General features: G+C 41.4%; 3 protein-coding genes across 4 annotated transcripts in view; all 3 read right to left on the reverse strand.

Annotated features, from left to right (window-relative positions):
* Positions 1-495, reverse strand: part of LOC144256557 (heterogeneous nuclear ribonucleoprotein H2-like) — a 1,862-nt gene extending 1,367 nt beyond the window's left edge. The window contains exon 1 of the mRNA XM_077801714.1: positions 1-495. This exon is cut by the window's left edge and continues 789 nt beyond it. Within this exon, the coding sequence (XP_077657840.1) occupies positions 1-450 (450 nt within the window). The 5' untranslated portion in view covers positions 451-495.
* Positions 496-15,818: 15,323 nt separating this feature from the next.
* On the reverse strand, positions 15,819-23,188 carry Mapk13 (mitogen-activated protein kinase 13). The gene is made up of 12 exons (XM_026383494.2): positions 23,070-23,188; positions 22,227-22,356; positions 21,249-21,307; positions 18,407-18,515; positions 18,205-18,234; positions 17,760-17,807; positions 17,522-17,636; positions 17,312-17,383; positions 16,700-16,779; positions 16,410-16,488; positions 16,138-16,314; positions 15,819-15,904 (listed from the first exon to the last, which is right to left on the reverse strand). The coding sequence occupies exons 1-12, from the start codon at positions 23,186-23,188 to the stop codon at positions 15,819-15,821; spliced, it is 1,104 nt and encodes a 367-aa protein (XP_026239279.1).
* Positions 23,189-41,616: 18,428 nt separating this feature from the next.
* On the reverse strand, positions 41,617-117,663 carry Mapk14 (mitogen-activated protein kinase 14). 2 transcript variants are annotated; one of them, XM_026383388.2, is made up of 12 exons: positions 117,115-117,663; positions 87,016-87,145; positions 80,434-80,492; positions 67,991-68,102; positions 67,328-67,357; positions 66,954-67,001; positions 65,880-65,994; positions 65,232-65,303; positions 56,088-56,167; positions 50,687-50,765; positions 44,703-44,876; positions 41,617-43,969 (listed from the first exon to the last, which is right to left on the reverse strand). In XM_026383388.2, exons 1-12 carry the CDS (start codon positions 117,228-117,230, stop codon positions 43,902-43,904), a joined length of 1,083 nt encoding a protein of 360 aa, XP_026239173.1. In that variant the 5' UTR covers positions 117,231-117,663; the 3' UTR covers positions 41,617-43,901. The 2 variants fall into 2 exon arrangements, with proteins under 2 accessions (XP_026239173.1, XP_077657729.1); XM_077801603.1 differs by lacking the exons at positions 80,434-80,492; positions 87,016-87,145; positions 117,115-117,663 and adding exons at positions 78,473-78,535; positions 80,137-80,346.
* Between the last annotated feature and the right edge of the window lie 2,783 nt (positions 117,664-120,446).

Below are 120,446 nucleotides of genomic sequence, written 5' to 3' on the forward strand. Positions count from 1 at the left end.
CCTCCCCTGGAAGTCCACCGGCAATGTTACCCCATTTGGCACGATTTCCAACCCTGAGAAGAACTGAACAATTTCTTCCTTGCTACATCCAAAGGGGAGTCCTCTAAGCCGTACAAAGCCATCATTGGCCGTGTCAGGACTATTTGGACCAGTATGCTTCAACACCCAATCCATTTCAACGTTGTTTGACTTGAATACTTCAACATATCTGTGTCCCATAGTTTCTCTGTCTTTTTTCAAGGCCAATTTGACTTCATCTTCTGATTCAAGTTCAACAAAAGCCTCGCCACTCGGTCTGCCTTCTCTGGTGTAGATGAAACGAATACCTTGAGCCCCATTTTGAATTTTGCAGTCGGAAAAAAAACGTTGCACTTCATCGGCCGAGCAAGACCAGGGCAAGCCCCGGACCTTAACCACGAATCCTTCTCTGCCTTCCGTGCCCAACATCATCGTCTCTTTGAGGATCCTGGCGTCGAAATAGACTACACACACGACTTGGGCATGGCTAAGAAGAAAAACCCACCTGTAATTTTTTTAAAAACCAGAAAATTAGGGGAGAAAACCATTTCCTTAACTTGATAAAGGTCATTCACTCAAACCCAGCAAACATTCACACATAGAGGAGCATTTTAGGAGAACCTCTTCTGAAACAAGGCACAGTTGCTCACTATCAACTCTTCTTGTTAACACTGCATGGGGCTGGTTTGAGCCTGGGGGATCAGCAGTGCAGCCTTGGGTTGCAGAGTGAGATGCTACACAGTCTCAGGTGCTTCCTCCTGAGGGGTCAAGATGAAAACTCAATCTGAATGTGGATAGCACTGATTTATTTCATGTCCAAGGCTCTCTGACTTAGTGTTCCTTCTCCCCCATTACAACCTTCCCTTCAGGCTCACACACGCACCCTTCAACTCATTATTGTGATATTGACCCAGATCTGGTGTTAACCCTTCCCCAGGGCTTGCTATTGGACAGAGTAGCCAGGAGATAAAAGTTCACAGACCAAGCTAAAGAGGCAGCTGAGGAGCACAATCTCTTTAAAACAGCAGGGCTGGGGGTGTGGCTCAGCGGTAGAGCACTCGCCTAGCACATGTGAGGCCCTGGGTTCAGTCCTCAGCACCACATAAAAATAAATAAATAAAGGTTAAAAAAATAATAATCTGGGGCTGGAGATGTGGCTCAAGCAGTAGCGCGCTCGCCTAGCGTGCATGCGGCCCGGGTTCGATCCTCAGCACCACATACCAACAAAGATGTTGTGTCCGCCGAGAACTAAAAAATAAATATTAAAAATTCTCTCTCTCTCTCTCTCCTCTCTCACTCTCTCTTTAAAAAAAAAAATAATAATCTACATTAAAAAAAACGCATAAGCAACTGGATGACAGATGCCATTAGAAGGTGATGAAATAAAATGAATGAACTGAGAGTTCAGAATAAACAAAATAAATACATTAAAGAGGATACTAACAATACAAAATGTAAGAAAATGATATAGATATATATGTACTTTCCTTCACTGTTATTTCTACCAATATTCAGACATTTTGAAGCTCTGGTATTAGGTTCATGCACATTTATGATTGTTGTCTTCCTGATGAAAATCAACCCTTTTATCTTATGAATATACTTCTTTATCTCAATAACACTTCAAGGGGCTGGGGATGTGGCTCAAGCGGTAGCGCGCTCGCCTGGCATGTGTGCGGCCCGGGTTCGATCCTCAGCACCACATACCAGCAAAGATGTTGTGTCCGCCGAGAACTAAAAAATAAATATTAAAAATTCTCTCTCTCTCTCTCTCTCTCTCTCTCTCTCTCTCTCTCTCTCTCCCTCCCCCCTCTCTCTTTAAAAATAAATAAATAAATAAAAGAGGAAGCCTGGGGCTGGGGATGTGGCTCAAGCGGTAGCACGCTCACCTGGCATGCGTGCGGCCCGGGTTCGGTTCGATACTAAGCACCACACACAAACAAAGATGTTGTGTCCACTGAAAACTAAAAAATAAATATTAAATAAAAAATTCTCTCTCTCTCTTAAAAAAAAAAAAAAAAACAACACTTCAAGTCCTGAAATATTTTTTGTGGAATGTACTGTTATCACTCAAGCTATCTTATGTTTACTGTTTGCATAGAACATGATTTTTCAGTCTTTTTATTTTAATCTATCCATGCCTTATTTAAAGTGCTTCTCATATGAACAGCAAAAAGTCATGTCTTACTTTTATATACCCTCTATAGCAATCTCAGTCCTTACTTGAAAGTATTTAAGCCATTTATATTTAATATAACTATGAATATTATTGGATTTAGATCTTCCATTTTCTGCTTTCTCTTTATTCAATTTATTATGTATATATTATACATATTTATGTATAATAACATATATTTTTTCCCTTTCTTGCCTTCATCTGAGTTAATTGGATATTTCTATAATTATTTCTATTTTAATTTTTCTTTTGCATTATTTTATTATATTTGCTCTAGGTAAAAGATTTCAGGGCTGGGAATGTAGTTTGTAGAATGCTTGCCTTGCATGCACAAAGCCCTGGGTTCAATACCCAGCACCACAAAAAAAAAAAAAAAAAAATATATATATATATATATATATATATATATATATATATATATATTATAGATATATTATAGATATACTTAAAATATTTTTCTATCCCATTGTCTATCTCTTAGCCTTTTAGATCCTTTAGATCTCTTATCTGGTGTCAGGCAGTACCTCCTGGTCCCTTTTAGGAATTAAATGTATGTTAGGTGACTTGACATTATTCTACAATTCACTGAAGATATGCATATTTTTCAACTATTTTTCCTCTCTGCTGTTCAGGTAGTTTTAATTTTATTGCTTTGTATTCAAGTTCACTCTTTCCTCTTTCATTTTCAATATTCTCTTCAACTTATCTAGTGAGAATTGCTATTTGGTTCTTTCTTATAGTTTCCAGTTCTCCATTGAAGTTGCCCATCTGTTCCTTCATTATGACTATAGTTTCTTTTAAATCCTTGAACATACCTATCGGTATCTACTCTGAAATCTCTGCCTACTGATTCTAATATATAAGGTATTTCGGGAAAGATTTCAAATGACTGTTTTTTTTTTTTATTATGGGTCACATTTTCCTTCTTGTTGGCAAGTTTAGCCATTTAAAAAAAATATTATTCACTGCTGAGAACATAGTGAGAAGGGAACCAAAGATCCTTTCCCCCTTGAACAGGAATAATTTTTCTGGGTTTTGGAAGGAGAAGGAGAAGGAGAAGGAGGAGGAGGAGGAGGAGGAGGAGGAGAAGGAGAAGGAGAAGGAGAAGGAGAGCTCTAACTACAAAAGTTGGAAGGAGTCTGGGGCTGGCACAGCACTGAGAAGACCACACAGTCTTAGGGTTGAGGATAAAATGGCCAACTCAGGGGAGATGGGGTGAGAGCTAGGTGGGCGCTATAATTGCGCAATAGGCCACCTTGATTTTTCTGCAGAACATTTTTAAAAACAAATTTTTATACTGGAATAATAGATAACACAGTGTAGAGAATCTGGATTTTATTATCTTTCTCTAAAGAGTCTTATTTCCAGGAAATTAACTTGGCAGGCATAAAATTTCTGTGTCCCCTGGTATGGGCAGCCACTAAGCTTTCTGTTCAGTTCTTTCATCTCCCACTTTTTTCTTTCTTCTTCTTCTTCTTTTTTTTTTTTTTTTTGGTTTCGTTCTGTTTTCTTCCTGCTGGACTGGCTATGGAATCCCCTACTCATTCATAGGACAGGAGTCAGCCAAGGATTTGTCCAAATTTTATATGCACTTTTAAGAAGCCTCAGTGGCTTCTTCCTTTCTTGGATTTCCTTTCCAAACCCCCTTCTCTGACTTGTCAAACCAGTAAGACTTGCAGCTTTATACTTGAAATCTGGCCATCCTGTGCTACGACTTCTGGAGAGTGCCCTCAGGCAAAATCCTTTCAATCACCAATCTTACCTGACTGTGGCTCTCTTCTTTCAGTGATTAACTCTCCTCCAGTCTCTGCCTGCTTGGGATCGCTCAAGTGCCTTCAGATAATTGTGTTTTTTGTTTTGTTCAGGGTTGACAGTGATTATAACACCACACCAGCTCCTCTCTCACCGCTGGAAGCAGAAGATCCAACTTTTGTGAAACACTGAAGCGAAGGTGTAGATATGTAGAGATGTCACGGGAGGATCTGGGGTAGAGCCCCACATTTGATATTCATCAACAGAGAGATGGTATTTAAACCACGAGAGAAGAAGCCCTAAAAGGAGAGCATAAATAGGGCACTCCAACATTAGGAGGGAGAGGAGAAGAAGAACTAGTGGAGGAGACTTCAAAGGGAAAAGTCATGTAGGGGGAAATTCTAAACTCCCAGAGACTCAGTTTTCATACCTATAAAATTGGAATGATAATTACCTCACAGTTATGTGAAAATGAAGAATGATTGATATACTTAAGGTACCCAGAAGAGAGCACCTAGAAAACATAAAAAAGAAAAGAAAAGAAAAGAAAAAAGAAAGAAAGAAAAAGAAAACAATATTGGCTATGAAAGATGTTTATCATACTTGGTTTTCTTATTTCATGCAGAGAGAATGAAGATCCCTCACATCCCTCACCAGAGGCCCAGGGATGGAAGAGACGGAAAGAATCAACAAAGGAGAAGCAGGTGAGAGGGGATACTCATCCCACCTGGACTTTGTAGATCGATCAGCACCCAAATGGAGGAAGTGAAAAAATGTCTGCACCATCGCAGGACTCCCCTTATCATCCGTATGGATGAGTAGACAATCTGGTGGCAGGCGGTATCTCCAGATCCCTTCAGGGAATATGCACCACTCCCACGAAAGAAAACTATGAATCAAGTCAAAAGAGAAAGAAAATAACTTTACGGTGGAGCAAACGAGCAAGCACTACTGAGCCAGGTGACCGAGGCCAACATCAGCAGTGACAAAACATATCGAGAGCATATAAACTTGAAAGGGTTTAATCAGAGTGACACTATCCCCCCGTGGTCTTTCTCCTTAAAACACATTACAGCAGTCCCATCATGAGAAAAATATCAGATAAACCCCAAAGTGAGGGATATTCTACAAAAGACTTGACCAGTACTCCTCCTTGTTGCCAGTTCTAAGAGAGGACTGTAGGGATATTTCACTGTGAAAGAGGACAGGAAACAGGAGCAGCAGGTGGACTCCTGGTCACGTTCCAGTTAGTTGGGTAGAAACTATGGAAAGATCTCAGGAAGAAGCAGACGGATCCATATCCCAGTGCACCTATTTTTTTTAAATTGATGCTTAGGCTGAGCACAATAGAGGTAGTCAGACAGTGGGCAACAATGGTTTTTTTTTTGTTGTTTTTTTTTTTTTTTAAAGAGAGGGGGGAGAGAGAGAGAGAGAATTTTCAATATTTATTTTCTAGTTCTCGGCGGACACAACATTCCCGTTGGCATGTGGTGCCGAGGATCCCGTTGGCATGTGGTGCCGAGGATCCCGTTGGCATGTGGTGCCGAGGATCGAACCCGGGCCGCACGCATGCCAGGCGAGCGAGCCACCGCCCGAGCCACATCCCCAGCCCAACAATGGTTTTAAAGAAGAGATGAAGGGAGGAGGAGGAGGTGACAGAGGAGTGGGGGGAGGAGGAGGAGGAGGGACAGGAGGGGGAAGGGAGACAAGAGATAGAGATACTCCATTAAGAACAGTTACTCTCTCTGGATGTAACAGCATTTCACAATGTAGCCATCTCAGCTTGTTTTCCTGATCTCCAAGGACAAAACTATCATCTGGTTTCCCACTTGTTGCTTACTGGCATGAATATCCTTCTCTTATAAAACACGAAATGACTGGTGAAGAGGTGAAATGCAATTCTTCCTGACATACTGTTCCAAGGCCCACACTATCTCAAAGATGAAGAGAACCAATGGAGAGACTTTCTTCTTCTCCCCACAAGAAAGAACAGTGAAGAATTCTGGAAGAGTTTCTACTTTGAAAATTTTCACATGAACTAAAGGTTCTGGATCAGCCTGTTGGGATGGGGCCTTAGATGGGAATAAGACTGGGTCGCCTCTGTGGGTTGGTACTGTACCTAGGCAGGTCGAGCAGAGGCTTGGGAACAGCAGCCCTGTCTGGTATTCCCAAGAGCATTGTCTTGTCCACAGTGTTTTGAAGCACTTACTGCGGCAAACACATCAACAGTAGAACAGCTAACATTGACTGTGCACTCTGTGTGCCCTTAACCCTCACTAGTCCTGTGGCCTCAGCTTCTCTAAGATTCTATTGTGGAGAAGGAAATTTGCTTAGGGGAGTAAAATTCCCTGCCTCTAAACAATGGTGTGATAGTTACTTCTGTTTCAACTTGGCTATGCCCTGTGCCTGACTCTTTGGTTATAGAATCTTCTAGATGTGGCTCTGAGGAAATGTTGCAGATGAGATTAACATTTACAGCCAGTTGGCTGTGAATAGATCAGGTTACCTGCCCTAATGTGGGTGGGCCTCATGCAATCAGGTAAAGCTTTAAAATAAAAGTTGAGGCTCCAGGAGAAGAAGGGATTCTGACTCAAGGCACCAACAAACAGGGCCTGGGTTTCCAGGCTGCCTGGCCTGCCCGAGGAATTTCAAACTTGCTAATGCCCCCATAATTATGTGAGACACTTCCCTACAATAAATATCTTTTGATAAATAGTAGATAGAGATTAAATACAGATAGAAAGATGATTGATTGATTGATTGATTGATTGATAGGTAGGTGGATGGATGGATGGCTAGATGGATTCACAGGTTCTATACATATCCTGTTGGTTCTTTTTCTCAGAAGGACTCCAACTGATACATGTAGCTAATAAATGACAAACTCAGGACACAACCCCAGGTCTCTTTGGATACAAAGCCCATGCTTTTAAGGGCACAATCTGCTGTTACCTCAGACCCTCCCCAAGAGGCTGCAGATCCAGAGCAGGCAGGAGCAGGTTGTGTTCTGACTACGCAGACTAACCCTGACCTGGATGGGCAGGGGGAGGCCCTTGGTCCTGCAGGCAGGATGGAGCTGCCTCTGGCTTTTAAGCAGGGGGAATGGGATGTCTCGGTAGTATTAGGAAGAATAATCTGGCAGCAGAACAGGTAAGAAAAGGGAGACCCCAGAGGGAGGAATCTCTGCAGTGGTGCTGGCACAGAGGGGCCTGGACGTGTGGGCATGGCCCAGCTGTGGGGGCATTCCCACGCAGGGCTCCTGAAGACATAGGTGAACAGGGGAGCAAGGTGGAGCAGGCAGAGGCCAGCAAAACAGCCCACCTGAGTAGCCCAAAGGTGAAGGGCGCAGGGACCAGGTTAGGGTCCATTGGGAGCTGGTCTGGGCAGGTTATTTAGGAACGTTAAGTGGGAAAAGATGGGGTGGCGCAGGGTGGGATTCTGCAGAAAACCAACGAAGGCAGATCTGGGCTAGGCAGGTAAAGAAGGAGATGCAGTGGGCTGAGGGCCTCCCTCTCTGAGTCGGATCAGCAGCAGGAGGAGGTTAGACCAGTGGTGGGAATTGGAGAAATAGAGCTGAAGGGCACTAGGGTATGGCAGAGGGGCTCCCTGGCAAAGGGTTGGTTGCAGGGCCTGAAGATGATTGAGCAGACACTGTTGAAGAAGGTAGAGAGTCTTGGTAGAAGAAGGGTAAAGACTGAGGGCAAATGTGTTTGCTCAGGAGCCAGGGGAAGCAATCAGAGAGAAGAACACAGAATCTTCTCTTAAGACAGCTGGGCAGTGGTGAAGAGCCAGTATGGGAATCCTTCCTTGGTGGAGAAGACGTGGTGAGCTAAGAACAGAACTGCTGAGGAGGACGAAGAGGAGATGTCAGGAAGACAGGGTGATTCAGAGGGGAAGAGGAAGAGTTCTCTGTTTCCTCGACTTCTCCCAAGTCCTTCTGTCTGGAAGTGAATCCTCAATCAATCACTAGCAAAGAAAAAATAATCACCCCTTGGTTTAGAGCATCCTGGGATGTCCCCTGGAGCTCAAGGGAAAGCCCACCTTCCCAAGCAAGCTGCAGCCTGAACCAAATGTGGGTTCCTTAAGCAGGACAGGACAGGAGCTGATGGTAGGTGACAAACTGTCAAAGAAGACCACAGTGAAGGTCCACAGGGCTTTTTTGGTGCAGGGTGCTGCTGCCCCAGGCCCCCACCTAGGAAACAGGAGTTTCAGCCTGTTGAGAGCCACAGCCAAGGGGCCCCAGCAAACTTCCAGCTGCCAGCAAACTTCCAGCTGCCAGCTGATGATTGGCTCACAGCGCCCCAGCAACATCTAGCTGATTGGCTCCTCTGCGGTGATGCTCATTGGGCTGTTTCCCTGCCCTTTCAGACCACGGAGCTGCTCATTGGGGGACTTCTTTGGCTCCGCCCATGCAACTCAGCCAATCGGCCTCAAGAGCAGGAGGATTGTGGGAGTGGGAGAGGCTTGTGGGAAGCAGGTGGTGGCAGTTGGGCTCTGAGGGTTTTTCCTGAGGAGCTGTTTTGTTTGGCATGTGTGGTTCTAAAAATAAAGTTAGTTTCTTTTGATAAGTGGCTCCTGAATTGTGCCCAGCCAGACTGCAGCATCAGCCAAGACCAGGAAGCCTGAGTTTTGGCTCCAGCCTCCCTGAGTGCACCCAGTGGCCTCTTCCTGGACTTTGCTGACAGGGAGCTGGGCAGAGTCCCAAATGAACCAGGCACTTATGGGCCTCCTCCTTCTTCCCTCAGGAGAAACCTCCTCTCTAAGCCACGGTGCTTTTCAAAAGCACTTCCCTCCTTCACCCCAACCTTTCCCTGTCCTGGAGTCCAGGCAAAACATTCTCACTAGTAAGACATTTAAGAAAACAGAGGAACAGTTTTTTTTTCTTTTTAATTTACTTTTTTAGTTGTAGTTGAACACAATTCCCTATATTTTATTTATTTTTATGAGGTGCTGAGGATCAAACCCACTGCTTCACACATGCTAGGTGAGTGCTCTACCGCAGAGCCACAATCCCAGCCCAGAATAAGTATCTTGCTGGCAACTTCTTCTCTTGACCCCTTAACATGAGTCTGTCCCAAGGTCTGGTGGCTCCTTTGTGCCTATGGTGGTTGGGAGGACAGGCAGTAATGCAGAAAGAAAAAAAATAACATAAATTAACCTTAATAAGCGATCATGTTACTTGTCATCTAATGCCTCAGGAAGGAGGATCAAAATTTCAAGGCCAGACGTGCCAAGGTCTCGGCTTGGCACTGAATCACAAGCCACCACACAGCTTTGTAGGTTCAAACAGCAATTCTTTATTCCCGATCTCACACTGCCGTCTACAAACACGTTCTGGCGAAATCTCCAATATGCCGCCGCCCCCAAATCACCTACTCCACGAGGCTTTTTCCAAATCCCATTTGAATCTCACGAGAACTCAACAGGAACAAGCAGCAGGAACACCCTAATCCCAGCAGCAATAATCTTCAACCTCCAACTTCCCTAAAACCCCTATTATCTTAAACCGGGAACACCTTAAACTCAAGGAGCGGGACACTTCCTCAAACCTGATCAGCTCTAAACCCGGATCCGCCTTGGTCTTTGAGCAAGGTCACCTTACTAAAGCATACATGCATTGTCCCATCGAATGTCCTCCAAGCAGCATGGGGTACGCTGGCAAGGAAATTTTGATGCGTCATTCCTACTTGGCAATGGCCCTCAGCAAGACGCAACTTAGTGAGACCCTGTCTCAAGATAGAAATAAAAAAGGGCTCGGATATAACTCAGAGGTAGAGTGTTTTTGAGTTCAATCTCCAGTACCAAAAAAAAAAAAAAAAAGAAAGAAAGAAAGAAAGAAAGGGAAAGGAAAGGAAGAAAGAAAGAAAGAAAGAAAGAAAGAAAGAGGAAAGGAAAGGAAAGAAAAGAAAAGAAAAGAAAAGAAAAGAAAAGGAAAGAAAAGAAAAGAAAAGAAAAGAAAAGAAAAGAAAAGAAAGCAACCATGCCCCATGTCATGGGAAGAACATCATGGTAGTAGACACAGGGGCCTGGTCCCAGACCCTACTCTGGGCATTCATAGGAAGTACTTTAGGGCAGCAGCATGCTAACCATGTTGCAAACTAGACATAGAAAACTCCTGAAATTCCATTTAAAAAAAATGCCCCAGGCAGACTGATCCCTACCTGGTTAGAGGTACCAAGCTCAGGGAATGGGGCAGAGTTGCAGGCACCCTGGGGCAGGGTAGCACATTTCCTACCTGCTCCTATCATACAAAGGGAGGGGTCAGGTGTTGTTAAGGATTAACAGAGAATACCTAAGGTCACATTTTAATACCTAGAACAGGTGTTCTTATCTGGAATGTTAAGGAATAGCAGAAAAGACTAAGGCCAGGTTTTAATATCTAGACCAGGACTTCTTATCTGGAATTCATGAACCATAAAACGCAAGGCCCATGAACTCGGATTGAAAAATATCACCACTTTATTTCCACTCACCCCGATTTTCTCCATTAGGAATGAAGTTAGAAAACTCTAGTCATATTAGCAGCACCAGTAGAAATCACAGAGCTTCTCCTATCCCTGTAAAGCTGTAGGTGTCCCAAAGCATCATTTAGATTCATCTCTACTTCAGATTTATAGTAGTGAGTAGGCCCACCACTAGCTCTTACAATTAGATGTGCTAATAAAGAAAACCACGAATTATCACATCCCACCAAAAAAAAATTTGAAAATTTTTTGATAACTGGATCTCAGTACAACTTTCTTTGTCATCCTACGTATTTCATGCATTTAAAAATATTGTTTTGAGAAGGGGATCCATGGCACAAAGAAAGGTCAAGAGCCGGTAGCCGAGAGAATCCCTATTGCCACTCAGCTATGACCTGGCCCAGAGTGAGGGCAGCTGCTCAGGTGGCACCATCCCTGTTCTTCAACTCCCCACGAGTGACCATGACTGTGACAACTCACTGGATATTCAGCTGGACTGAGTGACGTTGGGCTATGACTGCCAATGGGAAAATCTGGAAATCCCCATCCTCCTCTCAGGGGATTTAGGGGGACCGAGGACGGAGCAGAGCTCACTGGGGGTGAGGAAGGGCATGTCCCAGGGAATTTTTTTCCCCTGAATGGAAGGATATGGAAGCCATGAGAGGCGGAAAAGGCTGGCGAGAGTCCTCCTTCCCCTGCTGGGTTGAAGCACAGCCCAGGCCCCGCAGCCTGGTAGAGGGCACAACCGTTTCTTTTTTTCTGGTACTGGGGACGGAACCACTTTACCACTGAGCCACATCCCCAGCCCTTTTTATGTTTCATTTTGAGACAGGGTCTCCCTAAGTTGCTCAGGGCCTCACTAAGCTGCTGAGGCTGACCTCGAACTTGTGATCCTTCTGCCTCCTCAGCCTTCTGTGTCACTATACAGGACCGGGGCCACTGTACCTGGCTAGAGTAGACCACAAGCCATTCCGATGTGCCAGGAGAAAATTCAGCCTTGTCCCCTTTCAAGCCAATTTCCAGTCCTGGAGGCAGCTGGGGGCAACACCCACCCGCTCACCCTGGCCATCAGTTCCTGTCGGATCCTCACACTAGGCAGGCCCCGCCTTGGGACAACTCAGCTGAAACTGCTCTCAAGGATGATCCAGGCCGCAGAGGCCTTGGGAGAGGGGCTGTTATTGTGAAAGGACACCCTCCAGCTCACAAAGAAGGGAGTAGAGGGCTGCTATAGAACGTCCCCAGTCACTGTGTTTGCTTTCTTGTGTATTCTGCATTCTGAGCCACCTCCTTAGCCACAGGGCAAAGCCCCACCTCATCCACCCAGGCCTGGGTCATGATTCCAGTCCTAGGAGGTGCTGCCAGTCAAGAGCAGGGAAGCCTTGGCACCCCCATGCTTAGCCCTTTTGCCCTAGTCACCAGTCACCTGTTTCCTGTCGTGCTGGCTGTGTGCCCTGGGAGCAAGGCCCAAGCCCACCAGCTCCTCCATGTTGTGAGCACCTTCTCCCCCCTTGGGGAGAGTTTCTCAGGTTTGAGATAACTGTGAGGGAAGGGACTAAAGTTTAATCCTGGAGTGAGGAATGGACTGGAGGAATGCTGAGGGGTGACAGGAGTTTGGGAGAGACTTTCTTTCAGGGTCACCCAATTCTGCCTCCTGTCACACTCTCTGCTGTCTTCAGTATCGCCCTGGTACTGTAATGCCAGATTCGAGGGACCCCAATAGACCTCCAGGAGCTGAATCCGATGCAATCACACAAGAGTCTTGATTGCAAGCTCGAACCTGGACTCACAACCGTTCCCGACACAGCAGTCCCAGGGAGTGAGCCCCGGTCCTTTGTTCAGTGAGATATTATAGGTTTTGGGGGATACTCTATGCTTCACAACATCACACAGCAAATCATTCCATACTTCGGGAAAATTGAATAACAACTCTTAACATTGATTAGCACATTCACTGGCGGGAACAAGTTGGGTAGGGGTGATTGGTTAGTACAAGAGGGGGATTCCTTTGAACTGAATGGTTTAGGCCACGAGGGGTAAACATGCTAAACTTCATGGTTTCCCAACATGTTATCAACCACCATAAACTACTGGGGGGGTCATCTGGCATCCCAGGTATTTTCCCTATCTTATGCTGATTGGTGGTTGCTAGGGGGGTTGCTATGGGTCCTCACCTAGCCTAACTGAGTCAGGGACACCTGACTCCGCAGATCTCTCCTGTTTTTTGTAGATAAACACCTCAGCAGGGTGGGTATGTGCCTAGGAGTGCTCTGTGGGTTTTTCCAAGGACAAGGGTCATGCCCCCTTCCTTGGACAGGCTTTGCTCTGAGGTAGAGGCTGGTTTCTCAAAAATGGAGTCACATCAGTTTCTCAGTACCACAACTGGTCTGATTGAACAGAGACATGATGTACAGGACCCTGGGACACCACGCATTCTTGCATTCACAGACATTGGTTTGGGTTAGAGTGGGCATTGGAGGGGGGAGGCCTACCACACACACTGGACATGCTGCTCACAGAGGGCCTGGGGCTTGAGGAAGCTCTGTTCTCTGAGGGAGTCCTGAGACAGTCTCAGAGGGTGAAGATTTCCCTGGGTGGAGGTGTTGCCGAAAATTCGGTCCTTGTCCCTGATGTCAATCCAATAACGAGGACATGGTTTTGAGAAAAAGGAAAAAAGACGGTTTATTGTTTTGCTAGCAAAGAAGAAACACAGGGGACTCTTGTCCCAAAGGCTGTGATTCTGCCCATCAGCAAGAACAGGGGGCTTTTACAGAGAAAATGAGATCAGGGAGAAGAAGTTTAGGGAAAAGAAGTTTGAGAAAAGGAAAAACAACAACAGCCTGTAAGTTTCAAAGTCACAAAGGGTGTAGTCAAAGCATCAAATGAACCCCTGTTACCGGTAGAAGGCGTGCTAAGCAGAGGGAAGTGCAGGCTCTAGGCCTGCTGGAGAGACGCAGTGTGGTGACCTATGAGCTGGGCTGCACTGAGTAGAGGGCTGAGTATGTGGCACTGTCAGAAGAAAATGAGGTCCTGTGGCTCAGCACATTTGGGAAGCTCTGGATTAAAGAAACTAGAACAGAACTCTATTTCTTTGGGACTTGTCAGAGCCTTTAACCTGATAATGTGTGGGCTGAGTTTTATGGTGGACCCCAGGACTGGTTGTCCTGCTGCAGGCCACACTGGCATGAGGACCATGGGAGGCAGTGAGATTGGTGAGGTTAGAGAGGGTGCTGGAGGCTGTGAATGCCAGGCTGAAAAGGTGGGACCCTTTCCTTGGAGCTCGTGAGGAGTCTCAGAAGAAGACTTAGAAGGGTTTAGATTCATGGAACCTGGGTCAGCTTAGTAACCGGGAAGGCCAGAGCTAAGGCTCCTGGGCAGTTCAGGCCAAGGACTTGCCCTGTATTGACGACCATCCTCTCTGTGGGAGAGAATGGCCCATGGACACAGCCAGCAGTGAAGGGGCTGGAGAGCCAGGCAACCGGAGGGAGGCTAGGCAACCCGGGGTTCCAGATTTGTCTGGGGCCTTTGGCACAGTAGTCAAGTCTGCCTGGGTTCTTATTCTGCCTCCAGTACTTCCTAGCCCTTGGTATCTGACCTCATCTCTCTGGGGCCTCAGGGATTTTGTTGTTTACTAATCAACTTTATTTTTAGAGCCATTTTAGTTTTGCAGAAAGTACAAAGGGTTCCCCCATGTTGCACTAGTGAGATAAATTGTTACAAATGATAAACCAACACTGGTACATTGTTTTCCATTATTACCATCTTGCTCTAGTGTGGTGAATTGTTACAAATGATGAACCAAATCTAGTACATTGTTACCAACCAAAGCTTATAGCTGATTTGAAAGGGGCATTGTGCTAAGTTTAACAGACAACACATAATACACACTGTGGCAGGATGACACAGAAGAGTTTCACTGCCCTAAAACTGCTCCATCTGACCTCAGTCTTAACATGAAGCGAGAGTGAAGCATATATGACCCACGCCACTCCCCAGGACCGGTGTCTTTCACTTTCTCACCCAGGCCTCCTGACAAAGTGGTACTGAGATCAGCTAGAAGCTTCTCTAAATGTGGACTGACATCCATTAGAACCTCTGGGCTTGAGTCAACCTGAGGGGTCCTCAATCACATGTTCATTCTAGGGTCTCAACTCCAGGCCTGCTGAATCAGTATCCCTGGGCTAGGCCCAGGAATCTGCATTTTAACATGTTCTTCTGATGCAGGGGGATGTTTGAGATCCACCATGCCCAGGGCGGGAACCCCAGAGCAGGCTCCTGACGAGTGATACAAATGGGAATTTATTCTATTAAAGTTTTTCAAACCTGAACAGAAGAACCTTAGGCATTGTCAGGTTAAAGCTCTGGAGAGACAGGCCATCTCCCCAAAGGGGAAAGGAGCGGCTTGGTTTGTCTTAAAGCCAAGCAGCAGCCCATTCCACCTTCTGCAGCTCCCAGTCAACAAGCCGCTGCCGCTTCCTATCCGATCGCCTCTTGTTCACCCAAAATAACCTGGATGCAATGCCTCGCCAGCTGCAGTTCCCTCTGCCACACTCTTCCTTTAGCAGCCAAACACATTTGGCTCCATACAGAGCACAAGGCCTGAGCACAGGGCCTAGGAGGGGGTTGAATGTTGTCCCCCCACCAAAAAAAAAAAAAAAAATCATATCCCCCTGGAGCCTCAGAATATGACTGTATTTGTTTGAGAATAGTCTTTGCAGACATAATCAGGATTGAGATGAGATCATGCTGGATTAGGGTGGACCTAGAAAATGACTGGCGTTCCCATATCAGAGGACAGACAGAGGGAGGCACAGAGAGGACCATGTAGACACTGGAGAGGGTAGAGTGATGCCGCTACAGGCCAAGAAAGGCCAAGGAATGCCCGGAGCCATCAGCAGCTAAAGAAGGAAGGAAGGATTGTTTTCTACAATCTTCTGAGAGAGGTTGGCTTCACCAACACCTTGATCTTGGACTTCTGGCCTCCAGAACTGTGACAGAATAAAATTTCTGTTGTTTTACGCCTCCTAGTTTGTGGGTGGTTGTTACAGCAGCTCTAAGAAACTGATACAGCATCATGGCCATTGATGGGTGGTCCGACTCAGCCCAACCCTCTCAGCACCCCTACAGCTGGAAAGGAAAGGACTCCACACTCAGGTGATTCCCCAGACAGGCATTTTAATGCAACTCATTTTGATCAGAGCTATTTCCTCCCCATCAACACCACTGAATTCTATCTGGCCCCATTCCTATGTCTGGGGAAGGCATTTCTATCTTCTGCTTGAGAGGCTATATATAATCTGTGAAGGGTTGAGACTTTAGTAGAGACAACTAAATATTGGTTCTGGGGCAGTGTCTGGCTAGTGGCACCACATGGTAGTCCCCTGGCTCAGCCGGGGGCCTGGCTGGAAGAGTCACTGCTGCAGCCTCATGCCACTCCGGCGCCGCGAGTCCTTCCGGGCAATGGGGCTGAAGTTCACGATCTCCTTGTAGATGTGCTCTAGGAGAGACAGGGTGCTTTCAGGTGAGCGGGAGGATGCTTAGGAGGGAGCCCAGCCCACAGCCCGCATGGAGCAGGAGATCAGTCCAAAGAGAAAACACACAGGAAATCATAGCCACTTGGAGGGAAGCGGGCAGGAGTCTCTGGTGGCAGGTGGGGCCAGCAGAAGCCAGGCATGACAACAAGGAGACAGGCTGAAGGCAGAGAGGGAGGAGCTGGATCCCGGCTCTTACGCTTCCATTCGTCCACTGTGAGCTTCTGGTGCTCTAAGGCATCGTCAAACGGCTGCTGGGCCTCAGTTTCCTCCTCAGGGTCCCGGAAAGGTTCAAAGAAGGGGTGGGCGAGGGCCTGTGAGGCCGTCAGACGCTTGTCCACATCCAGTTCCAGCATCTTCTCCAGCAGGTCTGTGGCTACAGAACAGCCGTGAGCCTCCCACCCCAGGCCTGGGGGAGCCCGCCTGCCATGAGGGACTGGGAGGCCCCTGGGGACCGAGCCCAAGACTCACCCTGAGGGCTGGCACGTGGAAAGAGCTGAGTGAAGTCCTTCTTGGGGCTCTGTGGCAGGGCCTGGATGTAGGATTTGGCCTAGAAGATAGAAAAGCATGGATTCCTCAGGCCTCAGGGTACCAAGCAGGGATTTCAGAAAAGTCCCAGAGCAGGGTTGAAGGTTTAGGCTGGGAAGAGGGACGTTATGGACAGACACAGGTGAGCCCCCATTCCAAAGGCCCCCCACCCACCTGGCCCTGAGGTTAGCCAAGCCCATAGCCTAGGCCCACTCAGGCCATTTGCTACCCACCGCTTTGTCATTCAGCTTCTGCACAAACTCTGCACCTGGCACCCCAGTCACTTTCAGGATCTGGGTCAACTGGTCCAGGTCTTGGCAGTGGTTAAGGTGCCCCCTCACTCTCGGCTGATGTGGCAGAGCCCACCCTCTCTGTGGCCATGGTGCAGGCTCCAGACCTGCCTGACCACTTCCTGCTCTCAGGACAGGAGGCTCAGCCTTCAGACTGTCTTCAGAGGTCTTCCTGACGGGCCAGGCCACGGGCCAGGCCAAGAAGGAGGGGTCCCTCCTGAAAAATGCTGCCAGAGCACATGGACCTCCTAGCCCTCATCTCTCTCAGCCACCCTTATTTCCTTATCTTCTCCCCTGACCCTGGCACTGCCAGCTGAGCAGGACAGACTCCATGTCCTCTGTGCCTGCAAATCTCCATCAGTGTGTGGAGTGCATCCTCTACGTGGTAGTGGAATTTAAGGGCCTCCTTTTCATTGTTCTGCTCATCTGCATTTTAAAATTCTTCTACAAACCGTGGGTATTACTTTTGCATTAAGAAAGACAGAGTTATTTAAATAAAGTGTGTCCTGAAGGAATGGTCCCCGGTTGCAGTCTGGTGTTTCCAGGAAAGGATACAATCTTTCCCCTTGAACAGAGTTTTCCCGGTCAGCATTTCAGCCATGATGCAGCCAACAGACCAAATATCCACTGCAGAGGGAGGAAGGAAGTGTTACCTGGCCCGTCTGACCAGACCCTGCGATCAGTCACACAGGGTAACCAGATGACCTCAGGGAAGCCGCCAGAGCAGGCCAGCCCCAGCCTCCACCCCAGCAGCCGACAACTGACCAGTCTGGTTATAATGCATCCAGCTGAGGATCACTTCAGGGGCCCGGTACCAACGGGTCACCACGTAGCCAGTCATCTCAGCATCTGCAGGCCGTGCCAGCCCAAAATCCAGGATCTAAGGCTCAAGGGACACAGGAAGAAGGAGCTGGCAGAGCAGGCGCTCTGGAGCAGCTCTGAGGAGCTCCTGCAAGAAGGGGCCCACCCCAACCCGGACTGGGCCTGTCCTCAGCCCACTCACCTTCAGCTCGCAGTCCTCGTTCACAGCCAGGTTGCCTGGCTTCAGGTCCTGGGTGGGAGGACACAGAGTGAGCACTGGGCTGAGAGATAGAGACAGAGCTCCTTCTGGCTCTGCCACCCCCAGCACGGTGGCCTTAGCCAGGCCCCTTGCCCTCTCTGGGCTATTTCCTCATGTGTCAAATGAGGGTTACACTCAGTGTTCTCTAGGGACCCGTCCAGCTCTACAGTCTCCTGATTGATTCCTGAAGCCTGACACCCCAGCTCAGGGCTCACTTTGTAACAATTCCCCCACAAAATTCTCCACAATACAACAATTCCTCCATATTCTGTGTTCCTGAAAATCCTCCTCTCTCCCCAACTCTCCCAACTTCCTAGTTGCTAGAGGACCCCACTCTTCCAGGAGTGGGTCAGGGACCCCTGAGAACCAAAGCAGAGAAAGCACTCACCCTGTGGACAACCCCAGCCGAGTGGATGTACTGAGTGGGAGAGAGAGAGAAGGGTGAGTCTTGCACTCCAGTTTCCAAGCCAGCTCAGCAGGTCGCCCCGTAACCTCCTTCACCCATTAGGATGCGCTCCCTCCAGCCCTCCCTGAACTTTGGGTCTCAACACCAAGGAACCCTCTCTGCCATCCTCATAGCCCCCACCCACCTTAAGACCTTTGAGCATCTGATACACCAGATACTGGATCTTCTCCTCACTGAACTCCATCCCCATGATCTTCTGCAGGTCTGTCTGCATGAAGGGCATCACCAGGTAGCTGGAAGGCACGAGGACTTCTTGGCACAGCTCCAGCCCCCACCCAGACCCAGGTCTTGGCTCAGAGGTGGGGAACAGTGGTGGGGACAGAACAGAGCCTTAGAGATGATCTCAGGCAAGAAGGTGTAAGAAGAATCAGGCTCATATGGGCCTCAGGGCTCCTGGCTTCCACCGTCCCTGTGGCAGGTTGCCCAGTTGGCAGAGCTCAGGGTAAACATGGCTTTGGAGCCTGCTCAGGAAAACTAAGTGGAGCTGTGTTCCCGCTCTTCAAAGGTGCCCTCTCCTTGCCTCCTTCACACTCCACAGCAAACCTCAGCTGGGAGCTAGAAGCATCTGCCAGTATTTCCTTCTGTTTCTGTCCAAATGTCTTCTCTCTCAGGGGTTCATGCCCAGCTGAGCTGGCACCATTAACAATTGTCTGCCCTTCCAAGAAGGAAACAATACAACAATTTTCAGGAAGGTGGAAGAAGAAGGTGGCTGGGGTGTTGCACCCTCTTGTGGGATTACAAAACAAGTCGTGGTCAGCAAAATGTAACTGTTACTCAAGGTAGTAACAGCAAAATTCCAGAACAAAAGACAACAGATTACCATACAAATATTTTTTAAAACCAGACATAGTGGATGCCATCTCCAAGGGTCCCTAAATTCTTGAAGCCACCTTCTGCCTGACCATACCCCCTCCTCTCTAGGACCTTGTTCCACACACAATCCCCCTGCTGTGTCCTTCACTTCTGCATGAACCCTGGTCCTTTCTTCTGGCTCACAACGTTGCTTAAGTTTTGCAACTTTACTGCTTTTTTTTTTTCTTTTTCTTTTTTGGTACCAGGGATTGAACCCAGGGGTGCTAAGCCACCAAGCCACATCCCCAGACCTTTTTTATATTTTATTAGAGACAGGGCCTCACTGAGTTGCTTAGCGCCTTGCTGTTGCTGAGGCTGGCTTTGAACTCACAATCCTACCGCCTCAGCCTCCCAAACCGCTGGGATTACAGGCGTGTGCCATCAATGCCTGGCAACTTTGCTTCTTTAAGTGACCACTACTTCTTCCTCTCTTGCCACCAAACTTCTAGAAGGGTGTTCCATACTCCCTGACTCTGCATTCACACTCCATTCCCTGACAACCTGGCTTCTGTTCCTGTCCTATAGCCACATTACTCACCGACCACCCCACAAAGTCACCAGGATCCTTTTCTTCCTGTTTTTCCTTTCACAAAGTCCAATACTCCTTGAAAATTCTCTGCCAACTCCCCTCTTTCTCTAATCAGTTATATATATATATATATATATATATATATATATATATATATATATGTATATATATATATATAATATAATTTATATATATGTATAAATTATATGTAATTTATATATATGTATAAATTATATGTAATTTATATATATATGTATAAATTATATGTACATATATATATAAATTACATTATATATATATATATATATATATATATATATATATATATATATATATATTAGGGTCTCACTAAGTTGCTAAGGCTGGCTTTGAAGTCAAGATCCTCCTTCCTCAGCCTCCCAAGCTGCTGGGATTATAGGTGTGCACCACTATGCCCAGCTGATCAGCTTTATTTTGATTTGCTCATCCTTTTCTACCTTCCCTCTAATGTGGCTCAGAATCACATTATCATATCATGTTTTATACCTGTTCTTGGGCTTCAACTACCATCCAAAGGTGATTATTCCAAACCAAATCTGTATCACTAATCCAATCCATATCATTAACCCTGAACCTCTCCTGAGGTTCATATTTATTTGCAACTCTGATTAAACACTTGAATGTTCAAGGTTCTATAAAAGTGAAGTGTCCAAAGTGAAGTTCATTATCTTTTCCCCAAGGTCTGTTCTTCCTCTGCCTTGTATTCCAAGCAGGAGCCCAAGCATCTCCCTACCTACACCTCCTCAGCCCCTGCATCCCAAAAGACACGATATTTTTTAGTGCTGCCTCCCAAACAGGTGTCAGGTCTGCCACCAACATCCCCTTCCCTTGGACTGTAGATCCAGGTCTATTCCACTGGCCTCCATGTCTTCTCTCCTCCCTAGAGGTACTCCCTGTTCTTGAGCATCCCTCAAATTGCGTCTGACCACATCACTGCCCTGCTCCAAACCTCCATGGACTTGTGGAATTGAGTCTGGACTCGAAGCTGGGCCGAGCCAGCCGTTGGCCTTCACTTACATCCTGAACATCAAAAATATTGTCCAATCTGTCGCGTCTCATTCAGACAGTGCAATAGCAAAGCCAGACACTCAATGATTAAATGTCCTGGTTCTGTATAACTGGCAAATACCCCAGAGGCAGCCAAGGGTACCTGATCCTCACTTCAAGCTAGAAAAAGGCTTATGGTCCAGAGCTACACCTAGGCACCCCGGGGGAACGGTAAAGGGAGACAGTGCAAACCCTGTGGGGACTGGCAGGGATGCCTTTGTGGTGGTAAAACTGGGTAACAAGCAAAGTCACTGTGCAGACAGCTCCCTACCAGGCAGGTACCACACAACCCCCCCCCCCCGATTCTGCCTGCTTTTCTTCCACTCTGGGCTGATGCTACCTCTACAGAGAGAACCTCACCTTGACAGCCCACAGGCACAGAGACTGCCAGGGCAGCAAGCCCTCTACCCAGGAAAGACCATCAGGATATTCCCCCAACTTACTGCTGAGCGGCAAGCAAGAACTGCAATTGCCCAGAACTCAGCGCAGCCTTACTCACAAGTCATGGAAGTTGCGCAGGGAGGAGGCTGGGGTGAAGACATCCAGGAGCCCAATGACCTGGGAAGGAAGTTGCCAGTGAGGACTGGAAGTCATTGCCCCTCCTCTCCACTCTGTCTGGGCCCCAGTCAAAACAGCGCCCATCCTGTCCCGCTATACCACCTGGAGCAAGAAGCAGGTCCCCAAAATGCTTGGAAGCACTAAAAGGGGGCAAATCCCCCCATCTGGGAGGCAGCCTGTGTTAAACTATAATGGAGAGTTAGGCTGGGGAAAGGGGGAGGTAGGGAGAAGAAGACAAAGTGGTTGCTTCCACACCTGGTGTTCAGGTCAAGTGGCACAAACTCACTCGACTTAAAACCATGAGGGTTAAAAGAAGAAAAGGAGGGAAGGGGGAAAGATGTCTCAACCAGCAGGCTCCTGATCTCGACCTTGGATCTCCAGCCACATCTGTCCTTGCCTGCCATGGGGATAGTTCAGTCAGAGGCAAGATCACCCCTAACTGAAGGCCACAGAGGAGGGGTGTGCTGAAAGGGATGGGACTTAAAATGTACAAAATTCTTGGCAATCACTATTTGAAATGTTCGCCCTCCAATCTAGGTATCCTGGAGGGAAGACCTGTTGCCAGGTCCAGAGCTGGATCATTGGCTTTTCTGGTTGTTTCTATCAGATGGGATAGCCTAATGATCATGTACTCAGTCTGGTTGGCTAGATCCAAATCCCAGCTCTGCTCTTGATGAACCACATAACCAGGAGTCTTTCTATGCTTCAATTTCCCCATCTGTGACACCGGGGCACTAATATTTATCTCCTTATGGAAAGGATAATACTAGTCAATTCATGCAAAGATGTTACAACGTACATAGAGGGCAGTTAGTGCTCAATAAGTATATATTATTGTTGTTATCAGGGTCACTGCAGGGCCGTGGCCGGCCCTCTGGGGCCTCCCTCCCTGCCTTCCCACCACCCAGGCTCAGCCTACGTTCTCATGCTGCATGTGCTTCAGCAGCAGGAGCTCTCGATAAGCCCGCTTAGCGAAGATCTCAGACTGGAAAGGCCTGCTCAGCTTCTTGATGGCCACCTTCTCCCCTGACCGCTTGTCGATGGCGGAGCTGCAGGGGCACAGGAAGGTCAGCGGACAGCGGGTTTCCTCCTGAGTAGCACCTACTCCAGATCCCGGATGGTACCTCCTAGGCCACCCTCACCTCTGCTCCCCAGACAAGGCTAGCAGGCTAGCTGGGAGGATCCAATGCCCAACACCCAGAACTTGGAGTGCAGCAGGAAGCTGTGGGAAATGGGTGGCAGCAACGGGGGCAGGGGAAACACACCAGGGGCAGAAACACTCTTCTGCCTACAGGATTCAGGAATCTCACTATGCAATTTGGCAAGTTCCTTCCCCCTCTAGGGGCCCCGGTGGACTCAGCTGCAACGATGGGGATTTGCCCCATGAACTCTGGAGCCCTTTATGACATTAGAGCCTGGAGCACCCATCCAGTCCGACTTCAACCCACAGAGAACCCACGCAGCCACCCCTGTGCCTGGGGTGGCCCTGAGCCAGATTGTGCCGCAGCCTGGGGCTTCTCTCTCCTTCCCTGTCCGGCCCACGGCCCCTTCCCGGCTTCTGGAACGCCCCCTGGGACGCTGGACCCTGGTGTCCTCGGGGAGTGCTGGGAAGGGGACAGCCCAGGGCGGTCCAGGAGGACCAAGGCGTGAGGGGCGCCCGCCAGGACTTGCTGAAGGAGCACGGGCGCCCGCCCGAGCTCCCGCCTCGACGCCCAGGCGCCCCCCGCGCCCCGCAGCGGCCGCGCAGGCCCGGGGGTCTCACCACACGGCGCCATAGGCCCCGCTGCCGACGTGCGTCGGGCACAGGTAGGTCTTGGGCAGCTCCCAGGCGGTCTTGTTGACGTCCTGCTTGTAGAAGCCCTTTTTCCGGGTAAGGCTCATCCCGGGCACCCAATCTCGGCGGCCCCAGCGCGGCGGCTGCGGTGGCTGCCCGCCGGGATCCCAGCGCCCCAGCCCGCCCGCGGTCCCGGCCGATCCCGCCCCGCGCCACCCGCTCCTCCCCCGCGACGGGGCGGGGGCACCGGTCGGCGACGCGTCCACCTGCCGGCTCGCCCAGGTGCGCCGAGCGCCGCCACGCCCGGGCCCGCCTCTCAGCCCAGCGCACCCACGTTTCCGCCCGACACGCAGCGTGTGTGGCCCCGAGGCCCCGCAGGTGCGCGCGCCCGGGACTGCCGCCTGCTCTGAGGAAGGGGCGCGCCCGGCCGTCGGGACCCGGTGGGAGCCGACGAGACCCGAAGAAACCGGGCCTCGGCTGCCTCCAGTCCCTGTCTCCGTGGGACGAGCTGACCCGGAGTTTTGAAGGCGATTTGTGAAAACAAACTCCCACAGATAATGGGGTTCTCATGAACCCCACGACACTGTTCAGCTTCGGCCATGACACCAACTCGTCGTCCTCGTCGTCAATTTTATTTCCTCCACCCCCCTCCCTCGGCTACCTTACTTTGAAGCAAGACCCAGGCGTCATTTCATTCATATTTTTTATAACTATCTATTTTTATTTATTTATTTTTATGTGGTGCTGAAGATTGAACCCAGGGCCTCACACGTGCTAGGCAAGTGCTCCACCACTGAGCCACAACCCCAGCCCTCATCCATAATGTCTTTTAAATCTCCGAATGATAAAGATTTAAGAAAACCAATAATCACAATATCATTCTCACACCTAAAATAAACAGCACTAATTTATCACCTGTCCACACAGATACATATTCCAGGTTTGAAACACAGATTTTGTGGGCTTCCTGATGCCCCATGAGGACAATGACAGACAAACTAGAGCCATGCATGAACCACTTGTGACTAGTGGCGCCCCCCCAAAAATTCTTTTTTTCACATTAAATCTGTAGGTCCTCTGGGCAACAGGATAAGGGGCAGAAAATGGCTACAAATGCTTTGGGTGATCTGTGGACTTGTGGAAAGGGCAGGGACCACTTGCTTCATTTGTTAGAGAGAAAGTGTGTCTTTAAAAGGAAAGGAATTTGTTAGATGCCTTGAGCAAGCTGGGGATCTGTACTAGGAAGCCCCCAATTCCTGTGTCAAAACACCTCCTACAAGGTCCTGTGGCATTAGGCACAACCTGAAGGACCATTTGGGGGTGGGTGGGGGATGCAAGATCCACCAGAACTGTGCAAAGTTATTGTGGGCAGAAAATCTGTCTTCATCTCTGGAACCAGGATAGAATATCAATAAATATATGGAGAATGAAAGGCAGAAACAGCCCATTTCTTGTTTAAAAAAAAAAAAAAAGATATATATATATAATAAACACTTGTGTTTGCCATGTGCCAGTCATTATTTTAAGTGTTGTACATACATAACTCAGCCATGGTAAGAGGCCATGAGTCAGTACCATGATTAGCCTTACTTTATAGATGAGGTACCCAAGGTAGCAAGGGGTTAAATAGTTTGCCCAAGGTCACACTGATGAGGCAGAGCTGGGTGAAGACACAGGTATAGGCTGATTCTAGAGCCCAGACTCTGGGCTACCAGGATATGCAGTATCTCTAGGAGGAGAAGCATTGCTCCTTAAAGGAAATGCCTGCGTTTTAATGATCTGCCTCACCTACACCATATAAGGCTGCCTACTGACCAAACCCTGCCTCCCTCAGGTCACCTGCCCTGTGTATCTGACCCATCCCCTCCCCTTTCCTTGCCCCCTCTTCTGCTCTGGCCCTGAGACACCTTGGAAGGAGAAGGGAAGGGGTGGAGACATGCCTGGGAGTGCTGTAGAAGTTTGGGACCTTTGGGTTGGTGGCATCAGTGGAAGATGTCCTGAGTCTGAATTGAGGGTGGAATTCTAGAAATCTGATTCTAGGACTGTGCACAGACAAGAGAAAGTTGTCCAGAGAAACTTAGGGGTCTTGTTTGTTAATTTGTTTTGTTTTGTTTTCCCCGGTAAAGGTTCCAGCAGGAAAAGGGGATGGTATTTGGACCTGACCCTGGGCAGAGGCTGAAATCTCTCTGTGGTGTGGCAAAGGGACCCAGGAAGGTGAGGAACACTGGGAACACCGTCCCTGCCCAGGCAGGTGCAGTCCTTCCAGGGCACCAGCTGGCTACTCTGGCCATGGCTCTGGACACCTCTTGAGCAAGGGTCAGGAAGTGACTCAGGCCACACTGACTGTGACTCTCCCCCACTTTGGGCCTTGCTAGACCTGTGTTTACTCAGCAGCTTGGCAGCCTTGGAGGGAAGGGCTTAGAATCCAGTCAAGGAAGTCAGGAATGGAAGAGGAGGAGCAGGAAGGTTGCTGAGGACATCTTGGTACTCTACATCCCCAAGCCCTGGGCTCTTCTCCTTGTCTCCAAGGCCCCTTTGCTCTTCTCCCCAGACACTGCCTCCTTGTTGTCTGTTGGTTTCTGCCCTATAATAAAGAGGCAGGGGCTTAGGAGACCAACTTTGGTATAGAGACTTATGATGGCAGAGCCGTGGGTCACAGCCGCTGCCCAGCAGCATGAGAGATTATGCAGCATATGGCTAGCCTGGGGTTAAAAAAAATGTATAAAAATCTAGAGTGTGGTTGCTACTCTACTGAATGCATATCATTTCTATACCATTGTAATGTAGAAAAATCATAAGTGGAAATATCTGTGTATTTAGAGTCTAAGGTGGGCAACATTCCAAGTAAAGGTAACTATAGTCTTAAGCACGGTCAGTTAGATAAGGGCTCTCATTGCCTCCAGCCACAAGTTGCCAGAAATGCACCCGGGTTGAACAAGCTGAGTGAGTTACTCCTCGAAGCAAGGGAGAGCATGTGCTGTGGGGATCTCAGTGAGAGGGCATTAGGAAGGTTTTAGAAGGTTTGGGTGGTTAGGGAACTTGGGGGAGAGCTTAAGGCAGTGAGACTTTGTTCTGGACTGGATGCTGTCAAGAAGTGGAGCTCATTCTGCGATTGGGTGTCTTAATAAATCTTGCCTAAGGAGGGCAGTCTAGAAAGAGACAGAAGCTTTAGCTGGTAAAGAAGAGCTTTTTAAAAAAATAGTTCACACTTGAAATCACAGTGATTCGGAAGGCTGAAGCAGGAAGAGGATTGCAAGTTCAAGACCAGCCTCAGCAATGAAGCAAGACCCTGTCTTAAAATAAAAAGGACTAGAGACTTAGCTCAGTGGGAAAGTGCCCCTGGGTTCAATCCCAGTACCAAAAAAAAAAAAAAAAAAAAAAGAAGAAGCTTTTACTCTGATTCGCCATATAACAGGAGAGTGTTGGGTCATTTTTGTGTTTGGACACTATTCTTGTTTTGTCTCTGTTTAGATACATAATTATGAAGCAGTCTGTTTTTTGTCTTGATCCATCCTGGTGACAGATGGCCTTGTTAGATGTTGATGTTTATGAAACTGTGTGGGCAAGACAGGACCAGGACTGTGCTGTGCCAGGCCTGATCTGAGCCACCAAGGCTGGCTGAGAGGACCTGGGAGCTCACACATGTCAGGACTGCTTTGGTCTGTTGTTCTCAAAGTACAGATGAAGAGACTGAGGCCCAGAGAGGCTTAGTAATTTGCCTAAGGTCACATATGACTGAGAAGGTGGTGGACATTGTTTTCAAACCTGGATTCTGGCTCCCGGGTCTGTACATTTAAGCACCAACCAGGTTGCCTGTTACCCAGCAGGCGCTTGGCTGTCATCCTAGGGCTGTGTCCCAAGCTAGGCTGTGAGACTGGAGGGCAGGGGCATGGTTTGGTTAGTTTTATAGAGATCAAGACAAAGCTCCACCTGATCGTGAGGCCACATCCCTATACTGGCCACCCAGACTCCATCTGCTTGGGAACACAACAGCCCCTCAGACGCCATCTCTATCCCATACAACAGTGCACGTTCTCACACTACTGGCAGGGGACCTCCACCTGGGCCCCAGGGGGATAGAACAGGCCAAGGGAGTCTGTATGCTGTGGCCCTGCTCTTGAGAGATGCCAGTCCTCCTGTGGAGCACCCAAAATGCCACAAAGCAATGGAAATTGCAAGAAGTCAGGGAGATGCAGGAGAAAGGTGGCATGTGTGAGCTGCTCTGTGACTTGTTAAGCTGTGTGATCTTGCTCAAGTTAGCTAGCCTGTCTAAATCTCAGTTTCCTCATCTGTGAAATGGGAGCAATAGCCACAGGGTCATCATGAAGATCAAAAGAGATGCCACAAGATGGGCCTCATTCAGGGCCTGCCAGATGCTCCTTGTCCAACAGGCTGTGAGCAGGCCCAGCTCTGCCCAGCACTCCCACCGCTCGGCCCAGCCCTTTGGCGGTTTTGTTTCTATCCCAGCATCAGCCCCCTACTCGGCTCCAATCCACATCCAACTCCTTTGTTAAGTTTTTTCCAAGGACCCAGTGCAAGGATTCATTCCTCCAGCTATTCAGCCTTCATGTACTGAGAGTCCACTGTGTGCCAGGGACTGATCTGGGTGTGGGGGATGTAACAGAAAAGGAACAGACCAAACACCTCCCCCTTGGGGCTGGCGCTCCAGTGGGAGGCAGAGGGAAAATCAGCAAACACCTGGGTGGTGTTGGGTTGAATCACACGAGATTTCTGATATTTAACAATTTCATGTGATTTGATCAGATGCTAAGTCGGGCTGCATTAAATGCTATGAAGAGAATAAGTCAGGGTAAAGAAGGCTGGGTAAGTCTGTAAAGAAGGGCTGTTGGTGCTGGTTAAATGGGGTGGCCGGGGAAGGTCTCTCTGGTGGCATCTGAGCAACCCTGATGGATGAGGATGAAGCCCTGTGGATATCCGGGGAAAGAGTCTGTTTTCCAAAGGAGCGGAGAATCCCACCAACCCAGGTGGGAGTTTCCCACTTTGTTCCCACATGGCCCTGCAAGCATGTGTCCCCACCTCCCATCAGGCCTCCAGCTCTTCCCTCCAGCACCCATCCCTTTCCCCAATTCCAGCAGCTTCCAGAAAGTTCCTTAGGGACCAGCTTGGAGCGCCTGGGGATTCTTTATTGGCTTCTGGAAACCAATTAAGAATGCACCCAGGGTGAACAAGCTGTTCTCCCCAATACCTTTTCACCTTGCTGGGGGCTCGGGCTGACCAGCAGGCTTAAGGCCTGAGCAGAACATTCATCCCACCAACAAAATAACAGATACCCCTCTTCTCCCAGGAGCCCCTGAACCACATGAGCCCTAAATCACAGGGCCCTTGCACTACCTCCTGCTCTCAGCTTCAGCAGCCCCTGGTGGAGGACAGGGGTAGGGACAAGGGTGCTGAGGAAGCACCTCAGCCAGACTTCCCTTCTTCACACCCCCAGCTCTGCAGCCCCTTCCACTCCTCCTGCACCTGCGCCAGGACGACCCCTCCATCTGATCCCATGATGGTGTGGCTGGGGACGTCTGCTGGGATCCTCAGCCACGCCTGAGTCTCCTCTCCTGTGACCTTTGCCTTGTCCTTGATAGCCTTCCTCACAATTTTAATGAATCTGCATGTCCCCTGTGAGGTGTCTATCTCCACCATCACACAATGACTCTTGATGGCGAGGGCAGTGTTCTTGTCACTGTTGGACCCCCAGCACCCTCCCTGGCTCACAGGGCATAAATATTTAGTGAGTGAGTGAACTGGAGATGACTGTCTCTTCTGAGTGCAGGAGGGGGTGAGGGAGATGGGGTTGAAGACCCCAATGGTGGAACTGAGGAGGTGCTAGTAGGAGGCGTCTGTTTGAAACAGGTCAGCTGCAGGTGTCGGGATGTGTGGTCACCTGTTGGTTGGTACAATTGAAGGCAAGCCCTTGTCCAGGCGTCGTGGCAGCCCGTGTGGGCTGGAGCACTGGCAGCGAGCGCAGGCCAAGGCTGCCTGGAGCCCGCCATGCTGGTGTGGGCCTGAGGTGCAGCAGGCCCGGGCTGAAGCAGGCCAGGGCGTGCTCACCTGTGGCACAGCAGCTGCCAGGCCCAGGCCCAGTGCCAACACCTGCTCCACACAGCACGACAACCCTGAACCCGCCCCTCCCCAGCATCCACAGTCAGCCAACACCAACCTCCTGCTTCCCTATGAGCAGCAGGAAAATAGAGCAGGGCACTCCAGGACGGAGACCTGAGCACTGACCAACAGCGTTGCTACTTTTCCAGCACCGGGTTAGCATAAATTTGGACCAACCGTGTTGACTTGCGTGCTCTATAAACCCCAAGACTAGCACGTTCAAGTGGCCACCCCGTGGGGTCCCCCTTAAACTTGAGAAAGTTCTTTCTTCTTCACACTTAAATGCATCCCACTCCTGTCCTTACTCTTCCTCTGGGGATTTCATTCTTTGAATTCACAAGAGGAGAACCCAGAAAGAAGAAATTGATAGTGAGCTTCTGGGGTCTGCTGAAACACTGGAGGGCCCGGCTTGCCCTTCAGGGCTGCTGCACGCCACTCAGTGGTAGCAGAGAAGAATCTGGCTTTGTCTGCTTCGCCCAGGAGAGCTGATGCCAGGAGGCATCCCCTGCCTTGATGAGCAACTAACACAAAGGCTTCCTCAGCTGCAGAGGTCTGCGACATCTGAAGACCCCATCTGCCAATAGAAGCAGAGAAACTCTGGTTTTACAATGTCCTGGAACTCTTTTGGCTTTGTTCTGTTCTTTTCTTGCTTCCTGAGGTGAGGTCTATGACTGTGTGTCTATGTCCAGCAGAAGGCTGGACCGGTGTGTGATAGCAAAAGAACCAGGTGTACAACCTGATTTGGGGTGGTCTCTTCTTTCACCGTGAATTGCCTCACACTTCCATTCCAAAGCTGGACCTCCCTGCCTCCCACTCCTCCCACTGAAGCTCTGGACAGTCAGAATTCCTTTGGAATTCCCCTCCCTCTCTCACTTCTTCCCTTCTTCCCTCCTTTCCTCTTCAAGGAGGTGTTCCAGAGTGAACTCCAGGCTCACCCCAATGCCCTGTGCATTTCCTCCCAACCCCATGGCCTCGAATGTCCTCCCTACACAGGTGCCCAGGCTTGGTGACGTCCACATTCTTTGGGTGTGCTTGTTCTCCTGCAGGCCAGTGGGGAGGGAGCTGAGGACCGGAGATAGTCCGAAATCATGCCACTGCATACCGCTATGTGACCTTGAGCGGGTGAGTGAATGTCTTACTGAGCTTCTTTCTCTCAGTAAGATGGGAGAAGACCAGCTCCTGGGTGGGAATGAGACTGCAGGGTTGCAGGCATGATGCAAGGTGTCCTCTTCCATCCTTTGGGATCCTCCTCATCAGCTATGCCCTTAGTTGGCCTCATTATGCTTCAGGATCTTTCATATCTATTTATGTCCTTATCGATCAGCTGTCCCCCACTACTAGAGTGCCAGGTTGATGAGGGTAGAGGCTTTGTCTGTTTTGTTCATTGCTGAATTCTAAGAACCCAGAAGCGTGCCTGACACCTGTGACTGCCTGAGTGGCAGGTGTGTGTGGTAGGGCCTTTAGAGATGGAAGCTGTTAAGTTTTTCTGTGCATCTGTCTCGTGGGAATCTAACATGTTGGCCCAACTCACTTTTGTGCCTTGGGCAGTCCCATCTCCAATGACCTGTCAGACTGTGGTTAACGGGTCACCATCCTGGCAGGACTTCTGTGTGCCCTGCCCTAGTCAGGGAAGAATGTGCACCTCAGCACTCTGCCTCTGCAGGACAGAGGCCTTGGGCCTGGCTGTTCATCCCCTTCTATGGAAGCATCCATGTCAAAACCTGCAAGTGGAACCCGGGGGCTCTGTGCACCCTTGTCAGGGTCCAAGGGCTGCCTGCTGTGGCAGGGTTTGGGACTCTGATTTCAGCCCTACCTCTAATTTGCTGTGTGACCTTAGGTAAGCCAGAATGCCTCTTTGGATAATCAGTTTTTCTATTTATACATATTAAAAAAACAAAACAGTACACAGAGCACTACTTACTTAGCATTTAATCATCCTAAGAATCCTCTAGATGGGTCAATAGTATCCCCCATTTTATATAAAACAAAAATGAAGCACAGAGAGCTGAAGTGACTTGCCCAAGGTCACACAGTGAGGAAGAGCTGGGATTGGCACTGAGGCAGGGCTGAAACCCCGTGCTTGGCAGCACAGTCTGATGCTGTGGAGGGCCTTCTTTGCCTTTCAGAAATCTGAAATTAATTCTCCCCAGGGAGCCTCATTATTTGGCTGCATGCTCACTTTCCTGAGGATCCCATCTGGCTTCCCTAAGCAAGAGTCTCCCCTTCCGTCCTCCTCGTATCTACTCACTGAATCTGTTTCCCTTCCAGGAGGAAGCAGCTGTGCTGTCTGAAAGACAGGCTCTGGGTCAGGGCGCTGTGCATCCCACCCTACCCTGGCCCACTGCACTCTACCAGCCCGGTGTCACTGAACACACAGTTGAGAAGAGACGCACAAAAACCCACCTCGAGCGTCACAACGAGCGAGTTCCCTCACACCACTGCCAGCCCACGCAAAGCTGGGACAACAGGGACCAGAAAGAGCTGCGGTGGGCATACACCACCAGCTGCTGCCTGAACCTGGTGGCTGAGCTGCCCTGGCAGCTCCTCCCTGCCTCACAGGCCCTGTGTGGCCTCCCACCGTCACCTTTGCCAGAGGCCATCCTTCCTCACTCATCTGGTCCCCTGGGAAAAGGGAGCACCTGCTGGGCAGCTTGGGAGAGCACAGTTGAGGGGTGACCAGCAGGCCAGTGGCCACCGGGTGGTGATCCATCTTCCTGATCAGGGCAGCCCGTCCACCCAACACTCCCCACCCCTGCAGCTCCCAGTTGCTTCCAGAACCAGGTCTCAACTTCTCAGCCTCCATCATCCGGGCCGGCCTTTCTTACTCATTGGAGCCTCCCCTTGTCTGTCACAGACGTCCTCCATTCCAGTCACCTCCCTGGTGCTCCTCACTCAGCCCTCTCACCACACCTGGGCGGAGCCCTGTGCTGCCTGTCTGGAATGTCATCTCTCTGTGGGCCAAGGACAGGGAGGACCCTCATTCCTCCAGGCTGGTCTGTAGCCCCTCCTCTGGCTGGCCGTGTCCCCAGGTCACTTCCTCCCTCCTCAGGCTCCTGGAAGACCCAGGCACCGCAGGCCTGGATTTGGAATTGCCAGCTACCTTTCAGACCACACTAGGTTACAGGTTTCTTCGAGGGCAGGAGTGTCTCATTTCTTCTCTATGCTCCCAACCTGCTCAACAACATGGTGTAAAGATTTCATTCATGCCACCAAATTCTGCCCAGCAGCCGTCAAGACACTGAGGGTACATGGACAAGCGTCACAGCCCCTGTCCTTGAGAAGCTCCTATCAGGGAGCCAAAGGGAAACAGAAAGCTACACCGTCACCCGCAGGTGGGATTGTCAACGGTGCAGGCTTTTAGAACCATTTTGACAACGTTACAGAATGTGCCCGTCATTTGTCCTGATAACTCCATAGCTGTCAATTTGGTGAAAGAAATTGAAACAGACAAGGGGCACACACTTATCACTGTAGAGTTTATCTATTAACAAAGAGAAGTTTCCAGCATTATAGGGGGGGAAAAAAAGAACCAGGGGAAAAAATGCCCCGATGGGTCATCCCAGATTTGGAGGGTATGTCTGGGCCGGGCTCCCTGAACACCTACAGAGTAAGTTGAGGATGAAGTTCATGGACTGATGGGGGCAGGGCAAGAGAGGGGTCCTCTTCAAGGTAGGCCCCTGAGCTCATTCACACACATGCCGTATTCACTTCTGCTATTTTAAATATAAAACATTATAGATATCAATAATCATTATAATAGCAGTGGCAGAACTTACAGTTCTTACTATGACCTGCTCCACAAGGTGAGTTCATTTAATCCTCATACAACCCAATAAAGAAGGTTCTATCATGATTATTGTCCCATTTTACAGATGTGATAACCAAGGCCTCAAATGATTCAGCATCTTACCAGAGTTACACACAAGTAAGCCAGGGAGCTGGATTAGACCCCAAGCCATCTGCTCTGGACCACTGAAGCCCTTTCTTCCCCTCCCCAACCCCACGCCCAGGCTGGTGTGTATCCTTCCCACACCTGCTTCTCTGTTGTGCTGTATATGCATGTGTGATATCAGACTGGATCATCCAACTTCCTTTTTCATTTGATTGTTGGTGAGATCTGCCCATGTTGAGTCATTGGGCTCAGGGTTTCTCAACCTCAGCACCCCTGATATTTTGGCCCGGATAATTCTTTGTTGTCGGGCTGTGCACTGCAGAATGTTCACTCACATCCCAGTGTCAACCCACTAGATACCAGTTGCTCACCACTTCCCCCAAGTGTGACAGCCATAAATGTTTCCTGGGGCACAGACTAAATGGGGCAAAGGAGGCAAAATCCTTCTAGTTCACCTGTCTTCTCTGCTGGGTAATAGTTCATTGCATGAATGCACTAGAATGATTTCCTGTTCTATGGATGGTTGAGTTTTTTTTCCCCATTTTTTTTCCTGCTATTACAGATAATGCTGAGTGAAAAGTCTGTATACTCAGTTCCTTGCAAACATGAGGAAGTTTCTGTAGAACAATTACCTCAAAGTAGAACAAACAGCAGGGTCATAAACTGTGTGAAGCTCCTGTCCTTAACTAAATCCTGCAAAACTGCTTCCCATGTATGGAAGTTCGACAACGTGTAGTCAGACTCCTTTGCCTTTCCCTTTATGGTTTCTGAGTTTTGGCTTCTAAGTTTTGCTTTGAAAGCCCTTCTCCACTGAAATCTTTCTGGAAACGATGGTGGCTAGAGGAAGAAAGTAGCTGTCCAGGTTTCAACGCGGTGTCCCGAAACAGATCACTGAATACCATGCATTTATGTTTGTGCTTTCATCTTAAAGGTATGTATTTTTTCAGATTTAGGAAATTTTCTAGGAATTACAGCAAACTTTCAACAGCTACTCTTTCCAGGTAGTGAGATAAGGGATGTTATCTGGCTACACTGACATTTTCTTTCGACAATAATCATGTTTTATTTGTCATGAAAGAATTCTAGTTAAGAAAAAGTAGTGTGGTAAGTGCTTTGACACCAAGAAGCTCAGTGCAAGTCACAGAAACACTGGGGAGGGAGCCAGAAAGTGGGAGGATGTTTCCTAACCATGAGCCGGGTGGGGCGTGTGGGGGCAGAGCAGGGACTTGGGTGTTTGCCTCCAGATGGGGACACTCCCCACCACAAGAACTTTGTCAGCAGCCATTATCAGATAGTCATTGCCTCTGTCTCACCAGGAAGAACTGTGGTTGGCCAAGCATTCTGTGTAGGACCATCGGCTCCGTCATGCCTGAGCAGTGGCCCAGAGGAATTGGGTCTTTATGTCACGGTGGTGATGACCTCACACTTCACACTGGAATGGATCAGGTCCGGGCAACACCCAAGAGGAATTCCATGTGAATTCCCAGTGCCTGTCAGCTGAAGGTGCTCAAAGGTGCGTCTGGCCCAGACATAGTCTCCAGCAACTGCTGATCCAAGGTTCTGCTTTGGGGCCCCAGGGGTGGGGGGGGGTGGGTGTTACAGTCATAGTTCACAATTGTCTTCCCCCATTAGAATGTCAGCTTCATGAGGGTGAGAATTTAACTTTTATTCTTTTCCCTATTTCCAGTGCCCAAAACAACAGAAGAGTAGCTATTTGTAGATAGTTGAATGAGGGTGTGATACCATAATGACTTCCAACACCCTGTCTTTTCCTTCAGATGTTTTCATTTTAAAGTGGGAGATGGATGAGGAATTATCCAAGAACTATCTGGACACCATGGAATCTTTTGATTTTTGTCCTAATTCATAAAATTGCTGTGCACCCAACATGTCACAAAACTAAAACAGGATGTAGCACAGAGAATTAGAATCCAATTCTCCCAATTCTTGTCTCTTCTTAAACAAGAAGAATTCCAATAGAGTATGGTTTGTTCAGCAGGGTGGATGATCTGTATCTATTTGGTTTCTTTCTTTAGATGGTCTATTTCTAAAGATTGTTAATTGTAAAAACAGGAAGTAGAAGACAAGATGATCTGCAAATGATTAAAAGATGATAGTCATCTACTGATGTGATCAATAAAGATTGGTTACCTACTGTGTGTCAGATGCCATGCTCAGCAACATTAGCAAACAAGTCACAATACATGCCCTCAAGAATATGCAGTCTTGAGCTTATATTAAACACTTACTGTATGCCAAAGGCTTCATATGCCTTAACTCAAATATTTAATTTTCACAACCACTCTATAAGGTAGGCTCCAAGACTAAGCAACTTGTCCCAAGTTTGTACCAGCAGGAAATAGTGGGGCTGGGATTTGAACTCAGGCCTTTGATTGCCAGCCTTTGTCCTTTGTGAGTGAGATGCAAGCTAACTGGGATCTTGAGTGACCCTGACATACCAGACACGCTGAAACAAAGCAGGGTGACCAGTGTCACCACTGATCAATGCAGAATACAGGGAGCACATGGAGGGCAAACCTTATCCAGGATTGGGTGGTCAGGAAAGATGGGCAGGGGGAGTGATGTCGAGGCTGAATGGAGGAGGGAAGAAGGAGGGGGCTCTAGGGCAGGTGCAAAGGCCAGGAAAGAAAGCAAATGCGTTGTACTAACTACAGCGTTGGTGGCATTGTACAGACGGAGCAGGATGTAGAGAAGAACCAAGGGCAGTTACAGGAGGCTGGAGAGAGAACCATGCTGATTTTTAGGTGAGGTTAGAGGGCTGGCACACCCTCTTTTGGCTGAAGGGGAAGGTGGCTTTTCTCCAGAGACTGGAAGTACCTCTCTGTCCCAGATGAGGAAGCAAGCAAGGGGGAAGGTCCAGGGACGAGGACCAGAGGCCTAGTGTGTGCTGAATGAGACAAGGCACCCAGTACCCACTTATGGCTGCCACAGACTTCTCCCCACGGTGGCCAGGAAGTCCTGAGGAGATTATGCTGAATGAATATTTGTCTTGGATTTTCTTTCAAAAATCAGTAGAGGCCTGGGTCAGACCAATGCCATCAAACCGTTAGAGCTAAGAGTCTTTCAAGGTTGATATTTTGAGTTGAACCCACCCTTAGTTGTAATGTGATTCTGGATGAGAATTCGAGAGATTTGTATTGAATACAAGTACAGTGCTGCAAATCGCCTCACATACAGTAGGAGTTCCATAAAATAACCACTCTCTAGTAGGGAGGGAGGGAGGGAGGGAGGGAAAGTGGAGGGACAGGAAGTCAGGTCTGTCCTTCAGAGTGTTTCACTTCTCAGGGCTCCAGAGGTCCCTTGAGTCATTTTGTCTGTCCGCAGTTCTCAATAGGTGCATGTTGGAAACCCATGGGGTCATTTCTGGATGTCACACTGATCGGGGGTATTCCGGGGGCCACCGTGCAGTGTAAGATTCTCACCATCAATTACTTCATGTCACAAACATCCTGCTGCACCTTCATGTCAATGGGGAAAAAAAGAACTATTTATGATTATCCAAGTTGAGACTGTAACTTGATTTTACAAAGAAAACAATTTTTTTTTGTATTTACATATTAAATTTCCCAGGCTTGCAATTGAGTAAATTCAAAGATTATAAAAATTGTTTTGTTTGAAATTTTACCAAGAAGTGTTTACCAATTCCAGAAAATCATGACTACTGTCAATCACGGCATTTGAGTTGCCAAAGCAACACAATTACCTTGCTCTGCACTTACCGCAGTCACAGTCAAGGTGTTGGTCTACAGGAACAGGAGACTTAACTGCTTTATTATGCCTTTAATGTTGTTCTGCTTAAGCATCTACATACTGAAATGTTTGTGTTTTTCTTTATTCATCATTTATATTCGGTCACTGTATTTTTGTGGAAACCACGAGTACACGAATTATATATGACTTTTGCCTCAGGATTTATATAAGGGATGTTATGAAATATTAATTATGCAGAAGGTGTTGAATCCAATGGGGCTGAGAACTGCTGGTCACTGTCAAGGATCTAGGCTGGGCCTAGGGTTTTACATCTTTTTATCTCTTGCCACAACTGACACTCAAAAGGTGGTGACATAATCTTATTCTTCAGTTACAATATTGGATTTAAGGCAACTTCCTTATTCAACTCTTGCTAACTTCAAGTAGATTCACAATACAAGAGAATCCGACTGGCTTCGAGTCCTCAGACCACAACTTCTAGTTTCAGTATCAGGCGATTTCCATAAACGGCCTCTGGACTAACTAGTCCTCAGGAGCTCAGCTCCCAGTTGGCTCTCCAGGCTGACACTGTTCCTGGCTGTAGAGCGCCCCAAACTCACCCTAACAGATGGTCTCAATGCCAACGTCAACTCAAGTGAGATGCAACCTAACCAGGATCTTGAGTGTGCACAATAAAACTGGCACACTGAAATTCATTTCATTTCCTCTTTCCAATCACCTGAAAGCTAGAAACTATTATTCCAAGGTTACCTACTTGACAAGAGGTCAAACTAATTTGAACCCAGGTCTGAGGCTTCAAAACCCAGTATTCACGGTACTCCATAACCAGCCTAAGAAAACCCTGTAGTCATACTCCACTCTAATCACCAGCTTTTCTGTGACTACAGCCAAAGAACTTCTGAACAAAGGACGACTTAGTTCACTCCACTCCCACCACCACTGCTTTGTTTTGTTGAGAAATGAAATGGCCTTAACCTGGTACTGAATTTTCCTCTGAACTAAACATCTTCCTTTTCCCCAAAATGATCTACTCCAGTCTTTACAAGGGCCATTCAAATTTGTACTTTCCTTCCAAGATACCAAACCACTTCTTTATGTTACAACTGGTTAGTGAGAGTTAACTCTTAATTATATTTTTCAAGAAAAGGGGCTTGGGTACTCTGTCAGATGAGAGGGAGGAAGCTTTAGATGAGTGATTTCCAACCGAGGATGATCTTGCCAACTGCAGGACATTTGGTAACATCTAGAGGGATCTATGGCTGTTACAACAGGTGGAAGGGAACATGTGTGCTACTGGCATCCAGGAGGCAGAGGCCAGGGGTACTCCCTAACTCCCTACAAGGCACAGGACAGTCCCTCACAACAAAGGATTATCTGACCCAATATGTCAATAGTGCCACAGTTAATGCCCAGATGTCAATATCCTGCCTCCTTAAAAATACAACCTCCCAGTGGAGAAGAAACCATCGAGTCCTCCCAGCTGGGTGGAGAAGCCGCCAAAGTAGTGGGAGAACTCTTCCTGCCAGAGGCCTGACGGCTGGGCACAATCCATTACTAGCGTGTTCTGTCTTGAAAAGCTGATTCTAACAGGAAAAACTGAAATTAGCGATGGCCTCTCAGGTCACACAGAATTTAAAACTCTTTTGCATCAGAAAAAAAAAAAAGTTTCTGATTACCACCCCACAAAACAATAAAACTCCCAAATTCCACAGTATTTAAAAAATAAACATTAGATAAATAGCATAAAATGTTAAGAGCACACAATTCCACTCTCTAGAGATGGTCAATAGCAACGTAAGAGGGTGTGCCTCTAAGTTTTTCCCAGCCATGTGCAGATGGAGCATATGTAATCCAAAAACCTGAAATGCTGTCATGTTGGAATGTCATACTTGACCCTCAAAAGCCTTAGATTTCTGATTTTTGGATTAGGTTGGGTACACTAGTAAAGTCTATGCAAATATTACAAAACTTGAAACACTTCTAATCCCAATCATTTTCGATAAGGTATACTGGCTTGGTTTGAACTTAATGTCCCAAGTCTCATGTGTTGAAGGTTTTGTCCCCTGTTGATGGCACTATTGGGAGATAGTGGACACTTAGGACATGGAGCCTAGTTGGAGGAAGTAGCCACTGGGTGTGTCCTTGAAGGGTCTATTAGAATCCTGCCTCACCCCCTCTTCCTTCCTCCCATGGAGTGAGCAGCTTGGCTGTACTACATATTCCCCACCAAGATATGTCTGCCTTGCCACAGGCCCAAAATGTTGGGGCTAAGTGACCTCTGAATATGTGACCCAAAATAAATCTTTCCTCCTTTAAGTTGTTTACCCACGTCAGTTTGTTACAGTAATGGAAAGCTGATACTCAAGTTGTGTTTTCTATCAATAATAAATGGGTAAGAATATACTATAATTTGCCACTTACTTTTTGTCCTTTGTAATGCACCTAGCACATTCACACATGCCTAGCTGCATGCTAGGCTATTCCACTGCCCAGATGTCCATCTTAGTCAATCAAGTCCTTATTGATAGACATTTAGGTTACCTACAACGTTTTGCTAGTACAAAGAATGTGGCACCGACCATCACTTTTGTGCACTCGTGAGGACTTCTGGAAGTCTAAATGCTACGTATGTTATTAAAACATACTGAATTGTGGATAAAAGGGGCCTTCATTATCAGCATATTCATTAACAAAAGCCTTGTAGCTACCAGGTTGTATAGAGAAGTGAAAGTCACTACAACATGGAGACATTCGTGAATGAGTTGACTACTTCTCTATAGTCCTTGCTTCATAAGTATCTAAACCCAGAGTGTATCCTGCCCCTTGAATTCTAGTCTTCTCTTGGTGTGTATAGTGAACATATGACAAATGATGCGAATACAATGCAGATTAACTGGAATAATCACTAGTCTTACAAACGATGTGGATTTGATGAAGTTGATAAATGCTAGAAAACTGCTCAAATATCAAGCAAAGTCACTGAAAAATGGAGATCTGTAGACTCAGGCCAGTCAACAATAAAGGGAAAGGTGATGAGGTAGGTGCCAACAGCTGCTTGTAAAAAAGGACACTGTGATGATGAGGAGATTGAGAGCCCTACACAAAACTGAAGAAACCCTCAACTTTTGGGGAGTGTGTCTGGTACTGGTTATTGAACCCAAGGGTGCTTTACCACTGAGCCACATCCCCAGCCCTTTTGTTTTTATTTATTTAAATCTATTTTTTAGTCGTCAGTGTACCTTTATTTTTATTTATTTATATGTGGTGCTGAGAATCGAACCTAGTGCCTCACACATGCCAGGCAAGTGCTCTACCACTGAGCTATAACCCCAACTCCACCACATCCTTTTTTATTTTTTTGTGACAGCATCTTGCTAAGTTGCTCAGGCTGGCCTTGAACTTGCAATCCTCCTGCCTCAGCCTCCCAAATGGCTGGGATTGTAGGCATGTACTACCACACCTGGTAACCTTTTTTTTTGGTACCAGCTATTAAATTTGGGCATATTCAACCACTGAGCCACATCCACAGCTCTATTTTATTTAGAGATAGTATCTCACGAATTGCTTAGCGCCTCATTTTTGCTGAGGCTGCCTTTGAATTCTCTATCCCCCTACCTCAGCCTCCCGAGACACTGAAAAGGCATAATCCATTTTGCAAAATATATTTTTGCAATATTGGTTTCACTGGAGGAACAAACCCTTGTACCTCATGTGACAATTTGGGTCCTTTTCTCTTAGGGCAGGAATGCAGGCTGTGGTTGATTTGCTTTCTATCTCTGCCATTATCCTCAGTGGCCAGCCAAGGACTGGCCAGCACAGGAGGAAAAAACCCAAGTTCACACTCTCAAGATCCTCCCAGGCTGGGCCTCACAATCCCCCTGAGGGATCTGTCAGGTGTCATTCCTAGGACACTGAGAAAGGAAGCATATCAGTCAGGGCTCTGAGAACTTTTCTGTGACATCCCATGCCCTTTATGATGCAATTTAGTAGTTCTGTAGAGTATTTTTAAGGGCCATTAAGACAAAGTACAGTCATAAAACACATTTGCCTAAAAGCTTTATAAATTATGTTATGCAGATATAGACACTTTCAACCTCCTCTCTAGCAATTTTAAAAAATAAAAATATACTGTTTGTAGTCTTAGAATGAGCAAGTTGATTTCATTTTCTAAACATGTGGAAATTGAAGCTCTAGGCCAATAATCAGTCAGTGTCTGTAAAAGGCCAAATGGTAACTAGTTTGCATTTTGTAATCTCTGTGGTCTCTGTTGCAACTACTCAACTGTCACTGTAGCACAAAATCAGCCACAGACAATATGTAAACAAATGAGGGTGGTTATATTCCGATAAAACTTTATTTATGGACACTGAGATTTGAATTTTACATTATTTTTCACATGCTACAAAAAATAATCTTCTTTTGATCTTTTTCAACCATTTAAAAATGTAAAAACCATATTTTGCAGGCTACACAAAAACAGGTGGTGGGTGGGATTTAGCCCTTGGGTCAGTTTGTTGACCCCTGTCCCATGCCACTTTTACACATAAATGTGATGCAGACCCTTCTGAGTAATACCTTATTTGCTCTTTGCTCTACCCATCCACATCCAAGATCCAGATTCTTTTGACCATAGATGTACATGTATAAGGAGCTCTCTAAATATTTTCTAAATTTTAGGACCAATAGTAAGATCCACCAGAAACGAATGCCAGGCCACAGTTGAAATAACATTTACACAATGCCATATTGTATGCTAAATAAAAACAATCAAAAAAACAACAAATCTGAGATACTCACTGAATTTGAAAAATAGGCTTTATTTTTACCAGTGGTGTTACCTGACATCCTATATGGCATAAATGATTACAGCCGAGTTTATGAACACAGATAAAATAGCAGTTTCCCTCTGTCTCTTTTGTCTTCTGTTTAGAGAAATCAGGAGATGGGAGCATCTTGCTCAGAATTCCAGGAGCTCTTCCACCGGCTCCAGTCAGAGTCCAGGCTCCGGGAGCACTCAGCTTCCTAACACGTATGTGGTCACATGTGCAAACCCCCCCCCCACTTTTTTGTTTTTTTAAATAAAATATTCAGAGCAGTATTTCTGTAGGAAATCACACTAGCATTATAACCCAAACATGGCTGATGAAATTCATCTTGCTGCAGATGGTGAGGATTTGAACTACATATAAAGGAGACGTTCACTTTCCTTTAAAGGGAGCAGAATCCCAGGTGAGGTGGACTCACCATCAGCCTGCTCCTTCCTTCTGGCTCCAGTTGACTCAGGGGCTCTACCCTGTCCCTCTAGAGCACGTATGTCACTGCACAAATAGAGAATGGAGACACCTTGGCCTAAATACAAGATTTGTCACATAGCCAACGCTAGAATTGGCTTTTCACTTCCTTATCACACAGAAAGCTTAAATACACGGGCCCTTGTGTAGCACAAAATGCCTGAAATTCAGAAAATTATGAAAACAATTCTTCTCCACCCCTGAGGATATTTCATCTTTATAAAGGTGAAAATACAAAATATCAAAATAATTTGCCCTTTCTCCCCCATCAAAAGGAATCACATTCTCAAAGGATTCCTGCAAAATACAAAATTCTGAAACAAAATTTATTTCTCCCCAAACCAAGATCAAGAAATTAATCAATGTTAAGCTGCCTAGAAGACCCTTTTCCATAGAGGGGTGGAAAAGACACCTTGTGATTATTTTATTTTTTTTAATAAACATGTTTAGAGAAAGATAGTAAAAGGAGTTTCTGGCCTCATGAGCTTTTATTTTTCGCTTTGATTTTCAGCACTGGCTATTGGGAGTAAAGAGAACAACTAATTTTCCAAAGTTTGGGATATTCCTGGGAAAAGCCCTCGTCTTGTCCATGATAGTTCCCCAAAAGTCTGTTGAAAATCAGACAGCAAGACTGAAAATGCTATACATCCATCTATTCCACTTCTTTTCCCATGGTTTTTACATCAAGAGCACCTGGAGTATCAATTGTGTTCAACACAAAATAGCGCTGGGGGCCGAAGAGAGGATGAAGTCACTTTCATAGCATCAGCTAAGGTGACACAGGGCTTGACTACCCAAACAGATCTTCACCGGCAGACTTGCCTGGCCCAGGGCCTCCTGAAGAGAACAGGACGAGCAGCTGTGCATGCTCAAACAGCAAGACGTGCAAAACACATCCTCACTCTGCTAGAAATAAAGAGCACACAGGAAGCGCACCGAGAGCAGGAACTTGCATCTGACTGCTGGGGCCAATACTCAAGAGACCTCTGCACAAAAGGTGAGGGGTGAGCAGAGAAATGGCAACAACACCTGGGGGTCAGTGAGAAAGAAAAGCACATATATGCATGCGCACACGTGGCCACCTCAGAAGCTGCCTGGTTACTCCGGGCTCACAGCCCTGTCTACTTGCCTGGCTCAGAACTTCAGCAGCTGCGGTCTTTTAACCAACTACACTTTCTTTTCTCCTCTTAAGGCACAAACATATTTACAGTTTGAGACGTATTCTCTCAAGTTCTGAGGCCCATACTAAGCAAGTTACTCACAGGCTGGTGCACGGCAGCCAGTTGGTCCTTTTTGGCTGTCTGCGTCGCTGGGGGGCAGCCAGAAGGTGTGAGCCTTCTTTCTGTGCCACTGTGGTGTGTGATTTAGTCTACCCCCCTACCATCAAGGTGGGGCCACAGGAGAGGCCAAAGTGGCAAAAGCATGACCAGAATAGGGGACATTTAAATTTTTTTTCCCTTGCATTTAACATATCCTTAACAAGATGGCAGCTCTTATCTACCTGAGCCAACATTCAGAAAGAGCAGGCAGAGGCTGCCTCGGAGCATCCACAACTCCATGTAAAGTCACTGTGATCATAGTTTGCTCAGATTATGTTACTCTTCCACAAAGACAGACACGCACATGCACACACATTAACACACACACATGCACGCTGCACGCGCACACACACACCCCTTCCACCATGGAGGAAATCTTTGCAACAAGAGGCACTTGAATGATATTTGGAGAGTTCCCGTGAAAAGGCCTTCCCCTCACAGTGAAGTGGGATCAACAACAGAAACCAGGCGCTCAGGACTCCATCTCTTCTTGGTCAAGGGGCGGCGGCACAAAGCTGATGACTTCATCATAGGTCAGGCCTGGAAGGTGGGGAGGAAAAGTAACATGTGAGAGTTTAGACTCTTCTTTTTGCTGGAAGGCTTTAAGCTCAGCTTCCTCCCATCCAGGTTAGTGGTTGGTTGAGCTGCTTCAAAGAACTTCCTCATTACTTGTGTAATCCTGGTGAAACACACGATTACACAGAAGCTCAAGGATACATGTATGAGAACCATTTCTTCTCATTTGTCTCATGGCTGTGTGTCTCTTCTTTTTAAAAACTCTCTGGGAAAAGTGCTCAAGGAAAACAGAGCACTCATAGCTGCAGCAGACAGTCCTGGCTTCTGAGATTTAACTAGAGTTCTGAACTTATATTTTATGGAAAGATTGTGAGGATGGACACAGGAGATGTGGGTTCCATTCCTGGCTGTGTCTTTAATGAAGTCTAAAGCAATAGATAATAAACTCTCTTTGCTTCAGTTCTATCATAAAACTGTAAAATCACTCTATTCTTTACTTATCTTGAGATATGATCAATGCAAAAACTCGGAGAATCATTTCAAAGGTCCAGAGAGTGTGGTCACCTACAACAGACAGAGTCCATCAGAGAATAAATTTATTCTGCACTAGGGATCTCAACTATAAGTTTCAGTGAGTTGACTATAACCATTCATGAATTTTGATCTTTCCCAATGGCATTTGGTTAGTGGTTTACCTAGAAAAGATATTTAAATGTAAGTTCTCAAGGTACACGTTTATCTTGCTCTTAGGACTTACTTTTCCACTCATCTATTAGGAGGTCCCTGCTTTCAAAAGACTGATCGTAAGGATCGGCCACTGGTTCATCATCAGGATCATGATACTGAGCAAAGTAGGCGTGTGCAAGGGCTTGGGCTGCAGTAATTCTCTTATCTGAGTCCAATACAAGCATCTTCTCCAGCAAGTCGACAGCTTTCAGTTTCATAGATTGGAAGGAAAAATGGAGACTTTTTAACATGTTGTCAAAATTATGCTTTAGTAATAAGCAAACACAGTTTTCACCCTTTATATCCAAACAAAAAATTCTCCAAAGTATCTGATTTAGGATATATTATCCCTTCTTTCTTTTGCGTGTGTGCTTGTATTTTGTATTTTTAGAGTACATTTCTGGGCTGGGAATGTGGCTTAATGGTCGATTGTTTGCCTAGCATGCAGGAGGCCTTGTGTTTGATCCCCAGCACTGCATATAAAAATAAAAAATAAAATAATAATAATACTAAAGAAAAAAAGGGAATTTATTTATTTTTAATTTTTTCCCATAGCTTTATTGAGGTAAAATTGAAGTGGAAAAAAGGGAAGTTAAATTTTTTTAGTTATAGATGGACAATAACTTTATTAATACAGAATAAAAACTACAGTACAGTGGACACTCACATGTGCCCCACCCCATGCGAATTCAATAATTTGCATCTTATATTTTGTGTATATATATATATATATATATATATAATTTTATGAACTGTTTTAAAATTATAGATAATACTTTATATATTTTAGCACAAAAACATCTTCCTACATAACCATAATACTGTTGTTATACTCAGCAATTTCCAAACATCATTTAAAATCCTGTTTATGTTAAAAGTCCTCAAATTATGTTAAAGTTGCCTTTTACAGATCATTTGTTGAAACCAGGATTCAGTTATAGACCATGCATTGCATTTGACTTGGTGTCTATAGTCTCTCAATCTAGAAAAAAATCTCTTCTAACCTGTTTCTTCCTGTTTTTGATCTGGAAAGACACACTAGTTGTCTTAGAATACCTGTTAGGAATGCTCAGGTTCCTTCTTTGTGCTATCATGTACCTATACCCTTGCTTTTCTCTATCCCCTCAATTTCCCCAAATCCAAAAGTTATACCTAAAACATTGGTAAGAATCAGGTTAGACATTTTTTGCAAGAATGAGTCACAGGTGATGCTGTGTACTTAAGAGTGCCTTTAAGGGGCTGGGGTTGTGACTCAGCAGTAAAGTACTTGCCTGGCATGTATGAGGCCCTGGGTTCAAATCTCAGCACCACATATAAATAAATAAAATAAAGGTCCAACAACAACTTAAAAAAAAAATCATTCTTTGTTTAAAAAAAAAAAAAAAGAGTGCCTTTAAGGCCATTTGTCCAACTGTTAATGGTGTGAAATTTATTTCATCAGTAGGTTAAAATGTTTCCCCTTTTCCCCAAGTAAGTAATCTGAGGGCATTCTGGCACCAGGTGAAAATCAGTTCTTTTCACATATGGCTTTTAGCATCTACTGATTTTCATTCCCAAAGGCAGTGATTTCATTAGGAAGTACAAAGTGGTGATGCTTCTCATCTATTTGACAAGGATGCTCTGAGTCTTGGCACTCGGGTAGATGGCACTTGGGAGGATGGCCACCGTGGTAACTCTGGTGAAGCAGGATTTTTGAGACTTTGCAAAAATCTCTTCTTAAATGTGGAGAGGGCGGGGAAGGGTACTAAAGTGGAGGACAGCTTCCAGAAGAGATCAATTGTTGTGTAACTGGAGGCTGTGAAAAACCCGTCTTCCAGCCTGAGTCCAGAGTAAACACAGGAAAACATGGGTTTCAGGAGGATACAGAAACAAAGTGAATGTCCATGGGTTGATTCAACTTCCTAAGCTTATACTTTGAAGTACTGGGAGGACTGCCTGGATATATATATTCTTACCATATTCTTTTCTTCTTAGAAAAAGAAATCTTTTGAGTTTTAAAACTCAACATGGATTACAGGGTAATTTGAGGGTAGAAAGTGCCATGTCCTCAAAACCAATACTTTGATGAGTAATAAGGTTAGAGATAAGAAAATATATTTCTCAAAGATCTTTTAAAAATATTTTTAGTTATACATGGACACAATATCTTTATTTTTCTAATTCATTTTTATGTGGTGCTGAAGATCGAACCCAGTGCCTCACATGTGCGAGGCAAATACTCTGATTATGCCACTGAGCCATAATTCCAGCCCCTCAAAGATCTTGATAGATATAAATAACAACAAAGGCAGTTTAAGTTTTAATTTGCATTTTGGGAAGAAGAGGGAGAGGAAGTCGGTGACTGACAACACAGCTGTCAATATTTATATCCTTGGTGCCCTCCTGCTTAGCTGATATCATGGGCACAAGCTCGTGATCTGTTACACCACGTCTGCCCGCCAGGCAAGGGAGACTCTACCAGTCTAGCACTGTTTGGCAACAGGCTGTAAGAAATGTCTGAACTCTGAGAAACACAGTGTTGAGCACCAGATGGGCCAAAGCTTCCATTTGACTCGTTAGCAGTCTGTATTGCTAAGTGGCATCTAGTTCTTTTCACTGTTTAAATGTCATGGTTCCAGAGAATGTAATGACCTAAATAAGCTGCAGGACACCCATCTTCCCTCCTCCAGAAAACGGAATTAAGAAGTCTTTTTTGAGGGCTGGGATTGTAGCTCAGTGGTAGAGCACTTGCCTCGAATGTGTGAGGCCCTGGGTTCGATCCTCAGCACCACATAAAAATAAAGAAAGAAAGAAAGAAAGATATTGTTCCACCTAAAACTAAAAAGAAATCTTTTTTGAGTCTGTTAACAGAGAGGCTGACAGTAAGCACTGCCATGTCTAAAACTTGGGGCTGGTAAGATGAAAAAAATCAGGATGGAAGGACAGACAAGAAAGCTACCAGTACACATCTTCTCCCTTTCCACAGCCTCCTGGAGTACTTATGGCTTATAGAGAGTCTCTCACAGATCCTTGAACTAGATAATATGGCTCAAATAAATCACCCAAAGCCCAGTGATAGCATGCCAGGGCAGATGCTAAACTAAACCATACCCATGATGACCTACGGATTCATCCTTGAACAAGAGACTGAACCACCCGAGATCTGACATACTCTATCTCCAAGGCTGACATGAATTCATCCATAACTGTCCAATGCTTCAAAAAGCATGTGCTTCATATTGTAAGAATTACTGCAGCCACACTGAGACTCTTCAGTCACTATAAAGTACTTCAAAAGGTAAACTACCTAGCTTTTACCCCAGCTTCTGAAGAGGTCACTACAGCTGTCAGTCCTCAAAAGGGTAAAAATAAACTTGAAGCACAGCCACCAGGACCCTTACACAGAGAGATGACCCACGGAGACTTAACACACAGAGAAGAAAGACCTACCCCTATAATGTAATCTTCAGTGAAGCGGGAAGGCGGATTATGCTGTCAGCACCACTCCCCTCCCTACCCTAGGTAGGTCCTGGTCTATCCTTCTGCATCTAGCATTAAACATCACTATCCACTACACCCTCCTAGAATCAGGAATCAGAGCCTCAGGTAAAACTGCTTTCTGACATCATCTGAAATACACATCAGATCCCGGCTTTACCAGAGGAACCCCTTTGTTAGCCAAGGAAATACACATTTTCAGCTGTCATTTCCTTTTGCCAAAAATCCTGAGGTGACGGGGGGATCAGAAGGAATATGGAGCCATTCCTTAAATTCTGAGATGGCATATTAGCTACACAGAGAAAATGGTTAAGCTTTGAGGGGCAGAGGAAGAAGAGGTGAGGGGGAGAGTATTCAAATGTGGAGGCAATCAGGACCCATAGCCCTGGACAGTTACCAACAGGGCAGAGAACACTGCAGGGAGCTCCCAGGAGGGTCTGCTAAATAGCAAAAACAATACTAAGCAGGAAGTGTGAATCAGGCGGTATAGCGATACCAGACTTCAAGCTATACTACAGAGCAATAGTAACAAAAACAGCATGGTACTGGTACCAAAACAGGCGGGTGGACCAATGGTACAGAATAGAGGGCACAGTAACCAATCCACAAAACTACAACTATCTTATTTTTGATAAAGGGGCTAAAAGCATGCAATGGAGGAAGGATAGCATCTTCAACAAATGGTGCTGGGAAAACTGGAAATCCATTTGCACCAAAATGAATCTGAATCCCTATCTCTCGCCGTGCACAAAAGTTAACTCAAAATGGATCAAGGAGCTTGATATTAAATCAGAGACACGGCATCTGATAGAAGAAAAAGTTGGTTATGATCTACACGCTGTGGGATCGGGCTCCAAATTCCTCAATAGGACACCCATAGCGCTAGAGTTAACAAATAGAATCAACAAATGGGACTTACTCAAACTAAAAAGTTTTTTCTCAGCAAAAGAAACAATAAGAGAGATAAATAGGGAGCCTACATCCTGGGAACAAATCTTTACTCCACACACTTCAGATAGAGCCCTAATAACCAGAATATACAAAGAACTCAAAAAATTAGACAATAAGATAACAAATAACCCAATCAATAAATGGGCCAAGGACCTGAACAGACACTTCTCAGAGGAGGACATACAATCAATCAACAAGTACATGAAAAAATGCTCACCATCGCTAGCAGTCAGAGAAATGCAAATCAAAACTACCCTAAGATACCATCTCACTCCAGTAAGACTGGCAGCCATTAGGAAGTCAAACAACAATAAGTGCTGGAGAGGATGCGGGGAAAAGGGCACTCTTGTTCATTGCTGGTGGGACTGCAAATTGGTGCAGCCAATTTGGAAAGCAGTATGGAGATTTCTCGGAAAGCTGGGAATGGAACCACCATTTGACCCAGCTATTCCCCTTCTCGGTCTATTCCCTAAAGCCCTAACAAGAGCATGCTACAGGGACACTGCTACATCGATGTTCATAGCAGCTCAATTCACGATAGCAAGACTGTGGAACCAGCCTAGATGCCCTTCAATAGATGAATGGATAAAAAAAATGTGGCATTTATACACTATGGAGTATTACTCTGCATTAAAAAATGACAAAATTATAGAATTTGGAGGGAAATGGATGGCATTAGAGCAGATTATGCTAAGTGAAGCTAGTCAATCTTTAAAAAACAAATACCAAATGACTCCTTTGATATAAGGGGTGTAAACAAGGACAGGGTAGGGACGAAGAGCTTGAGAAGAATATTTACAGTAAACAGGGATGAGAGGTGGGAGGGAAAGGGAGTGAGAAGGGAAATTGCATGGAAATGGAAGGCGATCCTCAGGGTTATACAAAATGTCATATAAGAGGTAAGGAGGGGTAAGTCAAGAGAATACAAATGGAAGACATGATTTACAGTAGAAGGGGTAGAGAGAGAAAAGGGGAGGGGAGGGGAGGGGAGGGGAGGGGGGATAGTAGACAATAGGACAGACAGCAGAATACATCAGACACTAGAAAGGCAATATGTCAATCAATGGAAGGGTAACTGATGTGATACAGCAATTTGTATACGGGGTAAAAGCGGGAGTTCATAATCCACTTGAATCAAACCGTGTAATATGATGTATTAAGAACTATGTAATGTTATGAACGACCAATAAAAATAAATAAAAAAAAAAAAAAAAAAAATAAACACCCATATGTACTTCAGTTGATTCTATTCTCAACTTGGGGCACCAAAAAAAATCAATGGCAGCTGTGTACAAGTCTTGGGTTTTCTTCTGTACCTCTTTCTTCCTGCTCCCCAATCTTTTCTCCAAGATTCCCATTACTTTTTCTCTTTTCTTCACTGTACCAGCCCATTTCCCTCACCAAAATTTGTGATCTACAAATACATAAACATATAGTGTGATTTAAAAAAAAAAATCTAACAATACAAACACTGATAATAAGATTTAATTAGTGGCACTCTATTTGTTCAAAAGGAGAAACTCTTCTTCAAATTGCTAATTTTCACAACCAATTCAATACCATGAAGTGAGGATATGATCAACTTACCCAGGGGATTGGCACCAATAAATACATTTGCAAAGTTCATCTTGGGCATCTGGGTCAAAGACTGAATATAGTTTCTTGCCTGTAAAAAACAAGGGTTTTCAGAATGACTTTGTTCAACAATGTGACTGCCCTTAAAAAGTCCTATTAAGGGATGAGTGTTAACTAAGAGTCTGCTCACTAAGCCCAATGTTGATGACAATTGTTGATATTAAAGACTTCTCTCTCACTGTCTCCCTAACTTCCCCACTTATAATCATCACCTTTATATATTCCTGCTCTCAGTTATACTTCACGTGAACAAGACTGCTAACGAATTCAGTTCTAAGTAGCCCTTTCTGAAAACAGCCTTCTTAAATAGCTAAAACTGCTAGAGTTGATATTGCAAAGCAGTGATCTTTCTGATTTGAAAAGAAAGTTATAGGAACTGGTCGTATACACACATGGTTGCCATCCCTTTCTACTTGAGTGTGTAGACAAAAAGAGGAAGGGAAAACAGAGGTAAGAAGACCTGTCTCTCTCTAGAGAAGAGTCATCCCTTTAACAAAGACGAATAAAATGGCTGCCTGAATATAACTGGAATAGAAACAAAGTCATTGGAAAGGGCTTCTGTGATGCTAACCTGCTTCCCAAAATAATAAGGGCACCTTAGAAAGCAGTAGCCCCAGTCACCTCTGATGACAAAACTAGAATAAGTTTAAATGGTTAAGAATCAGTAAAGAAAACATCTAACCCTACCTAAGTATTCATATTATTTGTATATTTTCTTTTCAATATAGTATACCCCTTAGTACTGAGTATTTGATAGGTTTTTTTAAATTATTAATGATAATCATCTTTTGGTCATTAGAAAAAGAAAGAGCTGCTAATGATCTCTGGTTAACTGCCTCTGATGAAGTCACATCTGTTGTCATACCCTAACTAGAGGTACAGGACTTATGAAGAAACAGTCCCTTGAGCACTAAATTCATAAAATCAAATAAAAGGAACATCATTTTCTATTTACAAGCCTACATTATATTCTCATTCTCAATGAGATGATATTTTATCCCAAATGTCAACATTCTGCAATATTACACAGGTGGTCACTGCCTTAGTAGTCCTCAAGGCACATGCAAGCATTCAGTGATATTAAAAACTGTGTTGGTTATACAGCGGCAATAAAATGAGGATGTGGTCTTCTGAATTAGACACCCCTGTACAGTCTATTTATTCTCACCTCATGGCTTGGCATCCTGTTAATGAGATAAGCAGGGGGTGTCCCCGTCAGACGCATAATCTGCTGAAGCTGGTTAATATCTTAGATGCCTAGTCAAGGGCATTGTTAAACATACAGTGCAAAAAATAACTTTCAACTCAAATTTTAAGAAAGGTCAAAAAGCCACCTCAAAACAAAAAACCTACTCCCCACCCACCTTGGTCAGAGCCCAAGGTTGCATGTTAAAGCATGCTTTGGTGAATGGCATGAGTTATTAGGCCTGTAGTCAGTGAATGACCATGCAGATAAAAAAAAAATAATTTTCTTTGATGTTAACATCATCTTTATGGTTAAATATTTTAGATTCCCTGGAAACAGACTGCTCCTTGATCCAGGATGCCAGCCAGAGAACTGACTTCATGTAACTGACAGCCAACACCTGTTTGCCTGTCAGATAAATACAGATGATTGAGAGAATTTTGATTCAACTTTAGACAAAATAAAATATCTGATATTCATTCAAGGAATAGTTTAAATTTTATGGTACAGGTTCTCCAAGGAACCACCTCTCCAAATGAAGGTACAAGTGGAGTGTAGGTTGATAAGTTTCAAAGACATTAGTAACAGTACATTTAAAATACATGCCAAAAACATACAATGTTAAGTGAAGAAAGGGGAGATGGGGGGAAGTTAGAGGCTAATGGCAAAGACAAAAATAGAAGTCACAGGCCGCTGACAGTATCATAGCATGCCACAATTATCATTCCTGTTAAGTCTCTCCAATGAGTAAATACATAAATTTCACTTAAACAGCTGGGAGAAAATGGGCAAAACGTTATGAAATTATCTGCAACAGCAGAACTGTGAGGTTTTCCTTACATACAAGCACATATTTAAGCTGCACTCCAAACTTCAGTTATTTATTTATTTTGGTGCCAGGGATTGAACCCAGGGGCGTTTAACCACTGAGCCACATCACCAGCCCTTTTTTTGTATTTTATTTAGAGATAGGGTCACATTGAATTTTTGTATTTTATTTAGAGACAGGGTCTCATTAAGACCTTGATAAGTTGCTGAGGATGGTTTGAACTTGTGATCCTCCTGCCTCAGCCTCTTAAATCTCTGGAATTACAGGCACGAGCCACCGCACCCAGCTTAACTTCACTTTTAACTGTGCTTCCAATATTAACATAAATTCCCTTCTTCCAAAATATGATAAGAACTATCAGTTTATTATGCATTCCTACTGAAAGTAGAAGTGATAGTATTTGTTAAACCCTCAAAATAATTCAATGGACTCCTTTTCTATTCCCTTTCTTGAAACTATCAATTCTGTCCTTCAGCTGAAGCATTTACCTTCAGCAAGAACCATGGCCAAGTAATTTCACTTTTTAGTGGCTTCCCTGAATAATTTTTCCACTTCAGCTCATTTCCTGAACTCAACTCCCTAGTGGTCGGATTACTGCTAATGCAAGTTTGAGATTGGATCTGGGAACAGAGCTGGGGCCCTGTGTTCCACTCTGCCTTTCCTGCTCCATAGGCCCCAAAATAGAGGCCAACAAATTAAAAAAGCATTCTCACAACAAATGGTAGATTTACTTTAAACAAACTGCATAACCAACAGTACTTTGCATGCCAAGAGAAATAACAGAAGGGGGCTCACAAAGTAAACCAGCAAGAGCAGGTTACAGGTCAGGTCTAAACCATGAGACTCCCAACAACTTCTCTTCTCCTTTCTGTGAACAGTACTTTGCCTGTACATGTTCTGCTTTTGTCTCCTTTAGTCAAAATAGGTGATTTATCCCCCTGCTGTCAGATTAAGATTATATTTCTAAAGAAAAATGTGAATCAGGCTTTGCTTTTTTAGTATTTTTCTGCTTTCACTGGTTGCTATAGGAGCTGGAATATTAATTAAATAAATTCTATATTTAGGCATCCATCATGACCATCTACTCCTTATCTATGGCACATCCTAACTTGTTCCCTAGCCATTACTGTAATCTCTTAATCAGAATTTCTGATTACTTATTGATTGAATTTCCTCAAAAAATGTTGGCACCACTATTCATTACTTTTCAGGGGTAATGAAAACAGTTGCTTGCTTTCTGTTTACTATATGTAATGTAATGCCTCTTTTAATTTTTAAAATCTTTGAATAGTTTTACTCACCTGGCTTTGTTATTTTTCCATTCTGTACTCCACACATCATGTGCTTTTAGGACAAAAAGGTCACTAACTTTGGAGAGTGTCACTAAGATCAAGTTAATCTTGCCTACCTTTTTGAATAAACTACTTTTACCCACTTGCCACAGCTGCATGGGGGAAAAGTCCTTTCATATTCCTATACCCAATACTGGTATTATTTGAGTAAGTTCTTTATTCTGAACCTCAATTTCATTACGCCCAATGTGTACTAGTGCTGTTGAAATATATGATGTGTCCCATTTTCATGTAAGATTAAAGACATTTCATCATTAAGCTATGTAAATAATGTCTCTTTCTTTAAAATAAATGATGGATTAATGATGGATAAGTACAATTTTACCCATACTTTGCATTTCAGAACTTCTTGTAACTAATAGCACATACTTTCTATAGGGCAGATGGCTAGGGTGGGAGAAGGGACTGAGAGAGTTACTAGTAGTCATTCCCAGGGAATTCATTTGCTATCTCAGTCTCATTAGCACTATCCATTAATTGAGCTTCTTCCAGCCTCTGTCCCCCTTATCCTTTTACTGACAATCTTTCTAAGCAAATGCTTTTAAAACAACGATAATCACCTGTCCTTCCTAAGCATCATCTCATTTCTTCTTTGATATACTCTAATCCAGCTTCTGCTGTTTCATAAAGGAAAAGAAACACCTTTCAGGTTGACACTGTGGTCAATAGTTCTGCTGATGATTTTCAAAATACTATACAATCACATGAGATTTACAGTTTGGATCCTGTTATTAGAACATCTGGGATCTGTACTCAGCACTGCCAAATGACTCAATGCATGACTTGGGCAAGTCATAGCTTTTCTGTGTTCTTACTTCCTTATCTTAATCAAGGAAATGAAACAAAATGAAACAGAACCAGCACATCCTTTTACATCCCTCGGAGTGGAAATTGAAAAACTATACTGGGCATCATGGTCCTTTTTTGTCAGGGACATGATAACAGTTAAACTCACCTGTTCATGCCTGCCTGAACCCCCTGGCAGTCTTCCCAACTGCGCAAAGGGCCCTTCTGTCAGAAATGTGGGAAGGAGAATCCAGAAAAGTGAAGCTGGAGCTCCATGGCTCTTTATTCCCCTTTTGTCTGATTCACTGGCAGCCAATAGAGGGAAAAATGGGGAAAAGGCTGGCTTTCATAGCTTCTCTCCTATCTCTGGTCCCCCAAATGACCAATAGCAGGAAATCATAACCAAACTAAGCCAGAAACACATTCCCATAGCTTCTGTCTAAATCCCTGCTTAGAGAAGGAAAGTGCTAGCTCTAAAGTCTTTTCTTGGGTTAGTTAATTAGTAATTACCAAGGAGAGCTATGGGAGGACGGATTTACAAATGTACTCCAGTGGGTCTGAGATGTCAGGAGTAGCAGTGTTTCCTCTGAGTGGTCCGAGGACCAGCAGGGAAAGGGAGGCCGGTTGGGAACATGCACCTTGTACAGGATGTATGAGTTGTCAACTCTAAAATAATAAAAAGCAAGTAACTTTTGGAAAGGGGCAACAGGATATAGACAATGTACACTTCACCCCCCGCCATTTCATTCTTTTAGTTATGAATTTACATGGTGAGGCTCATACTTTGAGATTGAACACTAACCAAAAAGTGAACAGAGCTTTTGAATATAAGTGAAACTTCTGTGAGAGATGAAGTCAGGGCTTGAAAACAGAGACACAAATTTTCTATAAAACTCTTGCAATGAACTTGAATCTCAAATCTCATTTTTACTAAGATACAATTGCCCACAGGAGGTTCCCATGATCTAAGTATATACCCAAACAGAGAGAGCAAAACACACTCATGCATGCAAGCAGGCACATGCATGCACACACAGATGTGTGCACACACACATACACACAGATATACCTCATCCTGGAAGTCAGCACGCAAAGTGCACACGTGCTTACAAACATACTAGGGTCAAAGTACAGACCGCAGAAGGCAAGAGGCAGAGACGCCCAACAGGGCAGATAATTACAATCAAAGCATCAACTCACAGACTCTGAGGAGATTTTCTTCAAAAGCTCAGCCCCTGGGGTTCCAACGAGTCTTAAAATGAGCTTCAACTGATCAATATCTAATGGTGGACTATAAAGGAAAATGTTGGGACAAAATAAAAATGAAAAAACAAACAATACCAAACAAAATAAAATAAAACAAACAAAATACCCCAAACACAAAAATTAAAAACCCCAAACCAAACCAAAATGTGAATTCATCTAGGTCAAGATTTCTGCAGGATGGCCACAAGTAGGACACATTCCTCCTGTACAAAGGTTCAAAATGCTGCCACACATATATTCTACTAATATTCATTTTGTGCATCTGTCAACACCATGTATTGGTAAAGAGGTGACTTTAGTGGGTCATAGCTAAAACACAAAGGCTCTACTGAGTCCACGCTTGGGCTACACCTACCTTCTCCCCTTCCACCAAAGTATCAGTAGTCAGTCAAGCAGACAGTACTGGAAAGTCAAGGGTTACAGAAAAGAAAAGAGCGACAGAGCACAGGAGCTGGGGACTAGTCTATTTGGGAATATTCCCCTAAGGCTTGACCTAAAGGGCTTGTAATATGACGGTGTGAAGCCTTCTAGGATCTGGAAGCATGACCACTTGAGCTGCCCTCTAGCTCCCACACCAGCTCTAGTAAGCAGAGCACTGTGAGTGACAGCCAGCCAGCAGAGGGCACTCTCCCAGTGCATGTTCTTTCAAGAGCACCATAACAGCTGAACAAAGGAGGCTGCAACCTTCTAAATGCAAAATAAAAACTGAATGCTTAACAAATTTCACATATCCCAAAGGCTCTAAATACTAACTCCCAATGCCCAAATCTTTATTCTGGCAGCCAACACTTTGATGTATACTTATGTGTATGTGTGCATATTAACCAGAATTGCTACTTGTCCTATTGTTTTTAACCTTGTCTAAGAAAAAGGAAGTTAAAGGAGAAAAAAAAATCATATAAAATAGCTTTTTAATATTTTCTGTGGGCATTTGAATAGTTTACCCATATTTGTGCTGCCATTCCGGGGGGGAAAGAGGAGTGGAGGATGACTGTCTGACACCTGTCAGGTTTTTCACATGATTAGCTCCTTTTCAACTTTAGGTCTCAGCTTAAACCTCACCTCTCAGAGAGGCCTCACTAGTCTGAGTGGTCTAAAGGCTGGGGAACGAAGCCGCTCAGTTGGGAACACACCCCTGGTACAGGATGTGTGAGTTGTCAATTCTAATAGATGAAAAAAATACCCCCACCCCCTTATTCCCGCTCTCAACACCATGCTTGGTGACATCATAGCACTTACACAGTCTAGAGTTACTCTGTGTACTGTCTGTCACCTCTACTGGTCTGCAGCTCTGTGAGGGTGGGGGCCACCCTGCCTGTTCAACATCTGTCCCCAGTACCTAGCTTAACATTTAGTACACAAAGGGCACACAAAATAACAGAGGAGAGGATAGAGCAAGATGAAAGAAAATATTTTTGCTTATGATTATACATGTAAGGGCAAGAGGGTGTAACTTAATAACAATGGCTTCTGCAAGCCATAGTTGCCTAAGTTACAGTAATTACTTATGCAATAGGATGACAGGCATCTTGTTTTTTTTTTTTTTTTTTTTTTTTTTTTTTTTAAACTCCCCAGATCAGAAATCTGCTTAAACAGAAGAAATTTCTAGACAGGAATCAACAAATCCCAACTCATTGCCTGTTTGATATATAAAGTTTTGCTGGAATGCAGCCATGTTCATTTGTTTATATACTGTTTTTAGCTGCTTTCACACTAAAGTAAGTAAGTTACAGCAGAAACCACATGATTTCCAAAGCCTGAAATATTTACTATCTGGCCCTTTAAGAAAAGGTGTGCTGAAGGCTGAGGCAGGAGGATCCAAGTTCAAGACCAGCCTGGGCAACTTAGGGAAACTCTATCTCAAAAAAAAAATAAATAATGGGGCTGGGGATGTGGCTTAAGCGGTAGCGCGCTTGCCTGGCATGTGTGTGGCCCAGGTTCGATCCTCAGCACCACATACAAAACAAAGATGTTGTGTCCGCCAAAAACTAAAGAAAATAAATATTTAAAAAAATAAAATAGATAAATAAAAAATAAAAATAATAAATGGGCTGGAGATGTAGCCCAGTGGTAGATAGATCAACCCTGGACTCAATCCCCAGTTCCATAAAAGAAAAAAGAAAAAAGAAAGAAAGAAAAGAAAAGGTATGCTGGGTATGTTTAATTCTAACTTAGACACAAATAACTGTATTCTATAAAAAACAAGGATAAGTTAAAAACAAATCCATCCACATAAGTTATTTCTAACTTTGTCATCTACAAATGACAAAAAGTAGTGTGGTCTGAGGGTAAAATTTAAATACAGCTTTCTTAGTTCAAGGTGTAATCAGAAACTTTTTTTTTTTTTTTTTAATATACCAGGGATTGAACCCTGGGGCACTTATCCACTGAGCCACATCCCCAGCCCTTTTAAAATTTTATTTAGAGACAGAGTCTCGCTGAGTTGCTAAGTACCTTGCTAAGTTGCTGAGGCTGGCATTGAACCTGCAATCCTCCTGTCTCTGCCTCCTGAGCCACTAGGATTACAGAGATACACCACAACATTTTAAAAAACATGTTCATGGGGACAGAGCAGGAGTGGGAGTGAGATGGATATTGTCTTACCCTAACATAATCAGATTAATTATAATGGAAATCAGTAAAGGATTTGTTAATTTCTCAACCTAACAAAAATTTATAAAGTTCTCTCACATTCTCTTTAGGAACACTTAATGGAATTGTTATACTTCTGAGAAAAAAAAAAAAAACTAGACTACTTCAACTCTCAAACAGGTGGTTTTACAATATATACATCAAAATGAATCTATAAAAGCTGTTGAGACTGGTACTGTTGCTAAAAAGACTTCTGAGTACTCAAAGGGAGTCGAATTTAATGGCCCTAACTTCACCCTACCCTATGTGAAGAAAATGCAGCTCCCACTGGCCATAGCAGCTCACTACACAGCAAGCTGGGGACCCTGTGTCTTTCCCCCGTCTGCCACTGTGAATCAACCTCAGGACTGGAATTCAAACCCCAATTCCTCAGCCTCACTTCAGTGGCCCTGGTAACAAGACACTTTTCTGACTGCCTCAAACTAACATTCCTGAATGCTTCAACTCACACCAAATATTCCAGGTACTTCTAAGCTTCCAAGTTCTTATTTATGCAAGTAATAAATGAGAATACCCTCCACTATCTCTTTGTGCCAGGCCTTTTCTCTTCCTATTTACCCTTCAAAATCCTCAAGAACTCTGCCATTAAGTCTTCCTGGATATCTTGAATTTGAATTAATTCTTTTTTCTTCCAATAATTTATTAGTACTTTTATTATACTGTTTTTATCATTCCATTTTGTTTTATAATCAGGGACAGACATTTGTTCAAGTAACTTTTACAACTCACTTTTCACTCTGTCTGATCATTCTGGTTTTGAGGACTGGCACATTTTTACCTTCAGTACATTCAATGGAGTAGCCTGACAAATACTAGCTAACTTGAAAGACTTGCTGTAATATGCTTTTCAACCCCATTCTACCACTTCATGTTGTTCTCAAAACTCAGAATGACCACAGGCTATGGGGGGTATATATACAAAGAAGTAGTCCAGAAAAATTGCTTCATTTAATAATGGCCTAACAAAGATCCACTCACTCACTGAGAAGTGTTTACACCATGGAGAGTATACAAATACAGTGCCATGAATTTGTAAGGGTCATGTACACAGGGTTGATAGAACATAATAGCCAATGTTTAGGAGATTAGCAAACACATAATATAAAATGAAAACCTAGTTAGTATCTAAAAGCACTTGCATGAAGGCAGTCAAAGCATGCAAACCTCAGAAGAAATCACCATGGGTTTTCCAAAAGATTTCAGGCAAATCCACTGAAATCCAGGCCAATCTTCCCACAGGACCAGCTACTGTAAGTCTACTACAATTTGTCCAGACAGTTAAGGCCAGATGGAGCTTCAAGTAGCTATACAGCAGAGCAAAGCAAAATTTACTACATTATGACAGTTAGCTAATGCCAAAGCAAGCCATCTTTTAGAACAGGTTTTAGCACCTTTTCCCCTAGGCAGAAGACAATGTTTACTGTTCATTTAAAATGGGTTTTAATTATAATGATCATAAAGTCAAATTTTAAAATCATAAATCTCCAGATTTGTGTTTTAAACAAATGAAGAAAAAGATATTAGGCCTTAAGATTATGTTTTAGAGTAAGTTCTCTGTAACAGAAGTAAAAGGTAGTCAGAATGAACAGGTAAGGACAAACAACAAACAACAAAAACAAACAAACAAAACCCCTAGGATAACAGGATAATTAGAGGAAAAGTAAAAGAGGGATGGATATTCTAATCATTTCTAAGGGCTCTAGGCATATTCCTAGAAAACCCCCCACAGACCACAGAGTTGAAGATAAGCAGGATCAGTAGTGGGACCTGGCTGCTTGTGAGTTATAGTTTTCAATGAAATAAATCCACAAAAGGATAAATTACGGAATCCTTTAGGAGGGCTGAAGTCCTTCTAGTGACAAACAGGATGGACTCAAATGAAATCCAGCCTACTTTCTTCTCTTTTAGGTTGTCAAAGTAGTAATTTTCACTATAACTAATACACACACACACACACACACACACACACACATTCTCTCTCTCTCTCTCTCTCTTTCTTAAGATATCCTAGGTTTATCAACAAACCTGAGAAGTCTAGCTTTTTCCAAAAATATATTCTCAAGTTAAACAAAAAAGGGCAAAATGACAATCTAATAAAATATTTTTCTTCTTCAACATTTATTATAATATTTGCTTTTAGAGTCTACCATGAAACTGCTTTTTTAAAATGAGGAAGAATGTTTTAAACCAAGCACTGAAAGTGATGGATAAATGTAACTGAGAAGGAGCACTCCAGCAGCTTGGGCTCAGCTGCCCACACCATCCCATAATCTGGTGAAGTGCACACAGGTGTTCATTATATTATTCTTTGTCTTCTGGTGTGTCTGAAATATTTCATAATATGCTTGGAAAAGATCAAAAGAAGAAATGAGTAACCACAGAATTAACGGGAGAACTTAATATACCAAGAAAATGCACATGAGCAGAGCAGCAGACGTCCTGTAAAGTGGACTATGTGACTCAACAGCCCCATCGTCCTCCAACAGAAGTAAGACCATTTCTATTAAAAAGAAAGAAGGAGCGGGGCTTTCATACATGAAGGGAGCTTACTTGATTACTTAGGGAAGGAAATGAACACACCAAGGCTGTGATCTCTGGTAGGAAAAACTGTATTTGACACATAATAGGACTACAAAATTCATTCTCTCTCTTCCTTAAGCTTAAGGAAGTGTCAAGTGTCAGTTATAACATCTTCTGACTCACTTATTTCAAAATCAGCATCTGAATAAGTTAGTACTCACCTGAAGAGACATTCTGACTTCTCCCTCCCTATAATATTAAATTGTCAGTTATGTTCACTTAACATACCTTGTTAGGTGTCTAGAGAAGGGCTTCCTTTTTTTTACAAAATAATAATACTATTAAGCCAGATGGAAGGATTTATAAGAATAGCAGATATTGGTGATGATTTCCCAATAATGTGAATGTAATTAACACTATTGAATTATGGTAAAATTTGTTACGTCTACTTTACCACAGTAAAAATTAAAATGAATTTTATGTTTTGAATCACACAAAATATTTTCCATAAAGTTAAGTTGCATTAGTCAATTTCAATATCCACACAGGCTAGTGGCCACCAACACTATATTGGACAGCACATTTGCAACATCACAAAAAAGCTCTATAGGACAGTTCTTATCTAGAAGCCAAGACCACCAGTTTGAATACACAATAATTAACCAATAAGGAAAACCAGGAAAAACCTGTGCACTCCAATAAGCATCACCCTCTGGAGCATTTAAAAATCATCAACAATCTGTAGCTGCATACTTTTAGAGCCAAACCAGCACCTCTTCCAAAGGTTTTGAAGAGATATTCTAAAAATCAAAGGACTGGAAAAGAATAGGATACTGGAAGGAACTCTTTGATCTCATCTGTATCTCAAGAAAAATGACAAAAACTGCTAACCTAAATAACCTTTTCCAGGATCAGCCACGGTAGAAACTAAATGTTAAATTTAGTTAAATGCTAGTTGTACTCAATCCTCTGCTGCACACGTTAGAATCACCTGAAGACTTAAATACCCCAAATCCTGTGCTCTGACCCATACCAACTGAAGTCTTTAGGGTGGTACCCAGGCATCTAGAGGTTTTTTGTTTTTGTTTTTGTGTGTGTGTGTATACCAAGCCACATTCCAAGTCCTTTTTTTATATTTTATTAGAGACAGGGTCTTGCTGAATTGCTCAGGGCCTCACTAAACTGCTGAGGCTGGCTTTGAAGTCGTGATCCTCCTTCCTTAGCCTCTCAAGTCCCTGGGATTATAGGTGTGTGCCACCATGGCCAGCTTAGAGCTTTTTTAAAAGCTTCCTCAAATGATTCTGATACACAGTGAAGATTAAGAAGCACTGTGCTAGAACATAAGTGATTGTACACTCCAGTCAAAAAAAAAAAAAAGGCAAACACTTCCCTATTTCCTTCTTGTCAGGCAACTAAAGCTATACCTCAAATATGATAACTGACAATAGGAAGATTAAATATACTATAAATATAAATCCTTCAAATTCAATGTTTACAACCAACGATAATGTCCAGAAAAGAGCCAACTAGAAGGACATGATGAATTACTAAAATCAGAATTTTCATGTATTAAAAAATGAATCTTGGGCTGGGGTTATGGCTTGGTGGTAGAGTGCTTGCCTAGCATGTGTGAGGCACTGGGTTTGCTTCTCAGCACCACATAAAAATAAATAAAGGCTTACCAACAACTAATAAAATATTTTTTAAAACTGAATCCTGCCAGGCATGGTAATGCACACCTATAATCCCAGGCTGAGGCAGGAGGATCACAAGTTTGAGGTCAGCCTGGGCAACTCAGCAAAACCCTGACTCAAAATAAAAATTTTGAAAGAATCTGTCTCAATGGGAGAGCACCATTGGGTTTAATCCAGAGTACACCCCTCCAAAAAATCCTCTATTAAAGTTTAAATATTAGGTATGCAAAAAAGGAACACTTCTTACAGGATGAAAGTTAGCATTCTAAAAGGGCCATATCACACTGCTTTGAACACTTTCTATCACTAGCCTGCCAAGGGGATCTATCCTTTACCACCTGCCAAAGAATCAATAATAACAATCATTAATGACTCACAGGTAGATAATAAAGCAGGTGGAGGGAGGGAAAAATTGTTTTCAAAGACCACAATGAATATGATGCATCTACTGGCAGGCTCTGGTCTAAGTGCTTTCCAGATAATATTTCACTGAATTCTCACAACAACCTGTGAATTATATATTTTTACTAGCATTTTATGATTAAGGGAACAGAGACAGAGATTAGAAAATTTCCTTAAAGTTACACAGCTGGAAGTAAAAGCTAAGATCAAAACCCAGAATTTGATTCCAGGGCATGGGCTCCTATCAGCACCCTACACTGTCTCTCTGCCACTATGTGTGTCTATGTAGGCAAGTGGTCTGTGACTGGCCAAACAGAAGCTGGAGACACAGAAGCCAAGAAAAGGAAGGGGAGAAGAGAAGAAAGGACAGCCTCAGGGTAGCATCTGCTCCAGGGCAAACCAAGGGGATTACAAATTTCCCCTAATTCTCTCAACTTGGACAGTAATTAATATACATATACCAGATTTCTAAGAAACAGATGTAAAACCACTTAAAAAAGATTAGGGAAACACATTCTATTAAACTGACTTAAAATCTAGGGGTGGAGAGTGATAAGGTGGGCCAAATACAGGCAGACTGAACTCTGTATCAATCCAGTAATACTCAGAGAGAAATGAACTGTTTTACCTGGGAACAGAAGTTTTTTTCCAGTTAACCCGGAAAATACATTCTGTCTAGCAGAATACAGTTAGAATAGAATTTCTGAACAGACTATATTAACATTAAAATTACAGTTACCATAGAAATATATCCCAAACAATAAATGAAGCAAACTAACATTCTGGTTTGTAATCTTAATGGGTTTATTTAGGTAAGAAGCTAAAACAGTTTTTAGATCTCTAAGCATGACCACATACAGGTAACTGTAGCATTTCTAAAAGTCCACCAAAAACATGTGAAACTCAATTAAATTTTACAAAAGTCCCCCAAACTAATTCTAGACATATATTTTAAAAATCTTTCTCCCCTAAACATCTTCCTCAAATGTGATTGATGGGTGTTCCAACACACTATATTTTGATGACAATATTACTATATCATGAAACAAACATGTAGCAGTTAGGAAAGAGGATGAAATAAAGGGCTATGATGAGCCATAAACTAGACAATAAACTGAGGTTTCACTACCATGTGGGATAAAGTTGTGCTGCAAAACAAAGGCACACGACATGGTGACCACTTCTTGCTTTTACTATTTGTTGTTTAACAACAAACGTAACAAGAGTCAGCAGGTTTGCCATAACAGGGCCCAAACATGACCTTTTAGTACATAAACCAAACATAACTGCAAGATACCCTTGATTTGTAAAGAGTATTTGTGCTCATGAAGATTTGTACAGTCGACTAAACCTGTCAATGGGATCTACAGCTTCTCATGAGTTTGCTCAGGTCTTAGAACTGCTGTGGAAACATTAATATAAAGGACTTGCTGTAAAAAGATGACAGATGAAAGGATTTTTCAGCTTATGAAAAGTTTTTCTTGTTAATAAAAATAAATTAAAGCCTCTTTCCTGGGGCTGGGGTTATGGCTCAGAGGTAGAGCGCTCGCCTAGCATTTGTGAGGCACTGGATTCGATCCTCAGCACCACATTAATAAAATAAAGATATTGTGTCCACCTATAACTAAAAAATAAATAGTAAAAAAAAAAAAGCCTCTTTCCTGGCAAGACAAGCTACTCAGCAAGAGGGCAGAATATCTGAAAAGCAAGAAATTGAGAGCCTTCTCTATAGATAAGTAAAGATAATACACAACCACAGACATTAGAATACAGATAAGAAATAAGAATCCAAAACTTTTTAAAAGGATACGGTCTGTACCAGGAAACAATGTTCTTCCAGTTAACAGCTCCGCCATTATGCATCCCACTGACCATATATCCACTGGCAAAATTAAAGAGAAATAAAAGTACATTATCACTATTATTATGCTTGGTCACAAATGGAACTATAAGTAGAGGTGAAATATTCAAATTAATATTTAAAACATCTGATATTCAACATTTTACTCATTTCTACACAGATAAATAAGATTGATACCTTCACCCCAGTAAAGAGCTTCACAGGCAGGGTAAGTCTAAACATACTTAAGGGAAAAGAAAGAAACTGTTCACAAAGGGGAAAAAGGTTCTCAGTGGTAAAGTACTGGATTCTCCCAAGTAACATAAAGAGGTTAAGATTATGAACCCATTATCTTCTGCTAGAAGTACTCAAAGAATTATGTTGAAAAATCTAAATAAATAAAAATTCAATTACTAAATCACAAAGCTTAAAAGCTGTGTATAAAAAAGCTCCACCTCCCCATCTAAGCAAGTAAAATATTTTCTATTTGTAGGCTTTAAAAGGATCACTGAGGGAAGAAACATATTTCTTCCCACTCTACCGCTACTTCTGAGAATCCCAAATGTATCCAAAATGGTATTGATAAGGCCATAAATAACCCATGCAAGCAATCAATACCTGTCTGGTTGTAATGCATCCAGTTCAACATGATCTCAGGAGCCCTGTACCACCTTGTAGCCACGTAGCCTGTCATTTCATCATCAGTATGTCGAGCTAGTCCAAAATCCAGAATCTAAAGGGAAGGAGAAAACCAGGCACTGGAACAGGCAAACTGCTAGGACTTTAGACAGGGAAAATTTCTGTTGCCTTGTGAAAAAGGAACAGTAAAGCACTTTCATAAGCAGATCTCCCACTCCATACTTAGAATGCATGGTGAACACACTATAAGAATTTAAAAAAATAAAATTACAAGCAAAATAAAAAATGTGACTCCTAGGTATTTACTCAAGAGCAATAAAACATACGTCCATACAAAGGTTTAAAACTGAATATTCATAGTAACTTCAAATAGCTCCAAACTAGAACTATTTATTCACCCTAACAGGTGAATAAATATTCATATTCTGATATGTTCATTAAACAGGGCACTATTCAGCAAGAAAAAAGAAGAAATCAAGTTCCAGAGCTGCTTACTCTTTTATATATGATTAATTCACTTATCTCTCTTTCTCTCTCTCTCTTTTTATTGTTTAGTTGTAACTGGACCCAATATCTTCATTTTATTTATTTTTACGTGGAGCTGAGGATACAACGAACCCAGGGCCCCACACATGCTAGGCGAGCACTCTACTGCTGAGCCACAATCCCAGCCCCATAATTCACTTATCTCTTATTTGAATTATTTTGAGTAGGTTTCTACGATTTTTCCTTTTAGGAATCTATTTAATCTAGTAATTACTGCTTCAATATGCTTTGATAGTCAGACTAGAATTTTGATAGTCAGACTAGAATTTATTATGAATAATAAGTCACATTTTTAATTTAACTTTATTTTAAAATGTAAACACCTAATGCCATTATCAAAGTCATTTAAACAGCTTACTCAGACTATGGTTTAAATTTCAAAGTCTGATATTCCTAAGGACAATATGAATTTTTCAGATAAAAAGTCATGGCCTATAAATCTGTCCCTGTGAAATTTGTCAGGTTTGTCAGGTGAAGTAAACAATCACTGCTGTTGCTTCCTCTTACCTTCAGCTCACAGTCTTCATTCACAGCTAGATTACTAGGTTTTAGGTCCTAGGAAGTAAGTACACAGAAGACAGGATCAACTTTAGGACCCATGATAAATTCTCTCTCCAGGTAATAATGAGGATCCAGACAACAGTAAGATCTCATCCAGTTATAAACAGACAGTCTCCATTACATAGTATCTAGACCAATTAGCCTTCATCAGGCACAAATTATAAATCTTTCTTCAATCATTCTAACCCAGAGCAAAGCTGCAATGGATCAATAGGTAAATGTAAAAAGTAAGTTTAGACCAAGATCTTGGCAGGATGCCATTCTTCCACTCTCCCCACCTTACCGCCCTAGAATAATTTAATCAAAGTCATGGTACATACCCTGTGAATTATATCAGCCGAATGAATATACTGCCAGAGAGGGAAAAAAAGTCAGTTAAATGAAAGTTACTTCCAACCTCCCACTGCCATATACTATAGTATATTTCCAGCACATTTTAATGAATCAGTAAGAACTGCTAGTGTTCACAGTAAAATAACATCAGTAAAATTATCAATGATATATACATTTATCATAACAATGATTTCTACAGACATTGACTCCACTCAATCTTTCAACCTATCTTCTGGCTGGCACTTTGGGACTCAATAAGGATTCAAAGTTGCTAAATATCAAACATGGTTTAATTTTAAAACACTGTTTCTCTGCTTGAGAAATTTTTTAAAGCTTCAATATTATACTAATTAGATATTAGACTGTATCAATAAGTTATACTTTTAGATGTAATAATGAAAAGTCCTTCTCTCTCTGATACTCATACTGAGGTATCTCTGGATGGAATGATACGATGCCTAGACCTGCTTTAAAATAACCTGTGGCTTGAGAAACACAACAGAAACAAGGTTGGCCAAATGCTGGTAGTTATGGTCACTGAATGAACACGATAATGTGTGATAACGTGTGATTATCTATTTTAAGCCCTAAATGGCAGGAAGGGAAGGAAAGAATTAATTTCTCAAAATTACTGCTGATATTGTCAATACCTTTAGACCTCGGAGAATTTGGTAGATAAGGAATTGAACGTGGTCATCCGTAAGCTTCTGACACTTTACTATGTTGTTTAGATCTGCCCCCATGAGATGGGTTACCAGATACCTAGAAATGAATGAAGAGTTACACAATAAACAAGAACCTGTAGGGAAATTCTTATCTTCACAAGACTTTCCAGAGTTTTTAAGGAAAGGCCACCCATTAAGTACCATAATGATAAATAAAAGCTCAACAAATTCTTGGGGAGAGGTGGTAGCAAATTTTTAACTCCACTATTCTAACTTTACCACCAGCCATCTAGTCTAAACATTTTTAAACTCATTCCTACTTGATCTATCTTTTCCCAGTTTCTCTAGAGAAAAAGGATTTACTAAATGATTTATTTAGATTTCAGAAATGAAAAGAAAAAAGCAAAGATGGAGATTAGGAAGATAAATGTGCCAGGATCAGTTTTCTTACAAATGTCACATTTAGAAGAAACATACAGTACAACTCAGTGCATAGCAACAATAAAGCATCTTATATTTTAAAAATCCACCACTATATTTTCATTATAAACCTTTTATGTTGCAGGTTCTGAAATAGGGGTATTTTTTAGATTTTCAAACTATAATTCTCCTTTTCCAGGAGTGATTAGTAAAAGGATATTTTTCATTGACAATATTCCTACATTTACCTTAAAGGAAGAAGGAACACAATTGATCTGTTTGACAGGACGAGGCATTCCAGAACTCCTCACAGGTGTGGTACTGGTTATTAATTCTATCTTTATATGGTAAGATGAGGGAATGATTATATGCAAGTCCAACAGGTTCGCCACAGAAATTCTAGACACAATGCCTTAACCCACTTATTACTGCATTACACAGTATGGGAACACAAAAACCAGACTGGGACTAAAATCACTTTTATCTTTAAAAGTGTTTTCCTTCCTCCAAAAGGAATGAAACTTTTTTTCTGTCCCAATTTTCCTATAGGACTATCATCATTTGTTCCCAATTTCATGAAATTGACAGGATTTCACCAATCTGTAACTTTAAGGTTAGATCTTAGCATTTCATATTTTTTAAAACTCACATGTTTATATTGCCTTGAGGAAAAGGAGGACTCTAGACTTCTTATCTAAGGAGTAAATTAGATATTCTCTCTCTGTCTGGTCTTTGAGGGCTGGGGATTGAACCCAAGGCCTCATGAACACTAGGCAAGTCAATTACTCATTGAAGTGTTTTCATAAAGGTAGTTCTGATTCAGAGATATTCCAAGCACAACATAACATGACCAAAGGCAGCTGGCACTGATTCTGTGCCAAGCACTTTATAAGCATTTTTAGTCCCAATACCTCCATAAGGTAGGCCCCACCAGCATTCTCATTTCACAGATGAGGAAACAGAAACCAAGGATTAGTAAGTTCCTTGCTCAAGGTCAAAAGGATCAATAATGTCAGGAGTTGAGTCCAAACTGTCTGACCCCAGAGAACATGATCTCAATCCCAGCACATATTGCCTCCAAAGTTTTCCAGCAGACCCAGAATTTACACCAAGAAAAAGTTACTTTTAAAAGTCTTATAGATGTCACAAAAACAGGGAATCATTTTCTTCAGATAATTTCCTTAATAATTCTTAATATTTATTATGAAAGTAATCTTCAACTAAGGAAGAAGAAATCTGGCAAGAATATAGCAATATCCTATCCTAATCACCAATATATTTTTAAACCTCAAATTGGCACATAATCTGATAAAGAAGAGAATTCTATGAATAATTTTTTTTTGCTTCTAGTACTGGGGATTGAACTCAGGCCTTGTGCATGGAGACAAGTGCTCTACTACTTAGCTAAACTCCCAGGCCTGGTTAGTGTTCTGAAATTAGGACTTTCCTTAAAAACCTGGGATAAAAGTTGCCATAACCGTAATATCAGTTATGATGAAATCCAAGGCTCAGGCCAGGCCAGGCTCTGTGGCATCACAAGTTTGAGGCCAGTCTCAACTTCATGAAACCCTGTCTTAAAATAAAAACAAAAAGGGCTGGTGGTACAGCTCACTGGTAGAGCTCCTCTGGGTTTAATCCCCAGGACCAAAAGGAAAAGGGGGAAAGAAAAGAAAATTTCAAGGCTCAGGCTGAGGAAGGTAGAATCCAATTTCAGTCTTATAACCACCCGACTTTAGTTACAATATTCTACCATTCTGTAATTTCTCTCAACCCCTTCCCCATTAGAGACCATATTTTATCACTAAAATTTCCAGAACAAGGGTAAGACTGTCAAACCATTATATAAGTACATAAAATTTTTCAGCCTATATGGTAATAACTATCAAGCATTGCTAATAGGCTACAATGAAATCAACTGAAAAGCATTATTTATGTCAGAAGTCTTATAGGAATCAACCTAATCCCTACATATTATTTCCATGAGACCCAAAATCCAATTCATGAACATCAGTTCTCAAATTTCAACTCCCATTAGGAAGATTTCCAAAATAAATCTTGTAACAGAGGACAAAAGCAAGCATCATGCACAGTTACTGTTTATGAGAGACATATGGAGAGGAAATGTAGATGGTCACATTTTTAAAGTCAATTCCAGGCTGACAATGTGACTCAGTAGTACAGCACTTGTCTAGCATGTGTAAGGCCTGGGTTTAATCCACAGCACCACTTAAAAAAAAAAAAAAGTAAATTTCAAGAGGACATTAAGGGAGAGTCACATAATTTCAATTGTATTTGTTTCGGGAAAGTAGATTTAATTACATTTTAGTGAAGACATGCCTAATATTGTCACTTCCCTAAAAATCTAATTCCCAAAAATCAAATTCCTAAAATAAATTAAAGAAGGCCTGACTTGAGTACACTTGGAAAGCTGTGTTCTCCCATCTTTAAAAAGGAATTAAACCAGTCTTTGTTAGGCCAAAGACTGAGAAGATGATTTTATGGTCTGATATAAATCTTGTTTCTCACTTGTGAAGATGGTCTCCTTCAAATTTAATCAAAGTATGAAGAGCATAAATCACATTTCTCAAAATGAGTCTTATGAGTACTGTACCATCGAGGAGGCAGAACCCTGTAATAAGTGGTTTTCAGTACTCCAGATGTGCCCCATTCTATGGCCTTACTTACCAAGCACTCTTGGATAATACCCGTTTGTCAAGATCTCCCCCTTTACGATTAGAAAGAACCTATGTAGAAGAAAATCTCTTCTGTATCTATAGATCAGTATCTGTACCAGGAGAATCAGCCCTATTCAAAACAATTATAAGGGCACAGAGCATTTCTTCTATCTTTAAATGAGTATTTAAAATAATACTGACAATTTGTAACCACATGCTTCTGAGACTCATCCAGATATTTGGGACTCAGTCCAGTCTATTCTCAGCACAGGGGGAAGGGTGCTTCTTTAAAAACCTCAGATCATGTCACTCCTTTCCTCAAAGGCTCTCTACTGCACTCAGAGTAAAATACCCAAATCCTTTCAATGGCCCACAGAGCCTTTAGATCCTCCAGCACTTAGCCCCCAGTCATCTCTCTGACCTCATCCACTTCTCTCTGATGCTCTTAATCAGCTCCACACGGACTTCTTGCTCTAGTTCCAATAAAGAATGCAGCGTTCTGCCACAGGACCTCTGCAATGACAGTTTCTTCTGCTTAGAATGCTTGTCCCCTAGATATCTTCAGATCTAATTCCTTTAGTTCTTCCAATTTTTGCTCAAAATTCACCTTTTCAATGAGGCCCATCCTTACCCCTCTCTCTAAAATAGCATCTCTTTCCCTGTCTTCATACTCCTCTTTTTCTTTTTTTGCTATACCATTATTGCTTGCTAATATATCTAAAATTTCTTTTTTTCACATGCTAATTATTATTTCCCTGTACAATGTTTGAGTAGGATATGGTTTTGTTTTTTTCTGTACAATACCTAAAGTACCTAGAACAACATCTGAAAGATAGACAGTAGGCACTCAATTACTACACAACTGAATGACTCAGGACAAGTCATTCAGCGCCACTAGTAAGATAAGGCAAGGACATATTTTATTAAAATATGCATGCCCAAGATCTTATCTGTTAAGCAGACCAGATTGTTCTAATGTGTAAGGGGTGGAAGAACTATCCAGGAGCCAAGAGAGCAGCTTAACAAGCTTATTTCACAACACTATTCTCACTTGAAGCAACAATTACTTAACAGTGCCCTCTACATTACTGACATCGACTAGACTCAGTGTTCTATAGTAGAGGATAAATACAAGAAAGCTAGTACTGAGCATGCTATCAGACAACCAAATTGTCACCCAATTATATAGCACAAGGTCATTATGACAGCACAAGGTCATTCATTCAATCACTCCATATTGTTGGGCACTGGGAATGCAGCAGTGGAAAAGACAGATGAAGAATTTGAGAGGAATGCATATATAAATACGGTCACAACAGCATGTTTCGAACTATAAAGGGGACATCAGGTGTCAGAGAATACACAGGAGAAGATCCCAACATGGACCGAGGAAGGAGTAAATTAGACAAACATTTTGAAGGACTCAAACATTAAGCTAGGCCTTGAAGCTTCTTTACCTTTTTTAGAGAAAAGGGTGGCATTTTACAAATCATATGAGTTAAAAACTGAATGGTATTTCCTTCCTTCCTTGTCTCAGTACTGGGGATTGGACCTAGAACCTTGCACATGCTAGGCAATCACTCTACCACTGAACTACACTTCCAAGACTGAATGGATTATACATCTTAAAGAATTTATTTAGATTTCAAATGTGAGTCACTAATCATAAGCAGTTCAAGAGCCCTCTCTGATAAGAAATAAAAACTGCAAGGGCTGGGATTGTGGCTCAAGCCTAGCATGTGCGAAGCCCTGGGTTCAATCCTCAGCACCACATAAAAATAAATAAAATAAAGATATTGTGTCCAACTACAAATAAGAAATAAATATTTTAAAAAGGGGGGGGCCTGAGGTTGTGGCTCAGTGGTAGAGTATTCGCCTAGCATGTGCAAGGCCCTGGGTTCAATCCTCAGCACCACATTAAAAAAAAAGAAAGTAAAGGTATTGTGTTCAACTACAACTAAAAAATAAATACTTAAAAAGCCAGGCTCAGTGGTATGTGCCTGTAGTCTCAACTACTTGGAAGGCTGAGGCAGGAAGATCTCTTGGACCCAGGAGTTTGAGACCAGTCTGAGCAACATAGTGAGAGACCATCTCAAAAAACAAAACAAAACAAAAATGCTTGCAAACATAAATGTTAAGAGAACTTATTCATCTTTCTTCTGGGCCATTTCTCTTCCTGTATTACTTATTTTGAGCACTCAGTCCAATCTCAAATAAATAATAGAAGTATTTCTTCAAAAAGGCCAAACAACTGGGCTGGGTATTTCTTTCAGTGACAGAGGAAGGCATAATTTCCAAGCAGACAGGCAGACACATACATGTGCACTCATAAGAACAAACCAGAAATGACTGATGTTTCATTTTTACACAAGTACCAAAAAAAATGAATCAATGGTTATCTATTTTGTTAACACTCTTCATTCCATACAAACCTCCTCTCTGTACACTTTATACATTTCATTCATCCTCTCTCTGAAATAAATTTCAACCTCCACATCCTAGCTTTATCTTTGTGTTTCTTCAAACACATTACCTTCTTTACAGCCATCCCCATAACTAAGCTTCTCTAACATTATGAGTTCCCTTTATGTTGTTTGGATATTACAGATTTGACTTGATCCTTTAGTTATTTAGGTTAAGCATTTATACTATTTCTCTTTAATAAGTCCTCGAGCCACTGGACGACAGAGACGGTCTTTGGTTTTAGCATTTTACATAGAATCTAACACAGTAGTTACTCAAGAAGGTTAGTAGACTTTTAAATGATAATCACAGCCTTGGATCAAGAAAAATGTGGTGAGAATTTAGAGTCAACAGATCCAGATCTGTTGCAATTTTATATGTATTAGTATACAATTAGGCTCATCTCTCTCAACCTCAGTTTCCTCAGCTGAAATTAGAGATGATATCTACTTCACAGGGGTTGTTGGGCCAGATGAGAAAAATCACCTGCAAATCCTCTGTAAAACATAAGATGCTATTGAAAAAAATAAAGCAGTATTATAGAACTGCACATCCAAAGATACTTTTTCAAAAGTTCACTCACTTGCATAAGACCATGCTTTGGAACAAAGAACACAGATGTAATGTCAAGAATTCAAACAAAATTGAAATCAGATATTAATAGCGAAGAACATCATTATATTAATTTTAGTTCCAGGAAAACTTTTAAATTCATTTCAGATTTTTAACTGGTATATTCATCCAAAAAGATTTCTACTATGTTAATAAGGTTCTAAGAGAAAAACTACCTCTGCTAAAATTAAGTCCTTTCTTCCATTATGGAGTGTGTTGTGTGGGGAGGAGAGAGAAGATTTTAACTAAGTCATACCACAGAAAAGTAAGAGCTTTTATCCTTTTTCTCAATCCCACCCTCAATGCTTACTGCCCTTTGATGTCTTCTCTGGACAACCTCCTTACTAAGGCTTAGGGTGTGAAGCCCCAAATGACCTAGTCCTTCCCCATTCCAGCTTTTTTTTTTTTCTTTTTTTCTTTTTTTTTTTTTTTATTGTTGGTCATTCAAAACATTACATAGGAAAAGAGTTGGATACGCAAAAGTACCATCAGTCATAGATACCATCTTTGCCCAGGGGTCTCTCTTGGCCACTGGCTGAACTTGCATTTTTCCCCTACCTCTCCAACTCCCACTTCACCTTCAAACTCAGGGTATGCATTTTTTTTTTTTTTTTTTTGCCAAGGCTCCCTGAAGACACCCCATGTGGGGAGATGGCCATACTATGAGTTCCAATAGCACTCCGTAACTGCCCTATTATGGCAATTCTTACATTCATCTGCTCAGCCAACAACACTTGAGTGCCTATTATTGTTCTAAGTAGTAACAATTTAGCAAAGAAGAAAACAAATTGAGTTTACAAGCAGAGGAAGGAGACAGACAAGAATAAATACATGATGGTAAAATTTGCTAAGAACAAAGTAGGAGCTGGGCGACATAGCCCATGCCTGTAATCCCAACAGCTAGCGAGGCTGAGGCAGGAGTATCGCAAGTTCAAAGCCAGCCTCAGCAACTTAATGAGGCCCTAAGCAACTCAGTGAGACCCTTTCTCTAAATAAAATTCAAAAAGGGCTAAGGATGTGGCTCAGTGGTTAAGCACCCCTGGGTTCAATCCATAGTATCAAAAAAAAAAAAAAAAAAGGAACAAAGCAGGGCAAGAAGTAGACAGTGATGGCAGGGGGCAAAAAAAAAAAAAAAAAAGGAAAAAGCTTCTGAGGAAAAGATCCTCGAGTAGGGTCCTGAAGGAAATGAAGGAACCAGTCATGTAGGTATGTGAGAAAAAGTGTTGCAGGCCATGGTTAGAAACCAGCACTGAGGTCCCATTGGGAATGTGGTTGTCTGTATCCAAGGAAGAACAAGAAGCTAAAGAGATCAGAATGGAGAGAGGACAGAAAGAAGGTTACATGAGACTAGATGAGGGTGCACAGGATCAAATCAAAGCAGGACCTCTCCGAACTTACCACACTGTATTTTGTTCTATCTTTTAAATTGTTCTTCTCTTCCGTGAAGGGCCTCAACTCAATGATCAGGATTGTTGTATTCCTCAGAGATTAATACTATGACTAGCCTAAGGTGGATGTTCAAATATTTATTGAATACAATCAATAAAATGTAAATCTAGAATTCCCTTTACCAATTCCATTTATATTAAAATGAAAGGCTAACTTATTAGTTGAACAATCATTTTTAGTAGGTGGGAGGCTGAGCTGGGGGATCATGAGCCCTACCAGCATTCACTACAACCAAGGCTGCTGAGTGGGCTGTTGTAGATTTTCTCAAGATTGAAGGATCCAAGACCCCACTCATTCCCTGGAATGGGAAGGTGCAAAACGGGAAAAGTGGCAGAAGACTAATTTTCACTAACCTATGACAACAGTTTTTCTGAAATCTGAGAGAACAGTTTCCATAAATAGTCTCAAAGCTTTCCACTGCTTGATCAGAAAACCACTATAGTAGGAAGAGGCAAGGGGATGTAGCTCAGTGGTACAGCAAGTGCCTAGCATGCTCAAGGCCCTTGGTTTTGTTTCTATTGTAGTTGTTTTTGTTTTGTTGGATTTGCATATGATTTATTGAATATGGCACCAAAAATACAGGTAAAAATAAACAAGTGGGACTGTATCAAGTTTTTAAAATTTTGCTTATCAAGGATACAATTAACAAAGTGAAAATGTGACCCATAGAATAAGAAAAAATATTTGCCAACTCATATATCTGGGAAGGAGTTAATATTTAAAATATATAAACAACTCCTAGAACCGTGGGAGTTAACAAGTATAGAGTTTTAGTTTTGTAAGAAGAAACAGTTCTAGAGAACAGTGAAGGCCCTGGTTTGATCCCCAGTACTGCATTAAAGAAGAAAAAAGTGTGGGGGTGGCAATACTATTATTGGGAAAAGTTGTAACTTAATACTGAGCATAGGTCTGAATACTGGCTATTTAAAACTTTTACATATCTACTGATAACTAAATATTTATAGCACAAATATGCACATATATGTATTTGTAGCCTCCTGACAAATATTGCCATTCAAGGGCCATTCAATGATTTGCAATCATTTAAAAAAATCTAGATATATCTTTATATAAATTTGCCACCTATACAACCATACCATATAGCAGTCAAGAGCACTTGTTAGTCTCATCTTTTAACTCCGCATTTTCCAAACACTATCTTCACTTATTAGATTGAGTACGTTGTTCCTAATGAATAAAACTCACTACCTATTGTTCCTTTCTCAAAGGTAGAGTCTTACAAATGAAGTATTCAGGGTACATCTTAACCTAGAAATTTAAAACTTGGTAAAAATTTAAATTGTGTGATAAAATGAAAAGTGTTAACGGAAACATAAAGGCACAAATACACAAAACACATGATTAAAAGTGAACCATACATCTGAAAAGTAATTAGAGATTTGCTAATTACTACAGAAAATCCATGTTCAAAATTACAGTCTGCTGTAAATCTGGCAGTGTGCAGAATGCTCTAGCCTTCAATGTGTTTGGTTTGGCCAGAAGAGTGGGTTTTGTTTGTTTTGTTTTAATGTGAATTTGAATGCTTTTAGGAGGTATAGATATATTTTACCACAAACTCCACCACTCACAATTATATAACACTGAGCCTCATTTATGTTATTTGTTTAGCCTTGAAGATAGTTCAATTTGCAAAGCCTACAACTGTAAATAAAGTTGTTTAGTCTCTTACACATATTCTAAAATGACTTTGGGGACATCAAGTGCCTGGATCAGTGGTAGAGCACTTGCCTAGCATGTGTGAGGCCCTGGGTTTGATCCCTAGCACCACCAGAAACAAGACAACAACAAATACTGAACAAACCAAAAAAAACTCTAAAACAACTCCAGAAAACACTGAAATAGCTACAATCTTAGAAAAGCACTATTTTTTTTTTCAGTGACACAAACATCACAAAAGGTAAATAAGACATTTCTTAACAGCAAGCTCATCATTCTATTATTACTATTCTATATACTCATACATTCTATTATATATACATTATATATACATGTATATTATATATAAATGTATATTATATATACATTCTATTATACTCATCATTCTATTTTCAGAGGTTTTCTGGGATCAGGAATCAACTGCTTCATTTTTTACTATTTCACAGGGAAGTCAATGGGGCCTAAAGAGGTAAAGTGACTTTCCAAGGTCATACAGCCAATCGGTAACTTGGATACAAAAATATTCTGAATGTTTCACCAACTGTTTTCAACCCAGGGTCCTTAGCCTGTTCCCACCAACTGTTAGGTATTTTGCACTATACTCAGTAACCAACAAGTAGTACTGAGATTTACTTCCAAGAGATGAACTTAGTTGTTGCTAGAGTTGAGTGAAAAAAGCTGATGCCAACTCAGCAGTTATGGTGCTTGTTGAATGAATGGATGGATATATGAATCAATACAACTTTAATGTAGTTGGGAGCCCTCATTCGGATGAAGAAGCCAAGGTGTTATAATCCATTTCCAGAATATCTAATTAAGCCAAACTTCAATATTTGCCCAAGCCAGCAAATCATGTTTTCTTTATTTGGTCAAATAAATACATCTTTATTAAATTTAAAATTTGGGATAGAGCTCAGACCTAACTCAAATGTTTTCCAAAGTAACTCACAAACACGTTGCTTTACTACCATGTTAGAACATCGAAAAACATTATTTTGCAACATTCTCTTTTCCAAGCATAGCCAGCAGCAGGTCTCAACAATTTGTGTCACACATGCCTCTGGGTAGCATCCAGTAATATTTGGAAGCCTCCATTATGGTGCCAAAGAGGACTGCAAGAAACACAGCTTATTATTGCCTATTTTTTCCTTTGCTTGTTTCTTAAACTTACATCAGCAGATTCAAGGTTAATGTAGCTAAGGAGTCTTGTGAGTGGACCAAATTCTTCTCTGTCCTCTCCTCATCATACCATGTTCCAAGTATAAAAAAAAAAAAAAAAAAATTTGTAGTTGTAGATGGACAGAATACCTTTATTTTGTTTGTTTATTTTTAAGTGGTGCTGAGGATCGAACCCAGTGCCCCATGCATGCTAGGCAGGCACTCTACCGCTGAGCTACAGCTCCAGCCCCCCCAAGTAAATTCTAATGGAGGGGAAATTATTTTTAGCTACCTTTCCTCCTACCATTTCATCTTCTTCATTTCTTTTTCCCCACAATTTCCATAGAAAGAACTTATGAGCTCAAGCATATTCCCCAATTTGTTTTGTGGGAAAGGATCAAATGGTGTTTATACACAGCACAGGATAAGACTGGGGAGAAAAGGTTAGGTTCTGCACTGGCGGCAATGGGAAGTGCTATAGTTTGGATATTAAATGGCCCCAAAAGGCCCAAGTGTTAAAGGCTTGGACCCCAGGGTGGCACTATTAGGAAACAGTACAACCTTTAAGAGATGGGGGCTAGTGGGAGGTCTTTAGGTTACTGGAACATACCCTTGAAGGAAACTGTGGGACCCCAGTCCCTTCCTCTTCTGCTTTCTAGCCATGAGATGAGCACTTTTGCTCTGACATATACTCCCCACCACTGCCATCTAGAGGAACGACCACCAGATGCCTAAAAGCAATGGGTCCTCCTGACCATGAATCATAACTACTAAAACCATGAGCCAAAATAAACCTTTTCTCTTTATAAGTTAATCAGGCATTCTGTTTTAGTGACAGAAAGCTAACACGGGTTAAGGAAAAGCAGTCATGATCTACAATTCTGTTTTGGCTTTTACAATAATCATCCTTTCCACTTAGGAACGACAAAATTTCAAAAGAAGCAAATGTGTAACTCTGTATTAAAGGTGTTCTGTCTCTCTTATGACATCTATGAACTGGGGAGAGGCAAGGTAGGTAATTCAGATACTGGAGAGAACAACACTAGCAGAGGGTTCGTACACTCATGGGAACATCTGCTTGGATGTGTCTTGCACTCATGAGCACACCTGGACAATGGGATCAGGAGCCAGTACATGAATACTCCCCATTTGAGATACAGTATGTATAGCTTCTCAGATGCTGGCAGTTTCCAGTCCAGTTGCTCAAGTGGACCAAATCATTAACGTATTCTTGTAGCACCTTTCTCTTCTTCCCTATTTCATTTTACCTAGCCTTCCCCTCGTGGTTCCTCAAACTTTCAAGCTCCATGTTCTAGGGGATCCCAGGTTAAAACAATAGTCACAAAATTGGGAGAAATCTTTCTCAACTTGTAGGGTATGCGCCTGTCCTGGTGCAAAAATCTTAACACCTCAAAGATCAGCATGTAGTTCTAGTATTATTTCCCCATGCACATAGGATAAAAGAGCAAAAAGCTTATATGGAACTAGGCTCCATTACATTTCTTTTTTTTTTTTTTTTTTGAGAATTTTAATATTTATTTTTTAGTTATCGGCGGATACAACATCTTTGTTTTGTATGTGGTGCTGAGGATCGAACCCGGGCTGCATGCATGCCGGGTGAGCGCGCTACTGCTTGAGCCACATCCCCAGCCCTCCATTACATTTCTTGAAGAGTACCTCTGAAAGTTAGGACAGGCAATTTGAGAAGAAAAGTCACAAGGGAAACCCCCTCTACCCTCTTCTCCATTGGAACTTTTGTAAGGACTCTCCAAATGGGATACAAAAACCTGAAATGATGGAAACACTAAAATGTGCCACACATAAATATGCATCTTCTGTATCTACCCCAAACCCCCGGATAACAGGAATGAAGACTCTGTTGAAGTCCTGTATAACTACTAAATGATTCAGGAACAGATACAGGTTGCTAATCCTCCTCCAGCTGAGGAAGGCAAATGCAAAAGATATACTCACACATCATTAAATTCCTCCAGAGATCTTGCAGGTGTAAACACATCCAACAGACCAATCACCTATTTAAAAGAACATAAATATTGTACAGTAAATAAATATTGAATTTATAATACCCATCAGGTCTTAAATTGTTTTACATTGGATAAATTCCAAATCTAGTCACCTAAATTAATAAAATCACAGCATCATATACTTAATAACTCCAACTGTCTATTCTATTTTATTATCTATTTTTTAAAGAGAGAGAGAGAGAGAGAGAGAGAATTTTTTTTTAATATTTATTTTTCAGTTTTTGGCGGACCCAACATCTTTGTTTGTATGTGATGCTGAGGATCAAACCCCAGCCGCACACATGCCAGGCGAGCGCGCTACCGCTTGAGCCACATCCCCAGCCCCTATTTTGTTATCTAAAGTCTTGATTTTTTAAAATTTGGTCACATAAGTCAGTAGTTTCTCTGAAGGCAACAGGATTTAGGATTCCTGCCTTATGTATGTATTAAGTCTAATGAACAAACAAACAGGAAAAAAGTCATGCTCTTCCAGTTATTATCATAGTATTTTGTTTTTTAAAACATATTTCATAGAATTATGGCCTACAAAACCGACATTTTAAAAAAGTATTATCTCAGTATACTGTTGATGTTATTCTAATAATCTAAGATAAATTTCTTAATTATTATCAGATATTGAGATCAAATAATTTTAAAATGAAAAAGGAAAAGACTATCTTTATACAAGGATAAAGCAAGGAGCTATGCAATACTCAGTAACACATGTCTTTGAGCAGATTTTTCTGGTCATAGATTTATAATACTGATTTAATCACATACAGTACCCCCAGTTTCACCAGTTCCACTGAAAACCCAGACTGTTCATTTCAACAAAATTAGACACTAAAAACAAGAAATACCATAATTTATTTGTAATGTGCCCAGCCAGTTTTAAGGCTGTCTAGATATGAAATGAACAAAAGCTAAACGACCCTCATGAAAACCAAACCATGACTGTGGCTTCACATGTATGTTGCTCTAAACAATCAAGTTAAACAAATACTTCCAAAAGTAAGACAAAATACTCAAAACACTGTCATAAAAAAGTAAAATTTTTATTTTTAACACTATCATGAAAAATAATACTAAGTAGGATGCTACTTCACTCATCCAAATATCAACTTAAAAAAAAAAAAAAAACACTTTTATTTATTTACTTTTATGTGGTGCTGAGAATTGAACCCAGGGCCTCACAAGTGCTAGGTAAATGCTACACCACTGAGCCACAACCCCAACCCCAAATATCAACTTTTAAAAACAAATTCAATCATATAACCTAAACATGAAGGGGAAGAGGTGAGGAGGTCCTTGGAATTTAAGGATCGCTTTTTAAGTCTATGCAAATTGTTCCAAAGGAAAGACACAGAGTCACTTTTCAGACCCTTCACCACACAATTATATGCAAAAAAACCCAAACTGCCTATAATGGTAAGGCATTATAACAATCCTTAACACTTTGTGATATTTTCTTTGATTCTTCTGATGTGCATAAGTTAAATTGGGATTATACTGTGCATAAATTTATATTTCCTACCTTTCTACTTAACATCTACTTATTTTTCATGTCCTTCTTATTCAATAATATTTGTATGCGCTGTATTTATTATTTCTATATACCATATTTTAACATTAATATTTGGTAATGAATTTGGTTTCTGAGCTCCATTTACCTCAAATTAAAAGCATGGAGCTTCATTGCTTATTTTCATAGTACTGTGGGGAAGATTAAATAGACAAGGTATCTGAAGGAGACTAGGGCAAGGGACTAACCAGCTGAGGATCGCCTACATACACAGTGATCATAACCCATAGAATTTCATTAAAAATTACAAAGTATAACATACATGAGCAAGTTTTTGAAGCAGCTACTTCCAGTAACAGAATTTGAAATGTAAAGCTAAACTATTCAAATGATTTGCTATAAGAAAGTGAAATGCTTTGTATAATTTAATTTTAAGATGTACACCTAACACTGCCTTGGAAAAATAATACAGAAAAGCAGACTAATAAATAACACCCTATCAAAATCTAATTTCCTAAAAAGGAAAATATTTACAATATTTAATATATTTAACACAAGCACACCAAAACAACAACAGTATGAAATGACCCAAGTTACATCGAAGTATTTTCTGTTTATTTGTTTGCTTTGTGGTGCTGGGGATTGTGTGCCAATTTAATAAAAATGTATTATTTCTATGTGTCATCCTTTGGATTATTATAGGATGATCATTAGAAATATTTGTTGCATAAGTATCATAAATGTATATTCTAAAAATTTCCAGGGCCCTGCACATGATAGGCAAGTGCTCTACCAATGACATTAGGGGGGTGGGATGTGAGCTTTTACAAAATACCTTTCTTACATTAATTGTATTTATGAAGTACAAATCTAAGGAAAATATTGCAAAACATAGGCTTCTCAGCTTTATCTGGAGAACACTTTAGGAATATTCCATATATATTAATTTCTCACTTCTTAAATGGAAATTCCCTTTCAATTCAAGTCATATTTTAGCCTATCCCCTTAATCCTGCCATTATCTGGTTTCAGTCACCTAAAAGTAATCTAGGAATGAAATTTTTAGAATGTACATTTTTGATACTTATGCAACAAATATTTCTAATGATCATCCTATAATAATCCAAAGGATGACACATAGAAATAATACATTTTTATTAAATTGGCACACACCCCAAAATAAACAAACTCTACAAAGGCAATATTTAATATCTTTTAAAATAACCACAACAAAACAACCACAGGGTTAATCACAGTAAGGTCAAATCTAAGCTTCCCCAATAAAACTTCTGGAAGAATTCCCATAATTATTTTTAATTTAAGATGTACAGATCTCCAGGCACATAAGTTGGCAATCTTTCTAAGTAACTGCCCAGACAGCAAAAGGATGCAGCTGGCAATCTGCTTCTAATCACCCCTTAGAGCAGGTGTTAATGAGGCAAGGTCAAGAGTTCAATCAAGAACAGGCCAGCTGACTTTGTTCAGAGGAACTATCACAGTCACAGTAGTCATCCCCTAACTCCAGTCACCTATGTAATAACTGGTTGTCATTTGTTATCACCGATAGAAGTAACTCAAGATGAACTACCCCCGAGGTCAGAGGCATATCTGTGTAAAAGATTACATATGTATCTGGCCCCTAAAAAAAATCTGTCACCAACAAAGTTTTCAAGAGTTTTAAGCTGTTGGGACTGCTACCTTTGGAGGCCGCACAGCTAGCTAAAAACCAGATGGCAACTCAAAGCAGTCATTAAAAAAAAAAAAAAAAAAAGAAAGAAAGAAAGAAAAAAGAAAAAGTATAATGAAGAAGAGGAGGATATAGGAGAAGATTCCTTTGATAAATCCTCAATTAAATCTACTAGAAGACTTGGTTCTTCACTGTGTAAAACTACTTTTACATTATAAGCACCTCACAGATGTTGACTACAAGGCAGAAAATGTTCTTCATGAAGTCAAAGTCTTCTGGCCTCTTCTCACCCCCGCTTCAAATGTGTCAAGAGAATAGAGAACTATGAGACATTCAACTATGTGCCTTCTTTTGTTCAAAAATACAAGTCACTAATATCTAAGTTTAGATGACCCTCTACTGATAGAACCTAAACATCTTAATATAAAAAGATGGATAGCTAATAAGCAAGCTGCTTAGAAAACAATTTATATAAATTAAAATCCTGTTTTTCTAATACCAGCAGCCCTCTTTTTTTTAAAAAAAATTTTTAGTTGTTGATTGACCTTTATTTATTTACTTATACGTGGTGCTGAGAATCAAACCCAGTGCCTCACACATGCTAGGCAAACATTCTACCACTGAGCCACAACCCCAGCCCCAACAACCCTCTTAAGAGTCCTATAGTCTTTCCTAAATTAGAATAATTGTATCCTATCATTCTGTGCCCCCACCCCCATACCTCTACAAGCAAATTATAATCCAAATAGAACTAGCCCAGTATCATGTAATATATCAAAGTATCTCATTACAGAAAATTTAAACATTAAAAATTAAAGATGGGGCTGGGGCTGTAGCTTGTCTATCGGGTGCGAGGCACTGGGTTCAATCCTCAGCACCGCATTAAAAAATCAATAAATAAAATAAAGGCATTGTGTCCATTTACAACTTAAAAAAAAACAACCCTAAACTAAAGATGGTTATTTCTTATGATTACTAGAAAAACCAAAGCAGGTAGATCCAGAGAACCCAAAATAATTTTTGTCTTAAACACTGGCTAAAACTGTTTATATGAAAAAAGCAAGATAATGAAGTAATGAACTGATAATCTCCTAAACCAGATGTTCTTAAATTAGCATCAGTGAGATACTTCAGCCTCTGGAGGTATTTTGGGGTTCCATAAATGTTCAGCTTGCATTCCATTATTGAAATATTTCTTCTTACTTAAAAAACTGTAACAATGTCTCTGTCACATTAATTAATGTGTAATGAAAAACAGCATACACATTCAAATGTGTTATAAACCAAATGTAAACACATCAGTTAAGCTGCCAGGCCACTTTGATTTTATGCAGACCTGGGAATAAACTTTCCCCTGCCAGCTTTTTCCACATATCTCGACTTCTTGTAAACATGTCATGATTAGAAAGGCTGCAGCTCTGCACTAAACTGGCCCATCCTGCAGTGCTAAGGATTGCACCCAAGGCAGCTCTGTCACCAAGCCACATGCACAGTCCTCTTTTTATATTTAATTTTGAGAAAGGGTCATGTTAAGTTGCTCAGGTTGGCCTCTGACTTGGGATACTCCTGCCTCAGCCTCCCAGGTCTCTAAGATCACAGGTGTGCACCACTGTGCCCAGCTTTCTGTACTGAACTTTTTTTTTTTTTTTTTTTTTTTAAAGAGAGAGTGAGAGAGAGAGGGGGACAGAGAGAGAGAATTTTAACATTTATTTATTTTTTCTTAGTTCTCGGCGGACACAACATCTTCGTTTGTATGTGGTGCTGAGGATCGAACCCAGGCCGCATGCACACCAAGCGATCGCGCTACCGCTTGAGCCACATCCCCAGCCCCTGTACTGAACTTTTTAAAAACCCAGATTTGCAAACAGCTGCTCATAAAAAATCACACTTAGGAATAGAGTTTACCTGTAGAAAAAGGATTTTCTTAATAGTATGCACTCAAAATAAAACATGGAACAAAAAGGTACAGCTGTTAAAAAAAAGCATCCATAATGTAATCACAAATGTTAAGTCTTCATGTTCTCAATTTAGAAAGAACTTGCATCAATGAGACAAATGTATACTAATCAAGTATCCCCTAACCTATGTTTGTTTTTTTTTTTTCCCTTACTGTGGAGAAAAAAGTTCAACCATTAAAAAAGAAAGATTCTGAATTCCCAGATTTTGATTTTTTTTTTTTTGTGCGCAGTAACAACCAATAGGACCAATGACTCAACATCTTTCTGGCCCTTGTTTCTACAATGTTACAAATTTTATAGTACCTTTTATACAGCAGTCACAGAAATTCTTCTTGATTTTGAAAGTCAAAAAATTAAGTGATATTCGTCAACAGTTTTTCACTTTCAGTTAATAATTCAATTACATCTACTGATTTGCCATATTAGGACTTATAATCACTCCTTTGAAAAAGGGCATTGTTCTCAAATTACTGAGTTGGTAGAAAAGAAAAAGTTATATTTAACTTAAACAATTATGTAACATTTATTAGAATAAAAGAAGGTTAAAAAGAAAAATTATAATATCAAAGTACTGTACAGTCCTCCCATGGTTACCAATATCTGCAGATGCCCACACTCCTTCTATAAAATGGCATGGTGCAACCTGTGCATATCCTCCCATCTACTTTTAAGATCATCTCTACATTACCTATAATCCTAAAGTAAATACTATGTAAATAGTTGTTATACTGTTTTTTGTTTTTGTTTTGTTTTGTTTGGTGCTGGGGATTGAACCCAAGGCCTTGTGCATGCAAGGCAAGCACTCTACCAACTGAGCTATACCCCCAGCCTTACTGTATTGTTTAGGGAATAACAAAAAAGTCTGCATGTGTTCATTAGAGTTCAAATCTTTTTTCCTCCAGAATATTTTCTATTTGTGGTTGGTTTAATCTATGAATACACAGAGCTGAGGGCACATATAAAATAGCCATCTTTAATAGAACTTTCAGTGAATCAAAGCATTTCCTCAAACTTTTTTACTAAAATAATCCATGTCAACAGAAAATAGCCATGAACCCCCCACATTGATAACATAGCCTTAAGCATACCAGGCAAAGAGTAAAAAAATTTCCTTTTTAATATCTTTTAAACATTCCTATGAAATTTGTGTTGTACTTTATAGGTAAAACTAGAACTCCTGGAAGATGCAATATTTTAATTTCAAGACTCTGACTTGACAACCCAGTGGCCACTAACACACAGCACCCCAAGAAGCAGGAACCAAACTTCAATGCACTCCAATGTATTTCCACTGGCAGGAATTAAATCATAATTTTTCCGGTCTACTCCAAGAACAGACTATATCTTCGTTTGATGAATAACTTACATTTTCATGTTTCATGTGTTTAAGTAACCGCAGCTCTCTGTAGGTCCTTTTGGCATGAATGATGGACTGAAATGGTCTGGACAGCTTCTTCACTGCCACACGTAACCCAGTTTTTGTGTCAAAAGCAGCACTAAAGAGGAGAAAAGGGGGGAAAAAAAGTCCCACCATTAAAAGTGCTCTAAATACCATTTTTGAATATTTACAAAGTTATTTCATTTCCAAATTAAATGGGTCTAAACAAAATAGAAAAAGGGGGGAGAAAACAAAAATACCTATAATCTCACTATCCAAAGACAGCTTCTATTATTTTTGGTGTTTCCTTCTAGTCTTTCTCATGCATCTAACCAGTGGTTGGCAAATTTTTTCACTAAAGGGCCAGACACCGTGCACCCCCAAGGCCTGTCATCATGGCTCAGGTGTGGTTATTTACAGCTGGAAAACAGCCAGATAATAAGCTAAAAAGCAGGTGTGGCTCTGTTCTAATAAACTTCACAAAAACAGGGAGTCAATTGATCCAAATAAGCCAGCAGATTGATAATCACAGTATTGGCTTTTCTGTCTCCTCTGCCTGGGCCTCACTTCATCTGCCACCATAAGCTGACGATCAAAGTAAAGGCTTTAGAAAATACTGTTTTCAGAAAAATGAGCTGGTACTAATATTTCCTGTGTACTTACAAAGTACTTGGCACTTTCTAGAGGGTGAGATACAGTAAGAAACAAACCAACAAATCCCTGCTCTGGGGAGAGAGGAGATGGGGAGAACAATAAAATAATTTCAGATAGTGATGGGTGTTGCAACAAAATGAAATGTTGATGGGAGAAAGAGTGAAAGAATGACGGGAAGCCAGTGCAATTACACTACTTTAACTAGGATGTCTGAGGAAGAACACTTGCGCTTAGAACTGAACTAAAACCAGCATTAACCATGTGTGTGAAAATGAGCTTCGAGGACAAGAAATAATGATAAAAGTCAACATTCTGCATCTTTACTACATAAAAGAAACTATTCTGAGCCCTTTAGTTTATTTTCTTAAGTTAGCTCTTTTAATCCCTCAACACCCCTGTAAAGTAAGTATTGTCATTCCCTCACTCACAAACAAGGACAGTGAGCACAAAGAGATTTTAAAGGGTGGTAAAGCAGAGAGACTGAATCTGGAGCTCTATGCTTTTAATCACTTGGCTAAGATGTCTTGTAAGAGCAAGTGCAAAGAAACAAATGGAAAAAGAAACAAAGGTAGACAGAGCATGGCAGGCTGTGTGAGCAGCGCTCAGGGAGCCAGGGGAGAGCACAGGGAATGAGGTCAGAAGCCGGCAGAGGCTGGACCATACAGGACAGCTACAGCAAGAAACGTGATGTGTATTTTAAGTATTTTTGGAAATTGAGCTAATTCCATCATTCCTCATATCTCAGTCTAATGGGCACTTAAGACTTTCTGGTCATCTATGATCACCAAATTGACACCAAACTTTCTCTCACCGCTCTCTGTAAGTACTCCAGCTGTTCCTCTCCCTTTACTCTCCGACTTTGCTTATGCCCTCCAATCTTCAACTCCCAATTCATGATACAGTCCTGTAAACCTTCAACCTCTTTTCTGAACTTTCCTGCCTCTTTGTGAGACGAGGCTGCATCTTGCAGACACTCCTCTTTCACAGCCCTCCATCAGAGGGGGAGCGCTCACCCAGCCAGCTTGTTTCAGGGCCAGCAGGCAGGCTGGGTATCTTCCTTGCCAATTAGCACCACTTCAAGACCACTACTGTCCAACTGTTTTCTAAAGGCCTCTGCTCACAACCCTGATAAACCACCTCTCTCCGCTGAAATTTTCCATCATTCACCAAAAAGAGTTCCCATCTGAAAGTCTCTCTCCACTTCCAACTTTCGTCATTACTCCTGGCAGCTTCATCCTCCAGGTGGAGGGCGTATCCAACCTCCTGTTTCCTGACCACTCTAGGAAACTCCACCTCATCCAACCATCTTCACGGTCACTCCTCAGGTCTCCCTCCCCACCAAAAAGTGCCCTGCCTACAAAACTCTTTTCCCATCACAATCCTCCTCTCTTTAGTTCACTTGTACCTTGACTAGGCAATTTGTTGACCTAATCATCATTGCTTGTTTCCATCCTTCAGCCCTCTCCTGTCCTCATTTCCTTTCTTGCTCAATAATGATAATTGCTATTTGTACCTCTCTCCCCCCAACCCCACATACTCACTGGATAAAGTCTAATCTCAGAAGCATTTAATTCCCCATGTCCAAATCCAAGGAACTAACTGTGATTGAAGATAAAAGGAACAAAACAGCACACAATTGGCTGCATTTTAAACTTCTGACCTTAACTTCAAATATGCTCTCAATAGTGCCTCTCTTTTCTAGTGAGTTCATTTTTATACTCCAGACTGATCATTTGACATCTTCTCTCACAAACCTCCAACTCAACCACTTCCCTTAAGAGGTACCCTTGCCTTCACTGGGAAAACAGAAACCATCAAGGAGAGATCCATCTGTCCATCACCAAATCTATAAACACATCAGCACTTAAACCAATTCTCTCAATCTGCCCTTTTGCTAGAACAAAGGACACATGCCCTCCTTATCAAAGACCAATACATACTTCGGACCATCCCCCTTATCTTCAAGGGACTTCACTTCTTTATTACTTTTTTTTTGGGGGGGGTGAGGGGTACTGAAGATTGAATCCAGGGACAATTTACCACTAAGCTACATTAGCAGCCCTTTTTATTTATTTTGAGACAGGGTCTCACTAAGTTGCGTAAGTCTCACTAATGTACTGAGGTTGGCCTTGAACTTTGGATCCTCATGCCTTAGCCTCCTGAGTCACTGGGAATTACAGGCATGTGCCACTGTGTCTGGCTGTATCATTCTTACCAGCATAAATATACTCTACTTATTCTCTATCCTCAACAAAAATTTCCCTTGATGGCTACACATCTCAATATTCTCAAAAAAAAAAAAAAAAAAAGTCACCTATACCAGAAACTCCCAAAGTATGGGAACCAGTATCATCAATTTCACTGTGAATTTATAAGAAATTCCCCTTTATTTAATTTCAACACACACTAAAGTATAAGAACCACTAGACTATACATCTGCTATACATCTGTGCTCCATGGACTAGTAGCATTGGCATCATCTGAGAGAACATCAGAAATGCAGAACCTCGCACCCTAAAGGAGAATCTACATTTTTGTCAAGATCTCCAGGTGATTTACACAGCTCCTAAAATATTAGAAAGCACAGATCTAAACAACTGACTCATTTCCTCAATTCCCATTCTTCCTTCAATCCATTCCATTCAAACTGCTGTTTTTCTTTTTTTAATATTTTATTTACATTTTAGTTTTGGGCAGATACAACATCTTTGCTTGTATGTGGTGCTGAGGATCGAACCTGGGTCGCACCCATGCCAGGCGAGCGTGCTACCGCTTGAGCCACATCCCCAGCCCCCAAACTGCTGTTTTTCAAGGACATTAATGACCTCTGTTATCAAGTCCAATGACCACTTTTCAGGTTAGCAACTAACATGACTACCACTTCCCCTTTACTAAACACTCTCCTTCTATATCAACATTTCTACTGGTCCAAGGACTTCCCTGGCAGTTCCTTCTCTGTATCCACTGTATGTACCTCCATCCACAGGATGCAGTTCTTTAGGGCCTGGGCATGGGACCTCTTCTCTTCTCTTTTCCGCATTCTCCTAGACGATCTCATTTATTCGCATAAATTCAAATTAAATGCCATTTAATGTATTAAAAACTCCCAAACCTACATCTCTTACTGGAATCTGTTCTCAGAATTGACTGTCTGCAATACATTTTCTTATGAAAGACACATAAGCACCTTAAACTTAGCAAGTTCAAAATACCCACAACTATTCCTTTCCCTGTTATCTCAACAAATGGATTGTCCATCCAGTTGCTAAGGTCAGAAACTGGAGTGTTATCCTTGCTTTCTCCCTTTTCCTTCAGCTCCTGGCCCCCATCTAAATATATCAGCAAGTCTTGTGGGTATCTCCCTCCAAAATATATCTCAAATTCAACTTTTCTTCATTTCGCCACCATCATTTTAGCCATATCATCCTCATTAGTCTGTCTTCTGATAGTAGACCCCCTGCTTCCTGTTTTGCCCCCTTCTAATATATTCTGCATTCCATACAATATTTTAAAAATACAAATCATTCATCTGCTTCAAACCCCTCAGGGAATTTCCTTGGCATACAGAATAAAATGCAAATTTCTTATCATTCTGAGTTACTTCTTCACTCCCTTGCCAGGCCTACCACTGTTCTGAACATGCTGGCTCCTTTCAGTTCCTGAAACTATTCAGACGGGCTGTTCCTGGTTCCCAAGATTCTCTTCACCCCTGCCCCCATGCCATCCCATGTCTACATCCTTATCTTTCAAGTATTGCCTTAGTCACCCCCAAGAGATGTATCTGTGAGGACCCAGCCAGTTACTGTCTGCCTCAACAGCTTCACTGACTTCATCCTTATCCAACAGAAAGGATGGGGGACTTTCTCTTCTCCTCCCCTTGCTTCTACTAACCCATATGATAATAACTTCTTCCTCTCAGAAGTACCACACAGATGTTTACTCTTCTCTAAACTCAGTTCTCTAAACTGGCTTCAAAGCAGGGAAATGATCATGGCTCCCACGTGACTCAGCTTCTTCAACTCCCCACCTCAGGGTTTGCCTGCCTCCTACAGGCTGAGCGCCTTCTCCTCTCTGTGGCTGGGGAACAGGGAATGCTAGCAGTTGCTAGCTGTCGGCTCCTCAGTGAGACTATAAATTCAATTCGGAGAAGAAACAAAAAGCTCACCTGAATTACCTGTCCAAACCATTCTCCAGGCTAGCATTACCAGGAATAAAGTACATATTTTTATCTCTTTAACTCCTATTATCTACTCAGTAAAAGAGACCAAGATTAATCACTACCCTACAGACAACAGTAGCCACAAATTATTATTATACATTTATTAACCATCCAGCAAAGTGGTTCAGCAAGGACTTGGGTTTGGGGATTAAAATTATCTGTGTTTTGGGCTGGGGTTGTGGCTCATTGGTAGAGCACTTGCCTAGCACGTGTGATGCACTGGGTTTGATTCTCAGCACCTCATGTAAATAAATAAGTAAAATAAAGGTCCATCAACAATTAATAAATTTTTTAAAAAAAATTCAAATTCAATAAAATATAAATAAAACAGATAAAAACAGATTATCTGCATTGTAATTCTTGTTCTAACACTTATAGCTATGCAATCTTTAAAAAGTTAATTAAATTCTTTTAGCCTTATATATGAAATGAGGATAATGTTTACATTTAATCAGCATGGTTATCTGTTAGATTAAGATTAAAGGTGATAAAATATATGAACTCTGCTTCTTCTTAGTTTACAACTTAATATAACTTGGTTTAGCAAAGAGCCTGATCCATGGTAAAGCTCAAATATCAGACATTATTAATGTCTTTCCCACTCATCCTAAGCATCTTGAGGGCAGGAAGTGTATTTGTTCCACTCATCACAGTACATAGGACTTAGCACAATGCTTGGTGCGTGGTAAATTCTTGAGAGATGCTTAACAAAAACACAGTACATAGAGTATTTTATAATGTAGCTATTTCAAAATACAAAAGGAAAACTTCAGTTTCATCATCTAGTCCTCGATTTTTATAAATTCAATAATATCCATCAAGAAATTGGTATTAATGTTAAAAACTAACATTTATTGAGGGCTCATTATTACTAGGTGCTTTTTTTAAACATAAACATATATGAACATCCTTATCAACAACCTTAAGAAAAGACATGATGATAATTCCCATTTTTCAAAGGAGCAACCTGAGGCTCAAAGAAGTTAAATAATGTGCCCAAGGCATAAATAGAAAACTTCAAATCCAGGTAGTATGCTGCAAATGTGACCTCTTAATCACTACAGCATAATGGACAAGCAGGTTCAACTTTGCTAACAGTTCAGTCTACTCTAAATATATTTTAATACATGAACTCTGCTTCTTTTCAAAAATGCTTTCCATTATAATTAATTATACTTCACAAGGGAAAGATTTTTCCTATGATCTTATATTGAACTCAGGGTAGTACTAATGAAAAATACTTTCTAAGAAAGAATTTTCACTCTATATATTCTATATACATTTCTTTATCTTGGGTAAGTTTTCAGTGACTCATGTTCTGCTGTTCCTTGTGTCAATGTGGCATTTCACAAATACAAAAATATCACTTTAGAAATACGTACTGAACTGCCTTCTCAAGTGATTGTTTATGGATAAAAAAGAAACATTACCATCTGAAATGATAAAATACACATGAAGCAAAGTTGGGCTGGGGATGTGGCTCAAGTGGTAGCGCGCTCGCCTGGCATGCATGCGGCCCGGGTTCGATCCACAGCACCACATACAAACAAAGATGTTGTGTCCGCTGAAAACTAAAATAAATAAATAAATAAATATTTAAAAAAAAAAATCCAAGAGGACATAAATCAATATCTAAAAAAAAAAAAAAAAAAAAAAAAAAAATGAAGCAAAGTGCCCAAGAAAATAGTATCATTATAAAGAGTTAGCCACTTTCCATAAAGTTGTACTCAAAAATATAAAAATTGGACTTTAAAGTTTATATGCAAAAACATGTAAGTTGGATTAAAAAAAGTTGAGTTCAAAAATAAATAAATGTCCACTGCAACCTGTTCACAATAACAAAACCAGAAACTATCTTAACATCCAATGAGGAATAGTTAACACAAATCAAACAGTACATTCTCATATCCCACACTGCAGCAATCAAGAATCTCCATATGCTTACATGTACATGCTATATTATGATGAGAAAAAGAACAAGTTTCAAAAGAGTGATCCTGTGGGAAAAAGAAATTTATACTCATTTTCATATATTTGCATTTTACATATTTCTATTTTTTAAAAAAAATGTGAACTTACATCTTTTCTTTTTTTGGTACCAGGAATTGAACCCAGGGTTGCTTACCACTGAGCCACATCCCAGCCATTTTTTAATATTTTATTTTAAGCCAGGGTCTCACTAACTTGCTAAGGCTGACTTTGAATTTCCAATCCTCCTGCCTCAGCCTCCCGAGTGGCTCAAATTACTGGCATGTGTCATTGCACCAGACTGAATTTACATCTTTTAATAAGGTTAGTAGTAAAGTTAGAAACTTAAATCATCTGTGTTGTTTTGTCACTTAAAAAAGCACTCTAAGTTTAATGAAACCACTATTAACAATTATGTTTCCTTCAAATGACACGTTCAGGGTTAAAATCACAGTATATAAAGTTGTATCCTATAAGCATTTTTCATTTTACTAAACAATTTTCAAATCTGTCATTTATGCTGGGTACAGGGACCTCTAATTCCAGCTGCTCAGGAAGCTGAGACAGGCGGATCATAGGTTCAAAGACAACCTCAGTAACTTGGAGAGGCCCTAAGCAACTTAGGAAGACCCTGGCCCAAAAAAATAAAGGGCTGGGGATGGGGCTCAGGGCATTACAGCCATTCCCTTCAAACAAACACATACACACACACAATGTTAATACTAGTACAATGGATATCTTCATATGTACACTGCTTCTTCCATAATTGTATCACCCTAAAACATACTAATTTTTACTTCAGAGGACACACACTCCCCACTTTTAAAAACATGATACTTGTAAGAGATAGCAAAAATTGTTCACAGAAACTGCTCTCTACTTATTAGCTAGTAATACCTATAGAAAAAGCTGCTAAAGCAAGGAATACATGATCCACCTCTGCCCCCAACTCATTAAGCATTTCAATGTTCTTCCTAGCTTACTGTTTCTACCACTAATAAAAGCAGTATCTGTAGAAGGAAAATTACATATTTTGTTCTAAACTTCAAATTGTAACTAACAAAAGCATAAGTTCATATTTTAAAACTCATAAACCAATTGAATGCTCCAAGAGGAAAAAATTCAAACTTACTGAATATCTGATTATGCCATATATTCTTTGGGGATTGTTTAATCCTCGTAACTTGATAATGTGATTATATTTATTTTCCAAAATGAAACCATGGTCAGAAAAATTAATAAATCAATTAAGGCCATATAACTAGTGTGCAGATGGTTTTGATATCTGTATCTAATTTCAACATACACTCTTTTCCAGGACACCAACCTAATGCCAGGGGATGAGGCTATTGGTTTTACCTTAATGATTCACTTACTGGTATTACCAGTTAGGAAGTCTCTTCTTAATCACATTTTGAAAACTAGTGCTACAAGTAAAACCTATTTTCATGAACAGTATCAACAGTATCATAAAATGGAATCATCTTTATTATAATCAGGTTCTCCAAACTAAAATTCAGGACACATTGTTTAACAAGTTCTCCCTCCTTTGTAAATTTATACAAAGTATTCCAAAGTTATAAAATTATCTCATATTGTGTAAAATCACTCAAATGGTTTTAAAAACCTACAAGAAATATAAAATTAATTAAAGAGGATTATTATAATATCAGGATGTCAATGTCACTCAGCTAATTGCTGACTATAATTCAGTGCCTAGCATACAATAATATTCATTAAATAAAATTGAATGTTTGTTTTGCTATTCATTTATACTTGCTTCCCCAGACCTGCCACTGGGAGAGAGAGAAAAAAAAACAACAACAAACAAACAAACAAAAACCTCACTGAATTCTTAATATATTCTAATACAATTTCATTTTAACTTCTAAATTTACTTATGTATACTCTACTATATTACACAATAGGTTTAAAGCAGCCTAATGATGCAGGAAGTGACTTAGGGAGATAAATAAGATAATAATGTCTGTACCAGTGAGGTTAGCATATACCAGGAGGCCCTTTCTAAATAAATGCCCGTTAGAGGTGGGCCTCATATTTGGCTCTGAGCCCACTACAACCAAGATTAAAGAGAACACAACCAGTTAGGACTTGAGTCACAGGAGCCATATAATAAAAACAAACCAGGTACTCAGAAGAACTGAAGAGAGGCATAATTATTCCTGTAATAAAACCAGAGAAAAGTTCCTCCTGTGTGTATTTATGAAGGAGACACTGTATAATGTGGTAAAAATGTCCTAATCAACATCAATCAACATCTTTACAAAAATTTAATAGTGGGTTTCAGATGGTTCTCTTCTTAAGCCATCCATCAGTACAGACTGCTGTCATAAAGCCAAAATAGAGTCCATTATTAGCAAAAAGGGGGAGGGGAGAACAACATAGCTCAGACAGACTTAATCCAAAAGAAATCTTAAGTGTGTTTAGAAAAATAATAAGCTTTATATTCTTCAGACAATCCTCCAAAGATCTATTAAGAGCACTTTTACAGGTAAAGAAATGGGGAATTTGTATATTTATGTTTCATGAGGCACTTGGCTTGCAGATTTTCTGTTATAGGGTAAAGACAGATCAATATGCTTCAAGAGTTGGCTGAGTGGAAATAACTTCTTAAGAAAGGTAAAGTGCTAGGCCAGATGTGGGGGCAGATGTCAGTAATCCCAGAGACTGGAAGGATGAAGACAGGAAGGTGGCAAGCACAAGGATAGCCTCAGCAAACTAGCAAGGCCCTAAGCAACTTAACAAGACCGTATCTCTAAATAATAAATAAAAAAACAAAGGACTAGGGTGGAGTACAATGGGGGCACTTCTATAATTCCAGCAGCTCAGGAGGCTAACGCAGGTGGATGGCAAGTTCAAAGCCAGCCTCAGCAGCTTAGCAAGGCCCAAAGCAACTTAGCAAGACCCTGTCTCTAAATAAAATATTAAAAAGGTCTGGGGATGTAGCTCAGTGGTTAAGCCCCCCCCCCCCGCCCGCCCGTTCAATCTCCAGTACCAAAAATAAATAAAATAAAAATAAAGAACTGGGGATATAGCTCAATGGTAAAGCACCCCTAGGTTAAATCTCCAGTTCAAAAATAAGAATAAGAAAGGTGAGTGCTGCCTTAGTACCTGTGTCCACAAACAGTATAAGGATACAAATGACTACACCAAGATTTTCCTCAAAATACAAACTGGATTTTCCAATAGAATGAAGAATCATCTAGCAAGTCTTGATAATTTGTGGGAATCATAATTGATTTCACCATTTCTTCTTCCCTCCTCTTCCTATTTTTTTTTTTTTTTGTGTGTGTGTGTGTGAGTGGGGGTACTATAGATCATATATATGCCTCATATATGCCAGGCAATCATTCTACCACTGAGCCACATCCCCAGCCTACAATTTCTTTAAATGGGCATAGATTATTCTCTAATTCCCTATTCATGTTAATAAGCAAAAACAAATGTGCAATATAGTTAAGTGGGAAGAAATAATTTGCAAAGACATGACATCTTTTCTTCAGATCATATGAACCCAGGCTTTTTTCCAGTCAAATTCAGGTTAACTGACAATAGCCTTCAAAACTTGCCTTAGTTACTCAGAAGTAACTAAGTAGTTCAGACTAGTTGAAACTTTCTCTTTACCTATTATACTGGTTACAAATTTCAAAAATTACCATACTGGAAATATTTTGTTCACAAATCTCACAGAACCTAATTTTTCTACCTTTTAAATTTAGATTAATGTGCAAATATCACTGTAGTTCTGCAATGGATGCTCTGTCCCTTCCATTCCAGAAATAATACTATGAATTGAGGCAAATTTATGCACAAACAGGAACTAAAGTTTTGATTTTGAAACCTTCAAAAAATATATTGTTCAGAGTAGTAAGAGATTCTAACATATCTTCACTAACTCTCAATATCTTGTTTTAACATCTAAACATCACTAATGTTTTAAAATTTTGACTATTTTCATTTTATATATAGTTTTATTTATAGTTCCATTCTTAAATGGAATTTAGTTTCTTAAAATAGAACTTTCACATTGACAAGAAAATGTTATTAATACAATTGTTATAAGTAACTCGCTTCTCACTTTCTAAACTTTCCTCTCAAAGAGGCTTAAAACCTCTGTAAGGGACATACAATAAACCTCATCAATAGATACTTGGTCCAGAATGGAAAAAACAGCAATTGATTTCTATTTATAGAACATATAGTTCAAAACACTTGTATGAAAATTAAGTATTTTCATGAAAATTTCATTCAGATAGAAAATAATATTTGTGGTAAAATTTATTAGGGACATTAGCTGTGGACCTGGGATTCAGGGAATGGCAATACACATTAGAAATTTGCCATTCCTTATTCATTACAATTTCTGCTGCAAAAGCTTCTAAGATAGTGAAACAAAAATATTTTAACAACTACTTTAATTTTTACAAGGGCTGATAAAAACTAACATCCAAATAATGTAGAAATTCACTTAAATATGCAATCAAAAACTCTTAAAACCATTTGAAAATACAATGATTTTTAAGAGAAATGAATTACAGTAGATGGGGTAGAGAGAGAAGATGTGAGGGAAGGGGAGGGGGGATAGTAGGGGATAGGAAAGGTTGCAGAATACAACAGTTACTAATAGGGCAATATGTAAAATTGTGGATGTGTAACCGACGTGATTCTGCAATCTGCATTTGGGGTAAAATTGGGAGTTCATAACCCACTTCAATCTAATGTATGAAATATGATATGTCAAGAGCTTTGTAATGTTGTGAACAACCAATAAAAAAATAAAATTAAAAAATAATGAAAATACAATGATTTTTAAAAATTCTTCTTCACTGGAGTTTTAAAAGCTACAGTGGTATCAATTTAGTAAATATTTCTTTGATTGCCATGTGAAGTGACATATTTCTTCATCAATAGCAATAGTTATCCCACAATGACTGCAAAAATATTACATATGATTGTTTTTCTTTTGAGATTATTTTCTAAAGTCTCAATAGGATTTTATCACTATGAATAAATCTCTAATTTTGTGTGTTTGAAATTTTCAATAACACCCATAAATCAAGGGCATTTCTGTATATCACGGACAGATCCTCCGAAAGGAAAAGGAGGAAAACTACCCCATTTACGATAGCCTAAAAAATAAAAAACAAACAAACAACAACAACAACAACAAAAAAAAACCCTTGGGAATGAACCTAACAAAAGAGATGAAAAACCTCTACAACAAAAACTACAGAACACTAAAGAAAGAAATTAAAGAAGACCTTAGAAGATGGAAAGATCTCCCTTGTTCTTAGATAGGCAGAATTAATATTGTCAAAATGCCCATACTACCAAAAGCACTACACGGATTTAATGTAATTCCAATCAAAATCCCAATGACATTCCTCATAGAAATAGAAAAAGCAATCATGAAATTCATCTGGAAAAACAAGAGACCCAGAATAGCTAAAGCAATCCTTAGCAGGAAGAGCAAAGCAGGTGGCATCCCTATAGTAGATCTTAAACTATACACTAAACAGCATGGTATTGGCACCAAAATAGACTGGTAGACCAATGGTACAGAATAGAGGACAGAGACTAACCCCCATAACTGTTATCTTATATTAGACAAGGTGCCAAAAACATACATTGAAGATAACCCTCGACAAATAGTGCTGGGAAAACTGGAAATCCATATGCAACAAAAATGAAATGTATTCCCATGCACAACACCCAACTCAAAGTGAATCAAGAACCTAGGAATTAAACCAGAGACCATGAGTCTAATAGAAGAAAAAGTAGGACCAAATCTCCACCCTGTCAGATTAGGCCTTGACTTCCTTAATAAGACTCCTACAGTGCAAGAATTAAAATCAAGAATTAATAAATGGGATAGATTTAAATTAAAAAGCTTTTTCTCAGCAAAAGAAACAATCAGGGAGGTAAATAAAGAGTCTACATCTTGGGATCAAATTTTTACCACTCATACATCAGATAGAGTGCTCATCTCTAGGGTATATAAAGAACTCAAAAAGCTAAACACCAAAAAAATAAAACAAAATAAAAAATAAAAAATAACCTAATTAATAAATGGGCCAAGGAACTGAACAGACACTTCTCAGAAGAGGATATACAATCAATCAACAAATATATGAAAAAATGTTCATCATCTCTAGCAATTAGAGAAATGCAAGTCAAAACTACTCTAAGATTTCATCTCACTCTAGTCAGAAATGGCAGCTATTAAGGATACAAACAACAATAAGTGTTGGTGAGGATGTGGGGAAAAAGGTACACTCCTACATTACTGGTGGGACTGCAAATTGGTGCAGCCAATATGGAAAGAAGTATGGAGATTCCCTGGAAAACTGGGAATGAAACCATCTTTGACCCAGCTATCCCTCTCCTCAGTCTATACCCAAAGGACTTAAAAACAACATACGACAGGGACACAGCCACATCAATGTTTATAGCAGCACAATTCACAATAGCTAAACTGTGGAACCAACCTAGATGCCCTTCAGTAGATGAAAATGTGGTATATATACACAATGAAATATTACTCAGCAATAAAAGAGAATGAATCATGGCATTTGTAGGTAAATGGATGGAGTTGAGAATATAATGCTAACTAAAGTTAGCCAATCCCAAAAAACCAAATGCCAATGTTTTCTCTAATAAAAGGAGGCTGATTCATAATGGGGTAGGAAGGGAGAACATGGGAGGATTAGATGAACTCTAGAGAGGGCAAAGAGGTGAGAGGCGAAAGGAGGGGGGATGGAGGTAGAAAAGACGATGGAATGAGATGGAGATCATTACCGTAAGTACATGTATGAGGACACAAACGGTGTGAATATACTTTGTATACAACCAGAGATATAAAAAATTGTGCCCTACATGTGTAATACGAACTGTAATGCATTCTGCTATCATACAACAAATTAGAATAGGAAGGACAGCATCTTCAACAAATGGTGTTGGGAAAACTGGAAATCCATATGCAACAAAATGAAACTGAATCCCCTCCTCTCGCCATGCACAAAAGTTAACTCAAAATGGATCAAGGAGCTTGATATCAAATCAGAGACTCTGCGTCTGATAAAAGAAAAAGTTGGCTCTGATCTACATATTGTGGGGTCGGGCTCCAAATTCCTTAATAGGACACCCATAGCACAAGAGTTAATAACAAGAATCAACAAATGGGACTTACTTAAACTAAAAAGTTTTTTTCTCAGCAAGAGAAACAATAAGAGAGGTAAATAGGGAGCCTATATCATGGGAACAAATTTTTACTCCTCACACTTCAGATAGAGCCCTAATATCCAGAGTATACAAAGAACTCAAAAAATTAGACAATAAGGTAACAAATAACCCAATCAACAAATGGGCCAAGGACCTGAACAGACACTTCTCAGAGGAGGACATACAATCAATCAACAAGTACATGAAAAAATGCTCACCATTTCTAGCAGTCAGAGAAACGCAAATCAAAACCACCCTAAGATGCCATCTCACTCCAGTAAAATTTGCAGCCATTATGAAGTCAAACAACAACAAGTGCTGGCAAGGATGTGGGGAAAAGGGTACTCTTGTACATTGCTGGTGGGACTGCAAATTGGTGCGGCCAATTTGGAAAGCAGTATGGAGATTCCTGGGAAAGCTGGGAATGGAACCACCATTTGACCCAGCTATTGCCCCTCTCGAACTATTCCCTGAAGACCTTAAAAGAGCATACTACAGGGATACCGCCACATCGATGTTCATAGCAGCACAATTCACAATAGCTAGACTGTGGAACCAACCCCGATGCCCCTCAATAGATGAATGGATAAAAAAAACGTGGCATTTATACACCATGGAGTATTACGCAGCACTAAAAAATGACAAAATCATGGAATTTGCAGGAAAATGGATGGCACTAGAGCAGATTATGCTTAGTGAAGCTAGCCAATCCCTAAAAAACAAATACCAAATGTCTTCTTCGATATAAAGAGAGCAACTAAGAACAGAGCAGGGAGGAAGAGCAGGAAGAAAAGATTAACATTAAACAGAGACATGAGATGGGAGGGAAAGGGAGAGAAAAGGGAAATTGCATGGAAATGAAGGGAGACCCTCATTGCTATACAAAATTACATATAAGAGGTTGTGAGGGGAATGGGAAAATAAACAAGGAGAGAGATGTATTACAGTAGATGGGGTAGAGAGAGAAGATGGGAGGGGAGGGGAGGGGGGATAGTAGAGGATAGGAAAGGTAGCAGAATACAAACAGTTACTAATAGGGCATTATGTAAAATTGTGGATGTATAACCGATGTGATTCTGCAATCTGCATTTGGGGTAAAAATTTGGAGTTCATAACCCACTTGAATTTAATGTATGAAATATGATATGTCAAGAGCTTTGTAATGTTGTGAACAACCAATTAAAAAAAAGAGATTCATCAATGTTTTTGCTCGCATGACAAATTCACTTATTATTATTGCTGGATGGTATTCTGTCCTATGGATATACTTCAATTTGTTCAACCTGTTGATGAACATTTAGAATATATCCAGATTTGGGCTAATATAATAAAACTGCTATGAACATTTGTATAAAAAAATACACAATTTAAAAAAAAGAAATTTTTAATAGCAAATATTTTTGAAGTTATCAAATAGTTTTAACTCCTTTCAAGAAATTTGAAATGGTAAATAGACTAATCATATGTTACACTGTAATTATTTAGTACTGCCTTGCTGCTACAATTTAAAGACTTTTATAGTAATAATGTTTATGGGCTTCCTATCCACTCTACAAATACATGCTATGCACATGACTATATATAAGTAGCAGGCACTGGTGTGTCTTAACAGTTTGCAATTTCTCAGTCTGTAACTCTCCATTTTATATTATATGTACATTTTATAATAACACTTAGTATATTAGTTATCTATTGCTAGATAACAAATTAACCCAAAACCTGGTGGCTTAAGCAAGATTTAATTATCTCACACTTTTTGTGGGTCAGGAATTCAGGAGCAGTTTAGGTGGGTGGTTCTGTACATTGTCTCTCATGAGGCTGCAGTCAAGATCATGGCCACAGCAAGTCATCTGAAGAGCTGACACTCTGGAGGATCCACCTTCAGAATGGCTCACTCTCATGGCTACTGGGGAGACTTACTCCTGCCACAAAAGCCTCTCCATAGGGTGCTTCAGTGTTTTTCTAACATGGCAGCTGACTTCCCCTAAAGCAGTGGTTCCTCAACAGAGGGCCATTTTTGTCCCCCAAGGGATATCTGCCAAGGTCTAAGACATTTTTGACTATCACAAAGGGGGTCTAGAGGAAGTGCTACTGGCATCTAGCAGGTAGTATCCAGGAAGGCTGTTAAACATCCAACAGCAGATAGGACAGCCGCCCCAACAAAGACTTATCTGACCCAAATGCCCATCAGAGTCACCATTGAGAAACTCTGCTCTACAGCAAGTAATCTCAGAGAAATCGCAAGATAGAAGACAAAATCTTTTACAACCCACCCTCCAAAGACATACTCTATCATTTTTGCCACATTCTATATATTTAAAAAAAAAATGAGCCACTAAGTATAATCCTCACTGAAGGAAGTATAATCCTCTCAAAGGAAGAGACAATTTGTGGTCATATTTTATTTATTTATTTATTTATTTACTGTGTGTGTGTATGGCTCTGGGGATTGAACCCAAGGCTTCCTGCACGCTAGGCAAGTGTTCAATCACTGAGCTACATTCCTAGCTCTGTGGTCATATTTTAACTCAATTACACTTAGCATCTTAACTCTTTTATCAAAATACAGATGGTCCCCAACTTACAATGGCTTGGCTTTACAATGACACAAAAACTATGAGCATTCAGTAGAAACTATACTTTGAATTTTAGATTTTTATCTTTTCCTGGCAAGTGTTAAGCTGTGAGCAGCAACAACTAGCCACAGCTCTCAGTTTGCCAAGCAGCTCATGAGGGTAAACAACCCACACTCCACAGTGTACTATGTTTCTAAGCGATGATTCTGGGTAAAGGTTATGTGTATCATATGCATTTTTAATTTAACAATATTTTCAGCATATGATGGGTTTATCAGAACACAGGCCTAATGTAACTCAAAGAGCACCTATACTTAGATATTTCCAAGATATCTCTCTCTCTCTCTCTTTTTTTTTTTTTTTTTTTTTGGTGCTGGGGGTTGAACCTAGGGCCTTGTGCATGCTAGGCAAGCACTCTACCAACTGAGCTATCCCCAACCCCCTATGATATCTCATTTATATGAATACTAGATCAGAATTCTTTTGCTGCACTAGAAAAGGCACTGACATTCTACCTAACAAGGCTACTTTTACATCCTAGTGAATGGTCTCCACAGTATTTTGATGATCTGATCTTACCAAATTCTATTAAACATAAATATACACAGTATGATATACAGAAGAGTAAACCAGTAATCTAAAGATTTGAGTTCTAGTTTTGGTTTTGGCACTTCCTAGCAGGTGGTCTCAGCCAAAGCTTCTACAAACCTGTTTCTTGACTATCTCACAATGCTGTTTTGAAGCTCAAGTAAGATAACTATGTGAAAGTGCTTTATAAACTATAAAAGTCAGGAAGTTTGAAATACTCCAAATCAGAATAAACACTATTATAAAATAATCTCATGGTCAATGCTGTATCTGCAACTTTTGGCCTGGGGTTTTCATATAGTGAATTCTCAAAATACATTTTGAGATCCCTTACCTTCAAATTAGATGTTGGGTCTATCTTCAAAATAATGGTAAAACAGGCAGATTATTAAAACAATCCAGAGTCCCAATCCTTGGTCATTTGTTGTCAATCTATGGATAAATGTTGTACTTCCTTCAAGTTGAAATGCACATTTATTCAACAATTCTTAGATAGGACCTAAGTACTACAATCAGTAACGTATTGTAGTCGATACTTATAGACATTGAACTCAAAACAATTATTCCTTTATATATTTGTTTCCCAATTTAAGCTATGAGGGAGACCAGAAACTATATTTTATCTTTTTATCCTCAGAATCTGGTGCAGTGAATGGTATAACACATACACAGAAATAAATACATACCAAAAAGGAGAGTTCTTTACCTGAAGGCGCTGAGAAATCCGGGGAGTCAGAATGAGCAGAGGTCTACATAAACAAATTGCTAAAAACTTTTTCAAAGTAGATTTGATTCATCCAATCCTTTTTGTATGGTATGTTTCAGCCAGACTGATTTTATTAGTAGCAGTTTGTTTATTTGTTACCAGGGATTGAGTCCTGGGGCATTTAATCACTGAGCCATCTCCCTGGCCATATATATTCTTTTTTTTTTTTTTAATTTAGAGACAGGGTCTTGCTAAATTGCTTAGGACCCCTCACTAAGTTGCTGAGGCTGGCTTTGAAATCACAATCCTCCTGCCACAGTCTCCCAAGCCCCCGGTATTACAGGTATAAGCCACCATGCCCAGTTTAAAACATTTTTTTACTTGGGGCTGGGGCTGTAGCTCAATGGCAGAGCACTTGCCTAGCATGTATGAGGCACTACTGGATTCAATCCTTAGCACTACATAAAAATAAATAAGCTAGGCACAGTGATGCATACCTGTAATCTCAGCAGCTTGGAAGGCTGATGCAGGAGGCTCTTGAGTTCAAAGCCAGCCTCAGAAAAAGTGAGGCACTAAGTAAATCAGTGAGGCCCTGTCTCTAAATATAAAAAATGGGCTGGGGGTGTGGCTCAGTGGTCGAATGCCCCTGAGTTCAATCCCTGGCACACAAATAAAATAAAATAACATAAAATAAAATAAAATAAAAGCATTCTGCCCATCTACAACTACCAAAAAAAAAACCTTTAAAAAAATTCCACTTTTTTCTTGCCAATTCACAATTCAAGGAACTGAAATCTTAATTTCTGGAGGTATGTATAAAAGTTCCACAAATGATTCTGAAGTACAATCAGAATGAGAACCACAACTGAGTTCACCCTGAGATGTTCACACTGATAGGACAGTTCTTTTCATGCATTTTCACTTAGTTTATGTTTTTTTCCTGTTGTCTAAAAATGTTCTCTTCCCAAACACCACCCATCCTTCAAAAATATCTTCAAATCTTTCGTCCTCCATGAAACCTTTCTAACTATTATAATCAACAATACCTCACTTCTGTATACACATCTTCTCATATATACAGTTCATTAATATTTCATGTCTATTTCTTCTATACACTGGTGGGCATGGAACACTAATGTATGATAAACAAATTTCCTTCACTACAATAAATTTAAAATATAAACATAAATGTATATAAACATGCTTCAAACTTTCAAAATTATGTTGCCTTAATACATAGTAATAGAAATCTTCAAGCAATTGGCTGATTCCCTGATTGAAATTTTCATGACCATTATCATTCATGAATGCTAACAGTAAGATTCCTTCAAATGTCAGCTTTGCATTTATCTAAAATTGAACCATACAGGTACATACATGAATATTATACACATGAATCCATTTCAAGGGAAGCTGTGCTCTATTTTCTAATACTATATCTTTCATGAGCACACTAACGTATGTAGAAAAGGGAAAACATGAAACATTACATATCAATGTATTTGGAATCCACATGGTTAGACATACTCAAGATCAAGATATACCAATTTGGAAGTACACTACACAAATGAATTGTTGAAACAGAATCAGATAATTAAAAACAAAACAAAACAAAACAAAAAAGACCCTTAGGGCTGGAGACAAAGCTTAGTGGTAAGTGCTTATCTAGCACATGAGGCCTGGGGTTTGGTCCCCAACAAAACACATGCACACACAAACACACTGACCAAAAGAGGAAATAAAATTATTAGAGAAATAAGGAAAAATCGGAATAAGGAGTTATTAAAAAATATTTGAAACACAATTTTTTAAATTAAAAATTACATAGTATGACACTAAAATCAGTAACTGTCTTACAAGCTCAAAGTCATTAAAGCACTGCCATAGATCATTCAGGAACATCACAATATGTCTTATAAGGTATCAGAATATAATGTGCCAAATGACACAAGAACAGAGCTGATCCTCCTCAGTTACTGCTACCTGCGATCCACAAGATTACTAAAAAATTCACTGTTGTTGTTTAATTTTTTTTAATATTTATTTTTTAGTTGTAGTTGGACACAATACCTTTATTTTATTTATTTATATATGGTGCTGAGGAACGAATCCAGGGCCTCACATGTGCTAGGCGAGCGCTCTACTGCTGAGCTACAACCCCAGTTCTGTCATTGTCTAATTTTTAAAAACTAAGCAAAGCTTAGCAAGAACTTTCAAAGATCTAGATTTATTTAATGAATGTGTAATACTACTTCTTGTTCTTTAGTTTAACTGAGCTCCTTTGTGGTTTTCTAAATAGCATTATATTTCCAGGAGTTTTCAAAAGCTAGATATTGCAAGATAGTAACTGAGAAAAGATACAGAAAAATGCCAGAAGAGACAGTGGGGCTAAACATCACCTACCAACAGTTTTCTTTTCCAGACACATTTAAAAACCCTAAAGTAGGGGCTGGGGATGTGGCTCAAGCGGTAGCGCGCTCGCCTGGCATGCGTGCGGCCCGGGTTCGATCCCCAGCACCACATACCAACAAAGATGTTGTGTCCGCCGAGAACTGAAAAATAAATATTTAAAAAAAAAATTCTCTCTCTCTCTCTCTCGCTCTCTCTCTCTCTCTCTCCCCTCTCTCACTCTCTCTTTAAAAAAAAAAAAAAAAAACCCTAAAGTAGGTCATGAAAAAAATTTTTTTCACAAAAAAGCTTTCCCCCAACTATCCCTGGTTGTTTCTCAGCTGCAAGGTGATATGCCGGGCCCCTGTCAAACACAATATGCAAGTTCTCCCATCTATTAAGCTCACTGTGTTGTTTCTAGGCTCTTGCCCCTTAGGAATGCCATTATTCTCCTGGAAATAATGAAAATCATGTTTAGAGAGGTCCTGATTTATAAAGCAGCAAGTAGAGCATTTCTATCTTTTTACAGGCAGAAGATTCAAGTTATACTATCTAGTTTTTACTCAGGGCCATTAATCTATATAAGTAGTTTTGAACTAAGAGTGATTTTCATCCCTGTGCCTCCCTCTCCCTATACGTGGCACTGCCCACAAGACATTTTTTGGGTGTCATAACTGGCAATTGCTATTGGTATTTTGTAAGTAGGAGCAAGAATGCTGCTAACATAGAATACACCAGGCAGACCCCACAACAAAGTATCACCCCACCCAAAATGAACACAAAATGGAGCAATCCTGTTTCACTATATTTTGGAATGCAAAACACAACTTAATTGATGCTCTGAGTACTTACTGTTTGTTCTCTTAATCTGCTAATTTTCCTCTTTTTCTCTAGCATCACTATCATATAATACTGAGACTGCTAATTTCAAAACAGATAATTCAAAGCATAACATCCTTAAAACACTGAATTAAGAATCAAAATGAGGCAAGCCAAACTGTAATATCAAATAAGGGGATGAAAGAAGAAGTATATCAATATAAAATACTGCAAGATAACTGAGATCAATATCAGCTAACATCAATATTCTGCTCCAATTCGATACAATGAACACTGAGGAGTCCTGAATGAGGACAATAACTAAGATTTTCACTTCCTCGGGTAGCCTGGAGAAGAAAACATAAATAAAAACTATTTATTCACAAGCCTAAGGTCAAGAAGTTTCAAGCTAGCTAAATCCTAAGTGAAGGATTTAACAGGGGGAAAAGAGAAGCAGCTGTTGAGGCTATGAAAAATAAAGCAATCATTTCTGGGAACCAAGTTAGATCTATTATAGGGATGAGGAAATACAAGAAAGATGAGTTCAGTACACACTTACATAATAAGCTAGACACGTCACCCAAGCTAAGAATGAGGGCATGATTATGGGTACAGGATTTGTAAGCAAGAAGACTTGTCATAGCAGGGATATTTCCCCAAGAGGAAGAATAGAGATGGGTTAAGGATCCAGAGGACCTTTACCTTCACAGTCCCTTTCTTCTTCTAAGCCTCCCTAAACCCTGTACAGAAAAAAAAAAAAAAAAGAAAGAAAGAAAAGAAAAGAAAGAAAGAAAGAAGAAGTAGTAGTAGTAGTTCTGACCTCTCCAGAGTACATGCTGATGTCATCAATTTCTAGATCTGAATCACCAGATGGAAAGGTATCTCTGACCCAGACAGACAACACATATCCTTGCATAAGGTGTCCTAAATACAAAAAAGTGACCAGTAAGTCTCTACATTTGAGAAAGTCATAGAAGAATTTAAAAAGCAAAGTAGATTTGAGGCAACTTAAGCTGAAAGAGAGCAGGAAAGGAAAGCTACAAGAACTTCCAAAGCAATCTGGGACCCTTCCTGGTTTTTTAATCTTTACAAACATAACACCTAGTATAAGCCTAACATTGGCAATACTAAATAAATGAATTTATGGGGAAAAAGGAGGAGGAGGGACACCTGACTCTTTTTTGTATTGATATGTATTATGTGATGTTTAAACTCTGGATCACAATCTTGGCAACACAATCAATGCATATTTTGGAGTAGACTAACAATAAGACACAAATGCACACCTTCATTCATGTCACAGGCACAACGATAATACCACCAAGGCCTAGGAGGAGGAGGTTTTTGAAGAAAGCAAGGAAATGTGTAACGGCATCATTTAAAGAAAAAGGAGTCAACGTGTTCAGGGTCTACAGTCAGTCAAACAGCAGATCCAGACAAAATAAACATTTGTTCTATTACCTTTTTGTTAGGTTGCCATAGGAATCTGTGTTTGCAGGAAAACTTAGTTTCTGCAACCAGATGATAGAGTAGTAAGGGGGAGGGGGGTAGGCCTGATGAAAGAAAGGCAAGGAAGACAATAAATAGTATGGGCTTTTATAAGGTCACATATCTATCGAATCTTTCAATCTAATTCATCTTTTCAAGTTAACAAAAAAGTCCTTTGGGCCTCATATTCAAGATAATCCAATCTCTACTAAAATTATTGTAGTGAGGGAAAGGTGGAGAAAGGGAAAGCAGACACAGAGCCAAATAAGACAAAATAAATGAGATCTGAAGTGCTTAAATGTTTAAGGAAGGTAAAATTTACTTTTAAAATTTGACCAAGTAATAAGAAAAAACCTAGGTGCCCAAGGAGTTAGAAAACACTCAACCTGCCAGCAAGCTAATCTTCCTTTTTCAGCTGAACTCTAGAGCTAATCTCTTTGCTCCTTTCCTTTTGGCAACAGATATCTGGAAAAGTAAAGTAACCCCATGTTATTTAGAGAGCTGGAATAGAGTACTCTGAATTTCTGGGGCCTGGCAAAAATATGGTCTCAGGCACTCTTAGAGTGCTGAAGAATTGGGGGCATAAATCAGGGCTTTGCACCAATTAATCCCCCCCCCCATTCTATCCTAAACCACAAATACCACCTGTAATGGGTAAGAAATAGAGACAAAAATATAGGAGCCTCAGAATGGAGTGCTCTACTAAAACACAAATTACATCATCTCTCTCCTCTGGCCATAACTCTCCATGGTTTCCCCCCTAAGAAGGCAAATAAGATCCTTGCCCACCCCTCCCCCTCCACCACTGCCCATTCAGCCCTAGCCACAGGGATCTCTAGCTATTCCTGGAACACAGGATCTTTGCCTCAGGGCCTTTGCATTTGTTAAAGCCTCAGCACGGAAAGGTCTTACTTCCCCAACTCACTCCAGTGATTGAAGTTTTCTACAACAGCTCCATAGGGTCTTCACTCAACAGTCACCCCATCAAAGAGGCATACCCCATCTAATCTACTTAAAAGTACAAACTAGGAGGATTGCTCATGCCTGCAATCCCAGAGGCTTCTCAGGAGGATGAGTTCAAAACAAGGCTCAGCAGCGGTGAGGTGCTGAGCAGCTCAGTGAGACCCTGTCTCTAAATAAAATACAACATAGGGCTGGGGATGTGGCTCAGTGGTGGAGTGCCCCCAAGTTCAATTCCTGGTACCCTCCTCCCACCAACAAAAAAAAAAAAAAAGTACATTACTGTCACCCCAGCACTATCTCATTTCAATGCTTTATCTTCTCAGCAGCTCTCATCATCTGACATAAATTTTATTTGTTTACTGTCTACTTCCACTATCATCTTTTGTTTCTTAAGGGTAGAAATCTGGGTGTGTTTTGTTCATATTCCATGTCCAACACCTAAAGAGCAACCTGTACATGCTAAGTACTCAGGGTAACTATACTTCCTCAGGGAGACAATATGAACCCATCTTCCTCGCCCCCCCCCCAATTCTGTACCCTATAATACTGCAAAGTTCTGAAACGAGCACTAAAATGTGTCCATTTTCCTAACACCAGAAATTAGGGGTCATCCTAGACTTGTTACTCACCTCTATCTTGTCTCTCCACCAAGGAGCCTGGGAGCCAAGCCTGCCCAGAATCCAGGACCTATTTGTGAAGTATTTATAGAACACCTTCATATTCTCTAGAATAAATTCTTACAAGGACTGAACACTGGAAAACTGGTTAATCCTTAACATAAACATATTTGATTTGTAGAAGCATCATGAAAGACAACTACTTCTAATACTGAAAGCTTCTCTTATTTAAAAAAATTTTTTTTTCAAGTTTAAAGAGATTTTTGTTTTTGTCCTTAAAAATCACGTGCATGACTTAGAAGTATGGCAACCATGAGAAGAAATACTTTAGGGGCTGGGGATTCAGTGGTAGAGCACTTCCCTACTATGTGCAAAGCCCTGGGTTCAATCCCCAGTACTGGGGGAAAAAAAAAAAACAAAAAACAAAAACACCAACCTAGGTTCCAAGTTAGAGAAATCTACTTTATAGTGAGATTTTTTTTTTAGCACTACAATAATTAAACCTCTTAGATAAGAACAAATCAGCTTTATCCCAAATTTCACAGTAAAGAATAAAAGTCTGATGTATTTTTAAAGGTCTAAAGAGGCATGGTTATATCTTTTTATATTGTATACTTGTAAAACCCAAACATAGTCAGACAGACCCAACTTTATTTTTTTTTATTTATTTTTTTTTTTTTAGAGAGGGAGAGAGAGAGAGAGAGAGAGAGGGAGAGAATTTTTTAATATTTATTTTTTAGTTTTCGGCGGACACAACATCTTTGTTTGTATGTGGTGCTGAGGATCGAACCCGGGCCGCACGCATGCCAGGCGAGTGTGCTACAGCTTGAGCCACATCCCCAGCCCAGACCCAACTTTATATAAGTGCACACGAAGAAGATTCATAAATTCAGAATTAACTATTTGCATGATCTAAAAATTCATTCAGAAAAAAATTTAATCTGAACAATGAGTTCATTTTTGGTTTATCAATTCTGAGGAAGAGACATGACTTTCACATTAATTAATTACCCTCAAATTAGCTAGACATGACACTGGTGGGACTGCTTTCCTACAGTCACAGCTCTATTGCAAGTGACTCAGCAAGCCTTCTCTTCATGAGAGGAGGCAAACTGCACAAAAGGAGGTGACACCACACAACCTCAGCAGTCCACAGCTACAGGAAAGGAGACCACTAAAGTGCAGAAAACCCAGGCCCAAAGCCAAAGAAGCACTAACAAGTATGCCATTCCTTTAAAGAATGAATCTGGGGCTGGGGAGGTAGCTCAAGTGGTAGCAATCTCGCCTGGCATGCGTGCGGCCAGGGTTCGATCCTCAGCACCACATACAAACAAAGATGTTGTGTCTGCCGAAAACTAAAAAATAAATATTAAAATTCTCTCTCTCTCTTTAAAAAAAAAAAAAAAAAGAATGAATCTGGCTCCTTATTTATAAAACTGAGTCAATAATACATTGAGGCTGCCAGTGTAGCTCGTTGGTACAGTGAGTACGTAGCATTAGCATGTGCAAGGTCCTAGGTTCAAAACACACACACACACACACACACACACACACACACACACACACACTGGACTTCATGGAACAAGGGAGGACTGATTGATAATGCTTTGAAAGAAAACACTTTATAAACTGCAAAAGCCCATAAAAATGTCAGTTAATATTAAAGTGAGAGTGCCAAATGAATTCTACCTTTGAATCCTGAGCTCCAAGGGCTCAGCACCATCTGCACAGTTCCAGGTGAAAGGCAGAGTCAACACAGATCATCTCCAAAGCTGAGCTAAAAGGAAATCAAAAGCACAGCACACCATAATATCAAAAAATTAAACTGGGGGCTGGTGTTGTAGCTCAGTGGTACAGTGCTTGCCTAGCATGGGTGAGGCACTGGGTTTGATACTCAGAACTAAATAAATAAATAAATAAATACAATAAAGTTATTAAAAAAAATTAAACTGGCAGAATTGAAAAGCCAGTCCAGGATAAAATGGGAGCCAGTGGAAAGATTGATTCAATGAATAAAATGATTATATAGCCAACTTGACTGAACTTCTTGAAAGTTTTTCTGTAGCAATAATACAAATATTTGTCATTAATTATACTTAAATGTTTTTTGTTGATTTGCATCAGTAATATTCAGCTGACTACTTTGCTTTTGCTTACAAAGAAAAGTAAATGGAAGAAAGATCCATTGGATTTATTATCACCACTAGTAAAGTGAAGGGCAAACCCTTCTCACTGATCAGGAGTCATCTCTGCATACCTAATAATGATATAGTTTTATTTTATTTATTCTGAATTTTATTGTTCTAAAGTGTGGTAAATTTTGTTGTGTAACTTTACATGGTTAAGTAAAATAGCTTATAAAATTCACTAAAAATAATAAATAACCATTCAGTTATTTTTATTATATTTATTGGAAGAATCTTATTCCAAAAAGCACTTGAGGAGTTTGATTTCTTAGCAAATTTTGCCATCCTCTTACTACAAGTTTTATTATTCACTTTATATGCTGATGACAAATACAAAATACCCAGCACAACACCTAGAACATAATAAGCAACCCAAAGAATGTAGTCATTAAACCCAGTAGGCTACAAATTGCATGAAGAAATGGACTCTCCTGTTCTGTGTTATTCAGTCTTTCTCAAGAATCCAGTGCACTATTTGGCTTACAGTTGGTATTCAATAAATACTGCTGAATAAATGGCAGAATATGATTCAAGAGTAATTTCCAATTCTCACCTATTTTATGGTTACCAGAGCCTCATCTTTCATCAACAGCAAGGGTACGGAAGGGCACTTAAGTTCCTGTTTATATTTCCTTAAACTCACCACAAAGATTCTCTCCCCTTCTGTCCCAAAACCACAAAATCAATGCTTTGCAACTATGTATCCTTAAACAGTTTTGCATCATTTCCCCTCACAGACAATGTAGAAAGTTCCTTAAAACTGCAAGACTTAGTTTAGTTCCCTTTACCTTTTAGAAAGATATTTACAAAACCCTATCAAGTCTCAATTTTCTGGTCAACTCCTTGATCTTTGAATCATAGTTGGTTGTCACACAGGCTGCTGCTTATTTCTTTTTACTATATATTTGGTACAAATTAAATTAAAATAGGCTTAAATTTTTTAATATATTAAAGTTATATATCAAATTTCACTATACTTCAGAGCAATAAACTTGAGAAACTGACACATATTTCAATGATGTTGCATTCCTTAAAATAAAATTCAGAGATTCTGGACCTTAGGTCCAGTTCAACAAGTCACACACACACACACACACACACACACACACACACACAAATGTGTCATTGCAATTATAACTCCTATATCATCTAAATCAGTATCACCAACTTGACTGCCTAAACTTTTTTATCAGGTACAGATCCAAATTCCATAGATTATTTGGATTCAATTTGACTTATTTATTTATTTATTCTCTATGTTCAAATATCTGCTCTCAAAGGATGAGGAAAGAGAAAGTCAACACAAACTCCAAATTGGATTCAAAAAGAAGTTTCAAAAAATGTTTTCCAATCATGTATGAAAAGTTGCAAAGTGACAGAAAAACTTCAAATAGCCACAGTACTCTTGAGAGACACTTGTAAATCTAAATTATGGTATTTCCACTCTGAAATCAGTTTAGACTGTTTACAATCAATTGCCATATATAATTTCAATTGTCTTTTCCTCCAATGAGAAAATATTATTGGTTACATCTTAAATCTCTTTAGTAGAAATACTACTACTAGAGCAACAAGAAGCAAACAAATAAACAAACAAAAAAAAACTCTGCCTCCCTAGAAAGACACACAAGAAACATAATAGTGGTTGTCTCTGAGGAAAGGAACAGTGCAGCTGGAGAACAGATTTTCACCAAATATCTTTGAGAATTCTATACAAAGTGAATATGTAAACACCTATTATTAAAACTCCATTTAACAAAAGTACTTTCAATTTGTCAGATGCTGCTGGCTTCTGTATCCACATAAAAAGATAGTTTTAAAGACATACTGAAGGAGTTCATCTTAATGGCATTTTACTGTGAATCCGGACCATCTATTATTCCAGTGCAGAACAACTCACACTAATAGTAGGAAACCCTGCAAAGAATTCTATTAAAATTCATCTGAACTCTCTACAGTTGAGTTACTTGGCTGTATCCCTCCATTAAAGTTCAAACATCATTGGAAACAAAAACCTGATACTGTAAGAATCAATGTATCAATTCAAGAAAAAAAATGGAGGGGCACTAATGAGTTATTAAATATTAAAGGAGGAACACCCAAATACACCTTTGAAAATTAGCAACATCAAATAAATATATGAAAGCAAAATGCCGCAAATTCCTTTAAAATGTAAACTGTCATGTTGCGCAAATAAGTGAGAGATGTCAAGCCTAGTGCCATCTGCAACATAATTTAAGCAGCTTGAACTTGAAAGTGCAATATGATCTGTTGCTGAACACAATTGCACAATCTCAATTACCCAGAAGATTCTACCAAACAGGAAATTCTTGATGTGACTTTGAGAAACACAGAATCAAAGATTAACACATCCAGAGCCTGGAATTTATTCCAAAAAAAAAAAAAACATTTCACAGGCTTCTTTTCAAATAATACATGCACATGTATTACTAAGACATAAAAAGGCTAATTACTAACTTATTACTAAACATAGAAAATTAAATTTGATTCTTAATTTCAGATCAGGAGTTTTCAAATTATAGTAAATCTAAAATACAGTGTATAAAGCCTTAGAAGTTGGAGAGAAGTTAGTAAAATATTTTAAGTCAGGAAATTTTATAGTATGGATTTAATTGAAAACACACTCATGGTGTAAATTAAAGCTGGAAAATCTCGTCTTTTGCTATATGTTCCAGATCCTCATGAAAACCATCGTATACCTCAGGCTGTAGGTGTAGATAAAAGTTCCCTGCAAACTCTCTAAGGGACATTAAAAACACAGTATTCACAGAGATTATCTCAATTAAAAAATATTTACAATACCTCCCTGCACTGTTAACAACTTTTTGATCTTGAGGGTGCCCAACGGATCTGAATCTCTCCTGCTCCACATGAGAAAATTGTTTTGTCAAACAATACTTAAATGAGCAGTGGTATGTGACTAATCAGAGGCTGCCGGTTTCTCAAGCTGCAGTGTTCTTGCAGGCGCTTCCACCCCCTCCATGAAAAGGAAATACGCTTTCAACTGAATCGGAAACACACCACTCAAGCTGGCACAGCGCTCAGCAAGATAAAGTCGGTATTTTAAGCTCTATGGGTCGCTGCTAATGCAAGTGCGAATTCAAAAACGACACTACTCAAAACGGGATTTCGACAGAGGCTTACAGAAAAGCCCAGAGAACCTTTCCTCGCCAGTTTTGTTCAAATGACCGCAGTCCCCGGGTCAGGCTTTGCTCTTTGGCGTCTCCAGGCAGCTCGCTAGGTCCGTCTGCTCCGGGGACAGGCTCTGACGCCCCAGGTGGGCACACCCCGGGACAGGGTCCTTCAGCTCGACCCTGGCAGGAGAACCCCCGGGGGGAATAGGCCTTTCCCGGGTGCCAGCCCTGGGAGTTGGAACCCCCCGAAAAGAGAATGCACAGGGTGTGAGCCAGGGCCGAGTTCCAGCAGCACCACCACCGCCCACAGGGGACCTGCGTCCTGCACACGCGGCTAACCCCCTACCTGCGTGTGCAGGGTGAGGGGTGCAGGACAGACAGGACTCAAGGAGCAGCAATGCCCTCCCCCCAGGAAAATTCCTGCCGCTTGGCGCATCGCTGAGCCATGGGGACAGGCCTGGCCCTCGGGCATGAGAGACCACCAGGTTCTCCTCGGCCCCAAGCCCAGCGACACTCACCACACGGAGCCATAGGCACCGGAGCCCACCGGGGACAGGTTCTGATAACGCTCAGGCACCTCCCAGATTGTCTTGTTCAGCTCCTGCCGATAGAACGTGGGCCTCTCTTGAGACATTTTCCAGCGGCGGCCGCGGGGTGAGGAGGTGGCCCTGCTGGGCCCCCGCCTGCACCCGCACCCTCTCCCCGGCCCTCGTTGCCCGCCCGCGCGGGCGGGGACCCGGCGCTGGCCGCCCGCGCAGGTGTGGCTCGAGACCCCGCAGACTCCCGCGCGCCCGCGCGCGGCCCCTGTCAGCTGCAGCGGCTGGATGCGCCTCAGATACCCAGGCAAGCCCAACTACGGCCAGGAGCACGCTCTGAGGCTCAAAGCTGCGCCTGTTGCAGTCTCGCTGCACCAGCTCCCGGACTAGGCCGACGGCGAGTTGCGCGACTGGTCACCGGTTCCAGCTGCAGCGGCCGCTCAGGCTCCAGTGGTCGCAGTTCCAGAGCCAGCGAACTGGAGCCTCTCGCCGTATTCTCGCGAGAATAGATCCCGGGACTCTCCTCGAGTCGAGATTTTACCCAATATGGAACCTGCCAATGGGAGGGGGTTCCTCGGAGGAAAGACTAGGAGGAGCAATTCTCGCGATAAGAGAGCAACAGCTGGAGACCAGAGCAGGAACTCCCTGGAACTGTTCTTCAGGGCTCCAAAAGCGGACCCGGGAACATAAGCCGCGTGCGCCTCACCGTGGTCGGCGGGGAAATCCCTGGCTCAGTGGCGGAAAGCAGTAGTGACAGTGTTGGGAAGAGCCAAAAGATCTTTGAACTGCGAACAGTCAGTCACCAGCAGACGAGCACCTGATATGCAGAGCCTGCTATTTCTAAGAAATTCTTGCATAAATATGCAGGTTTCGTCCAGAAAGGCTGTTGCATCGCGGTCTGTTCAAGGACATATGGCATACTATATGGAACTCTGTCGAAATCCGTTCAAAAGGCAAATATTAGTCCTTCATCAAAGTTAAGATTTTCCATCCAAACTCTCCTAGTAGTTCTTAAACTTTTACATACACAGTTTGTTTTTTAAAAGCAGATTCCCAGGATCCATCGGAAGTTTAACTGGGTATGTCAGAAGAAGGCATCAAGAATATGCACTTTTATTATATACATCCAGGTGGTTATGATTCAGGAAAATCTCTGCCAACCCTCTTTTAGATGCATTTTAAAATAGAGTTGCTCTGAAGGTTTGAAAGTGACTCTGCCCTGAATAGCCGTCCAATGAAGGGGATTTTAAAGATCTAATTCATACCTCTCAGAACAGGGGAAGGAGTGGTCTTCTGGCGGTGTCACATTTAGGCACACCAGTTGGCCTTTCTTAAACCTTAGTTTTAGCTTCTGCAAGGAAATTTCTGCCCCGTTTTCAACTAATAATGTCGTTTGTCAAGAATATAAATGTGAGCCCGGCATGGTGGCTCATGCTTGTAATTCCAGCAGCTGGGGAAGCTGAGGCAAGAGAATCGCAAGTTCAAGGTCAGCCTCAGCAATTTAGAGAGACCCTAAGCAACTTAGCCAGACCCTGTCTCAAAATTTTAAAAAAGCATAAAAAAAGGTCTGGGGGGTGGTGGCTTAGTGATAAAGCACTCCTGGGCTCAATCCCTAGTGTCAGATAGACAGATATAGATATAGTAGATATAGATTAGATATAGATATAGATAATAGATACGAATAGGTGAGGTATTATAACCCTATACCTACACCCACTACTATAAACCTTTTCCTGTTAAGCTTGTTAAAATGTTAACATGCAGCGTTTACAATTTTCAATGTTAACAAACTTGATGTAGGCATAAGTTTATAATAGTGGGTGAAGGTATGGTACCTTATAATGTTCTCTTAGCTATTTCTAGAAATAACTAGGTCCAAGCCAGAGCGGGTTCCCAGGGGCTCCCGCGGCCTGCTACGGGGAGAGCAGGGTATGGGGAAAGCATCCAAATACCCCTCTCTCCACCAGCTCCCATGCTCCTCTTTCTCGCCCCACTCTTGTCCCCCGCCGGTCCGGAACGCCTGCGGGTTCGGGGGCAACGGCTCGGGAACGGTCAGCGTCCGCGCCGCCAGCCAAGCCAGAGCCCTGTGAGATCCCAGCGTCTGCACTCCGCCCCCGCCGGGGCATCAGGTGAACGGCTGCCTGGAGAAGCCAGGGAGCTGAGGGCTGCAGGTTGTGAGGACGAGACCGCGGCGCGGGTCCCAGGGACAGGGCTGAGTCGGGCACGTCGCGGGCGCTCAATATTTGTGCAATGAATGAACGACCGTCGCCCCTGGGGGCTTATCGCTCAGGTACTGTCTCTCCTTTGAAACGCCGTGTGGAATGGCGATGACAAGAGACGGGTCCTTTCACAATCGCCTGTCTGTTGTCAAAAGCCACTGAACTGGCCGGCTGCCCGCGCTTCACCGACTACCGCATCCATCTCCTCAGGCCTTGAGCCCAGTCTCTCCTTTCAGATCTCAGTGCTTTTGTTCATTTTGTTCCCCAATTCCCCACCCCCTTGCCCCTTCTCTTCCCATCAAATCCTGTTTATGCATCTGTGCCCCCCTGTGAAACTTTCTCCAACAGCCCCGTCTCATCAAGTCTCTCTCCGCTGATATTACATTCACCGTATCTACTTAAAGAAATCGTCCAATATTTATCTATCCCGTGGTCAGTGGCTTGATTGTCACCTTGAACAATTATCCATTTCCAGCCACTAAAACAGAGTTACTGAAGGGTACTAAAGGTAATGAAAGCTCTTTGCTTATGCCTTTTCTAAATTTCCAGTTCACTCCCCAAAAAAACTTAGGTGGTTACAGGTAAAAGATTGTTGCTGAGGGAATTACAAATGCTTATTTTAAAAATTTAATACCAATCTCCAATTAGTATTTTTGCCTCAGCCCTCCTATCCCCAGCACTGCCCAACAGTGCTTTCGGTAATAATGAATATGTTTTCTTTCTTTAAAAAAAAAAAAAATCTGTGTTTTTTATTTATTTATTTTCACATGGTGCTGAGGATCCAACTCAGAGACTCATGTGTGCAAGGCAAGCTCTCTACCACTGAGACAGAACCCCAGCCCTTAATGAATAGTTTCTTATCTGTACTATTCAATATGGAAGCCACTAGCCACATGCAGCTGTCAAGCACATGTGGCTGTCAAGTTGCTAGTGCAACTGAGGAGTTGATTTTTTTTTAATCTTTTTTAATGTTTATTTTTTAGGTGTAGATGGACATAACACAATGCCTTTATTTTTTTATGTGGTGCTGAGGATCGAACCTGGATCCTACCAGTGCTAGGCAAGCACTCTACCACTGAGCCACAATCTCAGCCC

Source organism: Urocitellus parryii, chromosome 8, assembly GCF_045843805.1.
Source record: "Urocitellus parryii isolate mUroPar1 chromosome 8, mUroPar1.hap1, whole genome shotgun sequence".
Lineage (NCBI taxonomy): Eukaryota > Metazoa > Chordata > Mammalia > Rodentia > Sciuridae > Urocitellus > Urocitellus parryii.

What these genes read in the sequence shown, in the direction of transcription:
- Mapk13 (XM_026383494.2), bottom strand. Translation starts at nt 23,188, where the DNA reads ATGAGCCTTACCCGGAAAAAGGGCTTCTACAAGCAGGACGTCAACAAG. An exon ending in CGGCTGGGGTTGTCCACAGG is followed by an intron (nt 17,808 to 18,204) that starts GTGAGTGCTTTC and finishes CCTCCCACCCAG; the next exon opens with GACCTGAAGCCAGGCAACCT. An exon ending in GATGCATTATAACCAGACTG is followed by an intron (nt 17,384 to 17,521) that starts GTCAGTTGTCGG and finishes CTCCCTCTGCAG; the next exon opens with TGGATATTTGGTCTGTTGGC.
- Mapk14 (XM_026383388.2), bottom strand. Translation starts at nt 117,230, where the DNA reads ATGTCTCAAGAGAGGCCCACGTTCTATCGGCAGGAGCTGAACAAGACA. An exon ending in GGTGCCTATGGCTCCGTGTG is followed by an intron (nt 87,146 to 117,114) that starts GTGAGTGTCGCT and finishes TCTCCTCTTTAG; the next exon opens with TGCTGCTTTTGACACAAAAA. An exon ending in GATGCATTACAACCAGACAG is followed by an intron (nt 65,304 to 65,879) that starts GTATTGATTGCT and finishes TAATTTTGCCAG; the next exon opens with TGGATATATGGTCAGTGGGA.